Genomic DNA, 108,417 nt, shown 5'->3' on the forward strand with positions numbered 1-108,417 from the left:
ATTCATCATCATCAACTTTATCTTATTTTGAAGTGATTATCCAATTATATTTCTTTTAGAACACCGTAAGTGTAAAAGTTGCATCTAATTAATCAAATGGAGGTGATTAACATGATCCTCCATAAATAATTAATATTTTTATAATGCACAAAGGGAGAGAGGTTTCCAACAAAAAAGGAGATAAAAGAAGAGAATGATATTAATGCGAAAATAAAAAAAGGGTAAGACAATGTCCGAAGTCACTGTTTACCTCCCATATCCAATCAAAACCAACCACCTCTCACTACTAACAGCAAAATCTATTGGTCTGATTAATTATCTTTGCACTTTTTGTTGTGTTAAAGCATTGCTAGAATGAACTTGTATACATACCAACCACTACCACAAATAATATGGTAATATACATGATTCATAATGTAAGTTAAAGAGAGTTGTTATAAAGTATTTATGTCAATTGAAGAGTGCTTTAGAGATGATTTTGTATTCTGATCAGTGTGTAAGATTTATATGGTTATTATCTACTTTGAAATTTGTAAATTTGAAGATGAAATATAGGTGAAATAATCAAATTTTCATTGATTTATTAGAACTTTTATTTAATGACAATACTTTGCCAAACTATATGTATTAGGAAAATTAGATATTTTGTTTGAGGGGTTTAGAATACCAAAAATATACATGTTATCGTAATTATTGCATATTATTCAGAAGAGCTAATGAATTTTTGTACAAGTGTTCATGTTGGGGTGTCACACTAAAAAGTGAAAGATGAAGATGATGGTCAATAAAATGAAACATATATTAAAAAAAACTTGTAATGGTTCTCAAGAAGATATTATCAAATTTCCTTTTAAGTGAGTAAAGGACTTTGAAAATAGTAAAAAAAAATATTATCTAATAAAAATATTTGGAAGAGACCAATATTTTATAATTTCCCATATTTGTGTTATCATAATATAAGACATTGAATTGATATTAAAAGCTAAATCTTTATAAAATTGAAGTATAATTATAAGAACATATTTATCATTAATATGTCACACTTTATGAAAGAAGAAAACAAGAAATATAATTGTGTGGCCCTCTTTATTTAATATAGATGTGCCGAGTTTAATGATATATAAAAAATTGTAAATAGTACAAAAATAATCTATATTGACTTTAAACATGAATATTTAAAAAGTATATTACAGAAAAGGTTTTAAATAGTTGACAATAAGCACGATACATTTGTACTTACTTTTAAATGGATAGAAAATTTATTTTCCTTTTATTTGAGAGCATTTATCTTTTGTGGTTTAAAACTCTTTCTATATATTATATTGACATGTTTTATTTAATAATGAATTAGTGTGAGAGATCCTTTGAAGTGACATATTCTTCATTTTCTTTTTCCTTTTATGTCTTAAATTGTTTGATTAATAGTTTGGCATGTGAGGTTTACATAATTCCACGATTTATTAAAATTCTACAAACAAATTCAAACTCAAGTTCTAAAATCATGTTTCTGAAATCACATCACTAATAACTAACAAAATATATAGTCGTGGTTCTTTAAAAGAATATGTCCAACAACACAAATCTTGTTATGATAGGTTCTAATCGGACACTAATACCATGTTAAGAAATAGACTTTAAGTCTAACTAAATCCCACAAAATTGACTTGTAAGGTGAGGTTTGCACCATCTTATGTATTCTACATTGGTCTTACCTCTAGCCGATGTAGGATTTCCAACACACTCCCCTCACGTCGAGGTATATACATCTCTAGCGTTGGACTAGATATTAATGGGTGGTCCGATATTGGGTGGAACAATATGTCCAACAACACAAATCTCGCTAGGATAGGCTCTAACCTGGCTTTGATACTATTTTAAGAAGTGACCTTTAACTTTAACTCAACCCCACAAAATCGGTTTGTAAGGTGAGATTTGCACCCACTTATATACTACAAATTAGCGTTATCTTTGGTCGATGTGGAACTTCCAACAGATAGAATAGAATGAGTTGAACAAAAAACACCTCCAATAACTTCCTCACCCTCTTCCATCATAAAATTGGAATACTATGACAAATATTTTAGTACAATGATGTTTTTTCAATTAAAGTTAAATTTTTGCTTCGATAACGTGTTGATATTTAATAGTTCCCAATGTATAATTTAAATTTTGATTGAGAAAAGTATGAACAAGTTGCGAGTGGAAGAGTTGGATTTTTTGAAATTTGGTGGTTTTTTTTAGCATTACAAAGCTCGTCTTATATGTGTGAATTGTGATGAGACCTTTAGTCTTGTGGTGAAACTCAACCATTTGCACGGTTCTCACCATTGCTCTCTTCAAATCTTAGCTTATTCATTAGTTGGATGTTCATAATGTCTTTCTCCATGGTGATTTACATGAGACTATATATATGCATCAGTCGTTTAGTTTCTATGATCCCATTCACCCAGATCATGTTTATCGCCTGAGGAAATCTCTTCATGGTATAAAGCAAGTGTCTTGTGCCTGGTACCAACGCTTTGCTAACTACATTTCTACCATTGGGTTTTAGTGCTTCATATCACTCTCTCTATCTACCAGTGTGGTTCTGACATGGTATACATGCTTCTCTATGTTGATGACACCATTCTCATCACCTATCCCATGACCTTCACAAATCTATCATGGCACTTCTTGCCTCTTGCTATGAAGGATCTTAGTCCTTTGAGTTATTTTCTTGGGATTGTTGTGAAAAGACATGCATATGGCATGTTCCTCAATCAAATCACCTATGTTAGTGACATTATTACACGCGCTGGCATGACCTCTTGCAATCCTTCTGCAACTCAGTTGATACTAAACAAAAGCTTAGTACACCTTCGACATATGCAGATCCCACTATGTACCAGAGTCTAGTCATCACCCTATAATATCACACCTTCACTCCTCATAACATTTCATATGTTGTTTAGCAAGTCTGTCTTCACATGCATGCCCCCCTACACTAAGCACATGCTAGCATTGAAACGCATTATGCGACATGTTTAGGGTACCTTGCAATAGGGTTTGTACCTTTATCCCACCTTTATTGAGAAACTTATTTCTTACATTGGTGTTGATTAGGATGGATGTCCTAACACCAGACACTCCATATCTGGTTATTGTGTGTTTCTTGGTAACAACCTCATCTCCTAGCCTTCAAAGCACCAACATACTCTCTCTCTCGTTCTAGTACAGAGGCTGAATACCAAAGTATTGCAAATGTTGTTTTCGAATCTTGTTGGCTCCGCAATCTCCTACTGAAGCTTCATTTCCTCTCCCTTAAGCTACTTTGATATTTTGTGACAATGTTAGTACCATTTATCTAGTAATCTTGTACAACATCAACACACAAAAGATATTAAGATGAATACTCACATTGTTAGGAAAAATGTAGCATGTGGTCAAACACAAGTTCTTCATGTTCCTTCCCGCCATCTAAGCGTTTATGATTTCAAGTTCTTTTTTACGATTTCCAAACCAATTTAAGCGTCCGTAAACCTACTGCTTAGATTGCGAGAGTATGATAGAATATAAATTACTCTTGTAAATTAAGTTAGTTAGTAATCAATCTCTTGTAATTAAGCTAATCAAATACCTATAAGTTATAGAATTTTTTGTACATAATTACATAACTAATTTTGGTCATACTCTTTTATATATATATATATATATATATATATATATATATATATATATATATATATATATATATATATTTCCAATGAATAATGACACTTCTATTAAAAAAAACTTACATGATGTAATGTAATGCTATGGTAAGTGAATTCATCATCTTCACCCAACTCCATAAGTCAGCATATTCATATTTAACATCAATAACAAAGAAAAATATTATCACTCACAGTTGAGAGTTTCAACTTCAAAAATATGCATGCAGAACACAACAATCTTCATATAAAAGTAGTGATAACGACGATGGAGAAAGGAACAAATGCAATAGTCATTTGCTTGTAATTAAGCAACTTATTACTTGAATTTAATTTAATTTATTTGCTTGCATCTGTTTTTGTACAAGCCTTAATTTTGTATACTACCCGCAAGACCGTTTCAACTAATTTAGTTTAATTAAATTAAAACAATAAATTTTTTATTTTGTCTCAAAATAATTGTTATTTTATTAAAAAAAATCAATGTAATTCTTTCAGCTAAATAAGCACTCTTTAGGAAGTAATAAATATACATGTGGCATTGCAATGTAAACGACCCGAGACAACCACCTTCAATATTTATAATATTATGTATTATTTACACAATCACATTTTTATTCATGAAGATTTTCAACATAATTCTAATATAAGGAACCATAATAATTCTTTCTAACAAAAATAAAAAATAAAATTAAAGGATCGCATTGAATAATTCAAAAAAAATTAGAGTAAAAAACATATATTATAATTTAACATATCTGTACCAAATTATATGTGATCTTTAATATATACTCTCGTATCAAAGATATCAAACGTTAAAATAGAAAGATCTCGTAACAAATGACGTAATAAACTAACAAACTTAGATAAAGTTTAGATAATTTTGATATGATCTTAAGAAAATAAATTTTCTACCCTATGAACTTATAATACAAATCTCTCACACAAAAATATACATACAATCCTACGGAATTAACTTACAAAATGAAATATAAATTGAATCACACAAAAACATACTTATATATATATATATATATATATATATATATATATATATATATATATGTGTGTGTGTGTGTGTATCTATAATCATTCTTAAATTAAATTGATAAATAATTTATCATTTATTTCAAATGCTTAAGTAAAATTTTGTAAGAAAATATTAATTAATTTATGATGTGATTGCAAAAGTTATTATAAAAAGGACAGACAATTTTCTGAATAATGTCTTTATAAATAGAGACGGAATGAGTATTATGTTATTTTTTAAGTGACCACAACTTGTTAACATAATTATTGTAGTCATTGTCTCTACTACCAACCTAACCCTAAACATAGGCAGTAGGCTCATACAAAATCAAGTCCAAAATTTTAATTTTTGTATATAATTATGGAATATTTTTCAACTTATTTTAATAAGTTAGTTGAAATTATTGTTTATAATATACTTTTTTTATTAACTAAAAATTGTGATGCGTAGTTAAAATATTTATTATGTTGACTAGTTTTTGAATATGTTAATATACAAAACATAAATGGATATTAAATATCTTGTCACTTTATGGTAATATATGAAGTATCAATATTTAATGGATATATAATAGTATATTTAAAGTATTTTTTTTCTTAATAAGATAAAACTAATAGTAAACGAAATAAAATCAAAAGTCATTGTATCATCAAAATAAAAAATTAATTTAAAATAACGATAGTTAGAACATTTCCTTTATGAAACCACAGTGTAAAAATAAAGTATAAACATAAAACTAATAGTCTTAATATATATATATATATATATATATATATATATATTAAATTAAATTAAAATGATAAAAGAATAGCACGTGTTCCATATCAATTTTTCAAATCTGATAATCTAATGAATAAATTTTTAAAATATGAAATTACTTCTTTTAAACACAACTTCTTCTCATTATATGTGAGAACGAATACTACAAAAATTATCACATTATTGTGTGTATTTTTATTATATGTGGAACATTACTTACAATATATTTTAAAAATTTAATGTTTGTCTAGATTGTTTTACTTATAAACATATTGCCATGTTTGCCTAATATTATAATTAATGTTTATTTAGATTGCTTGTTTTTGGATTGTCTAGTATTATAAAATCGGTAAGTCTAATTGAATGCGAGAATACAAGCCTATTACATTGGAAACTAACATTAGTTTTCAACATATTTACCAACAGACGTTCTATAATTACCAAGAGATATATTTGATAAATTATATAATAGTACTTTTTTATTTTAATATTAAAGAAAAGAAAATATGTACATTTTTTTGTCATTTTATTCTTAATATTTATTAATCTTTAATGAATATTTAGACAGATATATCCTATACGAAAATGAGTAAACTATATAAATTTCATACATCTCAAATTGCAGGAAACTATCCTAGAACTCATAATAATCCGAAAGATCTTCTACATATTCCGAAGAGTGAAGGGCTTTATTTAAATAGTAGATAAAAGTATTTTAGTAAATGAACTATATGGGGGTGAAAAAAAGAAAATGTCCATAAAATTTGGATAGTTTGCAGGATATCGTGTGGTGACAAGAAAAAAAATCCTCAGTTTTTCCTTTTTTAACAAAAAGAACAAAAGTTACATAAACGTCATCTTATACTACACTAGTGAATGTTGGTGTTACTGTACAGCATAGTAAGAGATCTGCATATCCCTCTTTCTGGGGGACTAAGATACAGAGACAAAAATCTTAATCAGGTGAGACATTCAATCTACAGCAAATTCATCGTAGTCTATCAAAATTTAAAGGAAAATATTGCTTCCTCTTGGCACTGGCATCTCCATATACTGACTAAAATTGGTACAAGCTCATAAATTCCTCCACACCTTTCACATGAAAAATCTGATTTCCCATTGCTACATACTGATTTATCTAGACAGAGAAAATAAATGGCATGGCCTACGGATATGTAACTTAAAATAAACGGAAGTGTATTGGATGCTTGCTTACTTAGAAGCACCTTCACCAGTCTCCTCCTTTGCAACACCATCACTGTAATCAACCATGGTAACATCTTCCGCGCTGTTTTCGGGTGGGATATTTTCAGCCACGTGGTTATCGACAGTTGTAGCATCCTTGATTTCGCGTGGCATGTCCTCTGCTTGTTGTGGCATATCACTGTCCTCCGCTTGCTCTGGCATGTCCATGCTGTTTTCGTTATTTTCTGATGCCTCTACTTGACCAGAATAAGGCTCATTTTGATGAAACTCCTGCCTCAACTTTACCTGGAAATATGTAGAAAAAATCATTGAGTCTTTTTGTGAAATACCCAGAAAGAATAACCTATGGCAAGTAAAGGAGTACAACGAAACTTCAGCGCTTATTAAAATAAGCTAGCGTAAACAATATTATCCCACAATAAACATCTCATCGGAATACTTCAGGCATAACGTTTAGAAAAAACGGAAAATAAACTTCACTGTAAACTTAAGGTGGATTCCTTGGCCCGATTTTCTAAACTTTTCAGTCTGGATGAATTTATTTTATTAGAAAAAAGCACGAAAAGAATCAGAGTAACTGAAGATAATAAAATGGAGAAGTATTATGAGATGTGAGACATACCTGATACAGACTATCTATGATACTCCCCATCTCCTCAATGCCACTGACAAGATGAATATGTTTAGGTCCATGATCTTCAACATCTCGTTCAGTATATGATGTAATTTCATTCAAATTAAGGGCAAGGTGGTCAGGTCTTTTAAGAAGTAGCTGAAATGTCGGTTGCAGCTCATAGCATTGTTCAAAAAGGGAACGACGGCAAAAGACGTACAAACCAAGTCGAGCACGTGACATTGCAACAATCAATCTTCTTACATCACGTAGGTGACCAACAAATCGAGTACGAACAAGAGATAGCAATATAAAATCATTTTGCTGACCTTGAAACTTGTCCACTGTAGTAACCTGGGAGCAGTCATTTATAGAAAACTGACATGATTAAGAATCAAAACTTCAAAAATGTACAACAATTTCAAACATCATATAAAAAAATGGTATTAGTATGCAAGGTACGACTTGAGTGCCACATTGGGAAGTATGTGAATCTAACATGGGGTTTTTACAAGGCTTTTTTGAGCTCTCCAACTACAATAGCTAGTTTTTGTGATGTGGTTTTCAAAATATATTTACCAAAAATAAAATAACCTTCCTTGAAAAACACTGACACTACCCTTCCCCTCCCCTATAATTTTAAAAATTACCCACTCCTCCCATGAAAAATGAATATGGGCTAGGGTATACAAGCTACTTGCAGGTATTTTTCTTTATACAATTTCAACAGCATCATCTGCAATGTAATCACCTCTGAACCCTACTATCAAATTGGGAAGTTTAGAAGATGAAATGAAGAATATAGGTAAAAACGTTCCAAAGCTGATAACAGGCATGTCTAAAACATCTTTACATCTTAAATCCAAAACTCAATAAGGCATTAAAATTAGTAGTTGGTGACAGAAAGTCAAAAGGGAAAGGAGAAGTGTCAGGGAGAGCCTCATCCATAATAGTTTGCAATAAGATTCATTTAAGCAAAATGGAAAAAGTGTAGCACATTTCATCTACGTAAAATGTCTATCAAGAGAGAGAAATATAATACACACTAATATGAAAAATAATTGTAAAGTCATCTTCAGAAACCAAGAACCCAAAATTAACACCACCTTCCATTAAAGAAACCATTTTATTTTGATCTAAAATATAAACTAAAAGTAAAGAATGAGAAAGATACCTTGCTTGGAGGACCAATGAAATGATATGGAACACATCTCCTATTTATAACATCTCGGATGAGAAGTTTCTGACCATTGTATGTAGTCAAAATGGATATCTTATTTGCAGGATACCCTAAAAGACGCATGTATATATAGACACTGACAACATATTCTGCTTCTCCCTCATTTTGGTAAAACCAAGGGGATGGAGTCGTCTCCCCCTTAGCAAGGTAATCTGGAACATCCACTAACTGATAATCATAAGCAAATCCAGCATTTGCCCTTTTGAATATGACTTCTTCCTTTACCGAAGGAAGGTCTCCCAATTCTCTGTATCTCCAATTGTAAAGTTTAGCTATACTTGGCCTGGCTCTTCCTTGAGCATTTAGCTCAATGTAAGGAATGCCCAACCGGACAAATCTGGTAAATAGACTCTGATCCATGTGACTGTACTTCTGAAAAGCCATATTCTTCACAACAGGAGGTAACTGGTGATGATCACCAATCAGAATACAGCGTTTAAGCCGTGCATGACCGTCCTCTTGCCGCTGGAGTAACATTGGAATGAAAGTCTCAATTTCTAAAATTTGGGCACTTTCTTCCATTAACAAGTTGTCATACTTAAAACCCAACTGGAGGAAATCTTTCCTCTTAAGAGCTGCATGGGTGCAAGTCATTGCCACAATCTTAGCCTGCTTTGTCATTAAGTAGTTAGCCCTATCAGCAGTTGACTTAAGTAATTCGAAAGCCCGGCACTCTTCAAGCTCTTGGAACATGGTTTTAAGATGACGAAAGCACCCCATAGCAGCCCGCATATCTTTCTCAAAAGACTCACCTGTAAATACGGGATTGGGTGTATCAGAGAAGAACTCTTTGAAGGGGAAACGATCTCGAACAAATGTTGACTTCTCTTTATTCTCGGCACAAGCAGCAAGAAATTGCTCCCAGCGTGAATAAACATGAAGTAACCAAAAGTATCCTGCAGTTTCACAAGTGTAACCCACGTCCTCTGGTAATTGAAGAGATCTTGCCAACCTCTCCACTTCACTCAGCAATTCTAACCGCCTCACAAGCATTGCATTGACGCGACCTTGCCGGCTAAAATCAAGATCAGTTGCTAGCTCTTGTTCTCCTTGACCAAGTCGAAGAAGATACCTTGCAGGAACATCTCTCTAAAACAAAAAAAATTAAATTGAAACATGTGTTAAACTTAGATGAAGAAGACAAAGAATTAATAAAAAAGAGTTACCAAGTTCAAAGTCAGAACCCTCAATAGAAAAGGTTATTCCCAACAAGAAAAACAATACTAAAACCGGGTTCAATTTCAAGAAAACTAAATATTTGGTTGAAAAAAAATACAGTAACAAAATAACAGATTAATGAAAAAAAAGACATAAATGATGAAGCCTAAAAATTTCTTAAACTGCAAAGAACAGGAAATATGGAAATATGTTTGGTAGTTATGAGGGATAAAGGGCTGTGTGGAAGATAGAAAACTAACATGATCAGAAGTTTTATCAGAAGTTAAAAGAGAAATTCCAGAGATCATTCCAAATGTACTTCAATCTGCAACAAAGTCGTCCCTTTCACTATCTGAGTTTCCCTTGAAGTTCTCTGCCACTTCCACATTGCCGTTGGAGTACAAAATACTTAAGAGAAACATGCCATGCTGGCACCAAAACTGCCCATATATATTACTCCCTACTTTGGAATTGTTTTTCGTATATTTGATTTGTTCCAAAGGATTGTCAGTTGGTGTTAAGTATTGCCTCTAGAGTTCATACGGATGAAGTAGTTCATCTACCTCTTTTTCCATTGTAGGAATTGTATAACGTTTTTTAACAGGTTAACTTGTTAGAATAGTTTAACTTATTTTTTCAATACGTATTTGTCAGCTAGGTGTAGGAGTTGGAGATCTCACATTGTCTAGAGATGTGACCAAATTGCAACAAATAAATGGTGCAAACTTAACCATACATGTCCAACTTGTGAGGTTGTGTTAGGATACTCTAACTATTGGCATGTCATGCTACCACTATCAAGTCACCCATAAAATTTAATTTCCGCACCATAGATATTTGGTCCTCAATGTGAGGGGATATGTTAAAGATCTTATATCAACTAGAGATATAACCAAATCATAATACATAAATGAGTGTAAATCTCACCTTAAAGCCAGTTTTGTAAGACTAAGTTCAAAGTCTACTTTCTAAGAGTAGTCCTTTTAGTCTTTTCAACTATGAAAAAAACATGAACCAGCTAAGATAAACCATCTGGTAATATTGTTTCCATATTTTCCACTTTGTTTGTCATTGCCCAATTAGAATATTGTTTGCCTGTCTTTCAATTCATTAGAAGTGTTGGAGATCCCACATTGACTAGAAATAAAGTCAAGATTGTAATATGTAAGCGGGATGTAATCCTCATCTTACAAGTTGATTCTATAAGGTTGAGCAGGATGTAGTCCTCAATTAATTACCAAAAATCATACCACATACTAATTACAAAGCTTGTAGTACGTGAGCCAATACAAGGTTATCTCCAATAGCTGTTTGAACCACTGAGCTCTAGACCACAAGACAGTAAACTTACCCTTGCTTCAATGCTTCCCCTCCCTCAAAATACGTACATAGTAATAATTTCATATACTAGGGCATTAACTGCTAAATTTTAATCAAATTCAAATCACAAAACGTGTAAGGAGGAGGAGAAATAAAATATCACCTGCATTATCTTCTCAAACAGGTCATTCAAAGCCTGATTTGAATGCGTAATTATCAAGGTTCTTTGAGAAGGACAATTATGATAAAGAACATTCAGAATTTGTACAGCCGTATCAGTCTTTCCTGTACCAGGTGGCCCCACAACCATGGTTAAACCAGGCTGAATGCCAGATATAATTGCTTCAACCTGCTTGACAGAAACATTTGACATTATCATTAATAATACTCCTGTACTCAGAGATGGAGAATATGATAAAGTAAATGGTAGGAAATGTATATGGGAATTTTTTATCTTCTGCAGTTGAACTGTAGCCAGAGAGAAAGGAAAAACAAGAAGCTGCACAATTTTTATAAAATGTGTGAACCAGGTTTTCCTTTACTTGCTCTGTCCAGCTGCAGCTACTGACAGAAAGTTAATGTAGCAAGAAAAATAAAAACAGTCCAATTTCTTTGCAAAGTAGCAGAACAAACATCGACAGAGCACCACACAAGGAAGGTAAACGTAATCTTATTCTGTAACACAGAGTACTGAGAAAGCCTAGAAAATATGGGCCATCCTCTACCAAATGCATGAGAAAACTAGATAGATTCCACATTGCTATAGAACCATGGGCTCCTTGTTCTTGTCAAAACTTTTAAAAAGGTAGCACACCTCACTAATTATCCATTTCACATTACCCACAATACTTTAGGGAAACAGAACATGAAATGTGATGCTAACTACATTACATAACCAATCAAGAAACCGAAGCACTGTTTTTTAAATCAAATGAAAAGAATGTAATACGAATGAAGGAGAAGGAGTGCACAGGCAGAGTAGGAAAACCCACCATGTTTATGAGAGGAAGAAGTGGAAACCCATTACTTGGGGGCCCACAAGAACACATCCTTGATTCTGAACTAACAGAATGGCTGATGTGGCAGGCGTGAAATCATGGGGATATTCTTTCGTTATAAGAGAGAGGGAACAAAGGGAGTAAGAGGAGAATTACGTGAGGCAAGGAGGAATGACCTAGGAACTTTTGGAGTGCAGAGGAATTTGCATTCTCTCTGATTTTGGTTCTTTATTCTGATTTGTAAGAACTCAGAATTACTGAATATAGAAAACAAAACTTTCTTCCCCTTTGTTTCTTGTGTCTTATACGGGGATACCTAACAGAATGCTATGACATCAATGTACAAGTTGCAAACCTAAGTAGGTTAGCTCCAGAACTTGTATCAAAACACAACCACAGTATTTGTACATTCCAGGTGAATCAAATTAGCCACATAAATAAATTGAATTTTGGTCAAATAATCACAATCATCTACAGTTAGGGAAGCAAGAAGCAGAGTAAGATAAAAACAAAAATCAGTATGTGATAGGACGTGGAGTGTATATATGAGAAGAAAGCTAACAGTAAGCCTGAAAAGTGAACATATATGCTTGAGATCAAGAGCTGAATGCACCTGAGTAGGAGTAAATCTAACTGAATTTTGTTTAGGCTGGTCTTGAGGATAAGGACCAGGATCTGGAGGAGTATATGCCTCAATGACTAGTGTTTCTTTCTGATTATTAGTATCAGCCGTATTGATACCATTTGTTGCACCAGCAGTTGACATAGCATTCCCAATAAGAGATCCATTGCTTGGTTTGAGTGTTCTCGGAAGCTTGATCTTAAAAGGAGGCCTTGGATTCAAATTTTCTGTGCCATTGGAATTAATGAAAAACACCTGAAGGATAGAGTGAGAGGAAATCCCATAAGCACCAAAATTTCATACAAGAATTCCAAATGAAAAACATCAACCACACCCATGCAACAAAAATTTTATGAATTTGAAAACAAAATATTCACCTCATAATCCACAAAACTTTCTTTCAAGTGATCAGCATCAACAAAAGTATCTTTGAAATCTACTGTCTCTAATAGATCAGGCATATTAGTCCACTGTGCAGCAGAAGGATCCCCATAACCAAGAAAAATGTTTTCCAGCCACTTAGGAACAATACAGTATTCATTCATTAAATCCCTTATTGATTCTAAGATGGCTTTAAAATTGTTTTCTTTTGGCTTCCTCCTCATCAACACGTTAAATGTACCATAAACATCTTCTGCCCCTTTCTCGGCAATGTTACTTACATCCATGTGATATTGTGCTGTATCCAAAGCCACAGTTACTGTTCTCAGTTCCCCTTTTGGTGGTTTCCACTCATCACGTTTAATCCTTCCAGAAAAATCATTCATAAGGTTTCCTTCCTCATCCCGAATCTCAATAACTTCACATCCACGTACAAATTGTAGGCCAAGCTTCTGTGGAACACTAGCCTTGTCTTCTTCTTCTGCACTAAGAGGCTCAAATGAAGGGCGAATAGATAGTAAAAACAATACATCATGTTCTTTGAGTGCATCCCATTCTGATCTAATCTGTGCTCTGTAGCTGGAAATACTATAAGTAACTTCTGCAGTCACAGATGATGGTTTGACTTCTCCAATGTTAGGTTGTTTAACTTCAGAAATTTTGAATTCTTTGATTGGCACTCCCATTCTTGACCAACCACGAAAAGCAGTTTCTCCATCATTATTAATATATGCAAGAAGATGTGGAACAGCTTCCTGAATGTCTTCACGTATCTCATATGTTGATTCAAGTCTAAAAAGATTAAAATTTCGAAGAAGATAATCATGAAGTGTTAAGAACTGTAAGTTCAGCTTTGGCAATGCTAAACAGCCTTCGCCTGAGTAATTTATGCTAGGTACAACACTTTCATCCCACATAATCTGCTCATTTGGGTAAAGGGGAAGAGCATTAATAGCTTCTTTTTGAGATTGTTGCTTCTCAAAATAGGATACCATTACTTCAATAAGAAAATCAACCCTCTCTGACCAGGGGTCTTCCTTGGAGACCAGTTTGAGCTGCATAATAAAACGATATCAAAAAACAAAGTATGTGCTATTGAAAACCAACACATGGTGCATTCTTGCAAACATTAAAATTCCATTTCTAAAATTAATCAACATAACTGATGCATGAAAAAATGGAAACACGTACATTAAAACATAAGTTAACCCCACTACAATACAGTAAATATAACAAAAGATCAATTCTCCTTATGATCATAAACAGAGGAAGCCAGTACGAATTTCAAGAAAGAGGGCTAAGCAAGCTTTTACATTCAGGAGGAGCTCATAAATATCTGGACAAGATAAAAATGACAACTATATTGGAAACTATATAAGATAAAAAATACCGCAAAACTGAAAAAAAAAAAGAGAGAAAGTGATATGAAATAAGAAAGGAAGAAAAAGAAGTGAACTCTTTAAGTGAAATAACTATAATCATTAGCAATAGTGATAAAGATTAACAACCAATTCTAACTCTCAACATTCATGAGCAGTACAGAAAAATTGAAGACCCAAAATAAATATTATGAGAAATAGAAGAGCCATGTTATTCTATTAGCACACCTTACAGCAAACAAACTCCCGTAACTCCTCTGGAGAAAGAACAGACAATTTCTTGGACAGATTAGCACGTTTGTGAATAGAACCAATGTTAGTCAAAGCAAGTTCCCGCAGCTACAACCAGAAAAAAAAAATTATGAAATCTTGTACAAAAACATGAAATTAAGCGAAGGTAGAATAAAGAATGACATGATATTAAAGTAATACATATAGTAGAGTAGGATTTTAGTATATTGTAATCATTTAGATTAAATTATATCTAAGCTATCACCTTTTCCATCTTTTTAAATGCAAGAAGCTGGAAAGACTGCAATCGACTGTAATGAGTTTCAAGAACCTCATGATCTGTTAACTGTGTTCCTGTATGATCATTAATCTCAAACCCTTCATAGAATTGCAGCAAATCAACCAACTGGGCAAAAAGTTTCCCTTTTTCATGCCTATAGAGTGCACTTAAATGACATTTGGCAACTACAGCTACATCAGCCACCAGAGGCCTCAAATACCTACGAATCAGAATTAGAGTCAGAAAATATTTGATCTGTAAGACTAGACACCTCCAAGCATTTAAGAAAGAATTGAATCCATTTTATGTTTAACCACAACTGCCAGGAAGGAATAAAAATTTGCCAATTTAAATCATGGACGTAACTTAGATATCATTCACAACACTAGCAAAATATATAAGTAAAACTTAAAATATATCATTTGCAGTATTAAACAAAACAACATAGCCCTTAAACAAAAAACACTGCAGATAGTCAAAACAAAATACCTCCTTGTTGGTAATTGACTCAAGAGGTCAATTAGAAACTCCATAAACCTCTCACAGTACAGGACACAAGCATCATTAACAAGCCCGGAACCAGTACCATCGAGAATTTCATCGTCCCCACCAGAAAACTGTTTCTGGGGAAATACCTGTGAATCCAGTATCTAAAAAGAAATACAACAAACAGAAATTCAGCATAATACATTTAAATAAAAATATTTTGTTACAGTGGAAAACATTACACATTGTAGTGTACATTCAAACATTTTAACAAACAAGACCTCAAGAAATTCTTCTATGAGGTTTCTCACGAACATCACTTCAACTGTAGTTGAGGGATCTAAATGTGATCCACCTCCTTTCACAGGCTCCTTCTTTATCATCCTTTTCCATTTCTTGATCAAACCAGGATTAAGACAAAGCTCCATCTACATAGGTGAAGACCAACGTCCCAAAAAAATGGAATTTAGCATGCAAACAGTAATATTTAACATTAATCATAAAATTAAGAATATGACTAACAAGGTAATGTTTCATCAACACATAACTTGATTTTTATTCAATCTTACCTGAAAACGACCATAAGATAAACTGTGCCAAGATTTCAAACTTGCTAGTCTCAATATTGTCCTGCTAACAACCTCATCTTCCAAACTCTGCAATGCAAAGTAATAGCTTAGCTACATTTAACAATGATCTAACGGCCTATTAGGTTTATTATAACTATTACAGTTATAATGGGAAAGAAGGATGTATGGAACAGAATAATATGACCATTCCTAGAATCACTCTTGTTAGGCATGTTAAATATTGATTAACCATTTTCTTTCATTTCTGTTGGACTGCTTTATCAATTCTCCAAGTAGCACCAACTGACAATCATTAATAAGAAGCCAAATTGCAAACACGCTCATTCAGGATGGGATGATGGATTGCTACAGTACATGTACAGCAACAGAATTTGATGACTTGAGAATTTGGAAATTTTTCGTTATTTTCTTCCATGATTACAACTTTCGCCAAAATTAAAATCGGAAATGACGCACACCTATTATATGTCTCAAGGTTTAGGAGCTCTAGCAAAACAAAAGATATTTGAACAGTGCTGAAAACATAAAGACTGCGTAAAGCAGTAGTAACTCAACAACAATGTAAGCATCTACTTCAAGTTATGATATGCTTCCATACACACAGTCAAATAAAAATACATGATTAAATTAAAGCCAACAAAAATTGTGCGTGATTTAATATAAGAGACAAGGCGCAGGTGCCCAAGTAAGCCTACCTGAAAGGCATTTATCATGAAAACTAGATAATTTGTCTTCTCTGCTATACTCAGTTCCCGTCCCTACAGTCAGATTAAACACAAGGCTTAGCAGCAGTGTCATAACTAACACGGGATTCTAATTGTAGAGTCAAATGTCACGGTTCACACAATGAAAAGGGGGGATGAAAACTGTAAAGCACAGGATATATATATATATATATATATATATATATATATATATATAATAAAAAAACTTGAAAAGGGTCAAGGTTAAACCGTAACATCAAGGTTGTTGGATCTAAGTGTCAGAATTGCTGCAACAATTGTGGCTGTATTGACTACATTAGTGTGCAAGTTGCCGCAATGTCAAGGACTGCATTGCAACGAAACTAGAAAATTCAACTGAACAAGAAAAATTAAAGCGACGGATACCTCCTTTAAGCGAAGAACCCTCTCAAGAAAGCCTTTGAAAGCGTCTTTCCTCTGATGGAAGCAAGTCCAAGCAGCAACGTTCTCACGGAACTGGAAGCAAGGCACACAATATAAGTAACACATGAATGAGATTGAAATGAAACAACGCACAATGAGAAGAGAAGAGAGAGGACCTTCTCGTTGACCATGATGATGATGGACATGACGTGCTCGAAGGTGGCAGTGAGAGGATCGAAATGAGGCCACAAATAATTCTCGAGATACTGACTAACCTCCAGAATCATAACGCGTTGCAAGGGCACGGGTTTGGAACCCTCCTTCACCAACAATTCGGTCTCGTAGATTTTGCGAACCAGGTCAGGGTCCAACTCCTTCTTGTCCCTCGCGGCCGCTGCTTCGCCGCTCGTCAACCAGTTCTCCTCCGCAATCTTCGTCAGCCGGTCGCGCTGAATCTCCGACAGAGTGATGCTGCTCGGAACGGCACCGCTGCCACCGGTGGTCACATTACCTACCGCTTTGGACTCCGCCGCCGTCGCAACCGGGTACTCGGCGACGCGGTGGCGGCGGAAATCATACGTCCCCGTGCCGTAAACCTTGGTCATGATGGTTGCAAGGGTAGGGGAAGTTGTGAAACTAGGGTTTTGCGGGTTAAACCCTACACGAACCAAATACGCTTTTCTTTTGTTTTGGCTCTTAAGATTTACGTCTGCATACGGCAGTTAGTGAGCACCCACTCCACTGGTCAAGATTTGGTGTTGGTTCTAAGCGCGCCCAGCATTCGATCCGTTTATTTAAACGGGATGATGCGTTAAGAGTTTTGCCCAAAAGGTGCAAAATACTACTACTTGCCTTTATCATTTTCTACTACTACTTGAGTGTTAATCAATATTAATAAATTATAAAATAAAATGTATTTGCTATATTTTATATTTTATTAAGAACAATTTAAAACCTTCGAAATCAAAATTATTTGCTGTGAAATTATGTCTTCTATGATTTTCGAAGGAAAAAATCATTTTAATTTCAAACATATGTTTAAAATAATATTTTTGAAGTTCCCAGGTAAATTGAAATCATCTTGATTTTCTTTTATAAATGAAATAATTGTGACTATCTTTGAAAAGTATTTTTCCTGAGAATAATATAATAATTATTAATCAATAAATTGTTTTATAAACATGTTATCATAAATAATTCCAAGGATATGTATAGATTGAAGAATTTTGTAATTCTTTCATTTGAACAGTGAGGGTAACTTTTTTTCTTCTGTTTGTTATTGAAGCCTTGTTCCCATGAAAGGATTTGTGAGAGATGATTTAGAGAAGAATGATTGAATGGATTTGAAGGTAATATTTTTGTTGTTTGTTTGAGTGGATTTGAAGGTAATTGAAAGTGGATTTGGAAGTAAAGTTTGTGAGAATTAGTGTAGGATTTGATTGATACGAAAGATAAAAGAATTTGTTTAATTAGTATAAATTAAAGATTGTCAAAATGTCCCTAATTATTAAAATAATATAAAATGATAAATTTTAATGTTATATTTAATTTTAAAAATATTTATAAAAAATAAAAAATTAACATTAATTATTATTATTATTATTATTTTAATTTTATATTTAATTATTATTTAATAATTTGTTAATGTTATATTGTAAAAAGTAAATAATTAAAAATAATTATTAAACTTCCAATTTCTTCATATAAGTGGTAAATGACATGAGGATTCCTCTCAGTCTGCAATTCAGAATCCAGCACCTCGACATCATCACCTTTGATTTATCCTCATGAACAACTCCCCAACTCACACTATTCCCATTCTGCATCTAACTCGGTGGTTGTGGAGCTGCACCCTCCGACCACACACCCTGAAGCTTTCCTTTTTCTATCTACTCAAAATTCTCTTTAACGACATTATCCGACTCACCGGAGAAACGAATGAAGACTCTGTCTCACTCCCCAAGCTCTCGTTACGCAATGCAGAAGTAGAAGGAACATGATCCATTAACCTGTTGTTTGTGCTTTTTTTATTTATTGGCTGTGTTGTTTTAGATCAACGAAGAAGCCACCGAATACAAGGGAACTGAATACATAAATTTGGGAATCGAATACAAGCTTTTTTATATATGTGAGTGTAACCGTAACCAAATACGGTTTACATGTAATCGAATAACTACATGCATGTTTTTCACCGTGGTATTTTAGAATAACTCGAGGGGTAAAGCTGACTTTTTAAACAAAATCCTCTCAAATCCGAGCAACATTGCGGGTGATAAAAATATAACGTATCTCGCAAATCCGTTTAAATCATTCCTCGCAAATCTCTTCAAACGAACATGTTTTATCCCTCTAATCACTTTTCGCATTTTCTTTTAAACAGGATAATCCCTTCATGCGAACAAAGCGTAAGATTGTAATAAATGAAATAAACAAAATTTAAGAATTTTTCATTGAAATTAAAATGGCTTTGAAACAAATATGTCTTAAATTCAAGGTGGTTAAAATTTTCGAATGATATTTATATTGAATCTCAGTTCAGTTATTAAATTTAATTTTTAAAAATATTATATAATTTGATCTTTTACGTTAATACACTAACAACATTAACTAAGTGTTACGTGGTTTTTTTTTTATTTTAATTTTAAATTTTAATTTTTTTTTTCAAAAACAAATTATCATGTGACAAAGACAGTGTGACGAGATAGGAAAATGTTACGTGAAAAATATCAATTTAACAATTTTATTTGTACTTTGTTTCAACTCATTCTTAACTTTTTTTAAAATTAAAACAATTTCATCATTCTCTAAATTAAAACTAAATTTATTTTTTATATAGTTCATGATTAAAGTAGACAAATTTGAAACATATCTCTTATAATATTCTAAAATTCATGATTTAAGACTTATAATTTTAAATACATAGTAGAATTAAATACTAATTTAATCTTTGTTTTCATTGAGTTTGTTTAATATATTTTTAATTTCTTTTTCAATCAAGTCTTGATTTTTGTTTTATTTAGTCTTTTTTATAATGTCATTTAAATAGTTAATGTTACTATGTATACCGTGGCTCAATATTTTAACCGTGTTGTCTTTGTGCCTCTTTTGCTCCTTTTCATGGCACATGGCTTACCTATTTCTGAGTCACTCATTCATCATCTCCTTCATGTTTTCTTCACTTTCGATAAGTGAAACGAGACTATTCTAATAAAGGAGTGAGAAATTTAAAGATTGAAAGAGAAACATGGACACACTTAAAACCCTAACCCTTGTTCACTTGAATGGATTTGGGGGAGAGTGATTGAATGGATTTGAGAGGATTTGACGGTAAATTATTTTGTTGTTTATTTGAGTAAATTTTGAGGCAAGTGAGAGTAGATTTGGAAGTAAAATTTGTGAAAATTAGTGTAAGATTTGATTGATGTGACAGATTAAAAAAATTTACTTCCAAAATATACTCTCACTTACCTCCAAATCCACTCAAATAAACAACAAAAAATTTACTTTCAAATCCTCTCAAATCCATTCAATTACTCTCTCCCAAATCCATTCAAATGAACAAAGCCTAAAGTATGACCCACTTTAACAGGAACACACATTCCATTAACACCGCGGACACACTTTCCACTTCCTTTTCCAATCACTTTCTATTTAGGACACACCTTCCTCTTTCCATCACTGCGATTAAATAAAATGTTGTGATTTAGAGAAACAAAATTTGATGTTAATGTTATTTCCTCCTAAAATAAAGTTTTGTATAATAAAATGGTAGCTTAGATTGAGCTTTTTATTTGTCCAAGGAAGCAAATTTTTCATCAAGTGATTATGAATTCATATTTTTATGTTACATGTATAAAAGTTACGAGGAACCTTGATAATATGCACAATTCTTGTGTTTTTAGACATTCTCCATTTTTTTTAATTTCTCCTCCTTTGCTCTAAATGCACAATAAAAAAATGATGAAATCAGGGAATAAATAAAAAATTAAAATTATATAATTACTAATTTAAATATAATGATGTTGAACGAGTAATGAAATTTGTGTATGAAAATTGTAGAAATGAATGGAATTTCAATGATGAAGATGATGACAGGTGATAATGGAGGAGAGAGATGATGAAAATGATGATGCACGTGAGGAAGATGATACCTGAAGATCAAAGTTGAATGACTTAAAAAATTAAATAGAGTGTCATGTTAAAGTAATGGTCTCTATTATACATTATAAGGTTAATTATTTAAATGACATTAGTAAAACTAACTTAATTTAACAAAATTAACCAAAATTGATACCTTATTGAATAAAGAAAACTAAAACCAATTTGAAAAAAAATCAATATGATTAGAAATAATTATTCGTAAAACCTTTTCTTGAAACAAAAGTTATGATTTTAAAAATAATGTGGTATGATTAGATAAAAAAAAATTAAGAACCCGTGTTTTGCAATGAAAGTTGCCTCCTACAATCCTTTGTGTAGTAAAAATTACCATGATATCTTAAAATTAAAAATGACGTAATGAAATTCACAAAAAGAAAATTCAGATCTTATACTTCCTCTATAGTTTTATAACGAAGATTATTTTAATAAGACTTTTGTACCTACTTAGTGTAAGTTTTCCATTTTCTTAATTATAGATCTCTTATCATCTTTAAATTGGACGATTTTATCTTCTAGCAAGTAAAAAATAATATGCGTAGTTTATTTGTTTAATAAAAGGAATAATCAAATAACTTATTTATTTTTAAAAAACTAAATATGCAATTTTATTTTTTTAATTGTTTACTCGTAAAAATATTAAAATTAATGTAATAAAAAAGTAAATGTGTTTTCGCTATAAATAAAAAAATTCTCATGTGTGGTACACTGTACAAGATATGAGATATGGTTAATGACAGTGAAAATTTCTGAATCGCAAACTATATTTCTCCCATTGAATAAGGAACTAAGATTTAAAGTATGAAGGCGTAACAATAGAATAGAAATGACATGAATTCTCTATAACTCAGTGAAGCTCGTCGTCATCGGAGGGCGGAGAAGGATCGAGCCTCGCAGCATCCTTAGCCCACTCGATTAGTTTCTGAACCTGAGTCTCTTCGTCGTCTTCGCTCTCTTCTTCATATTTGCAGTAATTGGAATCGGAATTGAAGTTTAAATTGGAATTGGATGATTTGGCTTTGAGAGCATCAAATCTGACGGAGAGATCTTGGTTTTGCTGCTCTTGTTGTTTGGGGTTAGGTTTGGTTTTCATTTTCAGGGCTTGAAATCGACGCTCCAGATCAAGATCCAGATCTAGACCCGTAGTCGTACCCGGATTCGGATTTAGAGTGGAAGAAGAGGCACCGGCGATGTGGGCTTGGGAGAGATTCAACAGAATCTGATCTTGCGCTGCCTGCAACATTTCTTCAACTTCATCTTCTATCTTCGTCTTCTTCTCCTTCTTATTACTCTTGTTGCTTCCTTTCATCTTTTTGCGTTGCAATTCATTCAAATCCCTTGTTACACCCTAATATATCTCTATTTTTTTTATTATTATTTCGTATTATAAGCTGAGTAATTTCGTATGTTAAAAAATTAATATAATACCAAATTTGAAATCAAAGTTAAAAAAGTTGAAATATCAATAATATTTCAAAAGGCTTAATAGCCTCTTTTGTTTCTAGTTGTGTTCGGTTGTGTCAATTTGGTCATTGATTTTAAAAAAGTGTTTAGTTGATCCTTAGTAAATTTTGTGTCAATGTTGTCCATTCCGTTAAAAAACACTAACGGTGTTAATGGATTGATCATATGACAATAAGAATTGGTAACGTGTCAAGTTTAAGTTATGTGCGTGGTGACGTGGTAAGCAATGAGAGGTTGAGGTGGGTTTTACATATTGGGTTTTAGAATTTGGGAAAAAATTGAGTTAGGGCACAAGGTATCGGTCCTCCTCTCTGGCGACGCTGATTTCCTAGTCTCACCGACCAACATCGGAGAATCGCCCCATCGGAATTCCTGCAACCAAATTTTAAGTCAAAATTCACACAAAAAAATATGGACAAAATAGGGAAATTTCATACATTATCGCAGAGCTAACAGATCCAATGTAATATCATTTTGATAAAACCAAAACAAAAACTTGTTCTGGTGGTAAAGTTACCATAAATGAAAAAAAATACAATTTTTTTCCTTGGTTACTGCTTCTCATCATCCACTGAAAATTCCCAGCAACCCAAAACAAAAAACACCAACACATTCCATTCCCAAATACATAAACTCTAAAATCAAACCCCCAAATTACAAGATCAAAACCCTCAACCTTGGGCCGCCATCCTGTAGAGAATAATATAACCACAAGAACAACCCTAAATCGCAAACTAGAAATGACCGTATGAATCCTCAAAACCGTGATGCATCCCTACGCAAGCCCTATCGCCACAGAAACACTGGAGAACGGAGACCACCACACCGCGAAATGCACGTTCGCTCTTCACGATGACACCATTAAATAGGGACTCTGGCACCGCAAATATGTCAAGAATCGAGCCATCGCAGAGGCGCTGCTGCTGCAAGACTCAATACGTCGCGAGAAAGGGGTTCGCATCCTAGCCACTCGAACTCACATCCCCAACGTGCAAAAACCCCCCACCCAAAACCAAGAACGAGAAGAGAAATGAAGCCTTCTCCCCCTGCGGCACGAACCGAGAACAAAAGAAGATGTAGAAATCGAGTGAAGAGAAGATGAAGGTGGGTGTTCGTGCTCCCCTAATCCGCTTCCAGTGAGGGAAGAAGAGTCTCAGAATTGACTTTTGTCCGAGAGAAAAAATGAACAAAGAAAGGAGAAGAACCCAAAACTGGGTTTGGCGATGAAGGAAGAGAACCCCTAATTAGCCCTAAATCACATTTTCCCCAAATTGAAAAACCCTATCCTAATAAAACACCATATCTTTTATAAGTCAGTCACATACGCAAAAAATAATATATTGACACGTTGTCAATAACTGATGCCAGATCATCAACTCTGTTTGGTTATACTTAACAGAAGGGATAAATTAGATGTAAATTTTACTAACTATGGACATATTCTAAACACTTTTAAAAATAGGGACTGAATTGACATTATCCAACAAAAGTGGAGATCAAAGAAGGTATTAAACCATTTCAAAACATGCAAACATTTTTCATTTTCATAGAATAACATATAGATACATTATATATAATTTTATAATGTTCTCTCTCTTTTATCTATTCTATTTTTCTTTAGAAAAGTGTGTTCAAATATTTTGCATTTCCTTTTTAAATATAATCTTTCTTCTTTTAGTAACATAATTATTTTCTTTAATCACAACCTAAATTTAAAGGATTGATAATCTTTTAATCTCATTATTTATTTGACATTCCTAATAATAAAAAGTTTTGATTTTTTTTTAAATTTTAAAACTCAACCATGTGTGATCACTTTTCATCAACCAAAATCCATAAATATAATGGTGGTTTTAACCAATGTATACTAAGTGTAATCCCATGGAACTAACCGCGTTTTAAAAAATTAGAGGTTCTTATCAAATCTTACAAATATTAAACTGTAGTGTTTTTTTAAAAATAAATTGGAGAATTTGAATGAACTTTATATTAATAAAATAATTAAATTGAACAAATAAACAAATTATATAAAAAAAACAATGGGCTGAAATTAAAAAAATAACAAATCACACTACACATGATATTATAAATGAGTATAGTCATTGACTCGCGAGTTTTATTTTTCCCTCATCGAAAATGTAATATTAAATGGAAACGAGCTAAATATTTTTATTTTTTATATGAAAATAGTTTATGTCAAGATTTTGGACTTTTAGGCGGGTTGCTAGGCTGAAGTGAAATATTGCATGTGTTTCAATTTTTTGAACGAAGTAAAATGTTGTTATGTCATGGATTATGAGTGCATTCTATTTAGGTTTTTAATGATGATGGACTGTTGGGCTGGTTTGTCATACTAGCGAGTTGGTCTGCCAAGTGGTCTATTAGGTTGGTAGGTTGACAGGTTGGGCGAGTTAAATTAGAACAAGCAGGTGATCTGTTGAACTTGACCGTTTTTCCCTCCTTAACTATCATTATATCGATTTAAGGTAAGATCCTTCCACTCTTTAGGAAGGGGTATAAGTGTTGTCATCTAAGAAAGGGTGTCAACGACTCCCGCTATTCTTAAAGAGTTGTGTGTCTTGAGAGTAAGGTTGTACTCACTTTCTTCTTCAATTTCATTAATAAGACTGGTGCAAGGTGAGGTTTTGTACACAAATTTCGTGTTACCAAGGTTTTCCATCTCTTTTCCCTTTTAGGTATCTCGTTCAGCATCAACACTCCTTTTTAGCTTGAAAATTTTCTTCCTTAGGACATCCATCTCTTTAGCACTTCTTTTCTTAAACTCAACAAACTCTCGTTGCATCTTTGCATAGGCATCTAGGATAACAATTATGTTCGCCAAGGAGAGTTCTCCTTAGCCATTTTGCTTCTTGTAAACACCATAAATACTTTCTTTAGAGAGTACAAGTCTATCCCATGGTGGGTGCCAATTGTTCTTACAAAGCCGAATGTACATCTTGTACAAACTCCAAGGACACTTCAAATCTTCAATTTTCAAGGTATTCGTCCTCCTTGAGTTGGATAAGGATTGTGCTTCTAGAAGACACTTTGATGTCCAAGTTAGTCTAGTGCATCAACAAACCATAAATATTATTAGGTTTAAACCCTCATTTGGTCATCGTATTTGTGTGTCAATCTCAAGTGGATCATCGTGTTTTTTTCGGTCTCAATCAGGTCCATAAACTTGTTAAAATAAGCCAATTAAGTCTTCTCCGTTAAGTTATCACAGACGGTGTTAAAATGTGATGACGTGGTGTACACGTAAGATGCTGATGTAACAATGTTATATTACGTGGAATTTTTTTTTAAATGAAGAGTTGAGATGACACAAAATTTAATTAGAAATGTGTTAGGGATTCAAAGTCTTCATCATCCTACACCGTCTTCATCCTTCACGTACTGTGCAATGGCGTCTCTATAAGGTTGCCGACGGTAAATTTCAACGTCATCAGCATGTGCACGACAAAAGGCAAAGAGGTTTTCTACCTTAAAAGAATGTATCATGAGAGAAACATAATGATGATAAACCAATCTGCAGATTTTATAGAGATGGCAAGAGAATTCCTGTTACAGAAATAGGCAATTAAACCCCTCCAACACAACCTCCTCACCTTTCTCCTTGAACTTTCTCACAGCACCCAAACCCCAAGCCTCTTCCGACCTCCCCGAAGATACCAATTGGTGCTATAGTGAGATCTTGAATGCCGTTAAGAAGGGTAAAGTCGAGCGAGTCAGGTTCAGTAAAGACGATTCCACCCTCCAACTAACCATCGTTGACGGCCGTTGAGCCTCCGTTATCGTCCCCAATGACCCCGACCTCATCGACATCCTCGCCATGAACGACGTTGACATTTCCGTCGCCGAAGCCGAATCGCCTAACAGCTTGTTCAACATCATTGGCAATTTGTTCTTCCCCTTTCTAGCATTCGCTGGGTCATTCTTCCTCTTCCGCAGAGTTTCAAGAAGTCCCCGAAACCGGCGTTGAAGAGGTATTGGATAACGTTTTCAAAGAACATAAAGAAAAACGAAAAGAAGCAAAAGAAGACGGCGTTGAAGTGGATGATGAGGATTTTGTCGACGTTCTTCTCAAAATTCAAGATGAGAGAACAAATTAGGGTTTTGAAAAAGTCTTCCCCTTTTTTCTTTGTCTGTGCCTTTTGATTTTTCTTAGGATTAATCACCTTAGCAGGTATGTTCCCTTTAACCATTCAATTCCAATTTCAATTTTTCTTCAAAGATAACAATGTTTTTTGTCTCATGAATTTTGGGTTTTAATTGGGTTTTTTTGTTTTGATATCAGAATGGTTTTTGTTGCAGTGTGGTGTGATTGTAGAATGAAAAATAATGGAGAAGGACTGAAAAAGTTGGAAGATGAAGTAGAAGAGGAAAAAACAAAGAAAGATTGCAGCTTTTGAGCGTTGGAAGAGATGAGAGAGAGAAAGTGGTGAGACAGAAGAAGAAGTTGATTTGAGGTGTGATGTGAGGTGGAGGAAAAGGCACAGAGCACTGTTGACGAGCCTGTGAGTGGAAGACGATGAATACTTTTAATCCCTAACATTTTTAATTAAATTTTATGTCATGTCATTACCTATAAAAATTTCACGTTATATAATACTATCATATGAGTATTTTAAGTGTGACCACGTCAGCATAGGCAAACAACGTTACTGATATTTTAACAGAGAGGGCTTAATTGACTCATTTTAACAAGTTTAAGGACCCGATTGAGACAAAAAAAAACATGATAATCGATAAGGGTTTAAACCATATTATTATTAATGAACGTAATTAACATATCTCATAGTATTATTTATATTATTGTTCATGGATTCTTACTTTGACTTATAAGTTCAAATACTTGCTAGTTCTAAATTAGTATAATTAATCATAAATTATTATAAGTGACTTTGTGGACTTATAAATTCAAATACTTGCTAGTTCTAAATTAGTATAATTAATCATAGATTATTATAAGGGACTGTATTGACAAAATAAAAATAAATTAAATACATATCATCTTAATATAATGACATTATCATAAATGAATCCTATAGTGATATTCACTAGGGATACTTAATCATAACACTTTGTACAATTTTAAAATTTTTAAAGATGATGTTTTGTGTTCCTTTTTAACCTTAAATATTTTTACATTATTGGAGTTAATTAAATAGGAGGGAAGGCTTATCTTCACTCCTTTTACAAACTCAAAAGATTAAAAGGGGCAGAAAACTATAACCGGCTTGCTTCTACTGCTTTTCTAGGTTTTTGTCTTCTTCCATCTCCTCTGAAGTTTTTCGCTGTTAAATTTCATTGTTCTTCTTTCATTTCTCGTGTTTCTGCATTTGATTTTTAGATTCGTGTTTTGTTTGATTTTTCGTGATGACCTAAAAGGGGTTTGAACCCTCTTGTACTTCGGAGCAGCCCAGTAAGTGTTATTTCGGGTGGTGACATCTATCGGGGCTTGCTCGCTGTGGTTTCATGAATGGCTGATTATTCTGTGTTATTGAATTATTTTTGGTTTGTAAAAGCACGCTTTGTAATCTGATAACCATGCTCACTCACCTCCACAACTTTCGTTCATGCAGCCATTACTGTCTTATTTCTTTTGCACTCTAAGTAGAAGAGATGGTGAGGCTCACTGCTGATTTGATATGGAAAAGCCCTCATTTTTTCAATCCAGTTAAAGAGCGTGAGTTAGATCTTCGAGGTACTCCTATCTTCCTCACACCTTTCCATCTCTCCCTTTTTACTATCCCTCTTTGATGCTAACTTTGTCATGTTTTTTACAGGCAACAAGATAGCTGTAATTGAAAACCTGGGTGCTACTGAGGTGTGCAATTTAGTCTTCTTGTCTTCCTTTTAGTTTCCCACTTTCTCCTTGTATTGTTGAGGTCTTTTTCATTTGAAAGGATGTATTAGCTGATTCAGTTTTCACAATTTTGAGTTCCTTTGTATTTAATTTCCTTCAGGACCAATTTGACACCATAGATTTATCTGATAACGAGATTGTCAAACTGGAGAACGTACCTTATCTTAACCGGTTGGGTACACTGATCATTAATAACAACAGGATTACTAGAATTAATCCCAGCATTGGAGGTACGGTTTTTGAACTTTGAACTGCACGTTCTTTCTTCTATTTTCCTCATTTTAGTGACATTGTCTCTTCTGTCATTTTCATTGCAGAGTTCTTGCCAAAATTGCACACACTAGTTCTCACTAACAACAGAATTGTAAACTTGGTAGAAATTGACCCTTTAGCATCCATTCCAAAGCTGCAGTACCTTAGTCTGCTGGACAACAATATCACGAAGAAGCCAAATTATAGGCTTTATGTTATTAACAAACTGAAATCCCTCCGGGTTTTAGATTTCAAGAAAGTGAAAAATAAGGTAATGTATTTTTTCCACTACCCATACTAATTTTTTATCTGGGCTTGCTGTTTGAAATACCAACGATAGGATGTTCTGTAGGTGTCTGTGTCTGTGTTAGAGTTATAAATCAGCATTTTGAGTGTATTTATGAAAGATAGGATGTTCTGGTAATGTCTGCAAGGTTTTGGATCTACCGATGATAGATATATTATTAGGTCTATTTCTTATTTTGAATTACACATGCTCTTCTATTATATTTCATTCTTTTTATGGTTACTTTAAATTAATAGGAACGGTTGGAAGCCAAAAGCTTGTTTGCTTTGGAAGATGTTATGGATGAAATTCAAAGGTTGCCACCCAAACCAGTTTCACCTGCTGAAACTCCAAAGGTTTCAGAAGCAGCTGAGGAACAACAAACACCAAAAGTGGTTGCTCCCACACCTGAGCAAATTACTGCTATCAAGGTGCAACGATGATACCTGAACATGTCATTTTATTTGTGGCTTATCACAGTAGGGTTGAACATGGCCCATATCCAACATGCTTTCATGCTTAGTTCAGATATATAATGTGTTCTCTCTTTCATCTGTTGATGCACTTTGATAAATTGTAGATGAGAAAATTTCCTTGTTTCTTACCCATATCTTCTCAGCAAACCATTGGAAGCTATTCCAAAAGTCCTAAACAGATATTTCCTTGGTTACCTGTGGTTTGACGTGTTTTTGGTTTATGCAGGCTGCCATTGTGAATTCTCAGACTCTTGAGGAGGTTGCTAGACTTGAAAAGGTGCTTACTTTTCTAAATTAGATAGTCGGTTATTGGATTTTAATTTTTTATTTGTGTCATACTCTTGCTTAAATTATATTGATGTTAATTTTAATGTATATCAATGTAATACTTATTAATTTCAATAATGGTGTGAACTAAAGAATGGTTTTAACTGTTGTAAACTGATTTTTCCTTGTTGAATTATTTAATCTATTATGAAAAGGACTATAATGATGCTATACATCTAATCCTTGTTCATGATTGCAGGCATTGAAGTCTGGCCAGCTTCCTGCAGATATAAAAGGCTTGAATGATAATATACTGTTGGATAATGTTACTGAAAAACCTGAAGATATGATTCATGATGACAGAGGTCAAGCTGATGGTGAATCCAATGGTACACAAGAGCATACAAATACTGATTCTACTTCAATGGAACAGGTACATGTTCATCATTATTCCTCCTTGATCCATTCCCTGATTGAGTCCCCTCTTCTTGCTATATTGTTTGCCTGAATTTTCTAGTTTGGTTGTTGTTTTAACTTTACGTGACATGTTTGCACTGTACATGTCCTTATTTGAGGTTATACACTAACTTTGCTACTGTTTTATATGAAGATTAGCTTTTGCTATTGGTTTTTCTTGTAGTTGAGAATTTTGGAAATATGGATAAAGCTCAAGTGTGCCTTACCTGAATCATATACATACATATATATATATATATATATATACATACATATATATATATATATATATACATACATATATATATATATATATATACATACATATATATATACATACATATATATATATATACATACATATATATATATATATATATATATATATATATGTACGTATGTATGTATCTATGTGTATATATCTACACACATAGCTATTTATTGACTACATTGGAAAAGGTAAGTGTAATCAGTATACAACAGAAAAGAAAACAACTTTTCTAGTATCACCCTGAAGCTGGACATATAAATCACCAAGCTTGGAACACGTGAACTGGATCTGGAGTCCCTAAAAAACTTTGTTAGGATGTATGCAATTTGATCATTTGAACCATAGTTATTAAAATGGGTCTGGACTGGATTGTTCAACCAGTCCAACTGGGAACCAGTCTGGAGTACCTAGAAAAGTGAATGATATATATTTGTCTTCCTTTCTGCCGAAAGTCTTAACAACGTGAGTGATTTCCCAAACAAATATTTTGTTAACTATTCTGGTCTATCAGGAGGCTGAGCAAGTTTATAAACTAGACCTGATCCTCCCAATATACAAACCTGATTTTGATATCCACATCAAAACCCAAGAACTTGTTCCATGAAAATCTAATCATCATATCCAATTGATGTAATGGCCAATTGTGAACTGCACCATAGCAAGAAAGAAGCAGCTTGTGTGATGTTGGCTACAACGTAAAGAGCATCGTTGTAATCAAGACCATATATCTGACTGCATTTTTGGCAACTGATCTTTAAGATGATCCACAGTCCACCTCACTATTAGAACAACTTGTAATAGGATAGACCCAGAACAAGAAATTACCTCTTCCAAAGAGGAAGTGAATCCAAATCTCATGTATTACTCACTTAAACAACTTGCATTTCAACTATCATAGTTTGTCGCCATTCAAGATGATAAAGTGCTTCAAAGGTATTTTTTTTTAATAGAAATAGAGAACATTGAGGACACAAAGGAGTAATATAGACAAATGATGTTAACTGAATTATAAACGGGATCGGATTTCAAGTACATCAAATACCTATTGTAAGAGTCTTAGACCAACAAACGCTTCCACTTGAGGATTCATTGTGCGAGTGACACACAAAGGACATGAATTAGGTGGTAGGTCATGAATTGATTGTGGATCAATTCTGTCTTGCTTGGTATGTGATTAGAGGTGGATTGTTAGTTAGATAGTGGTTTCGATTCTTTTCCTGGTTGGAAGTCTCCTGTAAGATGGAAGTGGAATCTTGCATTGAGAAAGAAAAGGAGTTTCTTCAAAAAAGGTAAAATTAGCACATTGTCTAGTATTTTTGGAGAATAACATTGGTACACTTTTTTAAAATGAGCCCAGCTTTGCAAAGAGCTTTCGAAAACTTGGGGACACGATGGAAAAACAGGTACAACCAAAATCACGAGAAGCACGGTTCAAGGATTCATTTGGAAAATTGATGCATGTTGGATTTTGTTTATAAGTGGTGAAGGTTGTCTATTTCTTTGAAAGCTGGAACCGATGACTACATTGCCAGTTATGAACATGAACCTTTGCATCAACCAATAAGGTTTGAGCAATCTCAATTAATTGTCTATTTTTCAATTCATCTACCCATTTTGTTGTTGGGTATGAAGACAAGAAGATCCTATTTCTAAGGCCTGAATAGATTCAACAGTATTTTGACTTTCTTTTAGAGTACAAACGTTTGTGATTAAGCTTTCCATTGAAGGAGTCTCATGGCTAGTGAAATTTTAATCCCAAACATAGTTGAAACATGGGTTCATGCCCCTTAGAACAAATACCGTAATGTAAAGCTTATAAACTTTTGCTTGTTTCCGTTTGGTGAATCAACTTTTAAGGATGTTTTCTACTGTTTGACTGCAGCTTGGGTTGGCATAAGCAACATATGAAATAATGTCATGGTTGGTTTGTTTGAGAGATGTTGGCTGTTGCGTTGCTTCTATGGATGTTGGATATTGTTGTGGATAGAAAATTCTTCCTAGGATTAGAGTGACTTTTCCTTAGAGCATTTAAAATTGTCTGCCTCACATAGGTTATTTCCATTATATATAGACAATGCCCTTCCCATGATATAATTGAGAAAGTAAACAACTTTAGCAAATGAGAAGGCTAAGAATCCCTGATATTTGGCTATATTGTGTGATGCCCTGATTTCCATATGTTAGCCTGTGTCTGTCTTAAATAGCGGCAACACTGCATAAATCTTAATAAATTTCCTTGTAATCGATCCAAAATTGATATGGGCTGCATACCAGTAGGGCCATGGCTGATCCTAGGCTGAATGGTAAACAAACCTCGACCCTAGAGCCCAAAAGTTCATAAGGGATCAATTTGAAACTGATCTCAGGCTAGATGGCACAAAACCCTCAAGCCTACAGTCCGAAAGGTTGATAGTAATCAATTTCAAACTGATCTCAGAAAGGACGGTACATATGCCCAAGCCTTGAGACCAAGAGGGTGAAAAGGATCTCTTATTCAGACATTGAATAATACGTGACACAAACATGTTTGTTTTAATCTGAACTGTTGTGTGTTACGAGGATTTTGTAATTATGGAGGTGGCTGCAATGTTTCACCAGTGAAATGTTGATCCCCTCTTTTGTAATTTTCTCCATCTTTTGCTCAAGGAACTGGAGCTTTCTAGGTATGCCATTGTAGCCTCATTTCATTTCTTTCTCTTTTTAGTTTTTCGTAGTTATGTCACTGTTCTTCCACAAATGGAATCTTATAAAGCTATATGTCCTTGGACTAAGAACAATGACTTAGAGTCACTGTCAGATTTAGCATCTGAAGAGGATGTAGCTAGAATTCAGCAAGCGTGTGTTGTTGTCTAACAGGAACAGGGATGCTATTGTATGTGAACTCGCCACCGATGGAGAGCCTATTAGAAACAAAATTTACTTAAAACTCCAGTTGACTTAAAAACTAGTAGTGGTTTTAGTTGAATTCAACTCAATTCAATGTCCTGTTTCTTAACGTGAAACGAAACTTTTGAACAGATATTTTGACATGATTTTTCATGTTTCAATGCGAATCCTTGACGAAGAACATGAATTTTTTACATTCTAATTGACTAAACACAAGACGAGAACCAAAAGTAGTTAGTTTACAAACTTGCTTCATGAGTTTATGAGGACTAAACATCTGTATGATGTATACAGAGAAAGGGATATATAATAATCAGCTAAGTGAGTGGCATTTAATGATAAAAATTGTTCATGAGAGCGGATTTAATGCATTTTGATGCTTGCAAATTGCAGCTAGCACTATTTTATGTCAAACATAATGAAGCATGGTAAAACTTGCATAACACCATGTATCCATTAAAATATAAATATTTGAACAATATGGACAGGATCGAACGTAAAGTAATACTGTATGGCATAAATACCGTACGTATTATGTCCTGAAAATAGTGTATCTTGTCTCTTTTCAATGTATCTGTTTCATGCTGTAGCAATGCTCTAAGCGTGCTTAAATTTTCATTTTATTTTTGTGCAGGATTAGAGTGAAGATTTTGAAGATGCCTCAGCACTTTAATGTCATGTTTGATCATAGTTTTATTGGTTTGGAATGGATTAAATTTGTTTAAACAGTGCAGGTGTAGTGTTAGTAATTTTACTTTATACAAGATGATTCATGGAAAATTCTTTCAGACGCTGATTTAATTTTTTTTCCTTGAGTTAAAATGGTGTATGAGTGTCACGCTTAAATTGTTTAATCAATACAAGTTTGGAATGTTTTATTTTGTTGATTTAAAAACCAGAACATGTAAAAATATGAGGAGCTTATTTTAATACTTTAAAAGGAAACATAATATTATGTTTTTGGGTAAGCAACACAAAATGGTGGCAACTTTAGCCAATTTCAGTGGTCTTTAGAGGAACTAACTGGAAAATTTTTTCAGCACTAATATTAGGACCAGTTGGGCAGAGTTTATTGGTTTACCTTTAGAATTAATTTCTTAGATAATTTGTTTTCAGCGATGCTAATGAGTGCAGATTTGGGGAAGGTTACTAAACTTTTAGGAGTGCAAGTTTGTGTGCTTTGACAGCTTGCATGTAGCTTGGATGATTATATTTTGATTATAATTTTTTTTAAGAAAGGATTGAATAATATGGACTAAGTATAAGATTAATTTTTCTTGTAGAAAATATACATAGAATATTATTGTATTTATAATAAAGATAATATGAATTAAGTATGAAATACAATGATAGACAAAAACAATAATAGAAAAATAGAAGATAAAAAATTAAAAGATAATATTTTTAATATTTTCTCTGAAGAAAACGTGTACAAGTTATATATTTTTATTACAAAATCTAATAAGGATTTGGTGAAATTAATTGATAATTTGAGTTAATGAACTCAATCTTAATATTTTTAAATATAATATTCTTTTGAATAAAACAATAATTAATCTCAATATTATGGTATTCTTAAGAAATAAGATTAGAATTTATAGGAAGACTATAACTTTATATTATGCTTTTACACTAAGTCTTGTCATATGACACTTTGTTTTTTGTTCTTCGAAGAGATAAAGTTACCATTAAAGACATAATATTTGAAAGTAGATATAGAAGGAAATATTGCCCAATTAACATCTTAATAACAAATAAGTTTTGTATGGTTATTGGAAGAATATCAACGTTTCATCTATTTTTGTCATTTGCTCTATTTCCACATACACGGCACAGTTTGGAAAGAAATAAACAATCAAGTGATTATACAGTATGGACACATCCACACCCTTATACACCCAAAAAAAAATGGAGATGAGATACCTTCAAACTGATGACCAATATAAAATTGAGCCAACTTATACAACAGAACTTATAGTGAATGTGTCATATTTTCATAATCCATGTAGCTGACCAATGTCATTATATTATATCTTTTAATGCAGGTGTTCGTTCTAGTAGCTGCAAATTTTCATGAAAGTGAAAACAAAACACTGAATCAATATCCTCTATCATCTTTCTACATTTTCTTTTTTAACAGTAGCAGGGCAGAGGTATATTAGCCCGATAATTATAATAACCACCATTGAAATCATTATCCGATTTTTAATTTATCAAGATGAAAAGGAACCTATTATCCAAAAGAAAATATTGAGTTATGAAATCAATCACTAGAGGCACCCAAACATCTCCAGCTGGAGAATGGGATAAAATAGTGCATTAAACATCGAATGTGGAGTAATTTGAATGTGATAAAGAACCAGTTCAGCAGAAACCGAATCCTGTCTTGGTAGCCTTCATTTAAGGCAATAAATCACAATTTTAGGGCAACATCTAAGTTCACGCGTATTAACCAATGTCTTTCATCTCTCTTCCCTTTTCCTTACAATCTCCAACGTTAATCCAGTGAAAATATAGGGAAATAATAATGAACCTCCAGTAAATTGGATATTTGACTTCTGAGTAATTATGCCATCAGTGTGTGTTTCAATAGTGACTATAGTCATGAAACAGTTGAAGTAGTAAAGATAAAGAATCTATGTATCTTGTGAAACTGAAAGAATGGATGATGATGATATTACCAGTAATCACCACATGAACATGAGCCGTCTTTAAAATGGTGGAATCTATTAATATCTCTAACTATAATTTCCCTTGAGACAATTTTACATACAAATTTGAGAAAGGTGTGGCAGTCAACACAAATTCGTATATTCTTTTTCACCCTTATAGGGGCACCGGGTGGCATAGCAATTAATCCAAAGGCCACAGCAAGTTTCTCACTGTGGTGATATAAGAGTTTCTCCTTTTCACTTCTGTTCACATTATGTATATCAATCTCTACAACGGGACTATATCCAGCCTTACTTAGAAGGTCACCCAACTGATCCAATTTAGCATATATTTCATCACTTCTAGAATGACTCCTATCTCCAACGATGAAAGTGTATACCTTGTCTTTGATCTCAATCCAACTCATTCCGGGTTCCTTCTTCACCTTGCTGTCTTTCATTACCTTTCTAACCTTAGCAACATTTTCCCACATCCCTGCAGAGGCATAGATGTTTGCAAGGAGAACGTGGGTACCAGATTTATCTGGCTCTAGATCATAAAGCATCTCTGCAGCTTTCTGACCGAGTTCTATATTTTTATGGATTCTCGCAGCTCCTAGAAGTGCCCCCCAAACTGAGCCATTGGCCTCAAAAGGAATGGAATTTACAAGCTCCACTGCTTCATTTAATTTCCCAGATCGTCCAAGGAGATCAATCATACAAGCATAATGCTCTTGTGTGGGTTTAATACCAAACATTTCCTCCATTTTTTCGAAATATTGCCTGCCCTCGTTTACCAAACCAGCATGATTGCATGCACAAAGAACACTAACTAGAGTAATATGGTTGGGAGGCACACCAACTCTAAGCATTTGATTGAACAACTGAAGAGCCTCTTTGCCATGGCCATGCTGAGCATATCCTCCAATCATTGCAGACCATGAGACTATTCCTCTGTTTGGTATCTCAAAAAAGGCACGATCAGCATCCTCTATGCTTCCACACTTAGCATACATATTAACCAGAGAGTTGCTGGCAAAAATATCACACATAAATCCAAACTTGATGGCATGGACATGTAATTGTTTCCCTTGCTCATATGCAGACAACTTTGCACATGCATTTAAGAGAGAACTGCAGATAAATGCATCTGGCTTGATATCTGCATCTTGCATTTGTAAATATAGCTTTAAAGCCTCCTCCCCATCGCCATATTGAGAATATGCTGTTATCATGGATGTGTAAGCCACCAAATCTTCCCAAGTACGCTCTTCAAATATTTTTGAAGCTTCATCTATATGGTTACATTTTCCATATGTGTCAAGAAGGCTGTTTATAACATAGAAATCTGAATAAATTCCAGATTTGATGGAAATTGAATGAATCTGCTTACACACCTTAATTGCCAGCAAGCTGGCCACAGATTTGAGAACTGTTGAAATAGTAGTTTGATTGAAATCTATATCTTCATTGTACATTTTAGAAAAAAGTGAGACAGCTTCTAAGTCATCCCCACACTGTGAGTAACCAGAGATCAAAGCATTCCATGCAATAACGTCCTTCTTTGGCATCGAATCGTAAGCTCTTCTCGCATCATCCATCATTTCACACTTGGAATACATATCTATGAGTCCAACAGAAGCATACAAATCTGAATCAGCAACCCTCTTTATCAAACAAGAATGTAACTGTTTACCCAGTTCCCTGAACCTCATTGCAGCACAAGCCTTTAAAGCGCTCGAAAGTGTAAACACATTGGGAGAAGTTCCTGAGCTATTCATCTCATCCAACATCATTAAAGCCAAATCATTACGATCGTGAAGAACACAACCAGCGATAACTGCATTCCAAGAAACAACATCAGGGTGTGCAATTTCCTGAAAAACAGCAACCGCACCTTCAATCTCCCGCGCCTTAGAATACGTGTCAACTAACGCATTTGCGGAAAACTGATCCAAATCAAGCCCCATCTTCAGCATAAGTCCATGAAGCGTCCTTCCTAGACCACCATCCTGCAACCCCGCACAGACATTCAATATGATGGAAATGCTGAACTCATTAGGCCTTATTACACTCCTCATCATTTCCTTAAATAAATCTACAGCCTCACCTCTCAGCTCACTTTGCACATAACAAGAGAACAAGGCATTCCATGAAACAACATTTTGCTCCACAATTCCTCCAAATAACCTCTTAGAATCATCTAGCAACCCACACTTAGCATACATAACAACCAAAGTGTTACCAACAAACCCATCAGACTCGAACCCCGTGACCACAGCCATCCCATGAACCTTCCTCCCCATATTCAAATCTCTCTTCATCGAGCATGCCTTAAGCACGCTTGGGAAGGTATACTCATTGCACTTAACACCCAACAAGAACATCTCATTAAACAGCAACAGTGCCTCCTCCACAAACCCATTTTGCACATACCCAGATAGCAATGAAGACCAAGAAACCACATCTGGCTCAAAACTTTCATCAACCAGCTTGCGGGCATACCTAAAACGACAACACTTGGAATAGAGAGTTACCAGGTAATTCCTGAGACCTGGATGGCGGGAAAATCCAAACTTGATCAAGTGGGCATGGAGTTCCATACCTGAAGTTAGCGACTTTGCAGCAACACATTGTGATAAGAGGTTTGAATAGGATACAGGGAGTTTGGTGAGGCTTTGTGAATCTTTTAATATGGCGCAAGGAGACGCGGTTTGCACAGTGGAGGTTTTGAATGACATATAGAGACGTTGAAGAGTACTGTGAGGAAGGAAATTGATGCCCCAAAACCTTGGAGATGTTTTATTCATTGACAACATGATATTGTTATTGCAATTGCATTAGTTACAGCCAAGGAAAGAGGCGTCTTCTCTCAAAGTATGAAGAGAAATTTTGAGATTTTGCAGGAATCGTTATATGATGCTGTTTTATTCTGCTTCTGATTCTCACACTGATTATGCGATTGATACTGCTGCTATCATAAGTACGAGGAAAATGATTATGATGTTTTTGCAACTCAACTCCATTGCTGCTTCTGTTTTCTGATTGTGTTTGTCTCAAAACACTTGGGTTTGTTATTTCTTTTTGATGAAAAATGAAAAACCGTTCGGGAATCTATTTTCACTTAAGTAATTCATGCAATTGTAAATCATAATTATTTATTCTAATATTATTAGTTATTTAGATTTATTTGTATTATGTAGTTTTATTTTATAATTAAATTAAAACTTTGGTTTATTTTTCTTAAATTGTAAATCTTATTTGAATTTAATTATAATTTTAAAAATTTTAAATTTTCACTCGTGGCATCTCAAAATTGGGATGTTAAATGAAATCTCAACTAGATGTTTTAATCACATAACATAGAATGTATTAAATCTTAAACCCTAAACCCTAAATATAAATTATCGACAAAAATGTCTATCAATAAATGCAACACATGTATTCATCAATAATTCCGTTGATAATTTGTATTTATCAACGAATATGAGATTATGGGTAAACATTTGTCTATAAAATACGTTTTTTCTTAATGAATGTTATATTCATATTTTGAAATATGAAGGTAATATTAAAGTTTTGTAATTCCTTTGAGTGATTGAGGAGATTTGAGAGGATTTGAAGGTAATTTTTTTTTTATTTGAGTGAATTTGGAGATAAATGAGAGTGGATTTGGAAATAAAATTTTTTAATCTGCCACGTCAATTAAATCCTACATTAATTCTTACAAACTTTACTTCTAAATTCACTTTCACAATCATTTTTTTTGAATTGTGTTATTAAAATAATTAAAGAGTAATTTTTCCTTTCTCAATTTTTTTCGTTTTCTTTTCAATTTATCTTTTTATCTTTTTTTTTTAATTCTTTAATTTTTTTCTATCTACTTAAATTTTTTTAATGTTTTTTTTCTTAGTCACTTAGTCATTCTCGTTACCACGAAAGAAATTTTTTATTTATGATATTTTTGGTTGTTTACATTTGTTAACAATAAGACATTTATGTGGGAGACATATATTTACATCAGACAAAATCTCTAAGGTAATTTTATGTTAAACCTTTTAATACTTAAGGTAAATTTTTGGTATTTTCTTAAAATGATTCAAGCTTATTATAAGAAAACCTTAAATATGAAAAAATATCAATTGAACAAATTTGTCCTACCTACATGAATCACAAATGATAACTATATGTATAATAAAAAAATCATAATATAATTATTCATGCCATTAAGATTCTCAAAAACAACTATGAATATATGAAGCATATATCACAATTATGCATTTGACCCACAATTTTAATGCAATAGGAACAATCACTGCGAAACACTCACAACCACTACAAAAAAACTCATTAACAATAAAGAAAAGTATTATTAAGTTTCCCAAAACAATCACAATTTCAATATAAATAAAATAGATGTTTAGAAAACTAATTGAACAAAACCGTTCTCCATGAGAATAAAAGAAAACACAAATACAATAGAACAAAACTATTCTCCATAAGAAACCACCCATAAAAGATAAAGACAATAAAGCCTCCGTTGTATCTAGGATAGTTATTAATGAAGAGAAAAGTCATGCACACATGTTTTCAAAAATTAAGTAAGAAAGTAAAGTTTCACACAACTTTTTAAAATATCACTTAGGATGAATCTTATATGATCAAACATGAAAAATGTTCATTTACATTACAGTCTCATATCTTAACAAGAATGAAATTTTTATATTTGATCATAAAAAATTAAATAAAAAAAATATTTTTATTTAAAAAAATGTCATTGACAATCATAAATATCACTAATTGATCAATGTTACAATAATCTCTCTTAAGTATTTATTTGTAATAATATTGTATATCTTTTTTACTAATTGACATGTTTCTGCTCATGTTCTAGTGAAAAAAATTATAATTTTTGTATTCTTGAAATGAAATGAGGGTGAAATTTATCTCTAAATAACTTATGTAAGCTAATGATATAAAGAAAAAAAAACTAAATATAGAACATATTATTGCAATAAAACAACATAACTAAATTATTAACAAAAAAATACTTCATTAATATCTAAGTTACACATATATTATTCGCAAAAATAAACACTTCATTAATACTTAAATTACACGTATATTATTCTTGAAATGTTATACACTCTTTCTCTCCAATTCACCTTTAATTAAAACGAAAAAGTTTTCAATCAACCTATGAAAAATAATTTACAAAATAAAAAGTAACAAGTTTATGTTTAACTCAAATGGTCAAGAAACGAAAAACTTTAAAAGAACATAATTATTTTTTTAAGAAAAAAGTAGTCAACAATGCAGTGAATCCTAGGAGTGACTTTTAACAATATTATGCACAGAAATGTTTTCTACGAATGCATTCATGGAAGTGCCAAGTTGCTCTGAGCTAAGTTTGTGACCATCTCATTCGATTCCTCTTTAATGCCACGTGTCAGAATCTACTCAGCCAATTCTAAGTATTAATTTTCCTCTGTATTGTTACATTGATCGAGAAAAGGCAGAAAGTGTGAACTAGATGTGTTGGTGCCGCACCATTTGCTCGTAACTTATCTCTTGCATGATCATTTAATACTCATAACTCATCTTTGGATGCTCCATCTCTTCCATGGTCATTGAATGATGCATATGCCTTGATTATTGACTCGTAAATTTCAATCCCTTTCAAGTATTCATCTTTGTGTAGAAACTGCGTAAAGGAGAAAAAAAATTCATGTCAAATTTGAACTCCAAACTAAATACAGTTAACAAATTCAGAGATGCTGATAGAAGGACATCAGTGCAATTCATACCCAAAAAGAAGAAAAAAAACAATGTCAATTCCTATCTCAGTGATATGCGAGACAATCTTTCCAAACAAAGGTGGTTTTGTTGAGTCCCACATGTCGTACTTAAGATTTGAGGCTCTCCCACTTTACAGAAATAATGTGGTTTACATTCTTATTTTATGTTCAAGTATTGATAATTGATGTTTTCGATATTCATTTGGGTGTTAGGTTACCTTGGGAATCAATAAGAAGTAATTTCTACTAATTGAAGCACGCTCAGACAAATACACAACCAGTTTTAGGTAATTCTACAGTCAGTTTAGGTAATTTTGACACCTCAATTTCCATTCACGAACACTCAAAAAATATTTTATTATTCAACATGCAATTTTTACATGAGAAAATTGCAAACTCTCAAATCAACCTCCCATTTTTATAATAGTTTTTTACTTTTTCCTTCTTCATCTTCAGATATTTAATGTACGATGTTCACTTGAGAACAGAGTAAATTGGATTAAAGTGCAAACCAAATATATGATGATACGAGTATAAGTTTAAAGGAAAAAAGGCAATGTGGGAAGTTTAGTAAGATGTATGGTGTACGAAAGGAAGAAGTGGAAACGTATTTCATGGGGTCCACTAGTACACATCCAATGATTGGGATCTTAACAGAATTGAGTGGCAGGTGGGCTGGAGGTGGGAGGATCTAGTGAGGAATATTTTCTGTTTTGAAGAGAGAGAAGGGAAGAATATAGAGGGGAGGGGAGCATATGTTGGGGGAAGGCAGGGAAGTGGAATTTGGGACTTGGGACTGAGGTCATTGTATCACGTATAGTGAGTGGATCTTCTCCTCTGTAGTGTTTGGACAGAGTGAGGAATTTCTTTTATCTTTTCTCCTACTCTGTGCTGATTGCTATCACATGATATATGAGTGAAGTTGTCAAAGAGAAAATTGAAAGCCGTTGTGGATGTCAGCATTTAAAGGAAGTGACATGTTAGAAGATTCACATAAAGCATAATGAATTACTCGACGTAGTACTAGATCTTGAGGTTCTCTCAGCTAATGGACTAGTCTTTTGGATTGGGCTATCTCATTGTCCTTAAATCCTAACAGTTTTGTGTAAACACCAACCTTCTCTTATGATTCCCTCTATTCCAAGACAATAGTACTTTTAGTTTTCAAGTTATCTTTCATAACAATATTCCTACATATAATTAAGAGTAAGCAATAAAGAATACTTACATTGAAAAAAAATAACAAAAACAATAGTTGGAAAGTTAAGGGTACTTTTGACTAAATTCGAATTAATTGAATTGAACCTGAAAAGACTATTGTTTTAGAATCAAGCAGATATATTCACTGACTCTTACATGTTTATTGCTACACTTTCTTTACCAAAACTATGCTCTGATCTGGCAGACAGGGTTTTCTCAAGAGGCTAAAGTCAACCCCAGGATGCCAGTGTATGAGGTCTATTGCAAGCTTCAGTTCTAAATAACAAATCAGATATATGATTCTAAAGACAATGATAACTCTTATGCAAATAAGCTCACTGACAAAACAAGAAATTATGCATACAATAAATTAAAGGAATCACCTCATTATGGTCATGGAGTAGAATAGGGGTGTTTGCCATAGGTGAGAATCCAATTGCTGGTAATCCAAGGTCACGGAAGTAGCGTGCATCTGTTGCTGCAGGAAAGACCTCCGGCTTACCAAGTTTACTACCAGCCATTTCAACAGCATTTTCAAGAAGGCTCCACCAAGGATTGGAACTATCGGTTTTTGTGAGGAGTGGTTTCCCAGATTTGCTGTGAGTGGATGCCTTTTGTTTGAACTGCCCAAGCTAATTTAAATTAGATGAAGAATCCGTTAAGGGGGCGGGGGGGCTGATCTACTCTAAAAATGAGAAAAGTCTAATGGTCAATCATGTGGTATGCAGATGAGAATTTGAACAAACGTGATCACCCATACCATCACAAAGACAACAGCATGGCACTTTATAACCATTCTTTTAAAAGTCAGTTTATTCAAAAAACATCTATCCATGTCATAACCATCATCACAACGACCTTCATAAAGGCAGGTCAATCTGGGAAAAATTGAACACCCATTTTAAATAAGTTATACTTCAATTCAAGATTAAACCCCATCCTACAAGCAAACAAATACTTTCATGTCTTCAGCCTTTGTTTGAATACTATAACAATCTAAATTTATTTATCAATTTCAACTCATTTCGTTTCATTTATTTCTAGCATAAGCTTTACATTCCATATACATATTTAAGTATGAGTTGTGGGATCACCGGAAAAAAACTTGAAATGATCAGAAAGTAAGGACCAGAACAAAACTGAAACAACTGATACAAAATAAACTTTTAATGAACCGAGTACACCATACTTCATTAGACACAAACCACACAAAAGAATGATTAGATACCAGAATATCTAGCCATATAAAGAAGTAAGAGGCACATATCTACCTTTCCTGAGTGCTTGTATATACTTGGTAATGAAAATATAGTTTTATCTACTATTTGTTTTCAATGCTTAGGACCCCAGAATTTTCAATGTTTTTCTGTTGTTTAGTTTTCTTTTTTTTTTGGTTTTCTTTGTTCTAGAGCACTAGACAGCAAGCATTACCCTTGACTTTCTCTTATTCTTTTTCTAGTTGAAAAGGTTCTTTAGAAAGAAAACTTTAAGTTTAACTTAAAAGTCACAAAACAATAGTTGATGAAATGAAAGGTTACTAGGATACACATTGATAAAGTGAACTTTAAACATAACTCAATATCACAATACCACAAAATTTTCAAAGAAGTTTGCAACTACTTATATCCTATTACTTGATCATATATCTAGTCAATATCCTATAATTTGATTATATATCACTAGTCAATATCCTATAATTTGATCATATCTGTATAAGGTGAAAACATGTTGCAGAAGGTCAAGGTCATATCTAATATGTTCTAGTGCATAAGTTCTATAAGAAAGAAGACAAGGTTCCTGAATGCAAATTTCAAAGGTTAAAAAGTCAAGCAGTGAATCTACTATAAGCTGGGTGCATTAAAAAATACACTAGATGGAAGAAATATATAGAGGAAAGAGTGGATAATTAGCTAATTACAGAGAATGACATATTGCGGGACGAAGGTGCCCATTCTTCAGCAATGCGTCTCTCCAAGGATTCCGGATCAGCAGTAGGTGGCACTCGAATGTCGAATCCAGCTTCTGCTTCAGACGGCTGCAAATTCATCACAAAACCCTGGCAAAGCAAAAGGCAAAATAGAATACAATCATCAGATACTGCCATTCACTCAATCATGATGATGATGGTTTGAGACATGTGGAATGTGTCGACTAATCAAATTGTAACCATGTTGAGGAAACACAGTCAAATGTTAGGGAACATTGCTGTTGTGTTGTAGTGTATGTATTGTATGAGAAGAAGAAAAGGGAGTGGTGAACTTACAGTGGGAGATGGAGTTCCAGCCTTGAGAAAGACCATGTTAACAGAAACAACTTCGCCTTCGGCCTTGAAGCCGGCTTTGATGAGGTCGAACTGGGAGGCGCGAAACCTTCTGATAGCTTCAATGCTCTTGAGGAGATTCTCCATGGCAGAGTTATCATAAAGCTTGGATCCATGGCCGGGAGCCCCAACGGCCTTGATGACCAACCACCAGGGGCTTCTCTCAGCGTAGAAGGCCCTATAATGGGCGTCGGGGGAAGCCAACCCTTCGTCAAGCACCACGCCCACATTCATCCGTTGGAAAATCTCCGATTGGGCTAACTTCTCAGCGCCGTCGTGGCCGCCGATCTCCTCGTCGGGTGCGAAGGCGAGGTAGATAGAGCGGAGAGGGTGGAAGTTTCGGGCCTTGAGACGGCGGAGGGCTTCGAGGTACTGCATACCGACGCACTTCATGTCCTGAGAGCCGCGGGCGAAGATGCGGCCTTGGGAATCGAGGTGGGCGCTGAAGGGGTGGTGGGTCCACTTGGAGTGCTCGGAGGGAACGACGTCGGTGTGGGAGTAGAGGAAGATGGAGGGAAGGTGGGGTTTTGTGCCCTCCCATTTCAGAAGAACCAGAGGCTTCCCTTCCACAAACTCTATGCTCTGAGATTCCAGAGAGAGCCTTTTCCCTTCCGATATCAGAAATTCCGCTGCTTCCTCGTATCGCGGGCTGGGTTGGGCAGTGTTGATTTTCAGGTACTGCTGGAATCTTGATATGATGCTGCTTTCTCCTGATTCTGATTCTGACGCTTCTGCAGTTAATATCAAAACTGTGAGGAAGATGAACGTGATGTTTCTGCAACTCAACAACTCCATCATCGCTGCTCACTACTTCGCCTTCACCGTCTCCTCTTCTGTTCGGTTGGGTTCTATGTGTGCCCTCGCTTCTGTATATAACTTATCAACAAGATTTTGTTTTAACTGAGACAGTAAATAGTTACATTGCGTCCGAAAATACTAGACATCACTGCTCATAATTCATATCCGGATAATTTATATCTGGACCCCCTTGAGGCACTAGTGTATAGAAATGGTTTTTTTAACACTCTCTTTAGTAACGTGACATTTTTTAAATTTTACCTTACAGATCTCGGTTGAAAGGAATCAAGTTGTTCACTTGAATGAATTTGAAAAAAGTGATTGAGAGAATTTTGAAGGATTTGAAAGTAAATTTTTTTATTGTTTATTTAAATGGATTTGGAGGTAAGTGGGGATAAATTTGAAAGTAAAGTTTGTGAAAATTAGTATAAGATTTGATTGACGTGACAGATTAAAAAAATTTATTTCCAAATTCTGTCTCATTTACCTCCAAATTCACTCAAATAAGCAACAAAAAAAATTTACCTTCAAATCCTCTCAAATTCCCTCAATTACTCTCTCCCAAATCCATTCAAGTAAAGAAAGCCTAAAAGTTATATGGCTTGGGTTATAGGAGCAACCGAAGTCATATATTTTGCAAAGTATACTTTTTTTTTAAAAGGTTTTGTGACCTCGGTTTTTCCACAATTGAAGTTATTCACCCTGCAAATTTCACTCATCACTTGAAAATCTAACATTTTAGCTGGCAATTTTCTCGGAATGGTTTTATTGCCTTGGTTAGGTAGGGAATTGATGTCATAAACCCTACAAAATCCCATTTATCCCTGCAACGTATCAATTTACAACATTTTTTAAAAGGGTCTATTGTCTCAATTTTGTACGGAACCGAGGTTATAGAATCTTTTTCCAAAAGGTTATTAGTTGAAACGTCATACTTGCAAAGAAAATTTTTTAAGGTTTATTGTCTCGATTCCCATCCTAACCAAAACAATATATGACTTTTGGCTTCGGGTCTTCCAGAGTCGAGACCATAGACCATATTCTGACACATTTTTAATATTTAAAGTATAATTCTTTTGCAGACTTTTGACATCGGTTAATTAAGAATCGAGACAAAAAAGTTGAACGAAATTTCAAAATTACCATTTTAATTTATTTTTGAATTTTTTTCGTGCAACTTTAGGTTTCGTTAGGTGTAAAACTAAGGCTGTAGACACTATATTGTCTCGGTTTTAAGTTTAACTAAGACAATATCTCCTGTCAGAGTGAAAATTTTGCGAAAATGCGAACAATTCATTTTCTTCATTCTTCCTCTGGTCTTTCAAAAAGAGTCGCGACTATGAATTACTCAGTGCAATCTTGTGCACTGCCGTAGTGACTATTCACGCTGTTATTCTTCTCTATTCGTTATGCTTGTCCTTTTGCACGTCTTTATCCGATCAAACTTGGCTTTCGTCGTCGTAGTTAAAGTCATTTTCTTCCATTTTTTGTGCATTTTTAGATTGTTTTTATGCATTTTTTTTATTGTTGGTTCTTCACACTAACTTTTAGTTGTGTTTGTGTTTAGGTATTGTATTTTTGTGGTAAAATTTGTTTAATTCCAAAACGCGGATAATCACATCTTCTCCATTGTAGTATGCTTTTTCATGCTCTGATATTCCTATTAATTACTTTTGTTCATTTTTTGTATGTTGGATATATAATTATGTATGATTAAATACATTGTTGTTTTGATTTAGTCTTAGTTTCCTATTTGAGATTCAATGCAAAAATTATTTATTATTTTCATGTTTTTAAAAAAAAATATTTTAAAAATAAATATATGTAAAAACTTTAATAATAAATTAAAAGTTTTGAATTTTGAATTGTCTGTTTGAACAAATTTAAAAAAATAATAACTTTTTTTTGTAATTTATTACATATAAATTTTAATATACATATTTTAAATTTCATAAATATTTGTCATGTGTCTTAATTGTAATTGACACTAGAGCTTCAACCCTTTCAAATTTATTTAATTTAAATTATTATAAATTTTTTAAAATGTTATATTTAAATTTATAAAATTATTATTTTTAAACATAAAAATGATGAATTTTACATATTTTTAAAATATATCATTATTATTTAAAATAATTAAAAAAAGTTAATAAATTTACTTAATTTTATAAAATATAATTGATAAATAAGTTTAACATTAGTTGAAATTAAATTTGAATTTTTTTTACGATTAACATTATATTTCATTAACAATTTTAAAATAATTTAAAATAAAATTTAATATAAAATATAAATAAACTTAATTTTCTTAAAAATATTTAATAAGAATACTAATTTTAATAAAATAATTATGTAATATTGATGTAAAAATTGATTTCATTCCAATTTCGAAAAAGATAAAATTGTTTAATTCTAAAAAAATTTAAACTGAAATGAAACAAAATAAAAATACAATCAAATAGAAATCAAGACAATGATACCTGAGAGGGATAGTGATGGCATTGATATTATTGTCACATTTATTATATCATTAATACTTTAAGTTGTTAACATTGAATTCACTTACTCTCCAAATAATTTGACCAAACGGTTACAAAAATTTCTGAATTTCAAAACAAATTTTAACCCTAAACAATTCACTTGACGTTAAATAATTGACCCTACATCTCGAAACATTATCATTACACTTTCTCTAGCTTTCGCATTTTTAGTATTCTGGAAAGTACATATTATCCCGCAAAATAATTTGAAGCTTAGACTACTATAGTTTCAGGTTCTTATTTTTGCTGAGTAAACGAAGTTTTATGATTAAAGCTTTGAAATTTAGTTTCCAAGATTTTAGAAACTAGATCGTGGAGCATATACTATTAACCAGAAATATGCTTTGGAATTTAGTTTCTGGAAATGTTTAAAATTCGTTTCGGAAGCTGAATTCTGTGGGATACATAGGAAACCTAAATTTCATTTGTTCCACATCTTCACATAAAGTAATGCAGTTGCATCGTACACCACACAATGAAGGGTATTGCAATTCTTTGTCATTTGCTGTCCAAATTTTGTCCACAAATTCGCACTTTGTATATATGTACATGTTTCTTAGTTTGCTCACTTTACCTTTAACACTTCACGCTTCAACTTAGGACCACAGCCTTGTGTCTTTAAGCACCTCCATCAACCCAAGCCTTATCTGTTTCAATCATTTCGTTCAGCAAACTGATAATGTATTTGCAAAGGACATTTTTGCCATAGCCAATAAGGAGAATTTCTCATAGATTTATTGTTTTGGAATTTAAGATCGAAGAAACTTTTTTAATTTATAAAATTCCGTACGAACTATTTAAACTCCTCATTACTATATTATTAAATCGAAAAAAAAAACATATTCCCTAAAAGAGTGGAAAACACTAACACATGATAATTATGTAATAAGAAATAGAGGTAGAAAAAAAAAGTGAAAATAAAATTAAAGGAAAACTAAAACTGTATTAACAGAGCATGCGCTTTTATAATTTGAAATTTTCCCAACGGACAAATACTGTTTCCATGTCACGAATTAAAGGAAAAAAAAATTGCATTCATAACTACAATAAGCACTCCTCATACAATAATCAAACTCCCGAATATCTGATCTAACAAATATAATAACATATATGATCCAATAAAATTAATTCAATTTTACTGATTGTTAAAAAATATTTTGAGATATATTTATTGGTGTATAAAGAGTATATATAACTAAATCTTGATAGTCTGATTATATCGTAATATTCTTTAATATCATATATTTACAAAACATTTAGTAAATCAGACATAGTATTATATTATCACTGTTATTTTGCTAATTTTCTAATATTTTGCTAATTATCATAGATATTATACATCATTATATTTGTCAATATTATTTAATATTATCTTAATATTACTTATTATTATCTTACTAATTTATTTGAACACAAATCAATCTTTTGTAGGTATATCTCTCTTGTATTTTAGCATTCAGAGTAAAAATAAGTATTATATATCTCAAAATATAATCAAAATAATTGTTTATATATAATTTTAAATATGTGTATATATATATAATATTATATAATCAAAAGATTTTAAAAGAAATTTATTTATGACAACTTTTGTGAGAAAAATTGAACTTTTGTGAAATAACTATCTTTCAAAAATAGTATATTATTTATATTTTACAAATTATTTTGTGAGGAAACATTTTTGAGAAAGAACAACTCATTAAAAAAATGTTATAAAATATTTCAAATATCCAGATTATAATCTATTTTAAATTATAATATCTATATTTGAATTAAAATGCGGAATTGCGATTAGAGATTAAGTTATTAGTAAATTTGTAAATATACTTATCAGTTGAAACTATAATTATATATAAACTCTTTTCCTTACCCACGATGACTCTGAAACTCCTCTTCTTTTTATCTGCATCACTTTGGAGTTAGTGCACCTAGAAAGAAGTTTGTTTTAGATGTCAACTATTTCTCGACTTCGAAAGACACATTTTCTATCTCTTAAGTATCCAAAGTTAAATTAGTTTCATGTACTAAGAAAAATATTATTTGTATATTATATTTGAAATTTTGTTACTGTTACCTTTTGTTTAATAGTACTATTATATTTGTTATTATACTGAAGCCAGATATCGTTAAATCAATTATCACGCATCTAAAATATCGTTCTTTTTAAAATTTGGGTGTTCTCTCATAATTTTGTTTATAAAAAATATATTATATTTAAACTATCTTTAACTCTTAAGCAACATAAATTTATTGATTGTGATAGAAATATAAATTTCTTAGTAAAATGACAGTTTCATTGTTTATTTTTAATGAAAAACTTAAGAGAGACATGGTTGTTTTAAAATTTCGTTATCAATTCCACAATAAATGTTAATATTTTGATTATAAATTTGTCAATCATAACGATAATTGTGTATTCAAAATATTGTTTGATTTATCACTATTATATTTGTAAAAATTCAAAGAATAAAAAAATAAATATTTAAATTATTTTTTATCTTGACTTTTTAAATTATGTGTAAACTAATAGAAAAATAACATAAATGAAGAAAAATAAGGGAAAGAAACAGTGATGATGGTGCACGAGGAGAAGGCATTATCCCCAACAAACAATGCAGAAAATCCGCACGCTGTCGTGCTTTTTGAAATCCTAGCACAACGTTAACCTCTGTTCCTATTTCTCTTTATTTTTATATATATTCCATTCTAATGAACCATCCCACCGAAAGTACCCAAATCATTTTCCATTCCTCTGCTCTCTCACTACACATTAATGTGTAATCTACATGGAATTAGAAAGAGGATGGACTTTTCTTCACACTTGTATTGTGTACTACATTTTTGTCGTTTTCACCCCATTGCATATTCATCCTTCACTCTACCAAACCACTCCTTCAAATCGAGTGGTTTAACAAAAAAATAAAAAAGCATGGTTTACGAGGTATTTCTGTGCCTCAATTTGTCTGTGTGTGGCATCTTGCTGGAAATCACAAACACAAAACAAACACGTGTAGCAGAGGATTTTCCTGTCGGCTTATTAATCAATCACACATTTTATTGTTTTATCAACCATCTTTTGAAAACACACATTAACATTTTTCTAACATTAATTAACGTGGGACTTTACATTAGATTTGTGTGTACTTTTGGTTTCAATTATAACAGTATCCTCTCTCTCTCTGAATGGACCATTTTCCCCCAAAACCAAACACCAATATAATGAAGGAAAAACAGAAAGTGAACGTGGAGCTCTGAGTCCTTCCTCACCAACCAACTAACAACCATGACCGTTGTCAAAACTCTGCTCTTCTTCCTGTTTCTAACCATAACCACAACCACCTGCAGCTCCTTGGCTTCCCACTTCGAACAGCTCAACGTGGAGGAAGAAATGACAGCGACTAAACTCAAGAACCTTCCAAAAGAAACAGAGGATTTAGAAGAAGAGCAGGGAAATTGGAAAGTTCAGATTCTTCACAGAGACAAAATCAGCACCGCCCCTGCCAAGGATCACACCACCCGTTTCAACCAACGAATGAAACGTGACGTCAAAAGGGTATCCTCCATCGTTAACAGTAACAGCCATGCTTACACGGAAGCAGCGGAAGAAGCGTCCTTTGGATCCGACGTCGTTTCGGGAACGGAGGAAGGTAGCGGAGAGTATTTTGTGAGAATAGGAATTGGAAGCCCTGCAACTTACCAGTACATGGTCATAGACTCGGGCAGTGACATCGTCTGGGTCCAGTGCCAGCCATGCGACCACTGCTACAACCAGTCCGATCCCATATTCAACCCCGCCCTCTCCGCCTCCTTCACCGGCGTTTCCTGCTCCTCCTCCGTCTGCGACCAGCTCGACGATGCCGGCTGCCACCAGGGAAGGTGTCGCTACGAGGTGGCCTACGGCGACGGCTCTTACACCCGAGGTACGCTCGCGCTCGAAACAATCACGCTGGGGCGGACTCTCATCCGGAACACGGCCATCGGCTGCGGCACATGGAACCAAGGAATGTTCGTGGGAGCGGCTGGGCTTTTGGGTCTGGGTGCCGGGCCCATGTCCTTCGTGGGTCAGCTCGGTGGCCAAACAGGCGGCGCCTTCGCTTACTGTCTGCTCTCTCGCGGCAGCGCCTCCTCCGGCTCGCTCCAGTTCGGCCGGCAGGCATTGCCCCTGGGAGCGGCGTGGGTCCCACTCATTTCCAACCCCTTCTTTCCCAGCTTCTACTACGTTGGGCTCTCGGGTCTCGGAGTTGGGGGCTCGCGGCTGAACATATCGGAGGATGTTTTCCGGGTAACTGATCTGGGCGACGGAGGGGCCGTGATGGACACCGGCACCGCCGTCACCAGGCTTCCCACAGTGGCTTATCATGCCTTCCGGGACGCTTTTCTTGCTCAGACCACCAACCTGCCCCGGGCACCCGGACTCTCCATTTTCGACACCTGCTACGATTTGAACGGCTTTGTTACGGTTCGGGTGCCCACCGTCTCCTTTTACTTTTCTGGTGGACAGATCTTGACCCTTCCGGCCAGAAACTTTCTAATTCCGGCAGATGATGCCGGAACATTCTGTTTTGCCTTTGCGGCTTCGCCTTTGGGGCTTTCCATTATAGGGAATATTCAGCAAGAGGGGATTCAGATTTCGATTGATGGTGACAATGGTTTTGTGGGGTTTGGACCCAATGTCTGTTGATTTAGGGAAACAAATATTCTTGAGCACCCACCATCCGAGTTTTGTTAAGTCTTCGCCTTTCCTTTCTCCTACCCATCTCATCTCCTTTCATTTCATAACTTCATTCATGTATTATACCTCTCAAAATAACTAAACTCCTCAATGTCACTGCCAATTTTTCTCACTTTAATTCTAGTGTAATGCCAGCCAGTGCAATTCAGCAGAGCTGCATCGCCGGGGAATCTAATTACTCTTCCCGCCGCAGTAATAATGTGGTCAAAAGAATCATGGAAAAAGTATAGTAGAAAAAAAGTTTGCTTTTTCGGTCGACGCAGAAAACAGTGTACATAGAAAAAAGGTTGCTTTGATGTTGATGTTGTTGGTTTAGGAGTGAGCTTCTAAGAGAGAGAGATAAAGGTGCTGGGTGCAGCAATTGAATAATCACCGTTCACCATCGTTTGAGACGTTTGAAACCGTCACTTATATAATTTTTGAATGCATGCAGACTTTTTGGTAGCTTAATTTCTTATTTAATCAATCCCTTTCAAATAGTGGTTCTGGACTTTGGTTTACCTTCTTTGTTTTTAAGTTTATTTTGAAATTTAAGCATGTGTGTGTTTTTACTAACGAGGTTATTCTTTCATATAAAAGGGGGTGATTTTTTTTCCTCAAAGAGAACATATCTTATCATCCTCCAATTAACAAGCTTTTTAAGTATGCAGAGATCTTTAAAAAAAATGTTAACTAAGTGAAGAAGGTAACAAGTTGTTGAATGTACACTTGAAAATGAGAGAGCAAAGTGACTTACTAAAGAGAAGAGAACCTTGCAAAACGACGAGAATAAAGAAGAAGGCAGCTGAGAAAACAAAAACTAATGTGAAATGAACACTGGATGTTTAAACAAATGCAAAGACTGAATAACCTGTCTAAGTATGATTGGAAACCCTTTTTCGCCCCTTAAGTATGGTTAGAAACCCTTTTGTAACCCTTTGTGATGAGTTCCTAATCCCTAAGGGTGGAAAAGCACATACTATATGTATTAAGGATAATAAACATGTTGAGAAGGGAGTTTTTCTCACCTTTTGATTTAGTTTTATGTTAAGTTCCTTAAGTTGGCATGAATGAGTTGATTATAATTGATTTGAACTTTTATCATATGTTAACTTGTATTTTTTGTTTGTTTTTGTATAACTTCTTCAAAGGTTTCAGGTCAGTCTGACAGCTTAGCATGAGGACTGTTCGATAGTCAATAACATAGAAGTTTGACAAACTAAGTTAAGCTCAATCAGAGAAGGAGGGATAATAAGTAGGATGATATATGGTCTTTCTACGGGACACAACAAAGATGAGCTACATATAAGGTGGATGAGAGAGAAGAACATATATCATAAAATATAAAGTAACTTCTTAAATTAAAACGAACCTTCACATCTAGATAGCTTGTTATCTTAATGTCCAATAGGAATCTTCACTTAGCTTTGTTTCATGTCTGGTTTGGCAATTTTCTTTTGGAAAATAGTTACCATATTCAACCACTTTGTGTTCTTATATCACCACTACGATGACCTTGGTGGTAGATATGAATTACATCCCATTGGTTCATTAGATGAAATTTTGTTAAAACTGTACAAAAAGTTGTTTTTGCTCCCTACTTATATATCAAACTTAATTTTTTTTTTTTCAAAGAAGAGACTCAATGAAAGTACTTAATGTTGTTATTTGTGTATTGTGTACCTAGATCATAGAAAAGAACCACATAACATTCGTGGTCCAAATTTCCTTTGCGGGAATGAACTTTTAAGCAATGTTTGATTTATATTTTTATAGGTTAAGAAAGTAATAATTTAAAAACATATGCAAAAATAATTGTAGAAAGTTATTTTTTATTACAAGTGGATAATGGTGGAAAAAAAGTAGGGAGACCTGCTTCGTCGCTTTTACTCGCAAAAGAATTTTAGGCTGTTTTCGCATGAACGGAATTTATTGTTCATGCGAATTACAGAGCGATGAATTAAGCATGCCGTGGTGTTCGTTTGAGACGATTAGCGAGGAAAAGCGCGGACGGATTTGCAGGATACATCCCTTTTTCATCACCCGCAAAAGTGAGAAGATTTGCGCTGATTTTGACTGAAATGTCCAGTGTATCCCTACCTTTATATTAAATTCCAATGTCAATCCTATGGAAATGAAAAACAGTGCACCACATAACCGATTATGGTTAAGGGTAACCGATTACATGTATCAAACAAATCCAAAACAGTGAAGTATTTACTTTTGCACTGTGCATGCACGAGAAAGCAAGTTGGCGTGGGGGCGTGGCACTGAAATATTCCTGAGCTACTACTGATAGCTGATAAGCTTCAAACAGCCATTGAACAGGAAAGATTCCTGCATCCACACAGTTACAGTGCAGAAGTGCCATTGACCCGTTGGTGAGAATTCAAACGTGGTTGGTTGTGGGTAGCTGATGTTATTTATTGAGTGGTAAGAAGCTTAATAAATTGGTTGCCAGTGTTGTAAGCTGTGTGCAAAGAGAGAGTGGTCCGGTGTAAGCTCAGACGACGACGAAGAGAAGGTTTTCCTGAGAGGAAGAACAGCAAGTGGATAGGTCAGTAACATACCATGCTGGTTTATCATAGGAGATTTAGTTTGTTTTGATTTGCAGGTTGTATAGGAGGAGGAAGAAGCACGATCTGCGTGTTGGTGGAATGCAGGAGGTGGTCTTTGAAGATGAAGAAAGTCCAAGGGCGTGTTGGAGAAGATGGTGAACAGTGCACCAGATCCGCGTAACCGGTTACAGGCTGGGTGTTGCGGTTACAGAGAACTGAAGAAATGCATGCATTTCTGTAATCGGTTACGTGAAGTGGTAACCGATTACAAAGCTTCCCTGGTGGCTGTTTCCTTACTGGTGCATGTTGAGGGGCTTCAAAAGCTGGGTGCAGAGAGGTGGTTGTGCACGTTGAGGGGCTTCAAGAGCTGGGTGTTGAGGGGCTTCAAGAGCTGGGTGCAGAGAGGTGGTTGTGGATGGGTGATGATTCGGAACATGCATGTTACAATGTTCTCAGGCAGTCTGCATCATGAAAGGGTTGAGGGGACATATGGTTATATGTTAACCAGTTTCCAGAAACAAGAAAGTAAAGGTAAAGTGGTGTATGTTGGTCAGTGGAGGGCACCAGAGCTGCTGTAATGGATGGAAGAGTGTTCACTTTGGTGGTTGTTGCGCGAAGTGGGAGAGAGACGTTGGTGCATGGTGGGTGAAATCTTATTAAGTCTAACGGTGTGTTTTTGATGCAGGTGTTCACTGTGCATGGACGTAGTGTGATCGTGGTGGACGCGTGAAGTTTATCGAAAGTGGTAAGGTTAATGTGATTTTGAAAATTGACTGTCGAAGCATTGAAAAAATGGGGGTGTTAACTAATATACGAATATGATTATATTTGTAGGTTTGATTCCAAGTTACCATCTCAAGCTAAAATTGGTTGTCTGATTTGTCTAACTGTGGCACTCATTTGTGGAAATATCTTGCTGAAACTATATTGAAGTGTGCATAAAGTGAAGAAGGTCTTCAACAGGTAAGTGTTTTACATGATTTTTTATGTATTATATATATGTTAATGATTGAATCAGTGGTGGTGGTTATGTGTACATTTGCAAGTTTGAATGTATGAATGATATATATTATGGTCATTTATATTACTCTGTGTTATTTAGTATATGAATGTGTTAATTTTTCAAACCTCGATATCATTTGTTATATGTATATGTATGTATTAAAAAAAAGTATTAGAAGTTGATGTTGTGTGATGGTAGTTATTGTTATTTATTTATAATGTACATTTGAATGTATTAATGTATATATGAATTATGTTTAATGAATATTGTGGAGTTGCATGATTTTGATTGTACTATGTGTAATTGTTTAAGTAAATATAGATGGAAGAACATATAGATTTATCATATTTGGACCGCGAAGATGTAGATGATGATGTGGTTGGTGTAGACTTCAAGATTATTGGAATGATACGTCAACACTTACAAATAACCACATCACTAGCGGCAATCACAATGTTATGCATTGTTGGACACGCATTGAGTATCTTGAATATGTACTCCACTGATTCCAGTAGTGTAAGCAATTACCTACCTGATAGAGACCGTCGTAGGGAGCAGTTAATGTCATATCTTGTGCATACTCATCGATGCCGCGACATTATTAGGATGGGTCCAGAGGCATTTATTAATCTTTGTGAGAGAGTAAGATCAACTGGGTTAGTCAAGGACGCAATTCGGTCGACCGTGGAGGAACAAGTTGCTGAATTTCTTCATATAATTGGTCATAATGTTAAGAATCGTAGTGTGGCCTTTTTCTTTCATCGATCAGGATCGACGGTTAGCAATCACTTTCACAATGTGTTGGACGCTATCTTAAGTTTAGAATCAGAATTTCTAATACAACCATCAGGAAATGAGGTTCATCAACATGTGTTGAACAACAATCGATTTTATTCGTACTTTAAGGTAGTGATTTCATTACATCTGTTAATGTTATTTGAACAAGGATGATAACAAATTCTGAGACATATGATGAGTTAATATTTTTATGTTTAGGATTGTTTGGGGGCCATAGACGGTACTCATGTTAGGGTAAGGGTTCCAAGTTCTGAAGCTCCGAGATTTCGAGGAAGAAAAGATTGGCCAACACAAAATGTCTTTGCGGCGTGTGATTTTGACATGAAATTCACCTACGTTCTTGCTGGATGGGAAGGCACTGCATCCGATTCAAGAATATTAAAAAATGCTCTTGATCGAGATGATCCGTTGGTTATTCCCCAAGGTCAGTGTGTAAACAATCGATGTCCATGAAGTTATTTAGTAGTGACTAATTACCTTTGTATGTGGAAAATTGTAGGAAAATACTACCTGGGTGATGCAGGTTTCATGTTGAAAAGCACAATTTTGACTCCATATAGAGGCGTAAGATATCACTTAAAAGAATATACACGCAGAGGACCACAAAATGCACGGGAGTTGTTTAATCATCGACACTCGTCGTTGAGAAATGTAATTGAAAGAACTTTTGGTGTGTTGAAAAAAAGATTCCCTATCATTGGAAGTGGCACTGAACCACACTATGGATTGGAGACGATGACTAATATCATACTAGCTTGTTGTATATTACACAACTTCCTTCAGGGCGTGGATAACGATGACTCCTTTCTCGATGAAGTTGATAACGAGTTGAATGAAAGGGAAGAACATGATGGGACTTCATCTCAAGTTAGAGAAGAGGACCATAGGATTGGTAGTAGTAGGGATTGTATAGCTGATCAAATGTGGCGTGATTACCAAGCATCGTAGTTATTGTATTTGATTGTATTGTATTTTAATTAATTTTTATCTGTATGAGAAGAACATATTATTAAGGATGTTTTATGTTAACTTGAAAAATATTTCTTGACTCTTTAGGTATAAAATGAATAGGGGTAAGGCAGCCGCCATTCCGTCCTCTGGTCCTACTAGAGAGTTCATGAAGTGGACAGAGGACATGGACGCACGTCTACTACACTGCATGATCGAGGAATCAAGAATGGGTAATAGGGTTGACGGAAGCTGGACAACCCAAGCATATACTAACATAGTTGATCATCTTCATAGCGCTGGGTATGTCGCAGTTACCAAAAATAATGTCAAAAATCGTCAGAAAGTGTTAAAGGATAAATGGCGTGAGGTGCATGACTTGTTTTCTGGATTGAGTGGATTTGCTTGGAATCCAATAAGTATGACATTTCATGCTGAGGACGAAGTCTGACTTGACCTGATTCAGGTATTTATAAAAATACTTATTTTTTATGTGGATCCTTAATATACATAATATGAAGCAGTGTGTTTATTGTCTTTGTTGTTGCAGTCGTGGCCAGCTGCGGCGAAGTGGAGAGTTAACAGTATAAAACACTACGATTTAATGGTCGAGTTATGGGCAGCTGATCGAGCTACTGGGAGTGGTGTTCGAATTGCTCGTCAAGCTCGAAGACAACGTGTTGGTCCTCATGTCAGTGTTGATTTGAATCAAAATATTGAGTACATTCCAGAACAGTCTCAGTGGACAGGGTACAGAGACCCAACTCCACCATCGCCTCCTCCATCTGTCGATGAATATAGTCCGGGACAGACTCAATCTGTGCCTTCTGTCCCATCTGGTAGGACTTCTTCCTCACGAGGCTCGAAAAGGAAGGCACCTATGGTGGATTCTATTGATACCCAATTTGATAAGTTGACGACTAGTCTGGATGGGTTTGCAAATGTCCTAAGCTCATCAAATGTACATTTTGGTGTAATTTCTGATGCCGCCGTGCGTCAAGTATCAGCGATGGAGGACAGAAATGAAATACTACGTTCCCAAACCGAGATTGTTCGTCGCACCCCCAATTACACATATACTGAGGCGGACATTTATGAAATGTTGACTGCTATGAACATCAGTGATGAAAATTTGCTAGAGCAGTGCTATGATTTCTTATGTCGAAACTCGACATGTACGAAGAGGTTGATGAGACTGCCACCACATAAGCGGTGGAACAAATTATGTAAAATGATATCGGGCGGTGACTGTTAAGAATTTCCATATATGACTTACTAGTATTAGTATAAGGACGCAATTCTGTATTAGTGATTTAATTATGACTTATTATATTTCTATGGTGGATGTAATATTTTACTTCTATTATGTTAACGATGTAATGATTTGGTGTTATATGTATCATTTGTTGATTTTATCGTTATATATAAGTAATGTGTTATGATATCCTTTGTTGTTGTTTTAATAAATAGCTTGTTGTTGAACAAATTCTCAGATGGCATCATCATCAACAAGAAGGTCAAAAAGAACCCGTAAGGGAAAAGAAACTGTCAATGAGGCAGAATATGCACCCCATGTTAGACCAGCTGTAGAGGAACAATTAGATCAGCGGCGTTTTTTCACTCACAGTCATCAAATGGAGAACTATGCAGCTGATTTCTATACAAGAAGTGTAATTCCTCCAAAGATAATGAATTTTGATTCATTCACCGGTTCAGGGTTATTTTTCCAACAACAGCTTCTTTTTCAGGGGTTGAGCCAATTTCTGACATTAGAGGGACCCTACTATCCGGATTTAATCAAAGTATTTTATTCAAATCTTAAGATATCTGGAAATGGATATTTGGTCACTGAGGTCAATGGGAGAAAAATTAGATTCAAACCTGCTGATTGGTTGACTGTAGCTAACTTGAAGTACGACGGTCAGAAATTATGTTACTCAAATATCCCAGACGATTTTCCATATGACCGCGACATGGCATTAGCTACTATGGTTATACCAAATTTGGAGGGTGGTCAAGGTGTTTTAACCGTTGGTTGTTTGAATATCAATGATCGGCTTCTCCATTATATTATTGTGCATATGTTGACTCCACGACCAGTGAATTTTGCCAGGTTATTGCACGAAGATATTTTTATGATATGGGTGCTGAAAAATAATATACCTATCAATTGACCTCATCACATCATGCAGCATATGCTTAAATGCAAGGTCAGTGACACAGCCCTCCCATACGGTGTCCTTATCACACACATCATGCAATATTGTGGAGTTGACGTCTCAGCCGATGCCAGCACTCAAATAGGGTTCCGACATCACTTTTCTATCAATTCTTTGAAGAGGATGAAAATTGTATATGTCAACGGTGCTTGGCAACACGATCTGGATGATGATGAAGAAGAAGACCAACCACACCCTCATCAAAACCCTGTGCAGCCTCCTCCACCTCTATCAAATGCTAACATGATAACTCAAATGTGGGAAGGAGTACAAGACTTGAGACATAGGATGCAGGGTATGGAACAAATGCAGGTGCGGGTACAACGTATTGAAGATAACTTGGCAAACCTTGCCCTAGACATGAATCGCCAATTTGCTAACCTGAATGAAAATGTGAACTCGATTCTTCACCATTTAGATGATTAAGTTCATTATATTTCCGATAATATATTTCATGACTTCAATGTTTTTATTTTCGTTTGTATGTGACTTTGAAATCTTAAATTATGTTACAATTTCCCTAAACATTTTAAAATATATTAATTTTACTACATTATAACTTTTATAATTTTTAAACAATATTTTTAACAATTATTCATATATTTTTTTCTCTTTATAAACATTTTTACAATTAAATATAACATTACAAAATAACATTTTATAATACTTTTATAAGTAAGGGCAATTTGGTAATCTATATTTTCTACCAATTAAACTAATTTTTAAAATCTATCACATCAATCAAATCTTACACTAATTCTCATAAACTTTCCTTCCAAATCCACTCTCAATTAACTTCAAATCCATTCAAAAAAACAACAAAAAAATTACCCTCAAATCCACTCAAATCCACTCAAATCCACTCAAATCATCTCCCCCAAATCATCTCCCTCAAATACCTTCAAAAGAACACACTCTTAGGTTTTTTCTTTTGTTTCGTTCAATTACAGCACAACAAAATAATGAAGAAATAGGATAATGGTGGATTTCCATGGAACAAGCAAAAAAAAGAAAAAGTAAGAATAAGAAATACAATAAGAATGACAAAAGCTACGTCAAGAAGAGCCGTAGAAGAAACGAGAAAAGAACTCGTGCTATCGATAATTTTAGTTTTGATAATTTTGGTTTTTCAATATTACATTTTCCTACTCAAAACTTGAAAATAAAATTCATGACATATGAATGATGTCCATACTCGAAAATTTATATAAATTCGTGACAATCCAATAAACTTGACTCGCAAACACCACTAACAAATTTGTAAAAGTTTATTTATGTAGAAAAATTATATAATTTAAATTTTAATTCAAATGAGTTAACAGAACATTTTCCATCAAAAAATAAATAAACTACAAGAATTATTTTCACTTAGAGAAGAAAAATATTTTTTAACAAATTTTTTTGACAATGTTTGTGATTAGATCTATTTAAATATTTTTTTTAAAATAAATTCAAATATAAACCAATAAAGCAGTGACATCGGATCCTTAGAGAAAGGAGGTGAGTGCGAAACAAGGCCAGCGACCACGACAAACATTACAGGGGCAGGCGCAACCCACTACGAGCAAAGGCGAGCCACGGCGTCCCACAGCGAGCAACAACGACCCGGTGACCCATGGCAAGCGACGACTATTTTCGACGACAGCAACCACGACGGCTGAATGAGATAACGCTGGACAACGCCAAAAATAGTGATGCAATGTGCGGTAAGTTCATACACTTCCACACACGTTTCTAAACTCACTATTTCATACGAGTTTACCATTTTGCACCGAGTTTACGAAATTCACACAAAAAAATAAATTTGTTTTCGAGTTGATTAAAATCATAATTGAGCACCTAAACTCATGAATTAACGAGTAAACTCGTCCGAATTAACGAGTTAACACGTAAGTTTAATACCATGGTGAAAATGTTAAATTTTGTTAAAATATCATTTCCCAATAACGAAAAGAAAAGACATGATTGGTATAGTTTTATAATAGTTCTAGATGTTACTGTCTGCTCTTCTTATCCACACTCTATCGATTACAACCCAATTTCTCATAACAGTAACGATCACAAATCCTTTCTGCTAAAATAAAAAACATAAAACCAGCAATGAGATATCTGAACTGATGAAGGTGAACGAACACTACTTTACAAGACCCAAATTAAGGATTCCCCATGAAGTCTGAGGCCAAGATTTCTCCTTAGCCTTCATCAGCAACACCCTTGTCCACGCAACCCAACCTTCCCAAGAAGTTCTCTTATCCCAGGGACATCCCCATTCCAGCAAAAGTCTCAGTCCTTTCTCTGCATGTTTCTCACCCTCCTCAAACCTTCCCTCTGTCAAACAAACCTGACTCAGCACCACATATGGCTCTCCAACGAAAGGGTTTTTGCTTATACACCCCACAAGCAAATCTTCAACCTTCCCCAGCCCCTTCTCACACACAGCTGCCCAGTACAAATCTCTTGCAACTATTTGATCTTCCGCCTCCAAAACCTTTGTGCAGTCATCAAACACTGGCGGCAACACCAGCTCAATATCTTCATTTCTCTCCACATCCACCACCACCCCACCAACCTTCCTTCTCTTCTCTTCAATCAAAATCTCTTCTTCCCTTGCAATCAAGTTGTACACTGCTCCCATCCTTGAAATTGAATTCAGCCACAGACCCGGCTTCCCATCTCCCGGCCACAGAGCCCCCAAATTGTTCCCAGAAAACTCAAGCCGACCGTTCCGGTTATCAAACAGCACATCCTGAAAACCAAATAACTGGTCACAGAAATCGGCCATGGTCATCATCACGAAAACAGCCACTATCCTCCGAGAAACATGAACCCGTTCACCCGTTCGAATGTGCTTCACCTCAACCCCCTCCGCCGGAACAAGACCCTGCAGTTTCTTCCTCCATCCTTCTTCCCCGTCGAAGACACCCTTCTCTTTGGCGTTCCTGAGTGATATCTCTGACTCGGCAAGGTGTTGCACGAGTTCTTGATCGGAGTACTGGAAGAGAAGGTCGTCGTGGATGAGGGGCTGCCGGGGAACTACACAGAACAGGTGGATGAGAGCCTCGGCTTGGTGGCCCACGTGGCGGCAAACGACTTCACGGCCAGTTGAAGGGTCGAAGATGGCGAGGTTGACGTAGGAGTTGGAGTAGGCTGAGTGGAAGAGACCGCAGAGGCAGACGGAGTGAGGGGCTTTCCAGAGGGTGAGAATGCGATATATATCGAGAAGGTGGTGAAGGAAGCTGCCATGTTTGTGCCAGCACTCTCCAGCGCCCACGCTCTGCAGGACGCCGACAAGCGAAGGGAGGTTTTCATCGATGGATTGGAGCTCCCCGCGGAGGAAGGGACGAGCACGTTCTAGGAGAGTTTCGGTTGAAGACGGCATGGTTGTGCTTATGCTGAAGAGTGAAGAGAAGGCGAGAAAGAAACAAAATAAAAGATAATGACATTCGAAAGATTAAGAGACGTGTCGTGAGCAATCTTATCATCCCATACTCTGCTTCACATCATGCTATTATTGACATATCTTCCAAAAATCAAAAACCTATCATAAGTCTGTCTCATTATATAGGAAAACGTTTCTTTAACTGGCCACAACTTTTTTACAATGTTACTCGTCGATTGATTTACTTGAAATAAATTTTAAAAAACTGAAATAATAATCTGGAGGACAATTTGGGAAGAGAAGAACGTTTCACAATTTTCTCATCTCCTGTGATATCGACGGTTACCTCCACTATCGACCAGCGTTTTTGTATTCCCTCGCACATTCTCGACCAAGAAGTAAAGGTGATTTCTTTTCTGAATGTGTGGACGTTTTCGTCCAAGATGGCTTATGGGCTTAATCTGACCCAACAAAGCAAGCTTGAAGCTAAAAAAAAATAAAAGAAGTTAGAGAGCTCCTCCCTGCACCATCACCTCCTTCTCCCTCCACCTCCCCAAATTCTATTATTTCCAAAAATAGCCTTTAAGTTAATTTCTTTCTTACTTTTACCATTTAGATTTTATTTTTTTATTTTAAACCCTAATTCCACCCTCCCTTATTTGCACAACCACTGCACCCCCACCCCCACTTCTCTCTCACGGATCTCTTCACCATTTCCGTTTTCTCCCTTCTTCTTCCTCCCCTTTCACTTATGATTTTCGTTTTTATTTGTCATCCCCATTTCTTCTTCCTTTGCATTTCTGTTTCACTGCTTCCATTGATAGTTGAGTGGTGGTGTGGAGGATTGTCCAGGAGCAGGGGCACACATACGAATGAAGAGGCACGGTGTAGGAGAGAAGAAATAAAGTGCATCAGTGTTGTGTGCACCGTGTAGAAAAAAAATTAAAAAAAGTGAGTAGAAGTGAGGAGTACCGTGTGAAGAAGAAATAAAGTCTGTATGTGTTGTGAGAACCGTGAAGAAGAAAATAGAAAGGAGGGTTATATTTGTTGTAAGTTTGTCAAATTTCAGAGTGTTGTGCTTATGCATTCTGGATTTCCAAAAAAAATATTAGTTTATTAATAGAGAATATATTTCCAAAATTCTACAATTTTTGTGTGGGTGTAGAGATGATTTCATAGTGGGGACCAGAATTCAAAATGGTGTTTTTAGGTTTAACTTTTTTCCTTTGTTGGTGTTAACATCTCTTTCTCCTTTCTTGCATTATTACTGTTTGTACATTCAAATCAATCTTCTTCATTTTAACTAACCACTCTCTTCGTGTTAATGTCTACCTCAGAGTTTACACTCTCCATATATGTACATACATACTTCCTCTTTCTTTAGGTAAAAAACTTCTTGCTCTAATGAAAAAAGAAATAAAAGGAAGAAGAAATAAGAAGAAGGGAAACGGAAATGGAAAACAGAGAAATAGAGATGGGTGGTTTGAATTTGTGCAGTAAAAATAAGATTTTTAAATTAATTAAAAAATCTTAAATGATAAAAGTAAAAAGAGTTTTAACACGGATAAAATTGAAATTAAAAGAATTTGAGGAGGTGGAGAAAGATAGTGTGATGGTGGAGGGAGCAACATCCAAGAAGTTAAAGCAAAATAAAACACACTTTTTTCCTCCTCTGGATTCAAAATCGCACCCTTGAGCCATGTACACAAGCAATACACATACTACTTGGCCAAGCTTATTTAGTTGGTATATTAACCATTTATTATTCCTTTAAGTCATTCTTTTTCGCCTATTTTATATTTTTTCCATTTTAATCCAAAACTTAATTATTTTACTTTATTTTCACCACACACACAGTTATATTCCCGAGACCTTTACCTCGCCATATTAATCTCTAACTTATTAAATAACAAGGAACTTTTATTAATTTAATATAAGACAATCAAGTTTTCCATTCAACCCCATTGGCATATACGTAAGATCCCAAAAAAATAGGAGTCTTAGAGTTAAAGTAGTATCTTTGATATTTTGTTTAGAAATTAATGTTGGGTGATTGGATGTTTTCTAGAACTATAATTATTATTATGTTAATTATTTAATTTTATTATTGATTAAGTAGAACACATGATTGATATGTTGTTAATATGATGATTTGTATGTGTGTAATATTATAAATATGATGTGTGGGTTTGATAGTAGAAGGATGATTTAGGATTGAATATGTGTGAACCAAATTCTAGAAAGAAAAACAGTTAGGGTAAACTTATGTTTAATTTGTATTGTAGGAAGTAAATGAATTTAATAAATCTGAAATTTAAAAGATTTAACGGTTGTTGATATTTTAAAAAGTAGTTAAGAGATAATAAAAGGAAATCTTGGTGCTTTTATAGATTAAGTGAGAGATATGATTTTAATTAAAAAGATAGAGATAAAATAAAAGAAGATAATAAGGAAAAGAGTAAAAGAGGTATGCACATTGTTAACCTAATTCGTAAAAACGAAAATTAGAGAGTTAAATGAGAGAAAAGACGTTTTCTAGGAGAAAAGAGGAAGAGCTGTAGAAAACCTTAGTGCAAGGGAGGACTTGTGATAGTTTGAAGTTAGACAAAGCCTTAGGATTGACCAAGGTATGAGGAAGCTTACACTTGTTTGCTTATTGTTGTATGTTATATATGTTCTTGATTATCTTGATTGATAATCCTTGTTTGATACATGTTTATATGATTATGGTTATGATTATTTGTGATTATTATTGGGTAAGGGATTATGTATGCATGAACATAGGTTTTATGTATTATGTATGTTTTTGTTGGATTATCCCAAGAAAGGGTTTGATGCTAAGGGAAGTTATGATGCTTGGGGGTTTCCATGCAAATATAAGTTGTAAGTGTTGGGGTTATTGGGATCTCTTCCTATGTGGAGAATAAGACATATAATATGGACCATTATGTCTCACTTTTTTTTTATTGGAGGTGGGTCAGATAAGTAGGACACATTAGAGTCATTTGAAGAGAGAAAAAAGTCAAGTGAGAGAGAAAGGAAGAAATGAAGTCATTCCCGCATAACATAAAACCCGCATTGGTGTTTTCGTCGTTGTGAAGACATTCACCGTTGGATCGGGCTAATTTTTGGACAGTAGGTTCCAAGCATATGATTCTTCATTCTAACCGTTCAGATAGTCAATCAGAGGTCTAATTTGGTAGAAAACAGCCTCGCATTACTAACTTTGTTTTGGAGAATTTCATAAAATCTGCACTGGTGTTTTCGTTGTTGTGAAGTCATTCACCGTTGGATCAGGCTGATTTTTGAACAGTAGGTTCCAGACATATTGTTCTTCATTTTAACCGTTCGGCTCGTCAATCGAGAGTCTAATTTGGGAGAAAACAACCTCACATCAGCAACTCTATTTTGGAGAAGTTGTAGAACGTGATGGAATCAGAGAATGAGTTTAGGGGTTCTGTTTAGGGTTAGGATTTACTTGTGGTTGAGATTGGAACATGAGTGGAAGATGAAATGCATAAGAGTGTGTGTGGATAATGAGCATGTGGCATGAGAAATTAGTCTACTTGTTATACCTAGTAAATCCTGGTTCTATCTCCATATAAGTGCTCCATTTGGCATTGGTTGTTGAAAAGAGACTGGTGACTCCCTTTGACATTGGTTGTTGAACAGGAAGGGATATTCCCTTTGGCTTTGGTTGTTGAAAAGGCGATGACTCTCTTTGGCATTGGTTGTTGAAAAGAGAGTGGTGACTCTCTTTGACATTGGTTGTTGAAAAGAGAGTGACATTCTCTTTGGCAAATAGTTGTAGAAAAGAGAACTATGTTCAAGTGTTGAATCTTCTTTGGTAAGGGGGATAAATGTTCTGCCTTGTGTGATAGGAGAATAGGTTCGAAGCCAGAAGAAGGATGACTCGAGTGTATCTATATGAGGAAGTTATAAATGGGGCTGTAGGAGCAGCCACAGTTAGTGAGTTAAGGTACATGAGTGTGACTGAGTCTTGTCATGATGGAGTTCATGGTTTGGTGATGCTCATGGTGTGATTCATGATTGAGATAATCATGATGGTCGTGTCTATGATGATGATCATGGTATTTTACATGCTCCAAGTTATGCTATGTTGATAGTGATGTTACCATAATGGTTATAGTAGTAGTTAACATAAGTGTTAATGAGTGGAAAGACTAAATATCTATGTGTGAGATGTTAGTGATGACATCAAGGATCAAGGATGGAAGTTTGAGGATCGGGGATCGAAGATCGAGTAATTAATTATAATTGAATCGTTTATGTTAGAGGATTAAGAATCCTATTATTATTAATTTTATGTATAGAGTGTTTGATTATGATTGATATAATCAGAAGGTATGTATCTTATTGTGTGTTTGATTATGGGTGATATAATCAGAAGGTAATTATCTTGTTGTGTGTTTGATTATGATTGATATAATCAGTACATATGTATCTTATTGTTATGATTGTTTTATCGGTAGTTTATCCCATACATATTTGTGTTTGTATGAATGCGATGATCGTATAATGTATGATGTTATACGGGAGCATATGATGCTACAGATGAAGGTAAAACATGATAGATATGTGAGATGACGGGAGACAAACTTGAGATTTTATTTAAAGCTATTACAATTAGTTTTTAAGACAATGTAATTGAGTTATTTTATTTCCTTTGTTATTTTGGTTTTATTTAAATAATGCAATTGGACAAGTATTTTGGAACTATTATGCGATGCAAGTTTAAATGTTGAGGTTTTTGAAAATATGTTTCCGCGTTATAAAAAAGTTTTGAAAAGTTTTCGCGTTAGCATAAGTATTTGTTAAACATAAAAAAAATGAGAGATTGTTAAAACAAGATTATCTAGAACCCTTTATTTTGAAGTTTTAAAAAAGTGCATAAGGAAATGGTTTATAAAAATGATCATCTAGGATAATAAGCCAAATGCTATATATGTTAAACAATATGTTGAACCCATTGTGAATCATAAATGCTAAAGAGAAAAGTCTAGCATAAATACAATAGATTATTCTAATCACAACGGCTAAAGAAAAAAGTCTAGCATGAACATAATAGATTACTCTAATAACAACGACTTGATAAACAAACTACATTAAATACTATAGTACAAGGACTAAGCTAAAAACTATTATGAACTTCTAACGTTTTAATTCCAAATATACGATTAATACTTCTTTGCATGTTGTGTTGTTTCTCTTTATCCGTGCAGATACATAAAGGACAAATGCTTTATTCAAATGTTCTATACCAGTTCAGAAGAACGTTAAGAGATGCGAAGACATTCTAGGAATGTTTTTTCAATGCCTTCTATCTGTCCAATTCGTACAAGCAACACAATTGCCTCTACAAAAGAAAAATAACATTTGACCTAATACAAAAGGCTATAAAACCTACATCAAAGTCAATGTTTCTGAGTAACAGATCTTTCTTGAAGTTGCCTATATAAAGAATACTGTATGAAGAGAAGAATATGAATTACACATACTATTATGTTGTCAATATTCTTTTTCTCTTGTATTGTCTAAGTCTTTGAAAAATAAAACTCTTTATAATAAGTTTTCAGATGAACTTTGTATTGATTTGAAATCTTCTCTAAAAGAGCTTCTCAATTTGTACTTGTTTTAAAATTATTTTGTTGTTTTTGGATAATGAGAAATGATTTAAAACATTTAGTTGTTTAACTTAGAGAAAGTTAAACATCATAGTCAGTTAGACTATTTTATTCTAGGAGTGATTATACTCGTTGTAAACTAAGAGTAATAAAACTTTTTGTATCTATTCAAAGATAATAGAACCCTTTAAGAGTGCTTAAAAGAAAACTCGAAGATAACTGAGTTGGAGTTAACTAATATAAAATAAAGTTTTCTTATTATCATTTTACATACTTTCTGAATGCTCTCTAAAAATTATTAAGTGTTAACACTTTGTCCAAATCATCTAATCCTTGCAAAGAATGTTTATTGGGAAAAAAAAAATTCAAACTCTATCCAAACCCATTTTTTAAGTTTCCTTGTGATTTCAAATACATCATACTTGTTTGACATGTTCTTTTTGTGTATTTTCCTGTAAAATAGATTATGCAAGAAATACGATAATCTACCCCTCCTTTAGTTTAAAAAAGTGTTTTTTTACTAAATTTATCATATTACATTTTTTTATTAAATTATTTAACATAATAATAATTAAATATGCAGTATAAATATCGTGCCACTTCATTTCTTAAAAAATGATATAAATATGCTTCAAAGCATTTATACAAATTTAAATAAACTTTAATCACGATCAGTAGAGTCATAATTTTTGAAAATTGAGAAATTTCTTTTGCTCCAAGTCACGGATTTTACCCTAAATGCGTGATAATTTACTTTCCCAACTTTTGCATGGAAATTTTTTATCCAGGCTCTTGTTTTCCCCAGTAATTTTATAGTTTTATTCCAATATTACCTTACTTTTAGTTAGCTTAGTATTTTTTAATATTTATAACGATTGATTGATTTAAATAATAATAGTATTATTATTAATAATAATAAGAACAAGAACAGGTGAGGTTTGTTATTGGTCTGAGGATTTCATTTGGTGTAGGAAAGAGGAAGAAAATTAGAAGATCCTAAAAAGTTGTTTATTGTTGACCGGTGGGAAGGGAAGTGGGAGCAGTGTGTTTGAGTTGTGTTTGGCAGCGGAAGGAGGAGCCAGAAAGTGTGAAATGGATTTGGACCAGTGGATCTCCAAGGTCAAGGATGGCCAGCACCTTCTTGAAGACGAGCTTCAACTTCTTTGCGAATATGTACGTACACACACAGACACTCTCTTTCACCTTTTAGGGTTTCTCTTTCAAATCTTCAAATCAATTGCATCAATCATATGTTCTTTTCCTCCATTCATAACCCAATTTTCATATCGGAGGACCCAATATGCATAGTAGACGATCTTTAGGGCTGGCGCTGTCTGCCCCCCGGTTTGCGTTCTGCTTGTGTTTTATGTGCACTTCTATTACTGTGTTCTTTGTGTAACTATGGTGCTAGGTCTACCATTAACTTTTGCTGTTCCTCGTTGCAGCTTTAGTTTTCAGTTTAAGTTTTAAATTGAACTGACGAGTGAGTGTTCACCTGTCAGGTTAAAGAGATCCTTATTGAGGAGTCAAATGTGCAACCGGTGAATAGCCCAGTGACGGTTTGTGGTGATATTCACGGTCAGTTTCATGATCTGATGAAACTTTTCCAGACTGGGGGTCATGTGCCGGAGACAAATTACATTTTTATGGTATGTATGTACTAGTACGATTATCTTTTGGAACTGGATAACCACGTTTACAACATATCCTTTATGTGCTATATCTTCCCTGAATGTGTGGCAGGGGGACTTTGTTGACAGGGGCTACAATAGTCTTGAAGTATTCACCATCCTTTTACTTCTAAAAGCTAGGTATGCTGTTTCCATGTATGCTTGCATCTGCCTTAACTTGCTCACGACACATGGCTTGTGGTTATACTATCTTTACGTTTAAGGAGATTGTTTTCTGCTTCCTCTTGGAGTCATGGTAGTAATTTAGTGAACATGTTTGGACCTCCAATGTTACAAATTAAAATTAGAATACTTGTGATTTTATAAATTCTCTTTTTTATTTTATTCATGCATCTTTTATTTTTGTTTAACCTTATAGATACCCAGCTAATATTACCCTTCTACGGGGAAACCATGAAAGTAGACAACTAACACAGGTATGTTTTTATTCTATCACAAGTTTGTCTATTTGTACCTGGCATGAATTATTCTAGGCAAGCAGTAGAAAACAGATTATTTGATTAGTTCATTAATGTTATCATGTTACTAGAACAATGACATAAATCACTCTCTGGACTTGTTTGATTTTTATTTTCAGTAAACAGTGATACAAATAGGAGGGCTCTTGAAGTTTCTTCTCGATGTCATTTTAGATTATATCCAACTCTAACCTTAGGCAGTGTTTATGTGATTATGCACGACTTCATTGCATGTAATCTTTAGCAATTTTAAATTTGATCCTTTTGAAATTTCTTCAGAAGAAATAGTTATTCTAGAATAGTCTACCAAATAGGATTTTTCCGGAATTGAAGGTTAGGAGATGCCTGTTTAGGTTTGAATGCAAACAGAATCTACTTTTCCATGGATTGAGGTTCGGGATTGAATAAGTGAAGTGGAAATCTGATGTCTGCAAGGCAAAATTTGAACTATGCTAGTTAGCCTTGGTGGTCTTTGTTCACCCGTTACCTGATTTGGATCAGTGCATCGATCATGTTAACTTCATCCTTTTAGAATAATGTGTACTTCAAGTTAGATTATTGTAGGAATTAATAAGAATTAAGTTTTCATAGGAATTAATGTAGAAATTACAGTCTTTGAATATAATATTATTAAGGATACATGTACAAATAATTCAAGGTATCCAATCATCAATTATTTATTATAAAAAATATAATATATCCCTTTACTCAAAATATATTTGAACTTCATGAAAAAATATAATTTATTAAAAATGTATAAACCTGACATCTTCAAAATTTTCGTTTTAGAAAACAGAAAATATAACATGATAACAGATATGTTTGTAAATCTTGACAATATGAAAATGAAAATTGTTTTCAGAAAATGAAAATAGAAATTTAAAATAGAAAACATTTTCTAAAACCAAACAAGCCATGATGTCTAATGGTGTTTTGTTTATTCAATATACTTTGGCTTGTGTCTGCAATTTTTATTTCTGAGGATGAACCTTAACATATTGGTAAAGTTGTGTCTTTGATGGGTTCAGATCATGGAAGGCCTGCGTACATCTACCCTTCTCTGACCCCCTTAGGTGGGAGCCTATCATACTGGATTGTTTTATGTTATATATCCATCTACCTTATGTAATTAGGTTCTGTATGGACGGGATAGGTAAATGATAAAAATGGGATATTTTGCTCTGTTCAAAGGATTAAAATTCCATTGATTGTAGAATTCATCAAGTGGTTTAGGGACTTAGGAGTTATATCCTAGTTTTTCCTTTTAACTTCTTCTGTAGTGAAAAATGTCAAATTTTATGAATTTCTGTTTATGGATCATAAAGATAAGGTGCGAATTGTTGAAGTGCTAAGATTCAAAATTAGAAATGTTGAATTCTTTCATGCCATTTTATGTTAATATTGTAATTTTATGTTGTACTAGGTCTATGGATTTTATGATGAATGCCAGAGGAAGTACGGAAATGCTAATGCTTGGCGATATTGTACAGATGTCTTTGACTATCTTACACTTTCTGCAATCATAGATGGAACTGTAAATCACTTTTTACTCTCTCCGTCAGTCCTTCTATTTTCCAAATGCACATGTAGGCAGTGCTCCAGGTTTTATATTGCAAATTCTGTTTTAAAAAAAAATAAGTCTTTAATTTGCTTTGGTTGACTCAGGTGCTTTGTGTTCATGGTGGTCTTTCTCCAGACATTCGAACAATTGATCAGGTTCTCTCTCTACCCTTTGCTCTCAGTTGATGGTCGAGCTCAATATTGTCTTAGTTTAAGGTTCATTTAAATTTGTTACGTTGTTTATGTGAGTATGTCTATCCTCACCTTTTCTGTATTTGGATACATGATATTTAGGGATGATGTATGTGTTGTGATGTTCTTGTAAGTTACCTCTTGACTTGTTACATAGTGTGAAGTGTTAGTTCAGATTTGGCTTAACTCAAATTTATAATTTTGTGAATATGCAATTTTGGTGCCTATAAAAGTTTAATTGTACATTTGGCTCTTTAGTTTTATAAAATTAAGCAATTCTAGTCCACTGCTACCATGTTTTTCAATTTCTAACAGAAAATGTTTACATGTCCGTCAACGATAGCAATATTAGTTACTTATGTAAAATAATAATGAAAACATTTGATTCTAAGCTTTAGTATTGTTATCACAAAAGATATGTTACAGTTTTTGTTAGTAATTAGATGATATATCATGTTGGACTAAAATTGCTCAATTTTGAAAACTTGGAGAACCAACCATGCTATTAAATTTTTAGAGGAATCAATATTATGCATTGGTGAAACTATGGGGACTGAAAGTGGATTTAAACTTTTAAGTTAGCTTGCTGATTCTCCCTTATGTCTCATGCTTCCCACAGCTTATTCAGAAAATAAAATATCACTATTTGAACAATTTAGTATTTTTTTTGTCGAGTTGGATACATTTGTGTTCCCTTTTCCCTACTTTTTACTAATCAATTAATTATGTGATCTATTTTTGTTTGAATTAGAAATACTGTGGTCTTTCTTATTTCATTTTGGTGTTAGTTTAATATTTAACAGTACTGATAAATAATTCTTGATGATAATTGTCTAAATTATCGAAGTTGTTTTTTCATCAATATAATCAACAGGCATTTCATAGGTTGTTGTGTTCATTTACTATTATTTTCAAGGTTGTCAAACTCAACTGTCTACACAAACTTGTGGTGCCTCGGTAGATTAGTAAACTTGAAAGGTTACCCAATAGAAGAAAACATTTAAAACCCCTATAACCCATTATAGTATACTAATATATTTTAATTCCATGTACATAGTCAGTATTCAACATTAGCAAATCGACCACAGTACCACTAACACAGTCAGCCAATCAATCTTGAAGAACACAGTTTCATAAAACTAACTAACCAATCAACAAAGGGTACATCACCTCCCAATTAACCAAACAGTGAAGACAAGAAACAAAATGCCCATGAGTGTACAAGTCTACGGGTCTCTTCCCATTTCCACCCAACTCTACTCGCCACATTTCCATATCATGGATATCAACTCTGTTTTCCTTGGGTAGCAAAGTTATTGGCCAAGTTGACTTGTGAGTTTGACAACCATGTATTTCTTTAACTGAATCTGTGTTGCTTCTTATTGGTGAATCTTTACACACACACACAGATAGACATAGATAGATAGATAGATGGATGGATATATATAGATATAGATGAATATAACAATGAGTATCCATTTGACAGATAAGGATCATTGAAAGGAATTGTGAAATTCCTCATGAGGGGCCATTTTGTGATCTGATGTGGAGTGATCCTGAAGATATTGAAACATGGGCAGTCAGTCCCCGTGGAGCTGGTTGGCTTTTTGGATCCCGCGTCACTTCTGAGGTAATGTAATTCAATAGTGAATCACTTATTCAATCGAAGTATTGAACATTACCTGTGAATTTTACGAGGGCGTTATTTTCGTGCAGTTCAATCACATAAACAATCTTGATCTTGTTTGTCGAGCGCACCAACTTGTTCAAGAAGGTCTTAAGTATATGTTCCAGGATAAAGGCCTTGTAACTGTGCGTAACTGTTTCTTTTGAAAATTTAATATTATTCATTCTTTTAATTAATTATTGGGATGGGCAGTGCTAATACCTTGAGCAAGGATTTGTCTTTATGATAAGTATCCAAACACTGGTGTAAAAACCCTCAAAAGCTAGATATTAAGGAAGCAACCAAGCACTTAAAAACTCTATCAAGCATCTCATTACTCGATGTGGCTTTCACTCTACAACACTTCATTCAATGACACTTAATGTCAACACTAACAACCTGACTCTGATACCAATTGATAAGTATCCAAACTCTTGCAGTACCTGTGTTCAAAAGCTAGCTATTAAGGGGAGATAACTGAACACATAAATGTTCCACTGAGCATCCCATACCACTTCATATGGAACTTACACGTTCCATAATATCCAAGTTCCTATCATTTTAACTTTCGAGTAAAAATATAAACTACAGTTTTATTTGAGACTTACAAGAAAATTTGAGTAATTCATTTTAATTTTGCAGGTATGGTCTGCACCCAATTACTGTTACCGTTGTGGAAATGTAGCTTCTATTCTTAGTTTCAATGAAAGTATGGTGAGTCAACTGAAACTCGTCTTATTAAATGTTTTCTGGATTAACTCAGTTGCTGCATCATTCTGCCTCATGATTATGCGGGGCTTTTATTTATAGCTTATGAGGGTTGAAACATTTGTTAGGATGCTTGGATTTCGTAGCTGTCATCTTGCTTATAAGTCACAGCATTTTGTTCATAGACTTGCATTTTTTGCTTGAAACAGGAGCGAGAAGTTAAATTTTTCACTGAAACAGAGGAGAACAACCAGATGAGAGGCCCCAGGACAGGCGTTCCATATTTCTTATAACTTGAAAATGTTTTTCTTGAATTTATTGTAAAATTATATAGTAAGTGCCTTACTATTATGATTGGACGTTTATAGTATTGTATCGTGGAGCTTTTCTAAAAGATGGATCTTTATTTTTGGCATAAGATTTCACAATCTTGTGTGCGATGTGATGCATCGGAAATACCACTATTCACCATCTATGATCTGTGTTCTTAAGGTAAAAAATGAACTACTCTTTCGTTGGTGTTTTCACTTCCCCATGATTGAGAATGCTATGGGATTTATAAAATGAAGTATAATCTCGAAGTTAGAAGTTGTTTCGATTGATTAATTTGTTGGAGCGAATAAATGCAGCCTAATAATTATACTAATCAAGTGTAGATTACGTGAATGCGCGTATGGATCAATTTCAAATGCAGTTAGATTCTTTGATTCAAAATCACACTTAGCCACATGGTGGTTCGACTTCTTCTACGATTGTCCGTGACAAGGATATTCCACTTGGTTTTCCTCCCTTTTTTTTGTCACACTCCAGTTCTTGAGTGGATTTCTAAGGTTGAGAAGTTCTTGAATTGCTATAACACTTCCGATGTAGTGCAAGTTGATATAGTTACCATTCATTTTGATAAAGAAGTGGTTACATGGTTTCAGATGCTGCAACATTTGACTGGTAAATTGTGGTGCTAAGCTTACTCGCACGTTAGAAGCTCAATTTGGACTTTCACCTTTCGACTCTCCAATGGGCAATTTGTTCAAATTGCAGCTTTCAGGTTGGTCTCTGATTATTACCTCAAAAGATGTAGCGTTGGGTAGGTTGTATGAGGAGAAATATACACAATTGTTTAGCATCCTAATACTTATATTAATTTTCACCTGTATCTTCTGCATTGATTTGTGCTAATACAAACACTAGATCAGTTTCCAAACAAACATTACCTCCTTTATTGCCCACTATACCACCAACCTGACCTAACAATGTGAAAATAATTAGTCCTGCAGAGATGCATCTTCGTACGGAGATAATACTTTGTTATATTTGTGACTATATAAGTTCACATTTAGCCATCAGTGCCCAAATAGAGAATATCTTTTCTGGCAATTTGAAGAGGAGAACTCTCACTCTAGTGTGACTAAGATACCTGAGAAAGTTCATCCTAGTAATGTTATTGTTTAATCTGCTAGTGATGCTTTTCATTTATTGTTGAATGCTCTTAAGGGATGATTGTGGGTTGCTCAGATGATTTTTTGCAGCCATGGGTAGCCAAGTTTTTTAAATAACCTATCGAACCTGCACCCTTTTTAAAGTACTCCTTCAAGTGTTTCACTCCCTAGAACCCTGATCATTCCATACCATTGCTTGAAGGTTGAGAACCTGTTAAGGTTAAACCTTACAGGTATCCCATTTGTCAGAAGGAGAAAATCCAGAAATTGGTAGATGGTAACTTTGTGGTTCTTTGTGGGCTTGCACCGATTGTAAAACTAATGACACTACTATCAAGGATTGTTTTCCCATCCTATAGTGGATGAGATAATTGATTAATTTCATGCTGCAACTGTCTTTTCAAAATTGAATTGGAGATTCGGATAGTTGAATCCAGATGATAGTTCATCAAATTACTATTATCAAGGATTCTTTTCAATCCGATCTTTTACAGGTAATGTCTCATTGGATTTATATTACTCTTATTTATCTATTTATAATTTAGTTCCAAAAATGTTTTTTCTTCATTTCTATTAAAAATAATAATTTTATAAGTTTAACTTCCTTTATTTCTATTCATTTTCACTTTCAAATGAAGATAATAATAAACTTCTTGCTATAAAAAAATTTCAATCTAGTGACAAAGATAATGAAGATATATATAGATCCATTTTTCTCTTATCAATTCTTTTAAACCAATATTTTCTTCTCATTTATTTTATTTTATTAGCAAGAAATAAGAGTATTGTGTTTATCGTTCTAATAAAAAATATTTCAATAATAGTAATGTTCACAATAAAAAGACAAATCCAGCTCTTATACTTTATATGTTAGACAAATTTATACTATATAATTTGTATTCATAACTTTTTTTAATAATATTAAATAAAGTTAACGGTTAAACTTTATATTACTTTTTAGTTTTTTAAATTCTATGAAATTTAAAATTCATATTCACAAGTTTTATTTTATTTTATTTACGTCCAAATCAATGCATTATCATAGAAAGTATATTATTAAATTAAGTTTATATAATATTTTCAAATTTCAAATTTAAATTTCACTTCACATTTTATCGTATTTTTTATGAGATTTTTGTTTGTGTTAATTGCATTTTAAATTTGGACACCAATATCAGCATTATATTATTTTGGTTTATCTATCATAAGAATCAATTAACATAAAAGCATATTGTTGGAGAAAAAAACCTCAATGACTCATGATTGTGATTAAGTGTTAAAATCAACAAAGTGTAAACATGATCAATATTTTTTTGATAGATAACAAACCAAACAAATAAATTATGTAAGATACAAGTGTTCTGTGAAACAAAATATACAACACTGTACACTATACAGTCTTAGTTTATGTTTGCTGAAGTGAGAAATCTCTCGGACAATTAAAATTCATAGAAACAAGTTAATCTTATTTCACACTAAAAGTATATATGTTTACTCTTTGATTGCAAGAAACATATCTCGAAAAGAATTTGTTGGTCAAAATATATGAATTCCTCGTTGTTTGATCAATTAGCATTTGATAGTTGTAAGCACTTGAAATTTAAATATAAATTCGTCTTGATACGTCTAAGCTGATATTAGAATTGGTATGAGAATTTACTTTGGTGATATTGATAATACTGGCTTAGGGAAATGGTTTAACTTGGTTAAATTTTGAATTGTGAGAACTTTGAAAATTTGGTTTTTATTGTTTTATAGGGATGCCTTTGTCAGATTTTTGAATTGCATTAATTTGACACTACTCAAGTTAAGAATGTGAAATCTTCGTTAGAAGGTTTGTTAAATGAGAATTAACTTAAATTACTTAATTAGAACTCAAAGAGGAAATTTGATTAATTAGAACTCAATTACAACATGTTTTATTTATATACGATATTCTTTTTCTACATTAGCTTACCCTCTCTTATTTTCTTGTCTATTATGTGTTGTGTTCTTTTTTTGTAATGATCATATTATTTGTGAGTAGATGGAGCTCAAGGTGTAAAAGCACATTTTGTGGTTCAAGAAACAATTGTCTAGGAGGTTGAACGATGTTAGTTCATGTTGAAGTACCTGAAAAACACTAGAAGGAAGGGTTGAATAGTATTATAAGAAATTTTTTTACAAAGGAGATAGTTAACAAACTTGTCAAGGATTGAAAGATTTAAATTTAAGTTATTAAACACTTGACTTGGAAGGTTCTGTTCAAACTACAAGTTTTTGAACAAATATTTTTCAATCTTTTAAACAAGTTTACGCAACATTTTGATAAATCTAGCTCTTAATAAAAATAACGTTTGATAACAAAAGCTTTTATAATGGTCAAGATAGTGTGCAACTGCAAAGTTTATAAAAAGAGCGTTTAGTAAGATTAAAATAGTAAACACACAGTTGTTCTTATACTGGTTCGCTCCACAAAGTTATGTCTAGTTCTCCTCCAAGACCTCCTAGAGGGTTCCACTATAATCTTCAACAAGAATACAACTGAGTATTCTCATCACTCCTGGTATCACTCCTGGTATCACCTAGTCACTCCAAGTAACCTCGTTACTCTGACTAGAACCGAGTTTCACCCAATCTTGGTTGCATAGTATTCTTCACCACTCTTGGAATCCTTAGACACTCCTGGTATCTTTTCGGTACACTGTCTAATTGAGTTTCACCTACTTCTGGTTTCCACTAGACAAACCTGCCTAGCTACCTTTTAACCCACCAAGTTAAGCATAAAGTGTTTGAATTCTCTTCAAAATTTACAATCAAAGGTTGATTACAAATCCTTAGACTGTTACTCTCACATCGAGGATGTGTATATAATACAATTCAATATAATAGACTCTCATATTTTTCTCTCTCCTTACAATGGTAAACTTTTAATTTTATGAAGCTTGAGAGTATTTTCTTTTTCTTTTGAGCTTTTCTTTTCTTCACAAATATTTTCTTTTGTATTTGTGTGCTTATTTTCTTGCTCTTTTCTTTGACATTATTCAATATATAGGCTTCAAGAAAATGTCCGTGAGATAATACTTTGATCTTTGGATCTTCTTAGTCTTGTCGTAGGTAGTAGTCGTTGGTTAAAGTAAACTTGTCAGAACAGACATGATTTTTCAGTTCTTTATCAAAAGTAGGTTGTATGAACTTTCTGTCGTGACTTTTGATAGAGAAAACATTCCATGAATATATTGTTTGTCTCTAACATTCACTTTTGATTTGTATAGGATGACATAGATAATCTGCGTAGAGTATACTAGATTTGCATGCAGACATATGTGTTTTTTTTCTTATCACTTTTGTTGTTTTTAAACATTATGCCTTTTTTGACATTTAATACATGTTCAGAACAACAAAGTACTTTTCATGTTTTCTATTATTCAGGAATGATTTGATCGTTTAAGCTTTTCACTAAGATACCAAGTAGTTGATGATGACTTCATTGTTGGATGAAGGAGATAGTTTGGCACATGGTATCATCTAACTTGTGTAAACACTGCTTTGGTAATCTGCACAAAGTAGAGTAGATATGCATGCACGTAGATACGTTCTTTTTCTTATCACTTTTGTTGTTTTTAAACATTATGCATTTAATGACATTTAATGCATGTTTAGAACAACAAAGTGCTTTTCACATTTTCTACCGTTCAGGCAAGATTTGATCGTTTAAAATTTCACTAAAACACCAAGTAGTTGATGAAGACTTCATCGTTTAATGAAGACTTCATCGTTTGATGAAGGAGATCATTTGGCACATGATATTGTCTAACCTGTGTAAACGCTGCTTTAAGTTGTCTCTGTTTAGTTCAAAAGCGCTTTTAGCAAAATGTTTTTCAACACAAGTTTTTGGATCATCGTTTAAGTCTTTTAGTGTACTTTCCCAAAACATCTTTTAACAATTTTATCTATTAAGACATATTGAGAGTTTGTTTGATCATTGCTTGAAAATGTATAACAACAGTTTCCTTCTACGAGACTTTTTTTGATGCATTTAATAGGGAAACCGTTTAGTGGTGCGTTTGTTCCTGTATTGATGTGTTTACTAAAGTTTTTCTTAAGACATTTAGATTTCATAAAGCTGTATCATAAACCACTTATATTTTAGTTGTATTGCTTTTATAATGATAACACTGTCATGTGCTCATTTCATCTAATGTTGTTTGTTAAACTTCAAAATATATGAGGACGTTTAGACAGTTCAATCTTATAGACGATCTTGTCTTACACATTTTAGGTATAGCCTGGTAATAGAATTATGGTATAGTAGCTTGAGAATGTCTAAGTTATATTACTATAGTCTTATCTTATAAAATTGTACTAATATACCATGTACATTGGATTATCTGTCTTCTGAATATTCATAATAAAAAAATTATTTTAGTAGTATCATGTAATTAAAATAAGATGTTTCATTTATGGTATGAGAATAATTCATCATTAGGATGACCTCAGAGTTATATATTTGTCATATATCTTGCTGAGTTTAATTTTAGATTGTAGAGATTGTTTATGAAACTAAAAATATTAAAAATGGAGAGTGTTTTGATAAAATAACCAGGGTTCACGTTTATGACTAAATCAAATATATTTTTCATTCTTAATTAGGAGAGTTTTGAAAGAAGAGTGATAAACATGTAGATTTTAGAAAAAACATATGTTCAGCAAATATGTATAGAAAAATTGTATTTGGTAGAGGAAGAGATATGCTATCATGTTTTCGTCTCTACATAATAAGAATAAGTGTAGACGTATTTTATTCTTAATATAATAAAAATTATATTATTAATACAATGGTTTTAATTCTATTAATAATATTTAAAATTTAAAATTTAATTCATTAATAATTAATATAATTAAGTTCGGTTTGATATTTAATATTTGGTATATGTATTTATTTAGAAGTTTCACGTTAATACCAAGATTTTAAATTTATAAAGAAGAAAAATAAAAAGTAAAGGATTTTTCTTAATGTTTATTATATTAAAATTATTTTTTTAATAAACATGATAATTATTAAAGATAAAATACATATTTAGTTACTTTAATTATTAATTTTGATTATTAATCATGTTTAAATAAAATTAACAAAATTAACATTTTTGTATTAAGAGTGTAATTACAAATTAAATATGTTAGGATTGTCATATATATTCTTTTGTTTATTTGCCTAATAAAGGAAGATTGATTTTGGTTGGATAGGTGACATAAATAAAAGTTTGGTACATAGGCATTTGAGAAAGTACGAAGGGCAAAGTTTTGAGTCCTTTTCTCTTGCTACCTCAATTTTCACTACAAAACAAAACAAGACCAACCCGGCATTCCACCAAAGGTTAATCTCTTTTGATTTTAAATATTGGTGTTGATTGCTCATTGCAGTGTACGATATTATTTTTTATGTTTATGAGACCAAACAAACACATTTCCGGAACGTCATGCGTCTTTACCCATCGCACGTGGATTGCCTTGTTAATTAGAATAAGTAATCAATGGCATGTTTATCTTTGTATTCTCCACTCCAATAAGAGATAACAGCATCAATTTCAATTCTGAATCTGATTTGGTTCTGAAAGAACTCAAGTAATTAGTTCTGACAGATATGGCACCCGATATGGAACCAAAGAAGATCATAATTGATACCGACCCTGGCATCGGTAACGTAACACAAATATCTGTCTTTTCAATTTGTTTATTTTTTTCCTTTTGACTTTGTTATTGTTTTGCTAATCCAAATCAATTTGAAGTCGTAAGTTTCTGTTTCTCAGCTCTGATCTCAGAAAAAAACTGACTCTTTTCTTTTATCAATTGGATTCTTTGTCTGCTTGATTTCTTCAATTCCTTGTTTATCTGAGAATTTCCACCGGTTTCTGTAGATGATGCTATGGCAATATTCGTTGCTCTAAATTCACCAGAAGTTGAAGTTATTGGACTCACAACCATCTATGGAAATGTTTACACCACTCTGGCAACCAGAAATGCCTTGCATTTGGTAAGAACATTGGGACTGTTTCCCAAAAGGGTTTGTTCTCCATGGTGAATGAAATTGACCCTTGACTTATTAATGGTAAAAGCCTCTTACTTTACTTACATATGCAGTTGGAGGTTGCGGGAAGAACAGATATACCCGTGGCAGAAGGATCACATCTGACATTAACTGTAAGTCTGTCATACTTTGATCTTTATCGCTTTTGTTTTGGGTATTGTTTTGAATATACGAGCATTTAGAACTAATAGGTATATTTGATCTTTAATCGAATGCCTATACAATAATCATATAATTTCGGTACTTTATGCTATTTTTATTATATTCTCTGCACATTTGAAATTTTCAGTTAAGAACAAATGCGTAGTACTAATTTTTTACAGTCAAAAAGCTATTATTTTTCTCATTTCAACCCGAATGAGCGGCAAAATTTTATCACTTTGCATACTTACTACAGATAAGTAAACTATTTTTGCTGTCATTTGAAATCTGTTTTCTTTCTTTTAGAATGCATTGTAGTTTATTGCCTCATTGAAAAAGTTGAACCATGTTAGCAGTATGAAATTGAAAGTTCTTCTTCTGCAGTATTTCATTGCATTTGACTCTGCTAATTGTTGTCATCCTTGTCTCTTTGTGCAGAAAGGAACAAAACTTCGTATTGCAGATTTTGTCCATGGTGCAGATGGGCTTGGCAACCAAAATTTTCCTCCACCAAAGGGGAAGCCCATTGAAGAGTCAGCTGCTGCATTTTTGGTTCGCCAAGCAAAACTTAATCCTGGGAAAGTCACTGTGGTGGCTTTGGGCCCGCTTACAAATATTGCTTTGGTATAATATATCTACAATTTCCCAATAAGGCATTTTCATGTTACTCTTCATTCTGAGTTTCATTTCATGACAATGTTATATTTTTGCAGGCTGTACAGATGGATCCAGAATTTGCAAAGAACATTGCCCAGATTGTTATTCTTGGAGGAGCTTTTGCAGTTAATGGAAATGTGAATCCAGCAGCCGAAGCCAATGTTAGTATTTTCATCCTGTATTTAAATTCTTAATAACTTCCATAAAAATATTATATCATTCACAACTCAATCTGTCTAACTCATTGGTTGGATTTGGTTCTAGATATTTGGTGATCCAGATGCTGCAGATGTTGTATTTACAAGTGGGGCAGATATACTTGCAGTTGGGATAAATGTTACCCATCAAGTTATACTGACAAGTACCCCCTTTCACAAATTCCTTGCCTCCTATTTGCTATACTTGTGTAGTCATTTTATCCGAGTAAAAGAAATAACTTTCCGTTTTAAGTCTTGTGTAGTTTACTATTTCTTCAACTTATAGTGATTTTATTTGATTTTTGTTTCAAAGTTCACGCACAGTTGATCTAGCAACATTTTATAGGAATACTTTTAGTTTATTATTTAATAACTTTCCTCATATAAAGTTTAGGTCAGCCTAATCCACAAAAATGTCGCTGAATAAATAGTGAAATAGATTAGTATATAGTACATTTACTGTCTATCACACCCCAAAAAACTTTTTGGAGGATAAGAGTTTTTTCTATTGAAGCATGTTGTGTTTACCCCGGGCATAGGAGGGTATCCCTCATTTAAAGTATGAGATTCTAGTATGGGGCTTATAGGGCCTCAGGCTCTTGAACTACAATAGCTAGGTTTCGTGTTGTGGTTCTCCTAAGGTTCTTATGACAATCCAAAAGCTGTGACTAAGTTCAACAACCACTTTTTCTCCTTTGACAGTCATCAATGACCAACTCTTACAAAGGTTTAAACTTTTTGCTGAAGGTTCATCAATGATGTTCATCCACAATATTTGGAAACCATGGTTTCGTGAAACCTACTCTGAAATTTGCTGTTGTGTTACTTACACTTTTTTGTATTTATTAGAAGTTAACATAGGTTAAACAGCATCAGCATGGTTCTATTTTAATTATGTTGTATGTCATTTAACTTTCTGTGGCAGCAGACTGACCACTGTTCTGGTTTACTCATCTAAAAAACAAAAATTACTAGGTTCTGATCGAGAAATTTTGGCAAATTCAAATGGAAAATATGCTCAATACCTGCACAAAATCTTAGATGTATATTTCTCTTACCATCTGGAGTCATACAATACCAAAGGTTTGTCTTCATAGTGCTTGCAGAATTGGTAGAAATCTAATAATCTATCTTACTAACTATTTTTACTTTGTATACAGGGGTTTATCTTCATGATCCAACTGTGGTTCTTGCAGCTGTTGATCCTTCACTTGTAACTTGTATAGAAGGTGTTGTCAGAGTCCAAACGAGTGGCATTACAAGGGGACTCACAGTACTCTTCAACAAACAGAAAAGGTAGAAACCACCTGAAAATGGATCAAGTTCCTATAGAATTATGTCTAATTTTCATGCGTTTTGTTTTGTTATTTCTATATATGGGTTTCATGGTGTGTTGCAAAATGATTGATACGTGCGAAGATGCTGACCTAGTTAAGATCTTAGACTTGTGTAGTGATGTTTTGCACACCTTTTTGTTATGGAAAAAAAGTATAATTTAAGTTAATTGTGTTTGTCTGCTTGCTAACTTTGACTTTGTTGATAGTTCTAATACTTAAATCATGCAAAATAGCTTGTTAAGATAGTATTAGAGTTCTTTTTGTCCGGAATTTGTTTCTCAAGAACATCAAAATAGTGCAGAAATGAACTTTTCTACATGTTTCCTTCTCATCTTTCATCAGGATTCTTAGGCTCGTAGCATTACCTATTGAGCTTATATTCTTAGTTTCAAGAAAAACTCTTTAGTCATCTCATGTTTTAAGCCTTGGTTCTAAAATCTCTTCCTTTCCTTTTCCTTTATACTCTGCCAAGTATCTGAATGAACCCTTTACTTGTTCATCCAAAGATTAAGCCGTCACCATATCACTACTTTGTATCACCAATTCAGTCTCCACAAGGATGAACACTGGTGTTTTAGATTTTTTTTGGGAATATTTAGTGACAAACACTTTAAAGAAATAATGAGGAGGCATGTTAACCTTTGGAGGACCAAGTAGAAGGTCTTTTTGATTAAAGGCTTTCAACAATGAAAAGAACAATGTAATGGATGATTAAAGACTTAAACAAAATCCTTTTTTTGAATGTTTATTTCTTCACCATGTACTTCAAACTCAGTCAACTTTTGCATTTTTGTTCCATTCATTGCCAGGTTTGGTGAAATCCATGAATGGTCGAATAAGCCAACAGTAAAGGTGGCTGTGACAGTTGATGCTCCTAGAGTTATGAAACTGGTAATGGATCGCCTTTTGGACTCTTGAAGTAGCCATGAAGCATTCAAAAAGCTCTTTAGTTTATCCTTCTTATATTTGTGTTTTGTAGCTCTTGAGCTCTACCTTGAATTTCATTTCAATTTCAGTGTGAAAGGAAAAGTTCTATTACTTCATTGGTTAAATTTTCATTTGACTTCCAATTATAATATATGAGCAGCACTTGTATCTTACTTGTTGAACACTAAGTTACATTATATCTAGTTCTTTTGTACAAACTGTAAATAATTCCACTAATCAAATTGATTAAAAGTACACAAAGTTAAACATGGTAATTTTCTGTGTGTTGCCCTAAGATAAAATGTGAGTATTACGTCAACTATTGGTTGAATACACAATCTCATTCTTGGTAATACAATAAAAGTTGTTTAAAGATTAGAAGAAAATTCTCACAAAAAGTATTGCTCCTTGTTCAAGAGGCTAATTTATGATTTACAAAGAAAATTTTCTCTCTTAAAGCCGTCCAATTATATTTCAAGACTTAGAAGTCTTTTTATTCTTTTACATGTAACATATTCAATTCACTTAGAATCATGCGTAGAACATTAGTCTTTTATGCATGGAATGACTTTTATTTATGAACGTCCATTAAAGGATCTTTAGAAGCTTGCATGCTTGTTCATTTGATTTTTAGGCTTGCACCTCCAAATTTCATTATCAAAACAAGTTTAACCTTTGAAATATATATATAAAACATAAAATAAAGTAGGTAAGCAGTAATTAATCCTTATCAAACATATTTATTATAACATCTATATTTACTGATCAACCATGCATCCCTAAAATAAGTGCTATGTAGAATGGTGAAGCTTAGGAGTGCATTCCATTACCATCTAGGAAATCTCTTGCTAGTTGTAGGTAGATTTTTGTTATCAAAATTGGTCTTGATGATACTATTAATCATCTTAAAGCTCGCATTGTGACTAAAGGTTACCTACAAATTTTTGATTTATTTTATGGTGATACTTTTTTTTAGTGAAAAAGATGGCTTTTGTTTGCTTATTTATGGTCACGATTTCTCTTTCACAATGACCTTTTACCATCTGGATGTCAAAAGTGTTTTTCTTAACGAAGATTTGTAGCCAAAAATTTATATGGAGCAACTTTTAGGTTTTGTTACTTAGGGGAAGTTTTCTAAATCGATATGTTGTTTCTGCAAATCTTTAGATGGTTTGAAATAGTCTTCTAGTGCTTGGCTTGGAAAATTTAGTTGTGTTGTTTAACAATTTGGTATGACTAGTGAGGCAAATCATTCAGTCTTTTACCATCACTTAAGTGTTGCGTGTATTTATTTAATAATATATGTTGATGACATTATTCTTATAGATAGTGACCACCATGACATCTCCTAAATAGAACAACACCTTTGCCAACTCTTTCATATCAAAGATTTTGTAAACTTAGATATTTCTTGGGAATTGAGGTTACATAATCCAATAATGATATTATTATATTTCAAAGGAAGTATGCATTTGATATTTTGGGAGAAACTGGGTTGATGAACATAAAATTTGTTGACACACCCATGGATCGTAATACCAAACTCCGACCTAATCAAGAAGGCATCTCTCAAATCCTTAGAGGTACAAAAGATTAGTTGGAAAATTGAACTATTTTACTATTAGTCGTTTTGACATTTCTTTTGTAGTTAATATGGTGAGTCAAATTTTCAATTTCCCATGTAGATAAATGGAATACTATCATTCGGAAATGTTTACTATATGGTCACAATAATCATACTAAAGTTGTATGTTATTCGGATATTGATTAGACAATATCTCCTTTAGAAAAAAAGGCTCACTTTTAGATATTGTGTTTCTATTGGTGACAACTTGATCTCTTTCAAGAGTAAAATCAAATCGTTGTGGGAAGATCTAATGTAGAAATAAAATATAAAGTTATGTCCTCAACCACTTAATAACTTATTTGGTTTAAACAATTAATTAAAGAATTGTAATTTTATATGTCACTCAAATGACATTTATATGTGATTATTAGACTCCTCTTTATATTAACATATTCAAGTTGGTTATCATTTTATTCAATAAAAGATCATGGACATTAAAACTTAAAAGTGATCAAGTAACAAATATTTTTATTAAGTATTTACGAAAACTCATAATTAATTACATTTGTAATAAACTTGATACGATTGATTTAGCACTAACTTAAGAGAATGTTAGATATAGTTAATGTATTATTAGATATTATTAATTACTTGTTAATTTTAGATGTAATGAGTTTAAACTCATCTTTTTATATTTTCTTATTTATAAATGCATGGCTTTATATGCTTAACAACAAATTCATCCTATGTCTTTTTCTTTTTTATTTTAACACCAATGTATTGATTTTAAAAATACCTTCTACTTTCGAGATAGTGCTTTTATCTTTATTATTTTTCTTATTAATCCAACCACCAACATGATCTATCTATGAATAAAACAAGAGGTGGGAAACAAAAGTGCAAGACATGACCTAGGGAGATGAATTTCTCTTAATTATAATTTTCTATCTTAATTTAGATTAGTATTTGGTGATTTACTTTAATTATCAATAAGAAAAACATCAATGTCATGAAAAATTTTCTATACTCTCTCAAGTTCATTAATATATGTCCTACTCTAATTTAGTTATAATTTAAAAGTAGACAACGGAGGAATGAGGCTAAGTTAACAAATAAAATGCGGAAAATAGAATTAAACCTAAAGAGAGCAGCCTAAGTGGGGCAGCTCCAACAGAGGGGAAACAACCTAGTAGCCGAAGGCAAAACAGAAAACGAGGATTGAGTTTTGCTACAATGGCTTTTACTTCTTGTTCCATTGCTTCTCGGTTTCTCCCTCCCAGAAAAAACTCCGCAATCCCTTTTCACTTAACAACATGCACAGCTTGGGCATTTCCCACTGTTCTCACTCCACGACACCCACCGTTTTCGCTTTCTTCAACCTCCGCAACGTGCTCAGCAACTCCAAATTCAAACAACAACGCTACTTCCAATTCCATCAAGAACCAAGAGAAAGAGAAGGAAGTGGAAGTGGAAGTGGAGGAGGAGCTTCCCTGGATTCAGGAGAAGGCTTTGGACCTCGTCGAGTTCACCGGCTCCGTTACCCAAGCCATTCCCGGACCCAGAGTGGGTCCCACCTCCCTCCCTTGGATTCTCGCTGTTCCTCTCGCTTACGCTACTCTCACTTTCGTCATTGCTTTCGTTAAGACCGTCAAAAAGTTCTCTTCTCCCAAAGCAAAACGCCGCAGACTGGTCTCTCATACTCTTTATTCCCTCCAATCCAACGTTTTTTCTGTCTCACCTTTGCACCTTATACTAACTTTTTTATGTTTCCCTTCATTTCCAGGTCAGTAAAAACGCCACCTTGTGCAAGTCGTTGGATGATTTATTTCAAAACGGAAGACACCAAATTACGCACGAAGCTCTCGTCCAAATTCAGAACAAGGTGTGGTGCATCATTCTTATCTTCTACCGTCACTTTTACTCCTTCAATTTCACCATTTCATACAGTGGATTTCATATTAATAACTGTGGTTGAAATCATTGGATTAATTTGCCTTTTTTTTGTGATTCTGCATATGGTTAACTTTGGATTTTTATGTAAGCAAACATTATCTTTTTCCTCTTTTATGATTTGCACAAGTTGATATTATATTTTAGTTTACAAAATTAATGTGAACAATGATCCTTCTGGTTGACCATAAATGCTGTTCTTGTAATGTAAAATAATGACAACTTTTAATTTATCCTGATAATATTCTTGATACTTCACAGACTAACTAATTTTTCTTGTATGACCTTAGAAAAAATAAATTATTGGTGCTTGTGTCATTCCTAAGCATGATACATGCCAAGGTGAAATTGTTTGGAGTTTTTCAATGTGAAGGATCTTAATATCAGTCTTGGTCAGGAAATATTTCCTTGCCTTCCATTTGCTTGCCGGGGAAAATGTCATGGGAAAAAATAGTTTCTTTTTACTTGCCCTGACAACTTTTGCGTGCTTGTGCATATATGTCATATGATTTTAAGTAACAGCTGTATATCACATGCAGACAGGTTTTGGTTTGGAAGAAATTTTGCGCAAGTATATCCGCTATTCTCTAAATGAGAAAGCATTCAATCCTGACATGGTAGCTGATTTAATTCAGCTTAGAAGAGCTTCTATGCTAAGTGATTCTCACGTTGCTGAGATTCTGAATGAAATTTCACGACGAATTGTGCGAGACAAAGGTAATGTATTTTTAACATTGGGCTAGATGTTTAGTTGATCACCCTTGGTAAATGGTTGTATGTTTTGGATAAGATCTAGGAGAAGTAATCAAATTCTCATAAACTGTCAAACAATTTATTTTTCTCTTTGTTATGTATATTCACAAGGGGTTAGTATCCCAGTATATGGTGTCAAGTACTCTAAATTGTCGTAATTTCCTTCTAGGCTTCTTGCCATAGTTGATGTTAATCGAAAGGCGGCCTAATATACAGGTGGCCACGTAATAACAGAGGCAAATTTATTTTGTTATTTTAATTTTTCTTTGGCTTATTTTTCATTGAATTGAAGTATAAATTTGTCATTGACAATAATTCTTGTATGTTGTAAATGGTGTTAGAAGTAATTATTAGATGTAATTATTAAATCTAAGTGTTATAGAGTAATCATTAAGTCTAAGTAGGGAGTAGTGTGTTAGAAACATCTATCAGCTGTACCTAGGTGTTTAGTACAGATCTTTGATCTTCCATGCTCTCTTGTATAAGATTTTCCATTATAAATAGAAGATCATAAGAAGGGTCTTTCAAGCCCTCCAGAATATATTTCTCTCTTTTTAATCTTAAGTAATGGAATAGTTTTTAGTAGTAAATAACTGGATGGCTATGGAGTAAGAGAATGTACTTGTGCAAAAAATATGGACAGGACTCTAAACAACCTACGGAGTTGCAGATGCCATTTTATCTTTTCCTTCCACAGACACTATCTAAATGCCCTTTTATCTTGTTATTGGCTATTGTAATTACATAAAAGAGTGTATGGTTACATATTGATGACTTTCATGGTTTCTTTCTTTCAACTAACTATCTTCTAAAGGAGTAAGCCTTGCAGAGATTGTCATAAGATCATACAAGAAAATAGGGAATAACTCTATCATTATTAATACAAATAAAATCAAAATCAAATACTAAAGCCAACCAAATTTACGTCATATTTCAACGCTCTCCCTCAAGTTGAACCTCTTATAATTGTATGTACCATGCTTTCCAAATGTGTTAGTTATCCTTGCTCCGTATAGAGACTTCTTGAAATCATTTGTTAATTGTTTATTGCAGCAATCAAATAAGCTAGCAATTCCTCAAACATTACCTTCTCATTATTAAAATAACAATCAATCTTAATATGCTTGGTTTTCTGTTGAAGACTAAATTGGATCCAATATGCAAGATTTCCTGGTTATTACAAATTAGAGTTATAGCTTGTATTTTACAGAACGCTACTCTTGGAGAAGTTGTTTGTGCCATATGAGCTCAAATGAAGTGAGAATCATAGCTTGATACTCAATCTCTGCACTTGGTCTAGATCTTGATATGGATTTCTATCAGCTGGGCAACTTGCCCGAGGTTCTGATGGTCACTGTTTCTGTATGCTGGAACTCTCCTAGAATTACTTTTATGTATCTTGGAATTCTTGCTACCAAATATCAATGACAATCTTAGGGAGAATTCAGTAACTAAATAACAACACTTGCTACAAATGAAATGTCTGGTCTCATTATGGTCAAGTAATTTAGGTTTCCAACTAACCTTCCATATCTTCCCGAATCTAGAAAGACTCCCTTTGATATGGTAGCAACTTGACATTTGGATCCATATGGGTATTGATTGGCTTATGTTCAATCCAACATTATTTCTTCTAAACTATCTAGAGCACTTGGGGATTAACAATTCCTACCTTAAAATGAGCTATCCCAATTCCAAAGACACATCGCACTTGACCATGCAAGCATGAGTGACATGACATCTATATGATCCATTAGACTATGGGGAGTGATATGACCAAATTATAGTATACAAGTGGATGAAGATCTTACTTTAAAAGCTGATTTTGTGATGTTGAGTTAGGTTGAAAACCATTTTCTAAGATGCCATAAAGCTTATTCTAACAAAGGTTGTTGAGTTTATCATGTCATTCACTATCATGTCACTATCGAACCACCCACAAATATCTAATCCTATACTTGAGATGTCCATTCTCTAACATGAGGACATTGTGTTCAATAGCCCACATTGGCTAAAAATATGATCAAGTTATAGTATATAAGTGGGGGCAAATTTCATTTTACAAGCCAATTTTGTATAGTTATGTTAAAAGTTTATTTTCTAAGATAGTATCAAAGTCTATATGTGTTGAAGACAGACCAAATTATACCCTTAATAAAAAACTTGATGAGTAAAAAGTTTGAGAAGTTGGGTGTACCATACTATGGTCCTTATCAAATCTAAAAGGAAAAATGCAGCAACTTGCCAATAATAGCTGCTTCCTTCGAATAGTGTGAATTCTGTTCACCCAGGTTTCCCAGTATCATTATTAAAGAGAGTTGTTGCCCCTTCCACTGTGGTTCAAACCTCTTCCTTTATCTTTGATAGATGACTTGGAATTACGAGTCACCCCTGAATCTGTCCCAGTTGCTCATCATTGTCCTTCAGGAAAGTAGAAGTCCTCGTTCATTGGTGTGATCTGCCCACTTGTGAGGATTCTTGATAATTGTTCGATGTCATCAGAAGCAATTCCCAGTCTTTCACACTGAGGACAAAGTAAATATTTTGAAGGGGTGTATTGTTCTGTCCCCAATTAATAAATTCTATACCGTAGAAGGTCTACATGGGCCAAATTAGAGACCTCTGACGCTGCTGTGATTAGCTGAATAAAGAATATGGAAAAGGGGGATAGTTATAATAGAGAGGGATAACCAATTAGAAAGAGCATCAGTTTTGATAGTTGGAGAGTTTGCTCAAGAGATAGGGCTTTTTAATTTCCCACAGTTGTATCTCATTCTTTCCACTGGAGGAAATCCTTCTTAGAAAGTCTCAGAGCAGTAATGCAGATCCTCTTGCATTCTTTTTCTTTCTTCCTCCTTACTTTACTTTACCAGTAACTTGCAGCTTGCCTTAGTTTACCAATATTTGTGGTAATTTGTTTTATTCGCTTTAGCATAGTATATTTCTGCATGATCTTTTCATATATATTTATTCTCTAATTCTTGAAGCATGAATCAGAGTTCAAATTTGAAATAGCTGCACTTATTGTGAAGTTGCAAAACTTTTATAAAGTGCTGTGTTTAAGACAGCAGCTATTTTGAGCCTAACATGCTTTTAAATAATAGTAACTTGAGAGATAGAAAGATCAGGTATTGACTATAAGAGAGTAGAGAACTGATCTCTGTCTCCCCTTCAATTTTTTTTTTCATTCATTCTGAGAAATATATTGCCTTACGAATGTAATTACGTAAATCTGTTTAAATTCGGGACCCCATTATTTTTATTCGCTGACTGCAATTACATTTGATTTATTTTTAGGCCCTATTGTGATGGATAAGTCAGGTTATACTGAAAAGGGTTTCAAGAGAAAAATAGCTGTCCAGGCCCTTTTTGGAAAGGTCTTCTATCTGTCCGAGGTAAGTGACCACACTATCAATTTGATAGAAATTCTGTTTGTCTATTTGTTTATCTAGCATAAAATAAGCACTTTTAAATGTCTTTACCATTGTTGTTTTTAGGATTTCTTGAACAAATATTTGGAAACCACGACACTGAAATTAAGTGTCGTATTTTTACAGGAAAAATTATTTTTTTGTTTTGTAATTTAAAATGTGTTAGGGAAATTCTTAAAACGTTGCACCTAGTTTAATTATGGTTTCAGAAAGAAATCTGTTATTCTTGGGTGTGTATTAGCTTAAAATTGGAGTAAGTAATTGCTTACTGTTCCGAAAGTTTGATATTATATTTTTCAATTTTTTAATGTAAAAAGGCCCATGGCAGGGTCAATCTTGGCACAATGGTAAGTCTGTTGCCTTGTGACTTTGAAAACATTTTTTGTCAATCAATTTTTTAATGAAAAGGCTCCCGAGACTGAGTCTTGGTTCACCGTAGGATTGTTTCCTTGGAGCCATGGGTTAAAAGTCTTGGAAACAGCTTCTACACTGGTGGGAGCAAGGCTGCATCTATCATACCCAAGTCCCATATGTGGATAGCCTTGTGCATTTAAAAGGCATTGAATGACCATACTAGTAATTATGTCTGTTATGAGTTTAATGTATGACTTGATTAAAATTTTCTCCTACTAATCTGTTTCCAGCTGCCAGAGTTTTGTTCAAGAGATAGCTCCTTGGTTGTAAAGGAAATCTTCGGTGTTACAGAGTATGCTCTATATGCTTGCTTTCATGGTTGTTTCAATCAATATTTAGAATCTTACTTCTTACCGCTCTTTCACTTGAATTTTATTGACAAACTTGATAACTCTATCAGCATTCTTATGCAAAACATCAAAGAGTTCAGATGACTAGGATGTGTAGAAGCATGCTAGAAATCCATTTGAACATGTTTTTTTTTCTATTTTATGAACAAACTGTCTCTGTCATCAAAATAAGAACATAGGAAGTAATGACAAACCATTGTACATGCTAAGGGAGAATGCTTTGTTTTCCTTTCTCAGTGAAGATGCTGACAAACTCAGAATCCACACGGTCTCTGAAGCTGGGAGTCTTGATGCACTTGAGAAGATGGTTGATGGTTCAGATTCAGATGATGCTAGTGACGACGTCGAGGCCTCTTAGTGCAATCATATTGCAGTGTTTACCATTCGAAATGGCTAAAGAATACTTGATGCTGAAAATTAATGGTACAACATCATCGGCCTCCATCCAAAAGATAAAATCTAAGGAAATGCAGTGATTGTCATTCCTTTGGACTCTACTTTTTGTACTTTTCAGTGCAACTGCTTACATACTTCCAAGATATATCATTTGCATGATATTTTTGTCATAACTTATAACTCTTATAGGCCAGTCTTAGCGGCATTGATGTTTTAGACTGGCTCTCAAGAAATTGGCTAACAAAATTCTTATAGAGATATATTCGGGTATAGATATAGAATCATATATGTTCCTTTAGTATCACACTTCGACGCACAAAGAGCCAATTTCGTGTCTTGATTTCAGTTTCAAATGGTGTGGTTGGGCACCGCTTTCTTTGATCAGTCACCTCTTCGTTGGACATGGAACTGTCTTATATAATGTGATATGGCTGAGCTATTATTCCTTGGATGGTTGTGGAAGTTATTCTCAATGGAGTAGTCTTTCTTTAACTTTCTAAACTTTCATGAATGGGTGGGAAATAGCCTTGTGGTAAAGGAGATCCGGACCTTAAAATTAAAATCTTAAAGAAGTACTTTTTTATTACTTTGAAATGCATGTGTCGTTAAGGTTGTATTCAGATTGACTACCTTATATGAAAGGTTTAATCATGACCAACAAGGTAGTCGACAAGAAACTATATGGAAGGTCCAACAAGGACCAACAAGGTAATCGACAGAGAACTGTATGGTTCAACTAGGATCGATAATGTAGTCTACACTGAATTGCATGAGAGGTTCAACCAGGACCGACAAGGTAGTTGGTAGTGGATTGCATGGTAGGTTCAACTATGACTAACAAGGTAGTCGGTAGGGAATTGCAAGAAAGTTTTGCGGTAGCTGGTAAGAAACTTGATTTCCTATAAAACAGTTTAAAGAAGACTTGTGCGAATAAACCCTTGTTTTATTGAATGAGGTGCCTCATTAAAACCTTCCCAGCCAAAACCTTTCTAAGGGATAAAAGACAGGGTAAGGAAAGAGTACACATAGGGTTATAATGTTATTTAGTTGTTCAACAAGTTACTAGCTGAAATAAAATTTTAAATGAGATACATTCCAAGTGTTGGGAACTGGTTTTCTCGGTAAATGCTCCAAGTGTTTGGGAATTGAGTATTAGCACTACTCCTGGTTATACATAGTCAATCTTGGTAACACTTGTTACGCTGACTAGTTCAGTATTCTAAATCACTTTTGGTAACCCTAGTCAATCTTGGTAACACCTGTTATGCTGACTAGTTGAGTTTAACTCACTCCTGGTTTCCATTAAAAATTATGGTATCTACATGATACGTTACCTAGTTGAGTTTCACTCGCTCCTGGTTTCCACTATACAATTTTGGTAACTCCTGTTACGCTGCCTAGTAGGCATTTAACTCAATTGAGTTAATAATCAAGTGTTTCAACTCTCTTCAGAATGTACAATCAATCATATTGTTTACAACTCTTAGACGATAAATCTCACAGAGAAGATGTGTTTACAATACAACTCAATCTAATAGACCTTGAAGAATTTTCTCTCTACTTACAAAAGTAAGCTTATGACTTTATAAGGCTTGTAAGTATTTTCTCAAACGTTTGTGTTCTTGCATGAGTATGAGCTTTTCTTGGACAACAAACAACCCAGCCCGACCAACACCAACCTAGCCTAACCAACAAAAAACACGATTCGGCCAAACAACACAACTTGACCAAGATCAACCTAGGTCGACCAACTAACCCAACATAGGAATATACCAAAAGCAGTATGACAACATACCAAAACACAACACGATAACATACAAAACAACATGGTTCACACTTATAACATCATTGTTTCAACTTAGTGAAAGAAATCCAAAATAAATTCAAACAACATGACAAACTTGCATTTGTGATTAACTAACACTTATACACTACTTCCTTATGAAAATCCACCACATTTTAAACCTTTACAAAACACCAAAACACAAATATTGCTAACATTGTTCTACACAGAATCAATAAGTATATCCAAAATACTTACAAGAATCATACATCATGTAGTAATTCATATATCCTAGAAAATTTATTCACATGCAACAAATCATAACTTTAAGAATTGAAAAAATATATAACACTATAATCGTACACGCAAACATTTTGTGAAGTTTCTATGTATGTATTCATTGAATTGAAAGGCCATTAAAAAACCATAGTACACAACAACTCAATCACAACATAAACATGACATATAACAAGAAAAAAAGGAAAACAAATAAAAAGGATAGCTCCCATTTCAGTAATTCCTATCCTTAATCAGAAGACGCCCTTCTAGTGCACCCACGAGCTCTCACAATCCTTCAATATGAACCCTTTTTTTCTCTCATAGCACACTCACATTTTTGCCTCTTTTTTTCGCTGTGTAAGGTTTCTATCTTAACCTATCTTAAATAGAAGACACATCTAACCCTAATTTCAGAGTGTCTAGGTTTATCCCTCAAGCCTCTATTAAAGACTATTATTGTAAAATAAAATCAAAATAAAATATATTTTAACTTTGATTGATCCTTAATTAAATATTTCATTTTAATTTTTTTCCTTTTTTGCCTTATTTTGCATGTTGGATTATTGATCACATATCCTAACAACATCCTACGTTAAATAATCACGTTAATTCTCTAATTAACTTTTATTTCCCGTGCTTGTGACTTGATACAACGAATTTATTCCCATCTCTTCTCTTTCACCAAAAAGGCCAAACCCAAAAAAAAAAAATTTGCTCTAGCCAAGGCTCCAACATACCATCCCTAAGCTCTAAACAAACACACCAAACCAAACAGATTATCACAATTATCTTGTCATACACATGCACACCAAACAATACAAACAATATCACACATACACATTCATATTATATAAATAAATAAAAGAAATTAAGTATGTCTTATGCACAGTAAGAAATAAACCAATGACCTCCAACTCATAACAAGGAGCATTAACCAAGTATTTTACTCTTCAATTTTGCATAACTTATCTTTTCTTATTTTAATTATTAACATCCACGCCCACTACCTTTTCAGATATTTTATTTTCCTTGGGTCTTACAATGAGTTTTGGATAAGGCCTTAGAGACAAGTTTTGGCCTCGAAAATATGGAGTAGTGTGTTGAACTTTAGGAGTTAGAAAATTTGAGGTTTGGATTTCAAAGAATGGGGAATGATGTTGGAGTTCAGTTTCAGCTTCTTAGCAATGTTTGTGGCCTGAAGGTGGAAAGTGATTGAAGTTTTGAGGTTAAAACTAAAAAGGGTATAAGAATCCTCAAGCGAACAAAAGGGTATAAGATGAAGTACAACTTGAAGATCAGTTAGGCAGGGTAATGTTTTCTAAGCTAGGGAAACATAGTTGTTTCGGTATAAATGTTGTCCGGTGTGTCTTTGTTGCTTCTAGATGTCCGGAACGCTTGCTTTTCCTCAATTGTTGTCGTTCATGCTCCAAAGGAGGGGGAGGTACCTACGAAGATACTCCGACGCTCAAGTCAGATGTGAGTTATGGAGCCTCAGCTCTCAAGAAAAATGATTATATTATCACTGCAGAGTATTATTTAGAGTTCCTCTGGCCTAAGTGTAACGTAGAGGGAACGTACCTGAACTTTTTCTCTGTCATTGTATTTATAAGCCAAATAAAAATGACCTTACCTAAAAATGTGGTTAGTTAGTTATAAATATCTTAACCGCTGAAAATATCTAAGATATTTTATCTAATAAATATCTTACTACATAACATGCCCCCCAAGTCCGAGTTAACCGTTCTGTTTTATGGACGTGGTAACTATAAGACTGATGAGTTTGAGGGAGGCTGTATTTGCTGTGTTAGGGAGCGTGTTTCTGGTTGTTGCTCATCTGTGGACTGAACGACAGGTTTTTATGGGTTTTCTCTTCGCTCTAGGCCAAGCTGTTGAACGTTTTAACAACTGAGGCCGAGCGGTTGAGATCGAAGGAACAAAAAAAATGCGAGGCCGAATGGCCAAAAGCTGGAAAGTTTGAGGCCGCGAAGGCCGAACGTTTAATAGTTGCGAAGGTCGAACGTTTAACAGTTGAATATTTGCATACATGAGGCCATGTATGGTGGAACGATACTTGCCGAGTGGCATGTGAGGCCGAATGCTGAATGCTTGAGGCCACGAAAAGCTGAACAATTGAGGCCGAAGGGTTGAGGACAAGTGACCGAACGTTCGTGAGAACAAATGGCCGAACGATTGAAGATAAGAGGACGAACGTCATTGAGGTCGGATGGCCGAACATTAGTTGGGTCGAACGGCTGAATACTTGAGCGCTCGTGGCCATGGATGGTCGAGCGGTTGAAACCAAAGGGCGAATACCTTTGAGGCCGAACGGCCGAATATTAGCGGGGTCGAACGGCCGAATGCTTGAGCGCTCGTGGCCATGAATGATCGAGCGGTTGAAACCAAAGGGCGAACAAGTGACCGAACGTCCGTGAGACCAAATGGCCGAACGATTGAAGACAAGAGGACGGACGTCATTGAGGCCGGATGGCCGAACATCAGTTGGGACGAACGGTCGAATACTTGAGCCGTGGCCATGGATGGTCGAGCGGTTGAAACCAAAGGGCGAATACCTTTGAGGCCGAACAGCCGGATATTAGTGGGGTCGAACGAACGGCCGAATGCTTGAGCGCTCGTGGCCATGGATGGTCGAGCGGTTGAAAAAGGGCGAATGCCTTTGAGGCCGAACGGCCGAATGCTTCATAATTTGAAGTTCTGGGTGTTCTAGGGTGAACATCTACCAGCGGGAATGTATCCCTTTATTCCATGCACCTGGGTGTTCTAGAGTGAACATCTACCAGGTCTAGGAGTATGATAATTTGAAGTTCTGGGTGTTCTAGGGCGAACATCTACCAGCGGGAGTGTATCCTTTGAAGTTTTGGGTGTTCTAGGGTGAACATCTACCAGGTCTAGGAGTATTCTCCCGGTTTTGAGTGTTTCAGCATGGACGAATCTCTTGTGTCCGTCTATGTATACAAGATGTGCTTATCTGCGCTGTAGAATTAGAGAAAAAGAGTAGCCAGACAAACCAATGTATTTACAAGGTAAAAAATAGATTGTTATAAAGCCGATCGGTTTAGATAGTAAGATCGCTCGGTTTTCGGTTGACCGTCTCTTGTGACCTGTAAGACATAATATTAAACATATAGGTGAGACCGTTCGGTCGAGATTTAAACCTGGTGGTCGAACGTTAGTAGGACCGAATGGCCGAATGTCAGAGAGGCCGAATAGCCGAATGTTGGAAAGCTTGAGGCAACGGGTGGCCGAGCGGCAGAGGCCTATTGGGCGAACGTCAATGAGTCCGAGTGACCGAATTCTGAAACGCTTCAGGCTGAAATTGCATGGTCGGATGGTTGAGGTTAAGCGGCCGAATGTCATTGATGGCCAATGGCCGAGCATCAGTTGGTCGAACGGCCGAACGCTGGTGGATCCGAATGGCCGAATGAAGGAGTATTTGAGGCCATGGATGACCGAGCGATAGAGGCTGTGTGCCGAACGTCTGTGAGAACGAATACTGGAACACTTGAGACGCGAATGGGCTAGCCGTAGAGGCCGAATGACCGAACGTAAGTGAGGCTGAGTGCTGGATGCTTGAGGACGAACGTCAGTTAGGTCAAATGGCCGATCATGAGTAGGGCCGAACGTCCGTGAGATCGAATTCCCGAACGTTTGAGAGCAAGCGGACGAACGTCATGGAGGTTCAATAACCGAGCATCAGTTTGGTCGAATGAACGAATGCTGGTGGAACCGAGTGGCCGAATGAAGAAGTATTTGAGGCTATGGATGACCGAGCGGTATGTGAGGCCGGACGGACGAGTGATGGAACGCTTGTGGCCATGGAATGGTCGTGAGGCCGGGTCAGAAGGGTGAGCGACCAAGGATGTCAATCTTGGGTGCGTAGCCACTCGGTTCTGCCGATCGGTCATGATACACACTCGGTCTTGTCGGTCGACCTAGATGGACAACCTTGGAGTGCGGCTCGTTCTTGATGGTCGTCCTGAAAATTGCCGAACGACAAGGAGACCGAACGGCCGAACGGTTGAATGTCAATGAGGCTGGACCGGATGAGAACGTCCCCAAACTGAGAAGTAAACATCTGTGCAGAGATTCGCCAACACTAAGTTGCCGATCATGTTGGTGATTTAGCCGTCGTGTCCGGAGTTTCACCTTTGGGGAATAGGAATTTGGACGACGTGGAGGCAGAATCCGAAGGGTGCGTGGATGCCGTGGGCGCTGCGGAAGATGCGGAGGATGGGGCGCGTGGATGCCGTGGGTGCTGCGGAGGATGATTCATCCCCAAGTTTGGGATGGACTAACGGCGCCTCAGTGACAGTGATGCCTGGTGGCGTGACGGAGGCTGATGGGCGGACCCGATTTGGGGGTTGTCTCTACGCTGGATCTGACCTGCAAAGGGGTGCGATTTCGCTGATGCGCTCACTGGCGCGATTTCGCAGAAGTGCTCGTGGTGGCGTCAATGGCTCGCGGAGGAGACTTCTGGCGGTGATGCGGCAGCTTCATCTTGATGGAGTAGCTTTATCCGAAGAAATGATTCGTCGAGGCTGAGGCTCCTCTTGTGGCTTCTGTGGGATGGCAGTCGGCCCCACGATGGGCGCCAAAATGTTTCGGTATAAATGTTGTCCGGTGTGTCTTTGTTGCTTCTAGATGTCCGGAACGCTTGCTTTTCCTCAATTGTTGTCGTTCATGCTCCAAAGGAGGAGGAGGTACCTACGAAGATACTCCGACGCTCAAGTCAGATGTGAGTTATGGAGCCTCAGCTCTCAAGAAAAATGATTATATTATCACTGCAGAGTATTATTTAGAGTTCCTCTGGCCTAAGTGTAACGTAGAGGGAACGTACCTGAACTTTTTCTCTGTCATTGTATTTATAAGCCAAATAAAAATGACCTTACCTAAAAATGTGGTTAGTTATAAATATCTTAACCGCTTAAAATATCTAAGATATTTTATCTAATAAATATCTTACTACATAACAATAGTCTTTGATAAGAATGAAGTATCATAATGGTTTTATAATAAGTTCAAAGATCACAAGGATATGGTTGGATCTTTTTAGTAGGTGATAGCATTAAAGTCAATAATAGAAAAGATGTTTCAAGAAAAATGGTTCACACGGGGAAGGTTTGATCTTAGGTTAAGGTGGAGGATTTCAAGTACGAAAAGAAGAACCCGCAAATCAATAAGTTTGATTTGTAAGGAAATACAATGCTAATGATTTTAGAGCACACTGTATAAGGAAAGGAGAAGAAAATTTTTGAGTAGCTAAAAGGGTGGCTGTAATAACTAGTGATGAAGCGGTTACCACATATTCTTTAATTCAAAGATACAAGTTACGAATTTTGTGCTTGTACAAAAGGTTTTGGTTTCATTTGGGGTTGTATATCACTTAGGGTCACCAGTATGCTAAATGGTCATGGTTGCCTACAAGAGGGAGTTGGAGTTAAACTGGTAGTTTTGCTACAGTGTTGGCCAAGTGAAGATTGCTTGAATATGTGACATGTCTCATGGTGATCAAAGAATTGAAATTAAAAATCTATATGAATGGTTTCCTTTGCAAGTTTCAAGCATAATCTTAAGGATGACTTGATTGTTTGCCAGTCTCATTCTTGTAGATTATGGTCTTTAAAAGACGTTCCTTGTTTGCCAGTCTCATGAGTTGGTAGTTGTGCATCAAGTATGGATTAAGTTGAAAAATGAGGGCAAAGTGTCATAAGAATCAGAGTAGTCGAACAAAGAAAAGTAAAAATTAGGCACATAAGATCTTAGTTGTGGAAGAGTTTTTATATGTGTTCTAAAGTAGGTACTATAATTGTCACCTAAGAGTGGTGGGGTTCACTATTACTTTAGTGTTTGAAGTAGAACCAAAGTCAAATAGTTTCTAATTAGATAGTTCCTACATAGGGTGGGAAGCAAAAGAAGTATGTGGAGGAGTGGTTAGAGAAGTAGTGGTTTAGACTCAGTTTAAACACCAGAATAACTACAAGTTTGGTAAATCTCAAAGGAGAAGTTGTGGTCTATCAAATCGTTCAAGCGTAAGTCTTGACTATGAAAGGGTTGGTTATTAGGATATGTGTTTTTATTTAAAACTTTAATGTCAACTTCTTGTTATAATTATTTTTTATAGGATTGCACAATATGTTTACATTTTACTTTAACAACAATATTCGCATACATATTTCATTTTAATATAATATATAACTTAAAAGTTTAATACTAAATTTTAATCATATAAAAATATTGTTTTACTACACATCACTAATCAATTTTTGTGTCAATTTTATGATTTAAAACAAACAAATTTATATCCAAATATTATATTTTAAATTTATTATTATTATTATTGTTATTAGTATTAATATTATTATTATTATTATTATTATTATAAATCTTCTAGTTCATTTTAAACTATTTAGATATTAATTTACTTGATAAATACTTCTTATACCTTATCATGATTCTTGGTTTTTCTTAACAATATATTAAATTTAAACTTTCCAAACATAGACACTAAAAATATTCATAAGAAAACTAATAATAATTATATCAATAATTTTAGTGGGAAATATCAATTCTCAGTTAACTTTTAAGTAACTTTTTTATGTTTATAGTAAATCATCAAAATTAGAATATGAATTTATAAATTTAATAAACTGAGATTGAATTTTATAATTATAAGTCAAATCCTAGGCTCTATTGTTTATAATTGTAAGTCAAATTCATTGAAGAAGCTAAAAACTATTGAAGATGTATAAAACAACAATTACTTGATAAAGGGAGACAAATTATTTAAAAGTTCTTTAAACAAAAAATTGTTGAGAATTTGTAATAAAATTTGTAATAATTTTTAATAATTTGTAACAAGAAATAGTTATTGCATGTGTGCGTGTCTTTCTATATGCGCACTTGTCTGCCTGCGTGCGTGTCTTTCTGCATGCGTGTGTGCCTGCGTGTCTTTCTTTGTGCGCGCTTGCCTGCATGCGTGCATATTTACGTGCATTGCGTGCGTGTCTTTCTGTATGCGTGCGCATGTCTGTCTGCATACGTGCGCTTGCGTGTCTTTTTCTGTGCACGTTTGTCTGCATGCGTGCGTACTCACGCACACTGCGTGCGTGTGCGTGTGCAGCTTAAGTGGGTGCAAGCTTGAGTGCGTGTAGTGCGCAATTAAAATAAAATTTTCCAAGGTTATTATGTATGTTACTCCTACAACAATTTTTAAGTTTTATTAACAAATAGTTTTCTGATTATTTTGGAAACAATTCTGTTATGTAGTAAGATATTTATTAGGTAAAATATCTTAGATATTTTAAGCGGTTAAGATATTTCTGAGTAACTAACCACATTTTTAGGTAAGCTTATTTTTATTTGGCTTATAAATACAATGACAAGAAAAAAGCTCAGGTATGTTCTCTCTATGTTCTAGAGACCCTAAATAATATTTCAGAGCAGTATCATAATCACTCTCTTGAGAGCTGAGGCTCCATAACTCACATCTGACTTGAGCGTCGGAGTATCTTTGCAGGTACCTCCCCCTCCTTTGGCGAGTATGAACAACAACAATTGGAGAAGAGCAAGCGTCCCAGACAGCCAGGAGCAACAAAGACACACTGGAAAACATCTACACCGAAATATTTTGGCGCCCACTGTGGGGCCGAGTGTCATCCCAAAGAAGCCACAAGAGGAGCCTCGGCCTCGATGAGTCACTTCTTCGGATAAGGCTACTCCAACAAGATGAAGCCGCTGCATTGTCCCCAGGATTCACCAACGTGAGCCATTGACGCCACCGTCATCACCAGACCGAATGGAGCCTCCGACGAGTTTCTCTCCTTCTTCCGCCACCACTGACGTCGTCTTTATCAAGATACAATTCCCAGACCAGCACCAATTGCTGCGACAATTGGCTCGGCGTCTTCTACGACCATGACTCTCGCTACACCGGCGAAATCATCCTCCACCGCCGCCTCGACTCAGACAAGCGCCGCCTTCACCAGCGGCAACACTTGCATCTCCAATTTGCGCTGTCTCCAACACTTCTTCCCAACCTAAATACTCACCGCCAAACGAGGCCACCACAAATCCGCCAGTCCATCCCAAGCCTGGGGACTCCATGGTCTTCGATCACCTTGGATCGCGGCTTCCGTCGACGACAACCTCATGATCGGCCGTTCCGCAGTGTGACTGATTCTAGGGTTTTTTGGGGTAAAAAGGGATTTGATAGAGAGGCGAGAAGAAGACGGTTGTCACCCAGAGACAAACCCTTTCGGCGTCTTGTCAGACCCATTCTCCACGTCTTCCGCAACACTCACGCTATCCACGCGTCGTTCAGTTCTGCCTCCACGTCATCCAACCCAATTTCTATTCCCCAAACTTCAAACTCCGAACGACCTTCGACCATTTCCTGGTCGACCACCAAGAATGAGCCGCACTCCAAGGTCGTCCATCTTGGTCGACCGACAAAACCGAGTGTGTATCGTGACCGATCGGCAAAACCTTCCTCATTGCCGTACGACCATTTCCTGTTCGACCACCAAGAGCGAGCCGCACTCCATTGTCGGTTCTTCATCCTCAAATACTCCAGCATGCGGACACTCGGCTCCACCAGCGTTCGGTCATTTGGACTCAATGACGTTCAGACGCTTGGCCTCCATCGTTTTGCCTCAATCGTTCGGCCATTTGCGTCTCACACGTTCGAGCATCCGTTCTCGCGATCGTTCGGCCTAGAGCGTTCGGCACTTCGCTAGTCATTGACGTTCGGTCTCTAGCGCTCGGCCTCACGTGCTACTCGGCCGCTCGACAACCTATGTGTCGAGCGTTCAAACAGTCCTCACGTTCGGCCTCACATGTCACTCGGCCTCTACCGCTCGACCATACATCGACACGAGCGCTCCAGCATTCGGCCATACTCTTGTTCAGCCTCCTGACGTTCGGCACCTCGGCCTCACTGACGTTCGGCAGCGTCCAGCACTCAGTCTCCTTGATTTCTAACATTCCAGAATTCGTCTCACGGACGTTCGATCCTACTGATAGTCCGCCATTCGGTGCAACTAACGTTCGGCCTCACTGACGTTCGGCCATTCGACTAAACTGATGCTCGCCCATTGGTCCTAACGTTCGGCATCTTGGTTTCAACCTTTCGGCCAATCGCTTCATTAATGTTCGGCAATTCCCACAGGAAGCGTTCGGTCATTCGGACTCACTGACGTTCAGCCATTCGATCTCTTTGACGCTCGGCCTCGAGCGTCCAACATTTGGCCTAACTGACGTTCGGCCGCCAGGTTTACAACTCGACCGAACGGTCTCACCTATATACTTAATATTATGTATCTTACAGGTCACAAGAAACCATCAGCCCAAGACCAAGCCATCTTACTCTCTTAACCGAACGACTTTATAACATAATTTATGTTCTACGATAATTTTCTAAATCCTGTAAATGCATTAATTTGTTTGGCTACTCTTTTTCTCGTTCTACAGTGCAGATAAGCACATCTTGTACGTAAAAGCGGACACCAGAGAGCCGTTCATGCTGAAGCACTAAAATTGGGGAACACTCCTAGACCTGGTAGATGTTCGCCCTAGAACACCCAGACACATTGAATAAAGGGATACACTCCCGCTGGTAGATGTTCGCCCTAGAACACCCAGGTACACTTAAACAAAGGGATACACTCTCGCTGGTAGATGTTCGCCCTAGAACACCCAGACACATTGAATAAAGGGATACACTCCCGCTGGTAGATGTTCGCCCTAGAACACCCAGGTACACTTAAACAAAGGGATACACTCCCGCTGGTAGATGTTCGCCCTAGAACACCCAGGTGCATTTAAACAAAGGGATACACTCCCGCCGGTAGATGTTCGCCCTAAAACACCCAGACCATCAAAACCTAGGGGACCATCCTCTAGCCTAGCTTATGTTCACCCAAGAACATCAAATTTTCAAACAGTCGGCCGTTCGGCCTCAAAGGTGTTCCTCCCTTTGGTTTCAACCGCTCGACAACAAATGTGTACGAGCGTTCAAACAGTCGGCCGTTCGGCCTCCCTTTGGTTTCAACCGCTCGACTATCCATTTCAACGAGCGTTCAAACAGTCTGCCGTTTGACCTCAAAAGCGTTCGTGATTTGTTTTGAAACCGCTCGACCATCCATGGCCACGAGCGTTCAAACAGTCGGCCGTTCGGCCTCAAAGGTATTCGTTCCCTTGGCTTCAACCGTTTGACCTCAAAGGTATTCGTTCCATACATGTCCTCACGTTCGGCCTCACTCGTTCCAGCTTTTGCCGTTCGTCTTCGCCTCTTTTTGGTCCATCAAACTTAACCGCTCGGTCATCCTTGATTTAAAACGTTCAGTCCACATATGAGCAACAACCAGAAACACGCTCCCTTACACAGCGAATACAGCC

At 34.7% G+C, this 108,417-nt stretch overlaps 10 protein-coding genes and 1 long non-coding RNA gene across 16 annotated transcripts; 6 read left to right on the top strand and 5 right to left on the bottom strand.

Annotated features, from left to right (window-relative positions):
• Positions 1 to 6,220: 6,220 nt before the first annotated feature.
• Positions 6,221 to 17,927, bottom strand: LOC108335650 (uncharacterized). The gene is made up of 14 exons (XM_017571715.2): positions 17,265 to 17,927; positions 17,092 to 17,181; positions 16,678 to 16,740; positions 15,962 to 16,048; positions 15,674 to 15,820; positions 15,396 to 15,556; positions 14,892 to 15,126; positions 14,624 to 14,734; positions 13,013 to 14,071; positions 12,627 to 12,890; positions 11,179 to 11,364; positions 8,472 to 9,626; positions 7,307 to 7,651; positions 6,221 to 6,969 (listed from the first exon to the last, which is right to left on the bottom strand). The coding sequence occupies exons 1-14, from the start codon at positions 17,691 to 17,693 to the stop codon at positions 6,691 to 6,693; spliced, it is 4,611 nt and encodes a 1,536-aa protein (XP_017427204.1). The 5' UTR covers positions 17,694 to 17,927; the 3' UTR covers positions 6,221 to 6,690.
• Positions 17,928 to 21,967: 4,040 nt separating this feature from the next.
• Positions 21,968 to 22,592, bottom strand: LOC108335462 (uncharacterized). The gene has a single exon (XM_017571483.2). It carries the CDS (start codon positions 22,553 to 22,555, stop codon positions 22,094 to 22,096), a length of 462 nt encoding a protein of 153 aa, XP_017426972.1. The 5' UTR covers positions 22,556 to 22,592; the 3' UTR covers positions 21,968 to 22,093.
• Positions 22,593 to 27,875: 5,283 nt separating this feature from the next.
• On the top strand, positions 27,876 to 34,363 carry LOC108336099 (U2 small nuclear ribonucleoprotein A'). Of its 3 annotated transcripts, none has more exons than XM_017572428.2 (9): positions 27,876 to 27,974; positions 28,299 to 28,420; positions 28,503 to 28,543; positions 28,683 to 28,812; positions 28,900 to 29,105; positions 29,378 to 29,551; positions 29,823 to 29,873; positions 30,123 to 30,296; positions 34,111 to 34,363. In XM_017572428.2, the coding sequence occupies exons 2-9, from the start codon at positions 28,339 to 28,341 to the stop codon at positions 34,114 to 34,116; spliced, it is 864 nt and encodes a 287-aa protein (XP_017427917.1). In that variant the 5' UTR covers positions 27,876 to 27,974; positions 28,299 to 28,338; the 3' UTR covers positions 34,117 to 34,363. The 3 variants fall into 3 exon arrangements, with proteins under 3 accessions (XP_017427917.1, XP_052725060.1, XP_017427918.1); XM_017572429.2 differs by lacking the exon at positions 27,876 to 27,974 and adding an exon at positions 27,983 to 28,138; XM_052869100.1 differs by having other exon boundaries at positions 27,965 to 28,420.
• A 1,408-nt stretch (positions 34,364 to 35,771) lies between these two features.
• On the bottom strand, positions 35,772 to 39,232 carry LOC108334745 (pentatricopeptide repeat-containing protein At5g04780, mitochondrial). Its single transcript, XM_017570681.2, has one exon. It carries the CDS (start codon positions 38,944 to 38,946, stop codon positions 36,154 to 36,156), a length of 2,793 nt encoding a protein of 930 aa, XP_017426170.1. The 5' UTR covers positions 38,947 to 39,232; the 3' UTR covers positions 35,772 to 36,153.
• Positions 39,233 to 41,396: 2,164 nt separating this feature from the next.
• On the bottom strand, positions 41,397 to 46,327 carry LOC108335972 (uncharacterized). Of its 2 annotated transcripts, none has more exons than XM_017572220.2 (4): positions 45,389 to 46,327; positions 45,044 to 45,181; positions 43,509 to 43,757; positions 41,397 to 41,831 (listed from the first exon to the last, which is right to left on the bottom strand). In XM_017572220.2, exons 1-4 carry the CDS (start codon positions 46,241 to 46,243, stop codon positions 41,718 to 41,720), a joined length of 1,356 nt encoding a protein of 451 aa, XP_017427709.1. In that variant the 5' UTR covers positions 46,244 to 46,327; the 3' UTR covers positions 41,397 to 41,717. The 2 variants fall into 2 exon arrangements, with proteins under 2 accessions (XP_017427709.1, XP_017427710.1); XM_017572221.2 differs by having other exon boundaries at positions 43,509 to 43,748; positions 45,389 to 46,323.
• Positions 46,328 to 51,892: 5,565 nt separating this feature from the next.
• On the top strand, positions 51,893 to 53,965 carry LOC108335207 (protein ASPARTIC PROTEASE IN GUARD CELL 2). Its single transcript, XM_017571169.2, has one exon. It carries the CDS (start codon positions 52,067 to 52,069, stop codon positions 53,462 to 53,464), a length of 1,398 nt encoding a protein of 465 aa, XP_017426658.1. The 5' UTR covers positions 51,893 to 52,066; the 3' UTR covers positions 53,465 to 53,965.
• Positions 53,966 to 62,427: 8,462 nt separating this feature from the next.
• Positions 62,428 to 69,917, top strand: LOC128194193 (uncharacterized). The gene is made up of 2 exons (XR_008245513.1): positions 62,428 to 62,726; positions 69,643 to 69,917. It is a non-coding gene; the product is annotated as an uncharacterized LOC128194193 (long non-coding RNA).
• Positions 62,941 to 64,601, bottom strand: LOC108336125 (uncharacterized). The gene has a single exon (XM_017572471.2). It carries the CDS (start codon positions 64,397 to 64,399, stop codon positions 63,155 to 63,157), a length of 1,245 nt encoding a protein of 414 aa, XP_017427960.1. The 5' UTR covers positions 64,400 to 64,601; the 3' UTR covers positions 62,941 to 63,154.
• Positions 69,918 to 70,976: 1,059 nt separating the features above from the next.
• Positions 70,977 to 76,794, top strand: LOC108335734 (phytochrome-associated serine/threonine-protein phosphatase). 2 transcript variants are annotated; one of them, XM_017571858.2, is made up of 10 exons: positions 70,979 to 71,217; positions 71,547 to 71,693; positions 71,788 to 71,855; positions 72,094 to 72,151; positions 73,617 to 73,727; positions 73,859 to 73,909; positions 75,432 to 75,575; positions 75,662 to 75,757; positions 76,254 to 76,325; positions 76,529 to 76,794. In XM_017571858.2, the coding sequence occupies exons 1-10, from the start codon at positions 71,137 to 71,139 to the stop codon at positions 76,610 to 76,612; spliced, it is 912 nt and encodes a 303-aa protein (XP_017427347.1). In that variant the 5' UTR covers positions 70,979 to 71,136; the 3' UTR covers positions 76,613 to 76,794. The 2 variants fall into 2 exon arrangements, with proteins under 2 accessions (XP_052725627.1, XP_017427347.1); XM_052869667.1 differs by lacking the exons at positions 75,662 to 75,757; positions 76,254 to 76,325; positions 76,529 to 76,794 and having other exon boundaries at positions 70,977 to 71,217; positions 73,617 to 73,779; positions 75,432 to 75,569.
• A 6,355-nt stretch (positions 76,795 to 83,149) lies between these two features.
• Positions 83,150 to 87,254, top strand: LOC108335733 (probable uridine nucleosidase 2). 2 transcript variants are annotated; one of them, XM_017571857.2, is made up of 9 exons: positions 83,155 to 83,433; positions 83,653 to 83,768; positions 83,876 to 83,935; positions 84,402 to 84,587; positions 84,677 to 84,781; positions 84,885 to 84,981; positions 85,793 to 85,900; positions 85,978 to 86,113; positions 86,964 to 87,254. In XM_017571857.2, exons 1-9 carry the CDS (start codon positions 83,379 to 83,381, stop codon positions 87,070 to 87,072), a joined length of 972 nt encoding a protein of 323 aa, XP_017427346.1. In that variant the 5' UTR covers positions 83,155 to 83,378; the 3' UTR covers positions 87,073 to 87,254. The 2 variants fall into 2 exon arrangements, with proteins under 2 accessions (XP_052725470.1, XP_017427346.1); XM_052869510.1 differs by lacking the exon at positions 85,793 to 85,900 and having other exon boundaries at positions 83,150 to 83,433.
• A 2,511-nt stretch (positions 87,255 to 89,765) lies between these two features.
• On the top strand, positions 89,766 to 96,214 carry LOC108334665 (uncharacterized). Its single transcript, XM_017570561.2, is given in 7 exon segments — positions 89,766 to 90,337; positions 90,432 to 90,530; positions 91,138 to 91,315; positions 94,649 to 94,746; positions 95,427 to 95,488; positions 95,784 to 95,805; positions 95,807 to 96,214. Coding segments are annotated over 7 exon segments (1,131 nt in total). The 5' UTR covers positions 89,766 to 89,881; the 3' UTR covers positions 96,023 to 96,214.
• The last annotated feature ends 12,203 nt before the right edge of the window (positions 96,215 to 108,417 follow it).

The sequence above is a fragment of the Vigna angularis genome, chromosome 10 (genome assembly GCF_016808095.1).
Source record: "Vigna angularis cultivar LongXiaoDou No.4 chromosome 10, ASM1680809v1, whole genome shotgun sequence".
In the NCBI taxonomy this organism is placed as follows: domain Eukaryota; kingdom Viridiplantae; phylum Streptophyta; class Magnoliopsida; order Fabales; family Fabaceae; genus Vigna; species Vigna angularis.

Excerpts from the sequence above, each read along its gene's own strand:
- LOC108335650 (XM_017571715.2), bottom strand. The coding sequence starts at position 17,693 with ATGACCAAGGTTTACGGCACGGGGACGTATGATTTCCGCCGCCACCGC. Across the intron at positions 15,821-15,961 it reads TATCTTATGGTCGTTTTCAG|ATGGAGCTTTGTCTTAATCC; the intron begins GTAAGATTGAAT and ends TCACCTATGTAG. Across the intron at positions 14,735-14,891 it reads CATTTAAAAAGATGGAAAAG|CTGCGGGAACTTGCTTTGAC; the intron begins GTGATAGCTTAG and ends TTCTGGTTGTAG.
- LOC108335462 (XM_017571483.2), bottom strand. The coding sequence starts at position 22,555 with ATGAAAGGAAGCAACAAGAGTAATAAGAAGGAGAAGAAGACGAAGATA.
- LOC108335733 (XM_017571857.2), top strand. The coding sequence starts at position 83,379 with ATGGCACCCGATATGGAACCAAAGAAGATCATAATTGATACCGACCCT. Across the intron at positions 83,936-84,401 it reads GATCACATCTGACATTAACT|AAAGGAACAAAACTTCGTAT; the intron begins GTAAGTCTGTCA and ends CTCTTTGTGCAG. Across the intron at positions 85,901-85,977 it reads GGAGTCATACAATACCAAAG|GGGTTTATCTTCATGATCCA; the intron begins GTTTGTCTTCAT and ends CTTTGTATACAG.
- LOC108334745 (XM_017570681.2), bottom strand. The coding sequence starts at position 38,946 with ATGTTGTCAATGAATAAAACATCTCCAAGGTTTTGGGGCATCAATTTC.
- LOC108335734 (XM_017571858.2), top strand. The coding sequence starts at position 71,137 with ATGGATTTGGACCAGTGGATCTCCAAGGTCAAGGATGGCCAGCACCTT. Across the intron at positions 71,694-71,787 it reads AGACAAATTACATTTTTATG|GGGGACTTTGTTGACAGGGG; the intron begins GTATGTATGTAC and ends AATGTGTGGCAG. Across the intron at positions 73,910-75,431 it reads ACATTCGAACAATTGATCAG|ATAAGGATCATTGAAAGGAA; the intron begins GTTCTCTCTCTA and ends TCCATTTGACAG.
- LOC108335207 (XM_017571169.2), top strand. The coding sequence starts at position 52,067 with ATGACCGTTGTCAAAACTCTGCTCTTCTTCCTGTTTCTAACCATAACC.
- LOC108335972 (XM_017572220.2), bottom strand. The coding sequence starts at position 46,243 with ATGATGGAGTTGTTGAGTTGCAGAAACATCACGTTCATCTTCCTCACA. Across the intron at positions 43,758-45,043 it reads CCCGCAATATGTCATTCTCT|CTTGGGCAGTTCAAACAAAA; the intron begins GTAATTAGCTAA and ends AATTTAAATTAG. Across the intron at positions 41,832-43,508 it reads TACTCCATGACCATAATGAG|TTTCTACACAAAGATGAATA; the intron begins GTGATTCCTTTA and ends TCCTTTACGCAG.
- LOC108336125 (XM_017572471.2), bottom strand. The coding sequence starts at position 64,399 with ATGCCGTCTTCAACCGAAACTCTCCTAGAACGTGCTCGTCCCTTCCTC.
- LOC108336099 (XM_017572428.2), top strand. The coding sequence starts at position 28,339 with ATGGTGAGGCTCACTGCTGATTTGATATGGAAAAGCCCTCATTTTTTC. Across the intron at positions 28,421-28,502 it reads GCGTGAGTTAGATCTTCGAG|GCAACAAGATAGCTGTAATT; the intron begins GTACTCCTATCT and ends TGTTTTTTACAG. Across the intron at positions 29,106-29,377 it reads TCAAGAAAGTGAAAAATAAG|GAACGGTTGGAAGCCAAAAG; the intron begins GTAATGTATTTT and ends TTAAATTAATAG.